At 41.6% G+C, this 144,179-nt stretch overlaps 3 protein-coding genes across 3 annotated transcripts in view; 2 read left to right on the top strand and 1 right to left on the bottom strand.

Annotated features, from left to right (window-relative positions):
* tmem70 (transmembrane protein 70) overlaps positions 1-57 on the top strand; it is a 7,030-nt gene extending 6,973 nt beyond the window's left edge. The window contains exon 3 of the mRNA XM_020929285.2: positions 1-57. This exon is cut by the window's left edge and continues 2,393 nt beyond it. The gene's annotated coding sequence lies outside the window, so the exon portion shown is untranslated.
* A 31,266-nt stretch (positions 58-31,323) lies between these two features.
* On the bottom strand, positions 31,324-99,066 carry LOC110164246 (junctophilin-1-like). The gene is made up of 7 exons (XM_055151458.1): positions 98,517-99,066; positions 59,302-60,061; positions 43,118-43,236; positions 40,276-40,548; positions 38,465-38,889; positions 34,527-34,623; positions 31,324-31,771 (listed from the first exon to the last, which is right to left on the bottom strand). Exons 1-6 carry the CDS (start codon positions 98,893-98,895, stop codon positions 34,543-34,545), a joined length of 2,037 nt encoding a protein of 678 aa, XP_055007433.1. The 5' UTR covers positions 98,896-99,066; the 3' UTR covers positions 31,324-31,771; positions 34,527-34,542.
* A 5,991-nt stretch (positions 99,067-105,057) lies between these two features.
* On the top strand, positions 105,058-107,231 carry LOC110164247 (peptidase inhibitor 15-like). Its single transcript, XM_020929282.1, has 5 exons — positions 105,058-105,414; positions 106,053-106,171; positions 106,246-106,378; positions 106,900-107,015; positions 107,096-107,231. The coding sequence occupies exons 1-5, from the start codon at positions 105,058-105,060 to the stop codon at positions 107,229-107,231; spliced, it is 861 nt and encodes a 286-aa protein (XP_020784941.1).
* The last annotated feature ends 36,948 nt before the right edge of the window (positions 107,232-144,179 follow it).

Below are 144,179 nucleotides of genomic sequence, written 5' to 3'. Positions count from 1 at the left end.
TGCTGCAAAAAATGTTATTTGTGCTGCTTTAGTTTTTGAGATATTAATGATTCTTTTATAGGACAAATTGGGGTCAGGCAGCCCCACAGGAAGCTTCAAAATGCTCTAAAATGGCACAAAACGGAGTCAGTTGTTTGTGCTTCGTTTTTGTTGTTTTGTTCTGCAAAAAGTTTTGTTTGTGTGATTATTGTTCTTAAGATATTAGCAGTTTTATTTTCGCCACAAAATGTTAAATTGCCTCAAAACAGGCAGAAAGTTATACAAAATGTTTTTTAATTTGTGCTGTGACTGTTTTAATTTGTGCAAATATATTTCAAAAATTATTTATTATTATTTTACTATATTACTTTTTAATATAGAAAAGTCAGTATTATTATATAAAATATGAATCAAAAACGAGTTACTAAAGACTGATACATATTTTTTCTCTTCACTAGTTTTGTGGAGTTTTTTCTAAAGCCGCTGTCGTCAACTGAGTGGAAATGACGTCATATAATTTCTGCAAAGATTATAATTTTAGAAATATACTCGCACAAATGAAAACTGTCACAGCACAAAACAGAACAAATGAAATGCAAACGTTTTGTCTCCAAAACTAAAACAGCACAAACGACTGACAGTTTCTGAGTAGATAAGTGTTTGATGTGGGGCCAACTTCACGCAGGTGAGAGCTGCACATCTTCTCCTCTGTTAACAAGGATGAGGTGTGACAACTTAAATAAATATAATGAGAGGATCATTCATAAGTTTGGTCAGATTGACCAGTGAGGAACATTAAAAATTAAAATCTGTTGTGCAGTTAGGACAACTAAGATAAAAAATAATGTGTTACAATTACAATTTAGGCTTTAAAAAACACAAAAATAGACAAAAATAAAAGTATGTTGTGTTTTTTTTTTTTTTGTTTGTTTTTTTCATTTTGGTCATGTTTATTACAAGATTGTCTGTAACTATTTCTGCCTGCGCTCTGTGTCCAGCAGGGGGAGACACTGACCCGCTCTCTGTTGACCTCTCGGTTTACGTCAGTACGTCAGAGTCTCCTAAAATGATCAGGCCTATTTTTACCCGCGGAGTGAGATGCCTGGGCCGCCGTAAAGACGCGCTCACATGTGGGCCCCGCCGACTCCTGTTCTCTGCAAACACCAGTCCAAGTCTGAACTGATTCTGCTTCTACAAACACACAACAAAACACGACCAACAGATTTACTGTACACTGAATAAAACACCGACTACAGGCAAAATATACAAAAAATATCCCCGAGAAGTTGAGTTAAAAACAAATCTGATCTCTGACCTACATATTTACAGAAACATAACTGCATTTTGTCAGATTTGCGTAACTAATAAACCTTTTGGATTAACTTTTACTACGTTCCCATATTGTGCTTTATTTATTTAATGTTTTATAATTGAGAATAAAGGAAATATTGAAAATATTAAATTAACAGTTTCAGTGGTAATGACTAGTCAGGCCGGCGCCGCCTAGTGCCTCCACTCAATTTAATTTCTCAAGCAACTAGATCAGGACTCAGAAAACACTAGACCAGGCATGTCCAAACTATGGCCCGGGGGCCAAATGTGGCCCTCAGACTTCCAGGTGAATTGGCCCAAATGACCTTGCATCAATTAAAAAATCTTTTTTGACTGCAAGTTTTTTTTTGAATATCTACCTTGATAAAGCAAATATTTCATATTAAGTTTGTGGTTTTAAGTATCTTAGCGTGAATAAAGACTGATGTTTCATTCTAACGTGTTAAACATGCACATATTTCAGTTATTCTCTGTATTGAGCATTAGTCTATGGCCCTCGATCGGCCTTCTGCTTCATCTGTGTTTATGTATGTGGCCCTTGATGAAAACAGTTTGGACACCCCTGCTTTAGACGGTTTGCAAAAATCCCAAAAGTTGTAGCCCGCTCACCGGCGCAGACAGGAGGGAAGTGACGCAGACGATAAGGGCTGTGATTGGTCGTCCCTACCGCAGCTCTACAGACATTTCCTGTACTCGGCTTTCTGTTCTTTCAATATGTACTGAGAAATAATGTGTTTAATGCAGCTTTGCGCATATGTGTTTAAGTTTTACAGAAACAAAACTTAAAACCGCATGGCTCACTTGCATAAACTAAGAGCTCAAAAAAACAGCTCGCTCCTTGTGCCTTGACGCGGTTCATCTTCTGTCAGACTTTAAAAGGACACGACTCAGTGGAATATGAGTGTTCTTTCTGTGACAGAGGGATATTGTACTAATAGTGAGTCTGTTCTGTGCTTTTATTGTGTTGGAGATGGTTCATGTCAAACTTTTCAGAGATTATACGTCTGCAGGTCGTACACACAGACTGTATATATGAATGGACATATATCCAAGCCCCCTGGTGTTTTGGTGGTGAATTACATCGCTGTGCACAGACCTCAACGCAGATCCATAAATCAAAAACAACGGCGACGGTGGCAGTGACGCAGAACTATACTTCACCCTTACTGCTTACAAAGAGAGAAAAAGCGTGTGTATATATATCTATATATATATAAAATATAGACACACATATAAACTGGTGAGGAGGGCAGGGTCTGTAGTGGAGCAGAGCTTGACTCACTCACATCTGCGGCTGAGAAGAAAAGAGGAAACTAAACAAGCTCCTGTCCATCCTGGATCACCCCAGCACCTCCTGCACAGCTCGCTCTGGAAAACATTTGTCCCACAACTCATCCCTCCAGCTGATGAACGCAGAGGAGGGACTGCTCTGTTGCTGTATTTGAAATATTTAATTTACTTCAGGATCAATAGAGAATCATGTATTTATCTAAAATTAATATTGTACTGTGCAGAGTTTTGGAGTTCTTGGGTCTTGCGTTGACATTCAGAACTGTTGCACTTACTTTTTGGACATTTCATGGCAAAGTACAACATGATCAGTAGAAAAATGTGGCTTTTGCCCCTTCCTGGTAGCCTGATTCATCAGTCGGTTTCACTTCATTTCATTTTGTGGAAACCGTCTGACCTCACAGCATTAGGATTCGTTCACTTGACGGTAGGTGAGTACTTTTTTTAAATTAACCAGTCGCTGCTGTTTGGTTGTGACGTATGTAACTGGTATATTAAGTTTTTCCCAAATCCTGCTGGAAGAAGGACAATAACGTCTTTCCCCTTGATAAAATTCGCCAAACATTCTCTTTGTTCCAGCTTTAAATCCTCGATCTCGGGAATCGTCGCCAACACCGAATGTCTGTCTCTTCGCTGATTGTCTGGTGCCCGAACTCGCACTTCTGGGGTTTTTGCGAACTGTCTAGTGTATTCTGATTCCTGACCTAGTCACTGGACAGAAATGAAATTGAGCGGAGACACTAGGTGGCGCCAGCCTGGCTTCCGTCTGAGAGTCAAATGAAACAGAAAATGCAAACCAAAGTTCTTGTAGAGATGAAAATGCAAGTTAGGCTTTTTTTGTCTACTGTGGTCCAAAGCAAGAAAAAATATCTGACAAAGGCTTTTTTTTTGCCAAAACACTATTTTAAAATTAAAGAATAGATTTTGGACGTCGGCCATCGGAGTGTGCGATGCATTTTTTCACTTTTATTACAGCACCTGGGAGTGTTTCATCATCCCATTCTATAAAGTACTGGCATACGGTGACGCTGTGCTGACACATGAGTAAAAAAGTTGTGGAAGCACTACAGTTTAGTTGCTTTTTAAGAAGAAAAAAAAGAAAAAAGTTTTGGGGTCTTTACAAGATGCAGTATAGATATTGTAGAATTTCATACACAGTTAATCATTTATCACAGTATTACTCATCTCAACTCACTTTATTTTTAGAGCATTTTAAAAACAACACAGTCGACCAAAGTGCTGAACACAAATTATAACAAATATAAGAAACACATAACAAACAGTAACAGGTAAATATAATAAAATACAAATACAGGTAAATAAATAGTCAACCCTCAAACTAAGGGCCTGTTAGGCCTTGTTTCAGATCTGGTTAAGTCCTGGTTTTAGAGCTAATTTAGTCCTGGTTTTATTCTTGGTTTAGTCCTGGTTTAGACCTAGTTTAAACCTGGTTTAGTCTTGGTTTTAGACCTGGTTTAGTTCTGGTTTTAGACCTAGTTTAGACCTGGTTTTACTCCTGGTTTTAAGTCCTGGTTTAGACCTTGTTTTACTCCTGGTTTTAGTCCTGGTTTAGACCTGGTTTAGTCCTGGTTTAGACCTAATTTAGTCCTGGTTTTAGTCCTAGTTTAGACCTGGTTTAGACCTGGTTTTAGTCCTGGTTTAGACCTAGTTTAGACCTGGTTTTACTCCTGGTTTTAGTCCAGGTTTAGACCTAGTTTAGTCTTGGTTTAGACCTGGTTTAGTTCTGGTTTTAGACCTAGTTTAGACCTGGTTTTAGTCCTGGTTTAGACCTAGTTTAGACCTGGTTTTAGTCCTGGTTTAGACCTAGTTTAGACCTGGTTTAGACCTGGTTTTAGTCCTGGTTTAGACCTAGTTTAGACCTGGTTTTAGTCCTGGTTTAGACCTAGTTTAGACCTGGTTTTACTCCTGGTTTTAGTCCTGGTTTAGACCTGGTTTAGTCCTGATTTAGACCTAATTTTGTCCTGGTTTTAGTCCTGGTTTAGACCTGGTTTAGACCTGGTTTTAGTCCTGGTTTAGACCTAGTTTAGACCTGGTTTAGACCTGGTTTTAGTCCTGGTTTTAAAACTGGTTGAGACCTAGTTTAGTCCTGGTTTAGACCTGGTTTAGTCCTGGTTTAAAATGTAGTTTTAACCTGGTTTAGACCTGGTTTAGACCTGGTTTTAGTCCTGGTTTAGACCTAGTTTAGACCTGGTTTTAGTCCTGGTTTAGACCAAGTTTAGACCTGGTTTTAGTCCTGGTTTAGACCTAGTTTAGACCTGGTTTTACTCCTGGTTTTAGTCCTGGTTTAGACCTGGTTTAGTCCTGATTTAGACCTAGTTTAGACCTGGTTTAGTCTTGGTTTTAGACCTGGTTTAGGTCCGGTTTTAGACCTAGTTTAGATCTGGTTTAGACCTGGTTTAGTCCTGGTTTAAAATGTAGTTTTAACCTGGTTTAGACCTGGTTTAGATCTGGTTTTTGTCCTAGTTTAGATCTGGTTTTTGTCCTAGTTTAGACCTGGTTTTAGTCCTGGTTTAGACCACAATATTTCAGTGATTGTTACATAATTGTGACTTTAGTTTTAGTCGTGTTTTAGTCGTGTTTTAGTCGTGTTTTAGTTGTGTATCTGTTGAACCCTGTGCTTCCCAACACCTCCGCTCACACAGATAAGGGGTAATTAAGCGTCTTGCCAATAGAAACAACAACAGTATGACAATCACGGCCCCAAACGCCGCGCCCACTTGACTCCCAGCGTCTGCGACAAAGCCCCGGAGCTTAGTCCCGCGCGCCCGCTGCTCCCGGCTCTGGGGTTTCTTTGGCAGAGATCTGTTTATGTCGCAGCGTTGGATTCAGCTGCCGTCCAGCGTCACTCTTTAACGGATACGATTACTGCTCCAGAAACACAGAGCGACGTGCACAGACCGCAGGGAGACGGTGAGAGGGCGTCTTTCGATATCAGGACTGTCTCACGTCCGTGTAGTTGGATCATGAAGTACAGACGTAAAAAAAAGTACTTCAAAAACGCCAGAAAAATGGGCTTCAGGGTTCAGATAAACTCTACGGTGAGCGCGGGAAAATACAGACTGACGTGAAATCTGTGTGTCGTTAGTGAATTTGTTTTTCAAAATAAAAACAAAAATAAGTAAATGAAAAAAAAAAAACAAAGATTTTCTTAATTTTTCTCCAAAACCAAAATAAAAAAAAAAAAAAAAACATAATGATTTGTTTTTTTCAGTTTTTGATTTTGTGTTTAAATGAAAAATGTAAAAAACAGATAACAGACGTTTCCCGTTACCGTGACTTAAACTCGGATGCCGGACTGGACCAGGACTAAAGCAGGACTAAAGCAGGACTAAAGCAGGACTAACTGTGTTCAGTCCTGGTCTGGTCCTGGTCTCAGTCCTGGTCCTAGTCCTAGTTCTGTTCCCGGTCTCAGTTCTGGTCTCAATCATAATCTCAGTCCCGGTTTCAGTCCTGGTCCTGATCCAGTCCTGGTCTAAGTCCTGGTCTCAGTCCCGGTCTGGTCCCAGTCTTGGTCTAGTCCCGGTCTCTCTTCTGGTCTCAATCATAATCTCAGTCCCAGTCTCAGTCCTGGTCCTGATCCAGTCCTGGTCTAAGTCCTGGTCTCAGTCCCGGTCTGGTCCCAGTCTTGGTCTGGTCCTGGTCTAGTCCCGGTCTCTCTTCTGGTCTCAATCAAGATCTGGTCCCAGTCTCGGAGCCCGGTCTCAGTCCCGGTCTCAGTTCTGGTCTCAATCACGGTCTAGTTTTGGTCTCAGTCCCGGTCCTGTGGTCCCGGTCTCAGTCCTGGTCCTGATCCCTGATTCAGTACTGGTCTCAGTCCTGGTCTGGTCCCAGTCTTGGTCTGGTCCTGGTCTGGTCCCGGTCTCGGTGCCCGGTCTCAGTCCCGGTCTGGTCCCGGGCTCAATCACAGTCTGGTCCCAGTCTCAGTCTCGGTTTTGTCCTGGTCTCAGTTCTACTTTCAATATCGGTCTGGTCCCGGCCTGGTCTCATATGGTTCCGGTCTCAGTCGTGATCCTCGACTCAGTCCTGGTCTAAGTCCTTGTCTCGGTCCTAGTCTCTGTCTTGGTCCTAGTCCTGGTCCTAGTCCTAGTCCTGGTCCTGTTCCCGGTCTCAGTTCTTGTCTCAGTTCTGGTCTAGTCCCGGTCTCTGTCTCGGTCTGGTCCCAGTCTCATTCCTGGTCTGGTCCTGATCCAGTCCCGGTCTGGTCCCAGTCTTGGTCTGGTCCTGGTCTGGTCCGGACTCAGTCCTGGTCCTCAACTCAGTTCTGGTCTGGTCCTGGTCTAAGTCCTGGTCTCGGTCCCGGTGTCAGTCCTGGTCTCTATCCCAGTCTGGTCCTGGTCTGGTTCTGATCTGATCCTGCATATGGTTTAGTCTTGTTTTAGTCCTGGTTCAGTCCAGCATCTCAGTTTAAGTCACATAAACTGTCATTATCCGTTTTTTAATTTTGGTTTGGAGACAAATAATGAAGAAAACTCAAATTTTTTTTCGTTTTCTTATTTTTGGTTTTATTTTGAAAAACAAACAACACACAGATTAAATGACACTTGTTACTTAAAACAAAACAAAACAAAAAACAAAAAAACAGAGTGAGAAAACATCCAAATCTGAGACACAGTTGAATCTTGTGTTTCCTCTGCTTCCTGGAGTCCTTCCTCAGTCCTGGTCTCAGTTCTGATCTGGTTCCAGTCTCAGTCCTGGTCCTGATCCTTGACTCAGTGCTGGTCTGGTCCTGGTCTCGATCCCGGTCTTAGTCCTGGTCGTAGTCCTTGTCCTGTTCCTGTTCCCGGTCTCAGTTCTTGTCTCAGTTCTGGTCTAGTCCCGGTCTGGTCCTGGTCTGGTCCCAGTCTCAGTCTCAGTCCTGGTCTCAGTCCCAGTCAGGTCCTGGTCCTGTTCCCGGTCCTGGTCTCAGTTCTTGTCTCAGTTCTGGTCTAGTCCCGGTCTCTGTCCCGGTCTGGTCCCAGTCTCATTCCCGGTCTGGTCCTGGTCTGGTCCTGGTCTCAGTCCTGGTCTCAGTCCCGGTCTCAGTCCTTGTCCTCGACTCAGTCCTGGTCTGCTTCCAGTCTAAGTCCTGGTCTCAGTCCTGGTCTGGTTCCGATCTGGTCCTGGATCTGGTCCTGGACCTGGTTTAGTCTTGTTTTAGTCCTGGTTTAGTCCAGCATCTCAGTTTAAGTCACGTAAACTGTCATTATCCGTTTTTTCATTTTGGTTTGAAGACAAATAATAAAGAAAATAGTTGTTTTTTCATTTTCTTATTTTTAGTTTTATTTAAAAAAACAAAAACAAATGACACACAGATTATATGACACTTGATACTTAAAACAAAAAAAAAAAACAGAGTGAGAAAACGTCCAAATCTGAGACACAGTTGAAGTCTTGTGTTTCCTCTGCCTCCTGGACCCCCCCTGCGCCCGCCGCCTCGCCACACAGAAGTGATGACCGCTGAAATCGGACTCGCCCCCGAGCGCCCACCTGTTTGAGGTTTGACACATGTCAGCCGCGCACTGAAACCAATGCTGCTTGACCTTGGTCATTCTCAAACCGAAATACCTCCGAGTGCCGGGGAACCTCATCCTGATCCCTCCTCTGTGGACCCACGGCGGGGGAAATGCTTGGCCCGCCGCGCGCCGCCTCTTTTTAGCCCAAGAAACAAAACACACCCGCTGACATTCGAAAAACGTGTCATGTATTACAACATGAATGAATCAAAAAGACGGAGGTCGTGCCACGGACCGCCCCGTGTGTGTGTGTGTTGTCTTTAAGAGGCGGGACTTAAACAGCAGGTGGGCGGGACTTAAGCGGCAGGTGGGCGGGACTTAAACGGCAGGTGGGCGGGGTCTATCTTGTGGCTTGGACGGCAGGTCGTGGGGCTAAAACAGGGAGTGGGCGGGGCTTAAACAGCAGGTGGGCGGGGTCTATCTTGTGGCTTGGACGGCAGGTCGTGGGGCTTAAAACAGGTAGTGGGCGGGGCTTAAACAGCAGGTGGGCGGGGTCTATCTTGTGGCTTGGACGGCAGGTCGTGGGGCTTAAACAGGGAGTGGGCGGGGCTTAAACAGCAGGTGGGCGGGGTCTATCTTGTGGCTTGGACGGCAGGTCGTGGGGCTTAAACAAGTAGTGGGCGGGGCTTAAACAGCAGGTGGGCGGGGTCTATCTTGCGGCTTGGACGGCAGGTCGTGGGGCTTAAACAGGGAGTGGGCGGGGCTTAAACAGCAGGTGGGCGGGGTCTATCTTGTGGCTTGGTCGTGGGGCTCGGACAGCTGGTGGGTGGAGCTTAAACGGGTAGTAGGTGGGGCTTAAACAGGTAGTGGGCGGGGCTTAAACGGCAGGTGTAGATCACTTAGGGTTGAGACTTACGGTGCGTTCGTTTATCCGTCCTTCAAGCGTTTTATTATGTTTCGCGTGTCCAACTTTAGGGACGTTTAGTAACAAGTCGTTGTCCAGTAAAGTTCCGCAGTAAAGTTCTGCAGTAATACGACGTAATAGTCATTTTAATCAGTGGTTCCCGACCTTTTCTGCACCACAAACCAGTTTTATGTCCAACAATATTTCGCAGACTGGTTGGGGGCTCTTTTTGGGACAATATTTTCACGGTGGCATACGGGAGGAGACATGGTCCACACATGGTTTAGTCCTGGTGAACTAAAACAGGAGTTTTAGTTCTTGTTTAGTCCTGGTTTTAGTACTGGTTTAGACGTTTTTTTAGTTCCTGGTTTAGAGGTGCGGGAAACACGGAAGGCGTAGTCCACACATGGTTTAGTCCTGGTTAAATCCTGTTTTAGTCCTGATTTTAGACCTGGCTTAGACATAGTTTAGACCTGGTTTAGACCTGATTTTAGTCCTGGTTTTGGTTCTGGTTTTAGTTCTGATTTAGTCCTGGTTTTAGATCTAGTTTAGACCTGTTTTAGTCCTGACTTTAAACCTGGTTTAGACCTAGTTTAGCCCTGGATTTAGTTCTGATTTAGTCCTGGTTTTAGATCTAGTTTAGACCTGTTTTAGGCCTGATTTTAGTTCTGGTTTAGAGGCACGGGAAACATGGAAGGAGGCACAGTCCACACATGGTTTAGTCCTGGTTAAATCTTGTTTTAGTCCTGGTTTTAGACCTAGTTTAGACCGGGTTTAGTCCTGGTTTTAGACCTGTGTTAGACATAGTTTAGACCTGGTTTAGACCAGATTTTAGTCCTGGTTTTTGTTCTGGTTTTAGTTCTGATTTAGTCCTGGTTTTAGACCTCGGTTAGACCTGGTTTAGACCTGGTTTTAGTTATGATTTAGTCCTGGTTTTTGTTCTGGTTTAGATGCGTGGGAAACACGGGAGGAGGTGGAGTCCACATGGTGTATGTGGGGGGGGGGTTGTGCTTTCACGGCCTGATACCAAACGACCCACGGCCTGGTACCGGTCCACGACCTGAGGTTGGGACCCCTGATTTAAACCACCAAAGCGTCCAAACACAATGACAACAGTTCATATTTAAAAGTGACCCTGGGCACAGGAATCATTGATTCTATCTCAGAATTCCTACTCGGTCTCCTCTGAGTTCTTCTGAGTCTGAGGTGGGTGGGTTTAAACAGCAGGTTTGTTGGGTGCCCTTTGCCTTGTGAAGATCTCTGAGGGTGTAGCCTGAAGAGCAGGTGGGTGGGGTCTTTCTTGAGGTGTAACCCTGCATTCGATTATCCTTCCGAGTTCCACTTGGACCTCGGATTTGACGTCATGTCCGAGCTTGAAGCGTATTATGTTTCGCGTGTCAGACTTGGAGAGCCTCACCGACCACTAAACCCACGGGCAGTGATATGGATGCTGTCCAAACACAATGAAAACACTTCATATTTACACGTCACAGTGGGCGGAGTCATCTAGGATTCTGACTCGGAACCCTTGCTTGGTCTAGTTCTGAGTTCTGAGTCACGCCTGCTCAGAGAAAGGGATGTGTTGCGCGTGTCTCTAGGCAACTTCCTCGGAAAACCAACTCAGAAATATAATCAAACGCAGGGTAAATCTCTGGGGGGTGGGGCTCCAGCAGCAGGTGGACAGGCTCAGTCCTGTGGGCAGGGTCGGTCCTGTTGGTCTCTGAGTAAATCTGTGTAAATCTCTGACAGGTGGAGCTTGAACAGCAGGTGACTGTGGCTCTTTAACAGATGTAAATACTCAGTTGGGAGGTTAAAGAGATTAAAATACAGAATAAAGGACTTAAATAAATATAATTAAACCACATTTTCCCACTTGAATCGATTACAGGCATTTATTACCTCTGTGTTGGCCCCCTGCTGGACGACTGAGGGATTACACATCTTTCTGCTGCCCTGACATAGACAGTTTCATCATACTTCTGCAATCTCTGTCTGCCGTTTGTTTTATTTGGACTCTTTTGCCACTTGAAAATGCTCCATGACCGAATCGAGTGTCTGGGAAAGTGTCGGGCAGCTGGTTTCTGGTTGATTCTTGGTAACACTGGATGAAAACGTGGCCCTGTGAGTAGTTTTTACCGTATAATCCATGACGTAAAGAGCTTTTAAAGTGAAAAGCGCCTCTTAAACCCAGGTCCAGGTTCTGGGAGGAGGCCCGCGCGGCGCTCCTTCAGGCCTCTCGGCGCTGTGTATCCGGGCAGAGCAGCAGCTGTCTCCACCATCGCGACTATTTTGGTGGAAGGAGGTGGGCCGGTGTTGACACCCCCAGGGGCAGATCCGGCGCACACCCCGGGAACAGCTCCGCCCCGGGGAAGAGATCACTCACACTTAAAGGATCCTGCTCCTGTTTGTTGATTTGACACAGAACGGCTTTAAACTTTTCTACGTTGGACATGGAATTGTGGGATATTCCAGGCAAAGCAAAAATATTTCTATGGAGACAGATGTTACATGTTGTACCTTTAATATTTGTAATTATTGTAAATAAACAAGTGAGAAATAAATTTAAATGGACCAGACAAATAAATTACATATCGGAGACAGTGGGCGGGAGAATCCGTGTATCATTCGTTCATTCGTTTTTCAAAATAAAACCAAAAATAAGAAACCAAAAAAACATAAATTTTCTTCATTATTTGTCTACAAAACTAAAATGAAAAAATGGATAATGATGAGTTGCTTTTTCAGTTTTTGATTTTGTGTTTAAATGAAAAATGGAAAAAACAAATAACGGACTGAACTAGGACTAAAACAAGACTAATCCAGGACTAAACCATTTTCAGTCCTGGTCTGGTCCAGGTATCAGTCCCGGTCTCAGTTCTGGTCTGGTTCTGGTCTGGTCTCAGTCCCGGTCTAGTCACAGTTTCAATCACAGTCTGGCCCTGGTCCTGGTCTGGTCCCGGTCTCAGTCCCAGTCTCAATCATGGTCTCAATCATGGTCTCGTCCTGGTCTGGTTCCGGCCTCAGTCCCGGTCTCAGTCCCAGTCTCAGTCCCGGTCTGGTCCCAATCTCAGTCCCGGTCTCGATCACGGTCTGGTCCTGGTCTGGTTCTGGCCTCAGTCCCTTTCTGGTCCTGGTGACAGTCCCGGTCTCAATCATGGTCTCCTCCTGATCTGGTCTCAGCCTCAGTCCTGGTCTCAGTCCCCGTCTTAGTCAAGGTCTCAGTCCAGGTCTGGTCTCGGGTCTGGTCTCGGTCTCAATCACAGTCTCAATCATGGTCTCGTCCTGATCTGGTTCCGGCCTCAGTCCCGGTCTGGTCCTGGTCTCAGTCCCGGTCTGGTCCCGGTCTGGTTCTGGTCTCAGTCCCGGTCTCAGTCCCAGTCAGTCCCGGTCTGGTCCCAATCTCAGTCCTGGTCACGGTCTGGTCCTGGTCTGGTTCTGGCCTCAGTCCCATTTCTGGTCCTGGTCTCAGTCCCGGTCTAAGTCCTGTCTCAGTCCCGTCTGGTCCTGGTCTCAGTCCCCGTCTAGTCAAGGTCTCAGTCCAGGTCTGGTCTCGGGTCTGGTCTCGGTCTCAATCACAGTCTCAATCATGGTCTCGTCCTGATCTGGTTCCGGCCTCAGTCCCGGTCTGGTCCTGGTCTCAGTCCCGGTCTAAGTCCTGGTCTCAGTCCCGGTCTGGTCCTGGTCTCAGTCCCGGTCTAAGTCCTGGTCTCAGAGACAAATAATGAAGAAAATAGTTGTTTTTTTCGTTTTCTTATTTTTGGTTTTATTTTGAAAAACAAATGAACAAATTATTCTTCTGAAGTGTGGACACTTTATGGCTCAGCGGTTGTGCGAGTGTGTTTTTTGTGTGCGTGTGTGTGTTGTGTGTCTGTGTGTGTGTGTGTTCCTCATGTGCCTGTGTGAATATTTGACAGTGTAGTGACAGTAGATGATGGATGGCGTCTTGTGTGATGTCCTCTCAGGTCTGTGTGAGGACGTCACTGAGCTCCTCGAGAGTCTGAGGAGGAACCTGGCGACGTGTGATGAACCCAAACATAGACTGACGTTCAGACTGCAGCCTGAAGTGACCCAAATACGATTTTTTTCACCCCTACGCTCCTGTATCTGATCTTTTAACGTCTGAACAACACAGATCTGATTTTTTCAAATGTGACCCAGGACACTTGGATATGTGTCAGGTCACATTCATCCCACCTACACGTCAGGCTCAGAGTCTCGTCATTGGAGGGTTAGAGAGTGTATTAATATCTGGGGGGATTGTTGTATTCATTATGTATTTGCCACCTAGTGTCTCCGCTCAATTTCATTTCTCTCCAGCGACTAGGTCAGGAATCAGAACACACTAGACGGCTCGCAAAAGCCCGGGAAGTGCGAGTTCGGGCACCAGCCAATCAGCAAAGAGCCAAATATTCAGTGTTGGCAACGATTCCTGAGATTGAGGATTTAAAGCCGGAATAAAGAGAATGTTTGGTGAATTTCGAATGTTTGGGAAAGATGTTATTGTCCTTCTTCCTACAGGATTTGGCACATTACATACGTCACCACCAAGTAACAGCAATTGGTTAAATGATAAAAAAGAACCCGCCTACCATCGAGCAAACGAATCCTAATGCTGTGAGGTCAGACGGTTTCTACGAAGTGAAACCAGCTGATGAATCAGGCTAGTTCAGACCGGTTTATCAAATTAAAAAATCTTAAGTTGCGACTGTCACAGCCAAAAGACAGATAGATCAATACTTTATTGATCCTCTGAAGAGGAAATTCAGGAACATGAGCAAAGGACAGAAAGGTCAGTGTAAGTTATTATTGAAATAGGGACATTCCACACCAAATTTCTGAATTCCCCTAGGAGGTTATCTCGAAATAATGAGATAAAATCTAAAAAAAAAAAAAAAAATTATATATATATATATATATATATATATATATATATATATATATATATATATATATATATATATATATATATATATACATATATATATCAATTGCAATACAAAGCGAATGATGGTAATATCAGGAAAAAGGAACATGAGAAACTAGAGAAATACCAGGGGCTCAAGGAGGAGCTGGAGAGAGCCTGGAAAGTGAAGGCATCAGTGGTGCCTGTGGTGATCAGACACTCGGGGCTGTAACCCCCAAACTGGAAGAGACGACAACAGATACCAGGAAAAACAACGGACAACTCAGTCCAGAAAATTGAAGTGCAGTACTGGGAACAGCAAAGATACTGCACAGAACTCTCAGGCTCCCAGGCCTCTGGTAGACGACCCGAGCTGAATGAGGATGAGACCAACCACTGTGGAAGGTGAGAAACACATAAAAAACAAAAACAAAAAAAAACTAATATATATAAATAAATAAAATAAATATAAATATATATATATATATATATAAACTACTAGTGCTGGATACCATTACATCATTTCTAAAATAACAGGACGCCTACATACAATTCAGGAGAGTTACACCAAAACATCTGTTGGTTTCGTCAGAGAGTTGAAATAATTTCCAGTAGTTAAGTAATCAAGTCAAGCATTTCATTGAGTTTAAGCTGTTTCAAATATTCAGAGTTTTTTCTGAGCTTCTGAAAGTGTCTTCATAGTCCATGAAAGCTCTGCATGTTTGCGAACATCACATTTTCAATATACATTTTAAAAATAAGGCAGAACACCCTCACAAATGTTGGATATGTTAAAAACAGACGTCTAGTCTTTATAAAACAGTCCATTTTATGTTGGTGGGTGCTGTCATTTTTTTGGTATAACATGGTAAAGATGGTACCAAATATTTTTTTTCCATTTTTAACACTTAATATTTTGTAGATCGTTCATCACAGAGGGTTAGTTTTAAAATACAAAGTATGACAGAGGCATGTGTGGGAAGGTTCAATATCAAACCTCTGTCTCTGAAACTGAACTTTCTACAGTCCTTCAAATCCCTCAGATTTAAAGACGAGAATTTTCGAGCAAATTCAAGCCCCTAAAAATCTGTGATAAACTAAAAGCACACGTGTAAACGTCCAGATTCTACAAGTACATTTGACAAATTTTAACCCTTGAAAATTTAAAGGACCTTAAATAGTTTTTTTAAATGCAACAATCTGAAAGTGACTCGTCGGAAAACTCTCCTCAAAACAGGTCAGGGGGAGTTGACAAAATATTTTTTTAATGACAAAACTAAAAGGAGTTGGGAGCTAAAATTTGGGACTTTTCCTGTTGAAAAGTGTGTGAACCTCCTAGAATTTTTTTCAGTCAAATCTGAGACGGTTGAGTGTGAGCATTTGGAGATTTGTCATGGACATTTGCCACAGTACGACATTAAACAGACAGACAGAGTTGCACATTTTCAATTAATTTTCTTTCAACCATAAAACTTTTGTAACTAAATAAATGCAAGAAAGAGTTAATCCCAAACTGTGGAACATTCCAAAGTGATGAATAATAATATTTTTTAGCAGATGGATCATCAGTTGGGATTGGACGACAAGTTTAACCGGATCAGGTGGAGATTGATGTGAACCAAAAAAAATAAAATAAATAAAAAAACACGTACACAGAGAATAAAACGACAGAGACGGACACATGTCAAGTCACTTTAATCTTCTGACTCACACAGAGCAGAAAACAGTCTACACCAGGACTAAACCAGGTCTAAACCAGGACTAAACCAGGAAACAGGTCTAAACCAGGTCTAAACCAGGACTAAACCAGACTAAACCAGGACTAAACCAGGTCTAAACCAGGACTAAACCAGGTCTAAACCAGGACTAAACCAGGACTAAACCAGGACTAAACCAGAAACTAAAGACTAAACCAGGTCTAAACCAGGTAAACCAGGACTAAACCAGGACTAAACCAGGTCTAAACCAGGTCTAAACCAGGACTAAACCAGGTCTAAACCAGGTCTAAACCAGGACTAAACCAGGACTAAACCAGGTAAACCAGGTCTAAACCAGGTCTAAACCAGGACTAAACGGACTAAACCAGGTCTAAACCAGGACTAAACCAGGTCTAAACCAGGACTAAACCAGGTCTAAAACCAGGACTAACCAGACTAAACCAGGACTAAACCAGGACTAAACCAGGTCTAAACCAGGACTAAACCAGGACTAAACCAGGTCTAAACTAAACCAGGTCTAAACCAGGACTAAACCAGGACTCTAAACCAGGACTAAACCAGGTCTAAACCAGGTCTAAACCAGGACTAAACCAGGTCTAAACAGGTAAACTAACCAAACCAGGACTAAACCAGGACTAAACCAGGCTAAACCAGGTCTAAACCAGGACTAACCAGGTCTAAACCAGGTCTAAACCAGGACTAAACCAGGAAACCAGGTCTAAACCAGGACTAAACCAGGACTAAACTAAACCAGGTCTAAACCAGTAACCAGGACTAAACCAGGACTAAACCAGGTCTAAACCAGGTCTAAACTAAACCAGGTAAAACAGGACTAAAACCAGGTCTAAACCAGGACTAAACCAGGACTAAAACCAGGACTAAACCAGGTCTAAACCAGGACTAAACTAAACCAGGACTAAAAACCAGGTCTAAACCAGTAAACCAGGACTAAACCAGTCTAAACTAAACAAACCAGGACTAAACCAGGTCTAAACCAGGTCTAACCAGGTCTAAACCAGGGACTAAACCAGGACTAAACCAGGTCTAAACCAGGTCTAAACCAGGTCTAAAGGACTAAACCAGGACTAAACCAGGACTAAAGGTCCAGGTCTAAACCAGGACTAAACCAGGACTAAACCAGGACTAACTAAACCAGGTAAACCAGGTCTAAACCAGGACTAAACTAAGGTCTAAACAGGACTAAAACCAGGACTAAACCAGGACTAAACCAGGACCAGTCTAAACCAGGACTAAACCAGGACTAAAACCAGGACTAAAACCAGGTAAACCAGGACTAAACCAGGTAACCAGGACTAAAACCAGTCTAAACCAGGACTAAACCAGGACTAAACCAGGTCTAAACCAGGACTAAAACCAGGACTAAACCAGGTCTAAACCAGGACTAAACAGGTCTAAACCAGGACTAAACCAGACTAAACCAGGACTAAACCAGGTCTAAACCAGACTAAAACCAGGACTAAACCAGGTCTAAACCAGACTAAACCAGGACTAAACCAGGTCTAAACCAGGACTAAACCAGGTCTAAACCAGGACTAAACCAGGTCTAAACCAGGTAAAACCAGGTCTAAACCAGGTCTAAAACAGGTCTAAACAGGACTAAACCAGGGTCTAACCAGTAGGTCTAAACCGGGTCTAAACCAGGTCTAAACCAGGACTAAACCAGGTCTAAACCAGGTCTAAACCAGGTAAAAAAACCAGGACTAAACAAACCAGGTCTAAACCAGGACTAAACCAGAAAAACCAGGTCTAAACCAGACTAAACCAGGACTAAATAAACTCAAAACCAGGTCTAAAACCAGGACTAAATCCAGGACTAAAACCAGGTCTAAACCAGGACTAAACCAGGACTAAACCAGGACTAAACCAGTCTAAAACCAGGACTAAACCAGGTCTAAACCAGGTCTAAACCAGGAACTATAACCAGGACTATAACCAGGTCTAAACTAGGTCTAAACCGGGTCTAAACCAGGTCTAAACTAGGTCTAAACCAGGTCTAAACCGGGTAAAACCAGGACTAAACCAGGTCTAAAGCAGGTCTAAACCGGGTCTAAACCAGGACTATATCAGGACTAAACCAGGTCTAAACTAGGTCTAAACCAGTCTAAACCGGTCTAAACCAGGACTACACTAGGTCTAAACTAGGTCTAAACCGGGTCTAAACCAGGACTATATCAGGACTAAACCAGGTCTAAACCAGGACTAAACCAGGATTAAAAAATATGACACTAACAGTAGGTGGACATACTTCAAGGCAGCAGTGATCTTATATAAAAATCATTTCTCTATCAATAATATTTTAATACAGTTAAGGAAAGACTTTTATCAGACAAAACTTCTTATGTTCAGATCCTCGTCTTTTCTTCTCTACAGTAAAACAAAAGTCTGTTCATGGAGACTTGGGCTCAACAGACAATTTGAAGAAAACAAACAAGAATTTTCAGGATGTCGTCGCTATATTCATGTAGTTTTAAAAAGCACGACAATATCAAGTAATCCAAAGTATTCAGATTACATTACTCACTGTTAAAGGTTGTATAGAGGATTTTCCAAGGAACGAGAAATCCAGCGACTGTTTGTCCTTTTTCAAATGTTGCGCATGCGTGAAACCACCTCCCCTCCCCTACAGCTCCCTACGTAGAAACGCCTTTTCCCGCCTCCTCTTTACGCCAGAAACAGGTTTGTTTACAGCCGGTGCGCTGCACATGACTTGTAAACAACTAACTACAGTGTTGGTTAGGCAAGACGGAGAAGTGAGGAGCGGGGGGAGCGGTGTGCGCGGACATTCCGTGCCGGAGAAGTGAGGAGCAGGGAGAAGAGCGGATCGGGAGCGAGGAGAGGAGCAGGAAAGGGGTGCAGAGAAGAGTGCGCGGAGATTCAGTGCGAATGAAGTAGCTACAACACGCAGCAGCAAGCGGACTCTTTCTTTGCATTGAAAATTACGTTTTCAGACATAGGATATCGCTTTCGTGTCCTGAAAAACGTTTGTCTAGCTCTTGGAAATAAAGTACGTTTTCATAATAAGCAGAAGTTTCCTGTCCAGGAGTAATTTGTGGACCAGTGCGTCAGTCTTTAGACCCTGCGTCTGCTTCAGTCGCGCCATCGCTGGAATGAATCTTCAAGAATCACCTTAGTTTGGCTTCGCTGCTTTTCCCCTTGTCTTCTTCTTTCAGCGACCTCAAAAACAGACTTTCTTTTGCGGCGAACTGCTCCTGGATTCTTGTCGCCATTGCAACAAACTTTGTGCGAACTGCGAGGAAGATATAGGTCAAAAAAAGCCGCTAAGAACTGTTGCGTTGGTGGAGTAAACAGCGTCTGTGTGGCTTGCGTCTGTGGACTGCGTGACAGACGTACGTAAACCACGTACCGGCGGCGCGCAGGCAAGTCAGTTACTCTAGAAACGTAGGGAGTTTGATTGACAGCCTGTCAGCTCACAGATAACGAGGCAGTGTCGTTATCTATTGGCAAATGTTTAGCCCCACCACGTCCAGAGTTGATGAATTTTTATTCTCTTTTTTTGGTCATCATAATTACAAGGCTACTGCATCTCTATAATCTATCATTGACAACTTGAAACAAAAAAAATCCTCCATACAACCTTTAAGTCATTTAATGGATTCTGTTACAAACTACATTTTGGGGTTTGTAATCTGTAATCTGTAGGGAAATACATTTTAAAAGTCACCTTCCCAACACTGGTCACACAGTCGATAGCTCACGCCGTCTTGGATCTTTTCTTTTTTCACTGCACATTTTACACAGAATTTATGAATTATATAGAATTACAGAATATATAGAACTTTGAAAATATAGACTTTATTCAAAATGTGAACTGAGAAAATCACATGCATGCATAAGACTGAAAAAAAAAATAGGGTTTAACAATTCAATGTGAAGAGTTGAGCTGTATTAAAATTCATAATTTGATGAGACAAATGATCCTCCATATTCCAGGCACCGTGTTTGTGTTTGTTAAATTGCTGGTACGTGAGCTCCTCCTGGCAGATCTGGAGCTTTATTTGAGTGTTTTTGTCCTTTGGGTAACGTCTTAGAGCTGTAGCAATGGTGTAGTCCTGGTTTACATTTAGTTTTAACGTTATTTTACACCTGAAACAGTCACTTTCATAGACATCTGGTGCTGCTCCAGTTCTTTTTCTTCTTCCGTCATCTTCTTAAGGCTCCTGGGTTTTCAACTTACGTTTATCAAACCACAAGCTTGCATTTTTGAACACGTACTCGTGCACACACACTCCTCCTCCGCTGTCCCGTCATTTCCCATCAAGAATAATCCACAACTCATCACAAACGCAGAAAAAGTTTGAATGACGTTAAAGAGGGGGTATTTTACTACAGGTTTGTACATTTTCGGTGTAGTTTTTCACACTTTTAAGTCTACTTCTCTTCAGAGCGCTGCCACAAACCAATCAGTATGCAGTTTTTTATCATGTTTTTGTATTTTTATGAAGAATTATCTTGTGGGAGCGTGGGTGACGGAGGCTTGTGGGCACAGAATCTTACCGCTAACTGTACGAAGGGTTCGATAGGGTTCCCAGGAGAGATCGTTAAATTCCTCAAACGTGCATGGATGACTCGAAAACAGGGGTCTCCAACCTGTAGATCTCCAACGCCTTTTAAGTAGCTCGTCAAGGGATTTCTGAATTACAGTTAAATGCCTTTTAACATTGTACATGTGTCATTTTCATGCCTAACTTTGTGCACTACTAAACGGATAATGGTTTATGTTTTATAGACATTTATCTTAGGGTGACCAGACGGCCCTATTTATCTGAGACAGCTCCAGTTTTGCAGTTTTGGAGCCTGATTCATCAACCGTCTGACCTCGCAGCATTAGGATTCGTTCGCTCGACGGTAGGCGGGTACTTTTTTAATTTAACCAATCACTGCTGTTTGGTCTTGATGTATGTAATGGGCCAAATCCAGTAGGAAGAAGTAAGTAAGTAAGTAAGTCTTTATTTATATAGCGCTTTCACAGACATTTCTGTCCCCAAACACACTTTACACTTTATTCCGCATTTTTCATTCAGCATTATTCATTCACTCTATACCCTGGTGATTGTAAGCTACCAGAAGGTCAATAACGTCTTTCCCCTTGATAAAACTTCACCAAACATTCTCTGGCTTTTGTTCCAGCTTTAAATCCTCGATCTCGGGAATCGTCGCCAACACAGAATGTCTGTCTTCGTCTACATCCATCTCAAGGCTTTGTTTACTGTTGTGCTGAACCACAAAAGGGACCCAGACAGACGTGACGAGTTTGACGTCATGGCTTCACGGCTCTTGTTCGTGGTCTACAACTTCGTATTCTGTCGCTGGAGAGAAATGAAATTGTGTAGAGGCACTAGATGGAGCCAGTTTTGAGCCCTGTGTCTCCTGTCCCCAGTCGTCAGGCTGGTGCCACCTAGTGTCTCTGCTCAATTTCATTTCTATCCAGCAACTAGATCAGGAATCAGAATACACTAGCCCAGGGGTGTCCAAACTTTTTTCATCAAGGGCCACATGTCTAAACACAGATGAAGCAGAGGGCTGATCGAGGCCGTAGACTGATGCTCAGTACAGGGAATAATTGAAATATGTGCACGTTTGACTGAACCATCAGTCTTTAATCATGCTAAGAACCTTAAAATATAAAATAAAAGATCCTAAATATTAAATATTGGCTTTATCAAGGTAGATTATCAAAAAACTTGCAGTAAAAAAATATTTTTTAATTGATGCAAGGTCATTTGGGCCAATTCACCTGGAAGCCTGAGGGCCACATTTGGACCCCGGGCCATAGTTTGGACATGCCTGCACTAGACGGTTCGCCAAAACCCCGGAAGTGTGAGTTCGGGCACCAGCCTATCAGCGAAGTTGTCAACGATTCCCAAGATCGAGGATTTAAAGCTGGAATAAAGAGAATGTTTGGTGAATTTTATCAAGGGGAAAGACGTTATTGTCCTTCTCGTATTACATACGTCATGACCAAATAGTAGCAATTGGTTAAATTTAAAAAAGTACCCACCTACTGTCAAGCGAACGAATCCTAAGGCTGCGAGGTCAGACGGTTTCTACGAAGTAAAACCAGCTCATGAATCAGGCTACTGTCTCAGCAGATTTATCCAAAACCAGTGATTTACCCCAGTTTTATACAAGAAATGTCCCGAGTGTCCCTATTTTTCACCAATCTGATCCCTGCCAACAGTAAAGAGAGACATAAACTGAGATCTGTTTAGGTAAAATACAGAAAAGCTGCTTAAAAACGACCAAAACACAAAGAGAACGTGACTGTCCTGACTCACATTAGAGCCGAATTCAGAACAATTTTCCTTAATTCCGCACTTGTTTCACAATTTTATTATTACCAACCCAAACCAGGGACGTCCCAGTTTTTTATTTTGAAAATCTGGTCACCCTAATTTATCTGTACCTCATTTAAGACTCGCCGTGGTTCTTGGAGTTAAAAAGGTTGGAGACCCGTGCTCTAAAACCTCTTCAGACATTTTTTTTGACGAAGGAAGAATGTTAATAATGCACAATACCCCCTCTTTAAAACATATTGCAAGAGTTACACCCCGTTTAAGGTGAGACGTTTTAAAACACGTCGGTCACGGCCAAAGCCAAAACCAAAACAGAAAATGACTGACAGTAATAATCAGACGTTACATCAGAGTAAATACATTCGCTATTATTGCTCATGTGGTGTTTTCCTCGACTCACGATCCTGTTCTCCTGAAAACACCGAGCTGCAGCTGAGGCCTCCGGGGGCATTATTACACTCTGACCGGGCTCCCAAGGACACACGGAGAGCGCGGGAACTCATGAAATTTATGTTATTAGGTTCTGTTTTCAGACCAAGAGATTGTTTTTCAGACCTGACCATTTCGACTGCTCCCTGCGGTTTTCCTCAGAGTCACGGTCAGCAGATTTAAACAAGTTTTGGTGCTGTTTTCCTATCAGTGCGGAAGGACGACAGCGCCACCTGCAGTCCGACTTCCTCAGGACAGTATCCCAGGTGTGTGAGAGTAAAAAAGCCCCTCGTCCCGGTTTATAGTCCAGTGACGATGTTTGTTTTCCTCCGTCCCAGTCCATAAAGTGGTTCTCGCTTTTACAGTCGTCAGAAATCGGTTTGACTTGTTCCTGTTCCGTTTTGTGTTTCGTTGCTCGTGTTTCGCCTTCGCCGTTTCCTTCTCGCGTTCTGTCCTACGTTCCTTTTATTGTGTATTGAACGGCAGCGCTGGGACTTGCAAGTCGCGATTTGGACTCGAGTCAGACTTGAGTCACTATTTTTTAGGACTTGAGACTTGACTTGATAGAATGGACTAAGACTTGGGACTCGACTCGGAGTTCAAAGACAGTGACTTGGACTTATAACTTGAGAAGACTTGAGAAGCTCTTTTAAATCTCAATTCTTTCTATTCTGTCCATAATTATTCACACTAAGATCTCGTCAAAACATTTAAAAAGGAAAATTTAACATTTCTACAACTTTTATATAAATACTCATATATAAATATACCATGACTTTTAAGAACAATTTTGTTTAAAATTCATATCAATTTCAAAAACCAAAGCGATATTTGGTATTTTGGTTTAAAGACTTGAAACGACTTGACCTGGACTTATGGGGCCAGTGACTCGAGACTCGACTTGGACCTGCCTGCCTGCCTGTGTCGGGACTTGATTCGGACTTGAGGTCAAAACTTGAGACTTGCAAAACGACGACTTGGTCCCACCTCTACTGAACGCCCTTCCCGTTTCCCCGATCGATGTGTGTTTTATTTCAGGACGTTACATTTCTGCTCCGGTTTGATTTTATTTTTTGGGTGGACGAGTAGTTGCTTAAGTTTTCTGTAAAGTTTCACTCGTGTGTTCATATTGTGTTTTGTCATCACCCTCTGCACTTTTTCTGTTATGTAACGATAAACGGGGATGAGGGGCTTTTTTACTCTCACACACCTGGGATACAGTCCTGAGGAAGTGGGACTGCAGATGGCGCCTCCTCTTCGATGAAAATAGGGTGACCAAACGTCCGTTTTTACCCGGACATGTCTGTTTTTTGCGTCCTGTCCTGGGTGTCCGGGTTTTTTTTTTTTTTTAAGTGATGCAAATGTCCGGGTTTTCATTACCGTTCATTGGGGACATTAAATTGAGCGTCTCTCTGTAACTCAGACGGAGCGAGCAGACACAAACGGTCGGTCAGTCTGCAACACGCCGAAGCTCAAATTTACATTTAACAATGACTTGTACAAGAAATTCTCTGTTTTCCATCCCGGTCGGGACAAGTAGGAGACCATGTGCACAGTTTGCGAGGTGAGAGTAGCTCAAAGTTGAGACCCCACCCTCCGCCCCCGGTAAGGTGTCCGGGTTTTCACAAACAGAAATATGGTCAACCTAATGAAAACAGCGGCAAAACCTGTTTAAATCAGCTGAGCGACACGTCACAGCAACATCACATGACCTCGGAGCAGTCGAAACGGTCAGGTATGGAAAACAAACTCTTGGTCTGAAAAAAGAACCTAAAAACGTAAATTATCGAAAGACCAAATGGACTGGTCCTCATGAAAGTTCTGCCCAAACCCAAGTCCAGAGACGGCTTCCTTTTCTGGAACTGTTTCTACTCTTTTAGACTGTTTATCCGTAAAGAGTTTTTTTCTCATGTCGTTCAAAGAAATGTAATAAAATAAAATAAATAAATACAGTTAAATAGTTGTTTGTTGTTATCAGGAGAATGAAAAAAATGTCTACACAAACTGCGCTCAATAAGAGAAGCATCATTTCAACATAACATTCATCAAGTTAAAGTACAAAGCAGTAGTGTTTTTGCGTAACTACCACTCAAGTAAGATTCACAACTGAAGCAAGTTGGACAGATAAAATATTAAATAACTCACAGAATCTGGTATTCCCAAAGAATACGTCACAAAAACCAGAAAAACAAAATCATATGTGAAGGAGCGGTGAAAGACACACAAATGTTTGTCGACGTGTGATCGACATAAAGAGCGTAGAGTCCTGTTACTTCAATAAACGATATTAAAAATGGTTTTCAGATTGTAGAAAGTGATGATGAAATACTTCCAGATGGAGGCAAGAGGCAGAATTTCCTCTTGAACTTTGCCATGAAATATCAGAAAGCTCTGGAAAATAATTAGTTCCATTTGATTTTGAATTTTAAATCTCATTGAAAAAAGAAGTTTGAATTATTTTTCATTCAGAATTGTACTTTTTATTTTGTTTTGTTTAAAATTCAAAATACAAATTTCTATGGAAGCCTATTTCCACCAGTAAATAAAAAATAAAAGCTTCTTTGACTTTCTGCGAGGTTTAAATTTTTTATTTACTGGTGGAAATGGGCTTCCACAAGTTTCACTTTTAAACATTCAGCACACTCATTTTCAAGCCCTCAAATTCAGTTGAAATTCAGAGTGTAAAATTTTACAGCAAAAACCCAAGAAGCTTGAAAATATTTGTGCTGTATATTTTATATTACATTTTTTATATATATTGAATTGTAAACACTTTGAAAATGTGCTCTTAAAATCATATCGACTGCCAAAAGTGAGAAAGCCTAAATTTCCAAATATGGAACCTGATCATTCCTATTATTGACTAGATCCAAGACTGTGCTGTAATACAACAAAAATCTGCATTTTAACTTTTTTTTTTTTTTTACCTGCCCCCGTCTGTATCTGAAAACTGAACAAATCTGAAACCCAGCAATACCCAATATGTACTGAACCACAAGATTCAAAATAAAATACCAAACATACAATGATAAGGTCCAACATTTCTGGATCATAAGTTTGGATTTTCTTCTTCAAAAACAGAGTTACTTCACTCCATCTGAAATTATAACATCACCAATTTCTTCACTGCGCCTGTTTAAATGTCACGTAATTCCTTGTTTAAAAGCCTCATAATTTGTAGTTAAAACAGAAATAAACAAATAAAAGCAACTAGAATTTATACAAGAAATCATATGAACCTCTCCTAAACATGTTCCATATCTGCTGCGATATTAAAACAGTCAAAAACAAACAAAAATAAAATAAAACATGATTGAAACGGCACTCATTCAATAAATTAAGAGTAAAAAGTAAGAATGAGCCGTGTCCTTTTGTCGTAATACAAGACTTCAAAAATGCACCACTACTGCGAGAGCAAGAGGAGAAATCAGTGAATAAAGCGACATTTCTGGCTCAAAAAATCTAATCAAATAAATAAAATACTAAACTTAAATACTAAACTTATTTTTCTATCACAATATACAGTTTTCAGTTACAAATAACGATAAGGCTTGACAAGAACTGACTTTACAATCCACAACTGCAGCTGTAATGTTTTGGTAAAGCCTATAAAGCGTTAAATAAAATAAAATATAATTCTGCTGTTAAGGCTCCAAGTAAAAAAAAAATAAACAAAAATTTTAACTGTGATTTGTAGCTGTGGGATAGGTGCAAATGGAACACTTAAAAACAACAAAAAACAACCAAAAAAAGTACTTAACATGACCTAATGTGAACATTTTTAGTACAGTTTGAGATTTTGGCAAAAGAAAAAGTTTTCCCCTAGTTTATAATTTGACCCTTTACTTAGTCTTGACATCGACAGCGAAGGGAATTTCATTTCTGACGCGAGGGATGCACTGTTCCGACACAAAATTTGCTTCTGAAAATCGGTTCAGTCGATATTCTGGTTGGACATATGAAATTTGTGTGTGAATGTTTTGCGCGTGAATGAATTTTGATTGTTTTAAATGATGATTTGGGTTGTGGACATTTTAAGGAGACACTGTTACTGATGAAATGTTGTTGTTAGAGTTGGTCTAATGTGTGTAAAATCCTTCAGTCGTCCAGGTAGTCCATGGCAAAAGGAGAAATTTGGTCAAAGTTTGTTCAAATTTTTGTAGAATTTTGCTAGAATTTTGGTCAAATTTTGGTCGAATTTTGGTAGAATTTGTTCGAATTTGGTCTTATATTTCGCAACTCATCCAAGCTGCAGTTGTGGTCAGACGCTGGTGGACACTGCTTTGTATCTGCCTGAAGGGAGGAGCTAACTACACTGAAACTGTAAACAAGTGTGTGTGTTAGATCCAGAGTAGTTTCATTGTAGTTAGCTCCTCCCTTCAGTCAGATTTAAAGAAGCATCCACCAGCGTCTGACCAGAACTGAAGAAGCAGCTTGGACGAGCTGATGAACGTATTTGACCAAATAAACTTTTGTCCAGTTGACAACTGAACTATTTTCTCCATCTTTAGTCCCATGACAGACGTTATTGTCAGCCTAAAAAGCTCCTCCTTCTGTACGGAAGCTGGGAGGGCTCATAACAAACGCAAACGCCGCAACACAACAAAAAGCCACAACGGAAGAGACCGCGGGACTCTATTTTCCGACGAACCAAGCAAAGTGTTAAAGGATCAAGCGGGAAGTGAAAGGGAAAAGTTGAAGAACAAGAATGTGACTGTTTTGTGGTCAGGATCGACGTCACTGTCTGACCGTCGCTTGGTCCGTCGGAAAGTAGAGTCACTTCTGCGGTCACTTCTGTTGTGGCTTTTTTTGGTTTGTTGTGGCATTTGCATTTGTGTTGGTGTTTGTATTGTGGCGTTTGTATTTGGGTTGTGGCGTTTGTGTTGTGGCTTTTGCATTTGTGTTGTGGCATTTGCGTTTGTGTTGTGGCGTTTGTGTTGTGGCTTTTGCATTTGTGTTGTGCATTTGTGTTGTGTTTGTGTGTTTGCATTTGTTTGTGTGGCATTTGTGTTGTGGTGTTTGGCTTTTGTGTTGTGGTTTGTTTGTGGCATTTGTTGTGGCTTTTGCATTTGTGTTGTGGCTTTTTGCATTTGTGTTGGGCTTTTGCATTTGTGTTGTGGCATTTGTGTGTGGCTTTTGCATTTGTGTTGTGGTGTTTGTGTTGTGGCTTTTGCATTTGTGTTGTGGCATTTGCGTTTGTGTTGTGGCATTTGCGTTTGTGTTGTGGTGTTTGCGTTTGTCGTGGTATCTGCGTTGCGGCGTTTGCGTTGCTGCATTTGCATTTGTGTTGTGGCGTTTGTATTTGTTGCAGCGTTTTGCATTAAAACAGAGTCCCGCGGTCACTTCCGTTGTGGCTTATTTTAGTTTGTCGTGGCGTTTGCATTTGTGTTGTCGTGTTTGTATTTGTTGCGGCGTTTGCGTTTGTTATGAGCTCTCACGGCTTCCGTACTTCTGCCTTATTTACTTTGAGTTTAAAGGAAATAAAACCTATTTTCAGTCTCTGCTCTGGCATCAGTTTTTATCCGCTACTTAAAGCATTAGGATTGAAATCGATATCGGAACTGTAAAAGCTGGATCGGTGCATCCCTGTCTGTTACCATCGCAAAATTTCTGTAAAACAAGGGCCACAGCTTGTCTTATTTACACTTTTATTATTTATTATAACACTTTTATTTAAGAAAAATTTGTTCCTTAAGTGTTAATTTTGTGCTTTTTGAATAGATTTTTGTTTAATGTTCTTCACAAACTACTACTCGACTTACGCAAAACTAAAATAAACATCCCGACAAACCGTGAAAACCTGCCTGTGCACTTTGACAGCGCAGGCCTCGGGAGCTGGCAGAGCCCCAGTCTGACATTCCTGGCCTGGCCCTTCTCACCCAACACCACGTCACTGTGTAAAAGGGGCCACAGCTGCCCCCTTCCATCAGCCCCGGTGGGTGTGCGCCCAGAGCCCAGCGCACTCGCTCCACACTGGGGCTAGACGCCGACGAGAAGCGGCTCAAAACACCAACAACGCCAACAACGCCAACAACGCCACGCTGCACCGGCAAATCTGCCCTTCTACATCAGTTAAAAACACTCACAATCCTGATTTGAGCTGTTGTGAGGAGTCGGTTGGACTAAACTTATTTATTTTCTGAGCATTTTCTTCACAAATTTCCACAGAGACTAACATTATTTTTCTATAAATAAGTAAATAACCTCGACAAACACTGCAAAAAACAAAATCTAGCCAAGTTAAGACGACGTGAATGAAGAACGTTTGGTCGTGATTTGAGTAAATTTCACTTGACAAGTAAAATTATCAAGACTTTTTGTAGTTAAAATATGAAAATACATCTTGCTGCACTTAAAATAAGTTGCTCTTATTCCATTGACAGATAATTTGAATTGTCAAGTTGAATCGACTCAAATAAAGTAAAATTCAAAGTTCTTAATATATCCTCCTGAGACCCGGCCTATTCATTTGTGTCCTTTACAGTGGACATTGAGTTAACAAGTCGATCTTTAAAGTGTTTTAAGACAGACTTTTAAAGGGGGGATTAGGTTCCTCTGCCTAAATAGGTCTGGGGGATTATTATGTCCAGGATAAAAAAAAAGTTTGTGGTTTGTGGCTGCACTATGAAAAAAAAAAAAATAAATAAATAAAAAGAAGAAACTACAAGGGAGTCTAAAAAAAATTTTTGAGGCGACTGTAGAAGCTTGAAATGTTGGCCATCAAAAAAGTTGTTTTTGTTCGGTTGTTAACTTCACATGGATTTAACTCCAAAATGTCTCCAGTGTCCATTACAGAGGACATGTTATAAAATTATAAATACAAATAAAATGAACAAAATGTCAATGCTAAGGTGTTCATTTACCTCCACATAGAGAGAAAATCACAAAAAAAAAAAATATATATATATATATTGCAATACACATTTTTACCATCCATTTTCTTCCGCTTATGGATGGATTTTTTCTTCGAGTCCCAGGAGGTTAAGTCATTTTAACTTACTTAGATGTTGTGTTTTTTCCAGTGCTTGTCATAAACTTTTGTATTGTGTTTCTTGTTTCAACATAAATTGTACATTAATCTAAAGTTATTTAATAGAAACACGTCTGTTCAAAACTGTAAAATCTGTTCAGTGGCATTTCATGTTAACAAGCAGCAAATTTTCATTTATAGCTCGCTCATTTATTTATTTATTTTTTTAACTTTCCTACACAACATGGGCTATGTTCAGACTGCAGGGCTTACCGCTCAATTCGGACTTTTTTGTTAAATCAAATTTTCTTTGCGAGGTTATCCACATTTCCAATTAAATGTGACTTGTATGTGATCTCCAGTGTGAACTTTAAATGCCCCAAAAGTGTCCCGCATGAGCATTAGAGGACACGACTGACGTCACACACAGCAAATGCATTCAGCAGGGGTGTAGTGGGCGTGGTACGCAGTGGTTCACTGTCCACCCACTTCTCCCAACGTAAGATATAAAAAAAATAACAAATATAAAATGGCTACAACTTAAATATTAAAGTGGAGCAACCGGCAATGGTGAAAACAAACTGCACAGGCTCATGAAGTGTGCACTACTGTCCTAAAGAGACATGAACCAGGACTGAACCAGGACTAAACCAAGACTAAACCAGGACTGAGTGTCGTTACGGGCCCAGAGGTGCGCCCGCGTAGACCGTCGGGTGACCGCAGGCGAAAGCACCGGCACAGACCTCTACGCCCACGGGGCTCAGCGCAGCTGCCGCTCGATCGTACTTTGCAGACACCCTGTTCTGCGGGCTCGGGGTTCTCTCTCTCACTCTAGTCCTGGTTTAGTCCTGGTTTAGTCCTCCTGGTTCAAGTCATGAATCAAATACCCCCACTTAAAAAATCCCCACTACACCACCGGGGCTCAGTGTTTACGGACGTCGCCTAAACATGGACGCAGCATTGAGCACCTGGAGATTTTAAAGTCGCTGTTGTACTGGAGCCAGAACATGAAGAGATTATTTGTTTTAAGGAGGAGATTGAGAATGAGAAGGACGAGGTTTTTGGCTGTGGAGTTTTGTGGGGCAGTGGCAGCGACGTCCGTAGAAAGGAACGTGTGGATGTGGAGTCGAGGTCTGCGCCTACGCCCGCAAAGAATTGTAATTTTCAGTTCTACTCCCATCCACAAGTCCTGCAAGATGTGGATGTTCGCTTTCTTAAGCTCTATCAAACATGGAGAAGGGGAAAGGAGTTGTCTAAAATGTGGGTAAATTTAGACCACGTCCGCAAATTTAAGCATCTTAAAATGATTTTACTAAAGCCAAATAAAATATCCAGCACAAATGATGTATGATAGGCTGACATTAATCATTTGTATACTTTACTTTACACTCATATTTAGTTTACGGGACTGCAGTTTATCTAGCGCAGAGTCGCAGAGTGGTACTGCGACACAGAGTTCAGACACAATTTTTGTCTGACGAGAAGAGCGTTTGTGAACATTTGTGAGCGTGTAGGTGGGATGAATGTGACCTGGCCGTTCAGACTGAAGCTGCATGTCAAAAGATCAGATATGTATCGGTTTCAGGAGCACATATCCAAGTGGCCTGGGTCGCATTTGAAAAAATTAGATCTTTGTCGTTCAGACTGTCATTAAAAGATCAGATACAGGTCACATCGGGGTGAAAAAATCTGATGTGCGTCACTTCAGGCTGCAGTCTGAACGTAGCCCATGAATTAACTTCGACCCAGCTTTCATACACACTGAAGTTTTCTGAGCACTCAAGCCTCTAAAGCAACAAAGTATGACTCAAAACATGCACGTAAACGAACAAATAACCTAACAGCGAACTCATGAAGTTTTATTCAGAACGAGTCCAAAAGGCTCAGAGACGCAGCGACGTTTTAACTGATGTAGATTTTCTCCAACCTGCGTTCGGAAAAAAACAAAAAACCCTGTCCCTGTTGCGAAAAGCAGCCGAACTGGTGAAGAAAAGCCAAACTGGACCGGGCACAAACTGGTTTTATTGTAGCATTTGTAGACATGAGCTGGACAGTACCGCTCGCACACGCACACACGCACACACACTCACACACACATATGTTATTATAGGCTCTGGGTGGGCAGTGCCAGTGCTGACCCTCACGTTCTCTCTCTCTCTCTCTTTTTCTCTCTCCTCCCGGGGCGTAGGAGCAGCCTGGGCAGTGTTCTAGTGGAGTGGCTCAGGGTCCACAGTCCTTTTGGGGAAGCGGGGGGTGGTGGTGGTGGTTGTGGTGGTGGTGGTCTCTGATCAGCTGTCTCTCTCTCTCTCTCTCTCTTCCTCAGTCCTAAGTGACTCTTCGCAGCCTTCTCCTTCACAGTCCTTCTACTTTCGCTCGGCCGTTGACACCAGTGGCTGCCGGCCGGGCCCCCCCACTCGTGTCCGGGGGCCCATCGGCAGCGCGGTAGCACACTCCTCCTCTGCGGGGGCACAGGGCGGACGTTACTCTCAGCGCAGACGGACACACGCAGATGATACAGACACTCGCACACGCGCTGCTGCTGCTCGACTCAGGACGGTGTGAGTGACCGTCTGCAGTCGGAGCTTCAGACGACAGCGCCGTACTAGTGTTCAGGGAAAATACGTTTGTTTTTGCTCACTCTTTGCTCATCTGAGACACTTAAAGGGCCCATCTCATGCAAAATAACTTTTCACGTTGTATCTTCTGCACATATACAAGCACAATTTGGGTTTTGGAACATCCATTACTCAATATGATGAGGAACCCCGAATCTCCCAATAGAGGCTTTGCACCGTCACGTGACCCCTGTACCTACGCCGCCATGACACCGGGCAACACTATGTCATTGACTTCAGCAACATCGGAGAAACATGGGCAGGTTTTGTTGTGTATTTGGTTGTTCTAGACCACAGGTGTCAAACATAAGGCCCGGGGGCCAGATCCGGCCCTCCAAGACCTTTAATGTGGCCCTTGGGTGATTTTCTACTAAAATATTTTAATTATATTTTTCTATTAAAATATTGGTAATTTTCTGCGGTGCTGAGCACAGCAGCGTCTCCAGGCGTCTCTGTACGTGGCCCCTCCCACCAGAGCAGCACAAATGAAGACTTGTCTCTTTCCAAACGCTCTTAAAGGACGATCGTTTTTGACTGTTGACCGTGACACCCTCATCAGAAAAATGTCCAACATGAGAAAAGTGGAGCCGAGTGCAGGATTTTACAACAAAAATTTACTTATTCCTGTTTACATACAAGTTAAGATAAGATAAGATAAGATAAGATAATCCTTTATTGTCTCCCATGGGAGAAATTTGTCTTGGAACAGGGGGAAACATGCTTTATCAAAAAAAACAGGACAACACAACACAATGTTTAAACATTGTGTTGAAATTGAATTTTTCTTAAAGTTTCAGGTTGTTCATAATATTATAATATTTATAATAAGAAAGAGTTCATCAATTAAAAAAGATTTTGTGTAATAGATTTGTGTTTCTCTGCTGCACAAATATTTGAACTTATTGTTATTTTTGGGGTTTACATGACATGAGTTTTCTGATCCGGCCCCTTTGGGATCAAAGTAGGTTGGATACGGCCCCCGGACCAAAATGAGTTTGACACCCCTGTTCTAGACGCTCTGAAAGGGATAAAATGATTCGTTTCTTCACTGTTCATCAGGAGCTCAAACAAGGGAATTATCAAAAAAAAGACGCGGATTATGGCAAGCAAAAATAAACAGCAAAGAGATTTCCTATGGTACCATAAAGACACCCGGAGTTTCATCAAGGTATTTGCTATTTAAATTGTTTCATAGTTTATTTAATGAAAGAAGTACATTTACTGAACTAAAATTTCATTAAATTATCCAGTAAAACCCGCACTAGTTTATGATTCAACGAACCCACACTGGGCTCCTGTGATCAACATGACGCACGAGTCGAAGAGTCTGTGAGCCGAACCTCGAAAGAATCGGCCATGAAAAGATCCTCGTGAACGTGAGAAAGATCCACTCACAAAAAGCGATTAATTCTAGAAGACATAGTTGTGGATAAGCAAAGCAATAAAGAAAACATGGGTCCTACGACGAGTGACATGTTTATATGTGCATTGGAAGATACAGTTTCTACTCCCTGGGGGATGGGGACAGGCGAGACAGGTGTGCACCCTGATAGTGGTAGGAATAAACTTTTATTCATCATGGAGATACAGCGCGTTCAGCCGCATGTGTTGGACCCGGAATCGGATGAGGACTTTGAGGAGCATGAAGCTCAAGCACCGCGTCCACATCAGCTGAACATTACTGATTGGTAAAGTATTAATAAACACTAGTAGATAAACTTATTATATCGTGTTCACTGCAGTGTAGAACAATGAGCTTCTGCTGTCGCTATTGTTTAGGTGTTCATGTGGGAATTGTCAGACGATGTGGGGCGGAGGAGGTGGAGGTGGTGGAGCAGGGGTCAAACACGTCATAGGTGTATCTGCCGCGTCATCAGTTTTAGTTTGTTGTCACGTGGGAGGGTGGCGGAAATACACTGCAATTTGTTTAAAAAAAAACACCGAATGAATCTAAAAACCACTTGGGCGACATATACAAGGCCCACACATCACTCCTAGAAGGTAGAAAGCTCTGAAAAGTTGATTTTGCATGAGATGGGCCCTTTAAAGCTCCTGTCCAGATTGTGAGCTGTAATGTGAGTAACACACATGTAGTAATTCCTAATGATACAGACATGTAACACACATGACACACAGAACAACACACATGTACCAGTCACACACAAGACCAGACGTGGGCATTGTACAGCCCCGGGGTCACACAGCCCCTTTAAGCTCAGTTGCAAACGCATGACTAAATCTGCATTGCTTTTATTTTAGAAGTGTTTTTTTTAAATAACATTTTTTGTAAGGCAGCCTCACTATGTCATAACATAAACTCTTACCAGTCTGAGCAGCTCGTCAAAACAATGATATTTACTGCTTTTTATAAAGAAATACAATTAAATTTTATGCAGAATTGGGTTAAACATTTTGGCTGTCAACAATATTTTCTGTTTCTCAAGTGGCCCCATGGTAAAAATAATTGCCCACGCTTGTACAACACACACACACACACACGATATCCACACACGAGACAGATTTATCAGAAATGTCCAGAATATTCTGTGTAATCATTGTAATCAATCATTTTAATCGTGTGAGAAGTAAAAGTCGTACCTGAGATCAGGTTTGGTCAGGTGAGGAAATGGACAAAAATGATTGCTAGACCAACATTGATGAGCATCACAAGAGCCACCAGGATGGAGTTAGGACCCTGAAAGAGAAACAAGTACAAATGTGAGAACACAAATTAATCCTCAAAGGGGATTAAAAAGAGAACTTCGTGTATGTAAAAGGTAAAGCAGAAGCAGACAGGTGTCACCTCGGACGGTCATAAAGTCATAAAGTCACAAGACAATCATAGTTTTACTGTGGAGGTCGAGTTTTATCACGGGCCAAACGTGTGAGCACAGTGAATATTAAATAACACTAAAGAGGCAGAGAAACAAGACTGAGGACATGAGATTAGTTGGAACCAAAGTCTTGAAAAAGTAGGGGTGGGGCATTATGATTTATAAAAACTAACTACACGTTGCGATTGGTGTCATCAATCAGATAAATGTTAAGTCTGACAAAGAGGAAGTGTGGGCGGGGAAAGGTGTCTGTGTTTGAGCTGCAGTCAAGATAAAATTAGTCAATCACAATATGACGATTTTTCCAGAAGTAGAAGATTGTCACAGGATGATATGAGCTCATGAATTCATTTTTATTATTCATATCGTATTGCCCTAGCCTGATTCGTCACAGGGTTTCACTTCCTGGAAACTGTCTGACCTTGCAGCATTACGATTTGTTCGCTATATTAAGCTTTTCCCAAATCCCGTAGGAAGAAGGGCAATAACGTCTTTCCTCATGATAAAATTCACCAAACATTCTCTTTGATCCGGCTTTAAATCCTCGATCTCGGGAATCATTGCCAACACAGAATATATGGCTCTTCGCTGATTGACTGGTGTCCGAACTCCGACCAGCCTGCCTAATTCTTCTCTAAAATATGTCTCCAAGTTATAAGTTCTCCAAAGTCGTCATGTTTTTAATCTAAGAGGAATAGATGTATAAATAACATGTTTAACTGTGGGCGACTGGTGTACAGTAAGCACTGCCGCTGGAACTAGGTTTAGTTTCTTGCAAGATCAAGATTTCCAAAGTCGTGCAACTGTAGTTTCACTGCAGTATAACTTTGATTAGGGCTGGGCAAATCTAGCCAGGCTGGTGCCACCTGGTGCCTAGATCAGGAATCAGAATACACTAGACGGTTTGCAAAAACCCCGGAAGTTGTAGACCACACACTAGCCAATCAGCAAAGAGCTGTGAAGCCATGACGTCAAACTCATCGTCAGCACAACAGTAAACAAAGCGTAGAGATGGATGTAGACGAAGACAGACATTCTGTGTTGGCAACGATTCCCGAGATCGAGAATTTAAAGCCGGAACAAAGAGAATGTTTGGTGAATTTTATCAAGCGGAAAGACTTTATTGTCCTTCTTCCTACGGGATTTGGCGCATTACATACGTCACGACCAAATAGCAGCGACTGGTTAAATAAAAAAGTACCTCCCTACTGTCGAGCAAATGAATCCTAATGCAGAGAGGTCACACAGTTTCCACAAATCAGGCTAGAGAAGAATAGACTACGGGAAAAATATGTGAAAAGTGTGGAAATGTGCAGTCTGGAGATGCTCGTCAAAGTGTATTATGAGAAAACAGCCTTCATTTTTTATTATACCACCATATATGGAAGTATCCCACAGTCACCAACCTCGGCGTCGCCTTAGACAGTGATTTTAAATTTGACAAACAGATCAACAGTGTTTTAAAATCAAGTTTTTTATCATTTGCTGCTTTTATCTAAAATTAAACCTTTTTTATCTTTCAAACTTTTGGAACAAAATATGCACGCTTTTATTTCATCACACCTGGACAACTGTAACGCACTTTATTCCGGCATTGCGGCACAAAACACTCTGCCCCTGCCGCCCCTTAAGAGACTAAACTTACCCAAAAACAAAGACATATTTAGCTTTTCAAGAGGGGCTATTTTACCTTGTTACCTTCTGAAAATGCTAGAATCACCAAAAACAGTATGGACATTTTTTGACACTGTTCCTTTGCTCCAAGTCACTTCCCCTCAGCGTGCGTCCCACTAATGAAACTACTGCACGTCGGATCAGGTTCGTCAAGCCGTTGTGTACAGTTTTAGATCCTGCCTTTGTATATTTATGGAGAATTGTCGCGTGGGCGGAGCCTCGTACAGAATCTTACAGCGAACCATAAGGAGCGTTTGAACTGGGCCCGGGAGAGATCGCAAAAATACTCAAACATGCGTGGATGACATCTAAAACCTCTTCAGGCATGTTTCTGATGAGGGACAGTTATATAACATGGAAGAAAGCTAAAAAAAATTATGATTCATAATACCCTCTCTCTGTCCCGTTGTTGGCAATTTCACAGGATTGTTGCGTCATAGATAAACCTCCTCATCTTAATTTCTCCTACACTGTTTTCAGACACATAAAGATTCACTTTAAGGTCAAATTCTGTTCATAATTATTATTCACGGGGGAAAAGGGCTTCATATTTTTACTTTGCTCAGTCCTGTTGATGACAGATGGGGGAGCTCTAATGACTAAATGCCAAATTAGAAACAGAGGTGTAGTGTAGAGAATGTGAAAAGCCTCATTTGCATCATATTTGTTCTTTATAACGTTTGCTTATTTGCAGGTCTTTACATCAGAGTCCTGCACGGGTCCATTGTTTGGAGACCCGCACCGGCGCAGTACATCGTCACACCCGACCGTTAACCCGTGATTATATCATAGTTAAACCCGTACCCGCCCGGACCCGTGATATCTCACACACAAATTTAAAGTATTCTAACTAAAACACTTTCCATGTGCCTCTCAACGAACGACGACGCTGAATGAGGTTTTTTCAAGGATAGAAATCTGAGCAAATAAATATTCGTGAACTCTCAAATGGGTTCAGTCGTACATAAAATGTGTGTATTTTATCCATCGGAATATGAATTGAAAAGTTACCACGTCAAGAATTACAATCACAAAATTAAATGAAACGGTCACACTTTCTTCAGTACGAATATGAATTCTCAGATGCAAATTTACTGTCAACAATACGTCATCACTTCACAGGCATATGGACTGAACCAAGACTGAACCAGGACTGAACCAGGACTAACCCAGGACTAACCCAGGACTGATCCCAGGACTGAATTTAGTCCTGGTTTAAGTCGTGGTTTAGTCATGGTGTAAACCTGGTGTAGTCATGGTTTAGTCCTGATTTAGACCTGGTTTAGTCCTGGTTTCATCCTGGTTTCGTCCTAGTTTCGTCTTGGTGTAGTCCTGGTGTAGTCCTGGACTAGTCCAAGTTTCGTTGAGGTTTCGTTGAGGTTTCGTTGAGGTTTCGTCATAGTTTCATCCTAGTTTCGTCCCAGTTTCGTCCCAGTTTCGTCCTGGTGTAGTCCTGATGTAGTCCTGGTGTAGTCCTAGTTTATTCCTGGTGTAGATCTGGTGTAGTCGTGGTTTTGTCCTGGTTTCATCCTGGTTTCATCCTAGTTTCATGCTAGTTTCGTCCTAGTTTCGTCCTGGTTTCGTCCTGGTTTCGTCCTAGTTTCGTCCTGGTTTCGTCCTAGTTTCATCCTAGTTTCGTCCTGGTTTCGTCCTGGTTTCGTCCTGGTTTCGTCCTAGTTTCGTCCTGGTTTCGTCCTGGTTTCGTCCTGGTTTCGTCCTAGTTTCGTCCTGGTTTCGTCCTGGTTTCGTCCTGGTTTCGTCCTGGTTTCGTCCTGGTTTCGTCCTAGTTTCGTCCTAGTTTTGTCCTGGTTTCGTCCTGGTTTTTGTTCTGGTTTAGTCCTGGTTTAGTCCTAGTTTCGTCCTGGTTTAGTCCTAGTTTAGTCCTAGTTTCGTCCTAGTTTCGTCCTAGTTTTGTCCTGGTTTCATCCTGGTTTCGTCCTGGTTTCATCCTGGATTTAGTCCTTGTTTAGTCTTTGTTTAGTCCGCTTCACATAATTTGAGACTGAAGAGGACCACGTCTAAACTCACCGTCTCCTCCTCCACCAGGTCCGCTACTATTTCCATACTGGCTTTCTTTGTCTCTGCCAGGCTCTTTGGCTTGGTGGACTCCTGCCGTTTGGGCTTGGGCTCTTGGGCGGGTTTCGGGACGTCTTTCGGAGGGGCGGGCGACGGGGTGCGGGGGGGTGGGGATTTTCCGGCCGCAGTTCCGAATGTTTTGCTGGGAGGGGGTAAGCGAGCCAGGCTGGAGGGGTGGAAGTCGTCCTCCAGACCCTCCAGCTCCTCGGGCGGGGGCATCTTGATGTCGGCCTTGACGTAGTAACTGTGGAACTGGGAGTGGATCTGTCCGTTGCTGGGGTTGGAGCTCGGGGCGGGGGGCAGGGGCTTGAGAGGCAGGGGCTCTCCTGACTTCACGTCCTGTTTTAGAGAGAGCTTGGATGCGGCTTTTGTGATTCCTGTCGCAAAGAAAAGACAATGTTGTAACGTCAATAACTGTACTCATTTTGTTTCCGTTATAAAGCTGCTCTAGATCACGAGTCTCCAACCTGTCGCTCGAAAGCTACACCACCCCTTTCCAAGTAGCTCGCCAAAGGATTTCAAAATTATATCATTGTACTGATAAATAACTTTTTTTTTTTGCGCATGTCACAGAGAAAAACAGTTAGTAGTAATATAATGTGACAAATTTTTTAATTCTCCAAACCTCCCTTCCCATTACCCTCCTTCACCGTAATATCCAATCTCCATTCTAAAAAATAAATAAATAAATAAATACAAATAATAATAATAATAATAATAATAATAATAATACAAATAATAATAAGAATAAAATAAGAATAAATAAATAAGTACTGAATACATAAATAATAAAATAATAATAATAATAATAATAATAATAATAATAATACAATGATGATAAATAAAAATTAAATTATAATAAAATAATAAAAAAATTAAGAATAAATAAATACAAATAATAATAATAATAATACAATTATGATACACAAAAATAAAATTATAATAAATAAAAAAATTAAGAATAAATAATAATAATAATACCGTGATAATAAATAATAATAATAATAATTATAATAATTAAAAAAATAATAATAAAATAATAAAAATTAAGAATAAATAAATAATAAGAACTGAATAAATAAATAAAAAAAATAAATAGGGAAAAGAGGGAAATAGGGAAATTTTTTTTTTTTTGAATAACAAACTTTTTTTTTAATTACATGCCTATTCCTATTGTACATGTATAATTCTGCTGTCCAACTTTTTGCACTAATAAATGGACAGTGGTTTATGTTTCATTGGCGTCTAACTGTACCCAAAAGCTCACCCTATTTCTTATCATCGTCTCAATAATAACAATAAATCATTTTACCTCTTCCATTTGCCCTTTTTTTTTGTGTTTAACAAATTTTAATTATACATTTTTAAGTCACGTCTCCATCTTCCTTTTACAAACTTACCTGTGGCCTTAGTTATTTTATGTGGTTGTATTTATCTATTTATACATTTTATTGAAATTTAAGGTCACAATCGTACTCAACAAGAATTCAAGCCCCTCTGGTCTGAAAAACACCTGTATGCGTACATTTTGATACAGTGCAGCTCTTCAGTATCATTATTTTTATACCATGTTAAATATTTGATCATAAATCTCCTGAAATGAATTTACACTTGTCACAAAATTTATGTTTACATATTTTACATGTTTTTGTGTTTTAGTTCTCAAGCCAAAGGTCTGATTAGAAAGCAGAATAAGCTCCTCACTTTGGGTTGCCAGATCCTAAAACCAGTTTGTAATAAATTCAAAAGTGTTTTTATTTCACCTGTTGTGATGGCCTCGGGGGTGGGAGCCTTGTTCTCCTTGCCAGTGGGCTTGGCGGGGGTGGGCGTGGTCTTCTTGGGAGGGGGCGGGGGCGGAGGCGTTGGCGGGGGCTGGGGGCAGGGGGCGGGCGGGGGGCTCTGGGAGGGCGAGACCTCAGGGGTGGTGCCTTTTCTGTAGAAGTGAGGACTTCCGGACGGAGACTTCTCCTTCTTCTCCTCCACCACCTCCTGCACCTCCAGAGGCTCGTTGTACTTCTGTCGGATGTAATCAGGACCTGGGTGTGGAGGAACATCGGACAGAACATTTGTTAAAGGAGATAAATCACTCTGATCTGTTGTATCTGACATTGTGTTTGAAGAAGTGAGTAACAACACAGTGAGCAGTGCAAACATAGACCGTATACATGAGTGGACAGACCTGACGCCAAATGAAAAGTTCATCAGGAGACACTTCCAGCTCCTTCTGACTCTGGCTCCAATCGACTTACATTAGGATCTTGTGGCTCCTCTCTCTGTAACTGCTGTGGCCTCGTCATTTTGGTCTTAAAATGTTCATATTAACCTTTGACACATGATCCTGAATTTTAAAAAATTATTTTTTTACAATTTTATTTCTACGTTTTGATATCAAATTACAAAGTATGTATACCAAAAATCATATTTGTGCAATTTCTTTTTCAAAAATAACCCCAAGGAAAATAAATAAATAAATAATAAATTAATAAAAAAAAAATAAAATTGAATAATAATAATAATAATAATAATAATAATAATAATAATAATATATTAATACAATATATTAATAATAATAGTAATACTAAAAATAAAAGCTAAAATTCAAAAAGTTAAATATTTTAACAATAACAGATGAAAAAAACAGCAGATAATCCAAAGACAGATAAAAAAATAAATACATAAATTAATAAATTAATACTACTACTACTACTACTACTACTACTACTACTACTACTACTACTAATAATAATAATAATAATAATAAAAAAAAAAAAAAAATAATAATATAATAATATATTAATAGTAAAAGCTAAAATTCAAAAAGTTAAATATTTTAACAATAATAACAAATGAGAAAGACAGAAAAATAAATAAATACATAAATTAATAAATTAATACTACTACTACTACTAGTACTACTACTACTAATAATAATAATATTAACAGTATATTAATAATATATTAACAATATATTCATAATAAAAGCTAAAATTAAAAAATATAAATATTTTAACAATAATAACATTTAAAAAAACAGCAGATAATCCAAAGACAGATAAATACACAGTGACAAATAAAAAAAAGACATAGACAATCAGATCCTGAGGTTTTTTTTTCGCTATTTTGTCCGTCAAAACCATGAGCATCGAGAGCCTCATTTGAGCGACGCTGAACACTGTGGGTGACGTCACACTCGCATTGTCCACTTTTATACAGTTTATGAGTGTGCCTGAGCACCTGAGCACCAATCATGGAGGATCACAATCCCGATGTTTACACTCACAGTACTCTAATTACACCTGTAGCTAGAACTCTTGCCTCACAGTAAGAAGGTTCTGGGTTTGACGTTTCTGTGCAGAGCGGCATTGCAGGATGAGCCAAATGCAGAGGACCAATTTCCCTACAGGACCAATAAAGGCATCGCTCACAAGATTTTTGTTATTTCATTTATGACTGTAAGAGAATTTCAGTTTAACATTGACACACAAAAGCTATATTTACACCATGATATTCCCTTGGCCCACCATCGGCATACCATTATCTAAATTGTGGCATATTGCTGTCTAACCGGTGTCTACTGGCCTTCATAGTCTCACCACTCGCTTTATAAACCTCCTCCTTTGGAAGCAGAGTCAAGGGGCTTGAACACTCTAAGATCATACTATATTCTCTTTTGAAATCACACTATGTTGACTTTTCACGTCCCCCGGGCCTGTATTATTGATGGCAAATAAACTTCTTCTGCGTAAGACGTCGAGTTGGTCTCCAGCCTTTTACTTCCACCCTTTCTTGGACAAACTGAAAACTTTGACAACAATGACTAGGCCACCGGTTAGGATTAATTTTACTGAACCCCCGATGATCCTCCTATGCCCTGATCCTGTTCTTTGAACCCGGATCCTCCATCCCTGACCTGACTGCACTGACCCCTCCCCTGTCCTGGATGGGGCTCCCTCTGGTCCTTGGTCTTAGGTGGGATCTGACCCTACAGATTTGAACTCCACATCCATATCTGCAAATCCTGGACGCATCTCCAACCCTTTCCTTTTCTGTTGGTTAAGGCTACGTCCACACAACAACACTCCTTGTTGGCTGAAAATAAAAGAGGCTAGTTCTAGGGCTGCAGCCTTCAGAGGACCGTGGCGATGACGGGGTCACAAACATCGTCGTTTTCCAAAAGCTGCGGTTTGCTCGTCCACACGACAACGCAACGCTGGCATCCTCAGATTTCTCCACTCTGGAACCTGCTCTCAAAAAACACCGTTCTCTCCCACCCAAAATGCTTTCTCCGTGTCGACGAAAGGCCAAAACAAATACAAACTTCACTGTTTTGACCAAAAAACGCTGTTGTGTGGAAAGGTCCTACATCAGCAATGACCTGAAGCCACGCACCATTCATAAATATATATACAAATGTAAACTTTTAGCATTTATGTTAAGATTTAGACTTCTCTTCTAGACTTAGCTGCACAGGAGGGACTATAAAGTGTTACAGAGTGTAAAGGCTGTGTGTGTGTGTGTGTGTGTGTGTGTGTGTGTGTGTGTGTGTGTGTGTGTGTGTGTGTGTGTGTGTGTGCAGAGAGGGGTGGGCTGAGGCTATGGGGTTACCAGGCTGGTGGAAGCTTGGAGCCAGCTCTCGGGCCACTGCGCGGGCGATGTCTGAGTCCTGATTGGCCGACTGCGCAGCCTGGTCTGCGGCGTCGGCTTTGGCTCGGGCGTGGGCCGTCCTGCAACACAAACATTCAGACTGTGTAAAGGGAGAAAATCAAACTGCAATTTTGATATCAGACATCTGAGACTAAACAGAAATATGAGAATGTGAATCACTTAAAAACACTAAACACACACACACGCAGATCCTCTGAACTATGAACAATGTTGAGAAGGTGACTTTTAAAATGTATTTCCCTACAGATTACAGATTACATACCCCAGAATGTAATTTGTAACAGAATCCATTAAATTACTTAAAGTGAGTAACGTAATCTGAATACTTTGGATTACTTGGTTTGCTGTAGAGAAACAAAGACCAGGAAATCGTAACGTAAGATGTTTTATCTGCTAAAAGAAAATAAAAAGCCCAGATTTACTCAACCATATTAAAAATATTATTGATAGAAGACGAGGAGACACGTCCACGCAGCAGGATTTAGTCCTGTTAAATCCTGTTTTAGTCCTGGTTTAGACGGTAAATGGTGACATTTTTCTACAGCGCTTTTCCACCTTCAAGGCACTCAAAGCGCTTTACAACAAGGAACCACTCACCCATTCACACACCAGTGTACGCAGACACTGTCTGCAAGGTGGGTTAAGTGTCTTGCCCAAGGACACAACAGCAGCATTTATCTGTGGGAGCTGGAATCACACCAGCCAACCTGTGGGTCAGTGGATCTGACCGCTCAACTTGTGATGTTTATGTCGAGAGCTGGATTCAAACCGCCAACCTTCAGATCAGTGGGCGAATGTTCTACCAACTGAGCTACTGCCGCCCCAGTTTTAGATCTAGTTTAGATCTAGTTTAGACCTGGTTTAGACCCAGTTTAGATCTACTTTAGACATGCTTTAGTCCTGGTTTAGTCCTGGTTTAGATGGGGGGGGAAATAGCCCAAAATGTGAAAACAGGAAAATACCTCTGTGTAATCCATTTATTTCAACAAAGTAACTGTAATCCAATCACCACTCACTGAAACAGTAACTGTAACTGAATACAGTTACTCATCATTTGTACTCTGATTACGTAACTCTGGTACATGTAATCTGTTACTCCCCAACACTGACTATGGAAAGCATTTCTGATGCTGTTGTTCTGCCTCCACCAGTAGGAAGACAGAGACAAACCCTGTTTAAATCAGCTGAACAAACACGTCACAGCAGCATCACGTGACCAGTCGAAACTGTCAGGTCTGAAAACAAACTCTTGGTCTGAAAAAAAAGAACCTAATAACCAAGGGCGTAGGTTTACATAAGGACGGTGGGGACATGTCACAGCCAATATTAGCCATTTTATTTTAATAGACAAAAATATAAATTTATTCTGATATTTTTCCAAATAGTATGAAGATATTTTCGCGCTCTTAAGCCTCTAACCCCCTCAAAAAACGACCGCGCGCCCCACAGAGCGGCCGATACACGAATGATCTCGGGTGTCCCAGCACGACTTCAGTAAACTACAAAGCTGCAAACACACACGGAGCAGACAGCGACCGCGCAGAGAAACACACCCACAGACACACTCATCACTCCACGCCGACGAGGAACGGAACGGAGGAACGAACCGAAAAAGCAACGAGTGCAATGTGCCGTTTCTAGACACGACTGAACAACTGAGTCACTGCGAACACGCCGACAATCCAGCGATCCCAGACAGCACCTCCCTACACGCCACAACTGAACAAAGCCCAGAGTCACCGTGAACGAACAAACAAACAAAACCACTCACCCATCACACTGTTGTGTTTCCTTTAAAGTCCGGAGTGGTTTATTTGTGAAAAAAGTTCGAAAATAGACCATTTAATGACAGTGCGCCTTATAATCCAGAGCGCCTAATAGCCCCGAAAATACGGTAATATAACACGTTTTAGTTTACAGTGGAGCCAGGAGCCTAAACTGGGGAAGCGGCAGGACAGGGCCGCACCTGAACATGTCGGCTTGAGCAGGCGAGAGTCAAGACGCCGCACCAAACTTTGAAAAACGTTTTGAAAGGAACTTACTTGGCTTCATCTTCAATTAAATAATGAGTTGCCGCGGAAAAAGAGCGATTATCACCACACAACGGAGCCCTACTCGTGCGCTGTGAGACCTCGACTCTAAAGACAATATTCCATGGAAAAATGTTTGGACATGACCTCGCAAATATCTCATCACCAACAAGCAAAGGGAAATCTGCTACAAACTTCTACATCGCTGTTATCCGCTAAAGAATCATCTTAGAAGAACAATGGACACAAACTGAAAAATAAAACCACCTCTGACTTATTTGGGACCTGCCCAGACTCTGCGTGTTTTTGAGTAATTCATTTTCAGTATATCGCACTCCTTGGACATGTTGAGACACTTTACGTTGCACACCACCACCAGTCACCCACACTGCCTCGTTTAACTCTTTCCCCCATGAAGACGACATTTGACGACCCCCTTGTTTCCTTAATGACGTGTTTTGACTCCTCCGCTGTTTCACTAAAGACGTGATTTGACGAGCATTAGAAATGGTTCCAGTTTTTCACATTTAAACAGAGGCTGCGATAGGTCGGGGCCACTACAACCCACACTAGACTGACCAATAGGATTCAAGGATACGTTTTCGCTGATTTTTTCAGAAGTAGTGACGATTGTAGCTTCAGGAAAACCACAACACCAAACACGAGCAATGGAAAAATCGCGGCGCACAGCTTTATAAATAATGAGGAGCGGGCGTATTTTATGGATAAGTTTAGAGAAAGTGACTTTTATAGATTTCAAAGTGATGATGAAGTTGATTATAAAGTAGAAAACAGCGATAGCGACGGACTTTCAGAGTGAAACTTACAAAGATGAGAATGCCGCTGATGGGTCTGTGTGGAGTCCGAACAAAATATCGGGACCTTTATTTTCGGATTATGGACCAAAATTGCCCCGAAATCTGGATGTTGCTCAGGCGAGTCCTTTGAAATATTTCAATCTTTTTTTTCAAGATGAGATGTACGACAGAATTGCTCTGCACACAAGAAAGTAGCTTCATTTTCAGTGAGCTGTTATAAACCTGTAAATGAGTTGAATCACATTCAAAAATCCATAAATGAAGAGTTCAGAGTCTAAGGTTTTCAGAGATACCAAATATGTCTGTGTTTCAATAAAGGTCATGAGTGTAAAAATCATTTATAATCACTGGTGAAAGTCTGTTTTCTTTTATGCAATTAGGCTCTGTGGGTCGCCCTAGTAATACATGTATGGGTTGTTCCTAGTAGACGAGTGAAGTGTCTTGCCCAAGAACGCAGCACAATAAGCCCTAAAGTCACTGCCGCCCCGCTGTGACATCTAGTATTCCCAGATTATGATCAGTTAATGTGTGATCTGTCCCAGGATGCACCCCGCTGTGTGACAGGGATCAGTGACACGACCTGCAGCCAAACTCCATAGTGCAGATGAAATGGATCTTCACAGGGAACTGTACACAGCCCCCCCCCCAACACTCTGCACCGTGTACGTGAAAATATACATGAGTTGTTGTCGATATAGTTCATTTTACTGACAAAAACGAAACGCAAATGGAAGAAGAAGCAGTAATGATGAGTAGAATGATGAGGCTGGAACAGAAACGCCGTGAAGAAGAAGGGCATGAGGAGACTCTATTTGCGTTTCTCTTGGTTTCAATTACATAAAAAGAACATCATTTAAAACTCACGACCCCCCCGCCTTCCACAACACAACCATTCACACATCCCCGAGACAGATCCGGTTAGAAATCTTAGTGCGGTGAACTAATAATATTAAAGAACAAGAACATACAGACTCAAAGATTGGGATGCGTCTAAACTCAAACTGTACAATCTGGAAGTATTTCTATTTATTCAAGCCAGACTACATACAAACTCATCTAAAGAACACGCCTTTGTGCATTTAAGAGACACTCCAAAAATCATCAGGACTTAAGACTTCAAACTTCATAATATCACAGTTGCTGTTTACACTTAAAGGTTGTATGGAGGATTTTTTTTGTTTCAAATTGTCAATGATAGATTATAGAGATGCAGTAGCCTTGTAATTATGATGACCAAAAAAAAGAGAATAAAAATTCATCAACTCTGGACGTGGTGGGGCTAAACATTTGCCAATAGATAACGACACTGCCTCGTTATCTGTGAGCTGACAGGCTGTCAATCAATCTCCCTACGTTTCTAGTGTAACTGACTTGCCTGCGCGCGCCGGTTACGTGGTTTACGTACGTCTGTCACGCAGTCCACAGACGCAAGACGCTGTTTACTCCACCAACGCAACGGTTCTTAGCGGCTTTTTTTGACCTATATCTTCCTCGCAGTTCGCACAAAGTTTGTTGCAATGGCGACAAGAATCCAGGAGCAGTTCGCCGCAAAAGAAAGTCCGTTTTTGAGGTCGCTGAAAGAAGAAGACAAGGGGAAAAGCAGCGAAGCCAAACTAAGGTGATTCTTGAAGATTCATTCCAGCGATGGCGCGACTGAAGCAGACGCAGGGTCTAAAGACTGACACACTGGTCAACAAATTACTCCTGGACAGGAAACTTCTGCTTATTATGAAAACGTACTTTATTTCCAAGAGCTAGACAAACGTTTTTCAGGACACGAATGTGATATCCTATGTCTGAAAACGTAATTTTCAAGGCAAAGAAAGAGTCCGCTTGCTGCTGCGTGTTGTAGCTAGTTCATTCGCACTGAATCTCTGAACAACCTTCTCTGCACCCCTTTCCTGCTCCTCTCCCCTCTCCCTGCTGCCCGTTCCGCTCTTCCCCCTGCTCCTCATTTCTCGTCCGCGCACGAAATGTCCGCGCACCCCCTCCCCCCGCTCCTCACTTCTCCGTCTTGCCTAACCAACACTGTAGTTAGTTGTTTACAAGTCATGTGCAGCACACCGGCTGTAAACAAACCTGTTTCTGGCGTAAGGAGGAGGCGGGGGAGGAGGCGTTTCTACGTAGGAGCTGTAGGGGAGGGGGGGGGGGTGGTTTCACGCATGCGCAACATTTGAAAAAGGACAAACAGTCGCTGGATTTCTCGTTCCTTGGAAAATGCTCTATACAACCTTTAACTCTTGTGTATCCCTTTGGTCCTTTGTGACAAAAACATACACTGGAAAAGAATAACACAATATTTTTATGCAGTTTGGATTTTTGTCCAACTTTTTTTTTTTTTATATCATTGTCTTCATTTACTTCTGCTCTAATCATACGTACCAAATATTATATAATATTTAGAAATTTTAACCCCTTAAATGCCATTTTGACAACAAAAGTCTCAAACTATGTGCATGAAAAAAATAATAAAATTTAATATTTTATCTGTATCTTTCAAGTAATTTTAATTTGTTTGTGTTGGGATTATCAGAGGCTGGGGCTTCTCTAGAACACACCCAGATCATTTTACTCAAATATCTACGTCTCTGGACTTCAATCTGGACTCATATGAACAAATGTCTTTCTATTGATAATGTATAGAAAGACAATTGTATGTATCTTTGTAATGGAAGATACACAATAAATAGAATATCAAAAAAAAACAAAAAACACAAAAACAAAAAACATTTAAAAGGTTTTCAACACCAAAGAATAAAAAATAAATCAAAAAGTAAAAATAAACGGGCAAAGTTATGCCACTAAAAAAGCTATTTAGAATGGAAGTCAATGGGACAAAAATGTACCTAAGGACCACGGGTAGGGGGCAAAAATATCAAAATATCGATATATCGTATCGTTTAATGTGATGATACAGTATCGATATTGTGGACTGCTGTATCGATAGACCACCAAGAGTATTTTTTGGTATATTTTAGTAAATTACTTTGTTACAGCGCTACAGTTTGGTTGCTTGTTTAGAGGAAGAAAACTCATTTATGCGACACATTTGACATTTTCACAGTTTTGATGATTAAAAAGTTTGTGTTTCATATGAACTTTTCACAAGAAGTGGTTTAACAAAGACTTTTAGTAATCACAGTCATGACTTAGCCTTTATTTTGTATTGAAACGTATGGAATCGATTTGAAATATATCGTATCAAATCAAAAGTGCACTGTATCGGGATATGTATCGTATTGTGGCCTATGTATTGTGGTATGTATCGTATCGGCAACTACTTAATGATACCCAGCCCTAACCACGGGTGTGACTATTTTGATTATAAACCGTTCAATTAGTGTGATCCTGAAAGAAAACACAGAAATTAAATAAAAATACATCACAAAATACACAAACTGGACAATTTTGGTGCTATTTAATGCAATATAGCCACAGTTATACAAAAAAGAAAAGCTGAGATGTGACAAAAATGTACCGAGGGGTGCAGGAGGGTTAAAGGTGCACTGTGTGTGTACTGTTCATTCACTGTATGATTGTTTACATCAGGCATGTCCAAACTATTAGTCCTTGGGCCAAATGCGGCCCTCGGACAATGTTTTCTCGGCCCTCAGGCTTCCAGGTGAATTGGCCCAAATTATCTTCCTTGATAAAGCGAGTATTGAATATTTCGTGTGTGGTTTTAAAGATTAGAAGTATGAATAAAGACTGATGGCTCATTCTAACATGTTTAAACGTGCACATATTTCAATTATTCTCTGTACTGAGCACCAGTCTATGGCCCTCGATTGGCCCTCTGCTTCATCTGTGTTTACATATGTGGCCCTTGATGAAAAAAGTTTGGACACTCCTGGCTTACATGAAACTCAGCAAAGAGATTCACAGGCACATTTTAATCCTTTCTGCTGGATGCTCTCTGTAAATCTTGTATCTTTTATTCAGTGAAGTCAACAGAGTCACGATACTTGAACTCCTGCACTTGAGGCAGGGTGAGCGTGAGATTGACAGGTGGATCGGTGCAGCGTCGGCAGTGATGCGGTCGCTGTATCGGACCGTTGTGGTGAAGAAAGAGCTGAGATGAAAGGCTCTCGATTTATTGTCAGTCTACGTTCCTGCCCTCACCTCTGGTCATGAGCTCTGGGTAATGACTGAAAGGACGAGATCGTGGATACAAGTGGACGACATGAGTTTCCTCCGCAGGGTGTCTGGGCGCTGCCTTAGAGACAGAGTGAGGAGCTCAGTCTGATGAGAGGAGCTCGGAGTAGAGCCGCTGCTCCTCCACGTCGAGAGGAGCAGCTGCAGGTGGCCTTGGTGTGGTATAGGATTTTGACCGCGCGGTGAGGTGACCCCGGGGTCAACATACCACGGTCAGAATCCTATTATAGTATGTTGACCCCCCCCATGAAAATCTATATTTTATTAATAAAGAACTTGAATTCTTTAGAAAAACTTTGAACATTAATACTATATCCGCAAATTAAAACATTTAAAAGTGTTTTTTGAAGAACTCACATGCAGTTTTTATGTCGATTAGAACTTTTGAATGTTAAAAATGACTTATATTTTACTGAAAATGAGATAAATAGTTATTAATGAGTTCAGTAATCAAAGTGATGTATAATGATTTGGAATCTTGTTAAAATAGACAGGGCTGATGAGTTGAGTCGTTCAATAGGGGATATGAGAAGATTTGATAAAGATCATTAGATAAACAGAAGTTAAACAGATGATAGGAGAAGATTTGTTAAATGGTTTCTGTAATCGATAACTTCACTTAAAATTAAATGTGTTAAAATGGTTGTTTTAAACCCAACAGACTAATGATCAAAGCAACAAGGCTAATAACACAACATGACTAAATTTAAGGTCATTATCTTTACAATCCATCGCCTAAATTGAATTAAAAAAGTGACAAGATTGCGAAGTATATGCAATTTTAACAAGACGTTACATTTACACAAAATACCAAGTCGTTCAAAACATTAAAATAATAAATGCTATCTCACACCGGGCATGTCCCACCGGAAGGAAAACCCTGGACACGCCGGAGGGACGAATGTCTCTGGACTGGCCTGGGAACACCTCGGGATCCCCCTGGAGGAGCTGGAGGAAGTGTTTGGGGTGAAGGAAGTCTGGGAGTCCCTGCTTAGACTGCTGCCCCAGCGACTCGGCCCCGGACAAGCGGAAGAAAACGCACAGACGGATGGAAGTCGGTAGAGTCATTATTGTGCGACGGGCTTAAAAATCAGGATTTTGTTTTTCATTCGCCCGCCTCTCGCACAGGCCCTAAAGAATCATCTTAGAAGGACAACGGACACAAACTGAAAAATGAAACCTGGACCTGCCCAGACTCTACAACATGTTGAGACACTTTACGTTGCACACTCTAACCACCACCAGTCACCCACACTGCCTCGTTTAACTCTTTCCCCCATGAAGACGACATTTGACGACCCCCTTGTTTCCTTAATGACGTGTTTCGACTCCTCCGCTGTTTCACTAAAGACGTGATTTGACGACCATTAGAAACGGTTTTGGTTTTTCACATGTAAACAGAGGCTGCGATAGGTCGGGGCCACTACAACCCGCACTAGGCTGACCAATAGGATTCAAGGATACGTTTTCGCAGACATTTTTTCCGAAGTTAATCGAAGTAGTGACGATGGTAGCATCTGGAAAACCACAACACCAAACACGAGCGATGGAAAAATCGCGGCGCACAGTTTTAGAAATAATGAGGCGCGGACGTATTTTATGGATAAGTTTAGAGAAAGTGACTTTTATAGATTTCAAAGTGATGATGAAGTTGATGCGGCACGACTCAGTGGAATACAGGTTAGTGTGACCATATTTGCGTTTGTCAAAACCAGGACACCGTACGGGGTGAGGGGACTCGTCATCGACATTGAACGACTCTCACCTGGCAAAACTTTTTAATGTTTTCGGTGTCCTGGTGAACTTTTTCCCACTGGACATTGAAACATATGTGCTGCTTTGTGCACATGGACTCACACTTGTCCCGATCGGAACGGAAAGTGTGGAATTTCTTGTACAAATCATCGTTAAATACACATTTGTGCCTCGGTACGTTGCAGACTGACCCACTGTTTGTGTCTCGCTCCTTCTGAGTCACAGAGAGCTACATGTCCGGACCCCTGTTTCAATCAATCAATCAATCAAAAACTTTATTAATCCCAAGGGGCAATTCAGTTCGCACATCTCTGGTCACGCACAATATATAAATATAAATAATAAAGAAAAAGAAAGACAGACACCTCAGTGCATCAGGGGCACAGTAACAAATTCACTTTCCATTTAAAATCCTTATGGCAGAAGGAATAAAAGATTTGGCGTAACGGTTGGTCTTTTGCTGTGGGGTGACATAGCGCCTCCCAGAGGGCATTTTCATGAACTGTAAGAGCAGAACATGGTTAGTCTGGCTCAGTTTGACCTTAGTCTTTTGTAACACCCGATGTCTCCACACAGACGCCAAATCCTCCGTCTGAACACCACTGATTTTGCTGCAAACTTTTACAATCTGTGTTATGGCCCCAGGCCTTAGTTGTAATATTTCTGCAGAGTTCTCTTGATTCCTGCTGCACGAGCCCTGGTCTGTGATTGGTGGGGCAAGTCCACGCCCACCTCACCTGCAGCCACCGCCCCCTATTTAAGGAGACTGCCAGCACCTGTTCGGGGCTGCTGGTCTTGGTGGTCAGTCTGCCATTTTGGTTTTGTGTTTGTGTTTTAGTTCAGTTCTGTTTTGTGCCTTTTTTGATTTGGTCACTCGATTCTGTTTGTGGGTTTATGTGGTTTAATTTGGGGAACTTGTGTTTTAGTTTAGTGTGTGTCCCTAAGTTTTACCACTCGTTATTGTGTAAACCTTTTGTGGCACAAAACTCTGTTTATTCTGTTGTTCTGTTTCTTAGTTTAGGTTGTTTTCTGTATATTTTTAGTCTTTTGTTAATTTACCTTTACATTCCTGTTAATTAAACATTATTTAATTTATTCCATTTTACATCTTGGTTTTATTTTTGTTACTTCCCTCACCCCAAACGAGCTGGGTCGTAACAATCTGGTTCAGACTGTTCTTGTCTTTCACAGATAATCCATAAAACCAACAGATAAAAGAAAAGGTCAGCAAACTTTCAATAAAGAATGATAAAAATTATTTAAAATATTAGACGATACATTAAAAGAGCTGAGCTTCCGCATCAAGTGAACCCGCTGCTGTCCTCGTTTGACGATGTGCTCAGTGTTCTTATCGAACCTTAGAGAGGAATCAAACACAGTTCCCAAGTACTTATAAGAGTCGACCATTTCTACTGCTTCAACATGGATGGAACTGGCTGTTGGGCTGTGGTGCAGGTGGTTTGGTCTCCCTACGCTACGCACAGCGACCTACATTCGGTTTGTCGATTAAAATGAACATAATCGATGAAATTCTTAATGTTCAATTATCGATTAATCGAATAATCCTGCCCATCCCCAGTGAGGAGTGAATGAGACACAAGTGGACCGGCCCTGTGGCTGAGCTAACACTGCCGCGCACCTGTCGCCTGCCCTGCTCCTGTCACCCCGCCGCTGCCTTGCCTCGTCTGCACCTGTTGCCCGGTCTCCTGTTTCTCTGCTCCTGCCCTGCTCCTGTCGCTCAGCCTCTGCCCCTGCTCTACTGTGCTCCTGCCCTGCTCCTGACACTCCTGTCACTCCTGCCCTGCTTCTGTTGCTCCTGCAACTCCTGCCCTACTCCTGCCTTGCTCCTGTCGCTTCTGCCCTGCTCCTGTCGCTCCTGCCCTGCTCCTGTCACTTAGCCCCTGCTCTACTGTGCTCCTGCCCTGCTCCTGTCGCTCCTGCTCTGCTCCTGTCACTCCTGCCTTTCTCCTGTCACTCCTGCCCTACTCCTGTCGCTCCTGCCCTATTCCTGTTGCTCACTCCTGCCCTACTCCTGTCACTCGCTCCTGTCCTACTCCTGTCACTCCCTGCCTTGCTCCTGTCGCTCCTGTCGCTTAGCCCCTGCTCCTGTCACTCCTGCCCTGCTTCTGTCGCTCCTGCAACTTCTGCCCTACTCCTGTCGCTCCTGTCACTCCTGCCCTACTCCTGTCACTCCTGTCGCTCGCTCCTGCCCTACTCCTGCCTTGCTCCTGTCGCTCCTGCCCTGCTCCTGTCGCTCCTGCCCTGCTCCTGTCGCTTAGCCCCTGCTCTACTGTGCTCCTGCTCTGCTCCTGTCTCTCCTGCAACTCCTGCCCTACTCCTGTCGCTCCTGCCCTACTCCTGTCACTCGCTCCTGCCCTACTCCTGTCACTCCTGCCTTGCTCCTGTCGCTCCTGTCGCTTAGCCCCTGCTCCTGTCACTCCTGCCCTGCTCCTGTCGCTCCTGCCGCTCCTGCTCTGCTCCTGTCACTCCTGTCGCTCCTGCTCTACTGTGCTCCTGCCCTGCTCCTGCGCTCCTGCTCTCTCCTGCCCTGCTCCTGCGCTCCTGCTCTACTGTGCTCCTGCCCTGCTCCTGTCGCTCCTGCTCCTGCTCTACTGTGCTCCTGCCCTGCTCCTGTTGCTCCTGCCTCTGCTCCTGTCGCTCCTGCTCTGCTCCTGTCGCTCCTGTCGCTCCTGCCGCTCCTGCTCTGCTCCTGTCACTCCTGCCGCTCCTGCTCTGCTCCTGTCGCTCCTGCCCTGCTCCTGTTGCTCCTGCTCTGCTCCTGTCGCTCCTGTCGCTCCTGCCCTGCTCCTGCGGCTCTGATCGACACTGACAGACCCACGGCTCTAATGTGGATAATGGTTTCAGTGGAATACAAGCTCTAACCTGGGGATGTACAAAATATGTTTACTATTTGTCCACTTAGAATTAGCCTTAAGCCTCCGCCACAGATCCATATTTAGTTTGGCCCAACCACCTGCCGAAATATGTAAAGAATAAAAGCCTTAAGCACCTTGAAAAGAGAGCTGGTAGTATCTTCTCTGGACTAGTTTGTGGTAAATCAAGGTCTCTGGTTCAAGGTTTGTGGGTGATTCTATAATGAGAGGCACATTTCGCTTCAGGAAAATTATTTGGTTATGTTATGAGGTTCTTTTTTTAGACCGAGAGTTTGTTTTCATACCCGACAGCTTCGACTGCTCACTAGTGGTCACGTGATGTTGCTGTGACGTGTCCGGTCAGCTGATGTAAACAGGTTTTCAGCTGAACGGACACGTCACAGCAGTAGTTTTATTTAAAGAAAAGTAACTAACAATATATCAGTATCAAAATATTATTCAAGCAGGAGTAACTTTTTCACTGACACAATTTCAAAACTTTTCTATGACTTTTTCATGACATAAAGTGAATTTTCCATGACTTTACAGCACCTAAATGTGTAGAATTGATCAGACTTATGAAATGTTAACTCATTCCGCTCACCTTATGGTTTGGGATTATAGTTTTTTAACATTCAAAATCTAAAAATTTACTGTCGTCTCTATGAAACAAAAGGTGCAGACGTTCGGAAATAATCATACACAGTCAACAGAACGCTATAGCTGCGCGAAAGAGATACTAAAATCCCATGACTTTTCCAAATCTTTCATTGAATTTACAAATTTCCATGACTTCCTTGATTTCCATGACCCTGGAGTGAAAAACCCTGAGCAGGACATTTCTTTAAAACCTACTCAAGCAATCTATCCATCTGTGTGTACTGTGAAGGTGTGTGTAATACCTTAGAGCCTGTTTACACGAGAACGCTTGCGGACAAAAACTACAAAATATTTTATTGAATGTGCTTTTCGTTTAGACGGTGATGGCGTTTTGAGGCTTAAAAATGCAAAAATCTAAAATCTGAAAGTTGAATTAGGGCTGTCGCGATAACTGCAAAAATGAATCACAGAGGTACTATGGTGCACCTGACCAACGTGACCTGACCCAGAGTCCTGCACAGGTCCATTTTTGGAGACCCACACCCGCCTGGACCAGGACTTCTAGGAGGAACTAGGACTAAAACAGGACTGAACCAGGACTGAACCAGGACTCACTGTTGGGACTGACCCGGAGGTGCACCCGTGTGGACCGTCAGGTGATCACAAAAGACCGGCATACAGCTCCGCGCCCCACGAAGGTAAGCGCAGCCGTTGCCCGATCGCTCTTTGTGGACACCCTGCTCCGCGTGCTCGGGGTTCTCTCTCTTAAGTCCGCAGGTACCTGACCCGGTGCAGGATTCTGACCCGACCTCCTGCCACAGTGAGAGCTGGAAAGATGCAGCGGCACTTGTTCCAAAGCCAAATGTTACTTCTCCCACGCTACACACGCTATATTAGCACGACAACCAAGGTAGCGTCGCCATAGCTTTTCCGTCTACACTGCCCAAGACGCAAAACACTGGTCAGATTTGCTCAGGTCGCATACACGTTTACATCACATACATACAGTACACACAAACCTGACATGCATACCCAATCAAATTCCACACACTTTTGCGTCATCGTATGCATGCACATTTCCTCCTGACGCAACTCCACTTTTGCGTTTTCTGTTCAGACTACGGATGGGCATTCGATGAAATTTTATTAATCGATCGTCAGTAGAATTAATGATTGTTTTTCGATTAATCATTAATGTTTTTATATAATAAGTATCATCTATTTTATGTAAAAATTATCATCTTTTATTATTACTATTACTAATCTGCATAAATAAACTCAGCTTTACAACATATAAACCATAAACACTCTAGAGCCACATCAGCCCGTTTGACATTATAATGTGTTTAATGCAGTTTTGCACAAGTTTTACAGAAACAAAACTTAAAACCGCATCGCTAATTTGCATAAACTAAGTGAAGGAAAAAAAACAAACGCTGTTGTGCTGTGATGCGGTTCAGATTCTGTTGGACTAAACGACACGACTCAGTGGATATAGATGTTCTTTCTGTGACAGAGGGATGTTGATGCTGAAGGTGAGTCTGTTCTGTGTGTCGCGATGTTTTCAAAGATCGTACGTGTGCAGGTTTAGCGCAGTTCTTTATGTTGCAGTAACCGGGATACAGCTTTTACATGCACCATGACGAAACCGGGACATTGATGTGCTGTAAACACACTCACTGAGTCGTACAGTGTCTCCAAGGAAGTGCCAGAGCCCAAACGTGGGACTGAGGCCGCAACTCCAGAGTTTGCGCTGTCAGACGCAGCTTCATATCTACGCACAGAAACCTACATTCAGTTTGTCGATTAAAAATTAACGTAATCGACGAACTTCTTAATGATCAATTATCGATTAGTCAACTAATCCTGCCCATCCTTAGTTCAGACCGTCATTACATAAACGTAACCTTACTTTCCTGCTACCAAGCCAAACACGCTCTTAACTGTGCCCTTCATCACGTCCTCATCGTCTTCACATCACATCACAGTAACTCAGGACAAAAAAGTCAGCAAGTTTGAACAAAATGTGACGCTGTGGGCTGGATAAGCGATGCACAAATGTTTAGGGCGTCCCAAGAATGGATCACACCTGCCAATCACCAAAATACAGAAGCTTTTACAACCGTGGGCCCTGCGTCCTGCCCCTGCCCCGCACCCCGCTGGACCCGGGACCCTGGCCTGTCCTCCTGAAGAGCTCCTGAGCGTGTGCCGTGTGCTCACTAAATATAGTCTTAAACTGAATTCCAACATAAATGTATCTTTAAACGTCCTGTTCTTGTATATTTTTTCTCCGTGTAATTGAGCAAAATGTGTCTTTCCCCAGTGAAAATATATTCTAAGCAGCTCTTGGCATCAAAATATCAAAATAAGTTCCACATCCAATTAGAAATGTCACTCTTTCTTAATCAGGAAGTGCTTTTAGCTTTACTATCACACCAAAACTCTGCACTGGTCTCTGAAAATTGTCCAAAGCGCCTGTCATGATGAATAATTAGGATGTTCAGAATTAGTTACGTCAATGAGGAATATCTTTAGATCACTGTAAGCTAAAACTAAATAAACCATCAATACCTGGAATTTGATGAATGGATGTTATTAGAAGCAGAGATGCCAAAATGTACTGCTCAAAAAATGTAAGGAATACTCTGAAAACACATCAGATCTCGATGTAAAAAAGAAAAAAAGTTGGATATCTATACAAATATGGGCAGAGCAATGTCTTAGGAACAAAAGGATGTCATTTCTTTTAATGGAACAACAGGTGCAACAATGAGACGGTCCCTAAAACAGAACTGGTTTTGCATGTGGAGGTCATTTCAAGTTGATTATTTTAAGGTCATTCCTTCAGAAGTTACACACATTGTCCAACATTAATGTGTCTCTCAGCACAATCTCTGGAACATGGAGGAGATTTCAAGAGACATTTCCTCTTGGAGAGCTGGACAGGGCCGTAGAAGCTCCAGACGACCACCGGTGTGAATGTCTCTGTCCATGAGGGCAGGTTGAGGGTGCCATGTCTTGTAGTGGGTCCTGTGATCACTCCCCAGCACCATGGAGCTCCACTGGCGTTTGCTAGACCACACCAGAGCAGCTTCACCCTGAGCACCTGTGATAGATGTGGAAGAGTCTGGAGAACATGAGAAGAACACTCTGCTGCCTGCAAAATCGTTCAGCATGAGTGGTTTGGTGGTGGGTCAGTGATGTTCTGGGGAGGCAGATCCATGGAGGAACTCACAGACCTGTACCAGCTAGAAAACGCCCGTCTGACGCCATTTGGTATCGGGATGAAATCCTCAAACTCATTGTCAGACCCTTCACTGGTGCAGCAGGTCCTGGTTTCCTCATGATGAACAACGATGCTCGGCCTCATGTGGCAAGAGAACCTGGAGGATGAAGGGACCAAGAGAACCTGGAGGATGAAGGGACCAAGAGAACCTGGAGGATGAAGGGACCAAGAGAACCTGGAGGATGAAGGGACCTTTTGTTCCTAAGGCATTGCTCTGTCCATATTTATATAGATATCCAGCATTTTTCAAATTGAGATCTGATGTGTTTTCAAAGTGTTCCTTGGTTTACAGTCAGAATGTTGCAGGTTTGTCACCGGGTCTTTTTGTGCAGAGTTTGCATGTTCTCCCTGTGCCTAGGTGGGTTTTCCTCTGGGCACTCCAGTTTCCCCCATCGACCCAAAACATGCACACGAGGTCAAATTCTTCAGCTAAAGTAATCCTGACCGAGAGCGCTAAACACTCACCCACAATGCACCGTCACAAATCACACAAACAATGACAAACCCCACAAAACAATCACACAACAGAGAGTACAGACAGAGGAGGCACCAGAGTGTGGAAAAGCGTTTTATGAGACGAATGCATTATTTATCATATTATAATTACCTCGAGACAGCGATCTCCACTTTGGTTCTGGCGATCGCAGCAGCTCTGATCGCGCCCTCTATGGCCCGGTCCACTTTCTGTTTGGTCTTGGTGTTCTTCAGAGGGATGAGGTGCTTGCGGATGCCCCGGGCCAGCACGTTGTTCTTGTACTTGCCCTCTTCTTTGCTTCCGTCGGGGAAGATGGTGCATCCGTATCCGTGGCGTTTGTTGTTGAGCCATTCGCCCTCGTACTTCATGCCGTTGGAGCGCTCTGACACGCCGAAGCCGCTGCGCTTGTCGTTCTTCCACTCGCCCATGTAGGACTCCGTGGTGGTGGCGTCCACGTTGTCCTCCAGGGGCAGGTAGTCGTCGGCCGCGTCGCCGTCTCCGAAGCTGATGGTGGAGTTGGCGTCGCTGGAGCTGATGCGGCTCATGGTGCTGTCGCTGTGGGCGGAGCTGCGTTTGCTGGAGATGGAGGAGCGGGAGTCGGACTTCCGGAGGCGCTGCAGACTTCCGAATATGGAGCCGCGGCGGAACAGGCCCTTCTTCTTCTCCCCGCCGTCGCCTTCGGAGTGGAAGTTGAGCACGAAGCCGCCCCTGGTGCCGGCCGGGCTGTCGGAGAGCGTGTCCCGGAGCACCGTGCCGTTGCTCTGCTCACTGCGCAGGGACGCCAGCGAGGTGCGCAGGGGGGAGCGGATCACCGACGCCATGCCGTACGGGACGCTCTGACGCACCCCGTACCCGTGACGCATGCCCCCGGTCCACTGGCCTTGGTACGTACCTGTGGAAACAGAGAAGAACAGGCTCAGTCAGTTTGTTCAAATAACATAAACTAAACCTGCTGGAACTAAACACGATGAAACACACAAGAGGAAAACACCAAAGTAAAAGCTGCTCTGTATCATGTGACGTATGGAGCTACTTTGGTGTGATCTATACATGCATGCACATCAGTATCCCGGTTATGGCAGTGTTCGGGATACTGCGTATACATGCGCGCTGAGAAACCGAGACACTCGTCATCCCGTCATATCCCCGTGTACATGTCTTGACATAATCTTACAAATGCGCAAGCGCAAAAATTAACTTTAATTTTATAAACCAGAAAAAATACAAACCATGAGCTCCTTTAACAGAGGAAGCTCGGGAGGTTTAACCAGCGGTACCGAGCTATGATGTATCCCACAATCCACTGCTCAGATCAAACCCAACAGATTCTTCATTAAAATATTCTGCATAAATAAACTAAATTTTACAACATATAAACCAGAACCAGTATAGAGCCACATCAGCCTGTTTGATCAGATAATTCAGCTCTGATCACATTTGTTTACGTTTCACCGAAACAAAACAGTTCGCTCCTTGTGCCGCTGATGCGATCAACTTCTGTCGGACTAAATGACATGACTCAGTGGATTATGTGTGTTCTTTTTGTGACAAAAGAGGTGCTAATGATGGTGAGTCTGTTCTGTGCCTGTATCGTGTTGGAGATAGTTCATGTTTTAGCTTTTCAGTGATCACACGAGTGCAGGTTTAATGCAGCTCTTTATTTTACAGTAATTTCACTCATGTATGGTCACTTTATTCATGTTGGTCACTTTATTCATGTTGGTCACTTTATTCATGTGTGGTCACTTTATTCATGTTGGTCACTTTATTCATGTGTGGTCACTTTATTCATGTGTTGGTCACTTTATTCATGTTGGTCACTTTATTCATGTGTGGTCACTTTATTCATGTGGTCACTTTATTCATGTGTGGTCACTTTATTTATGTTGGTCACTTTATTCATGTTGGTCACTTTATTCATGTGTGGTCACTTTATTTATGTTGGTCACTTTATTCATGTTGGTCACTTTATTCATGGTGTTACTTTATTCATGTTGGTCACTTTATTCATGTAATGGTCACTTTATTCATGTATGGTCACTTTATTTATGTTGGTCACTTTATTTATGTTGGTCACTTTATTTATGTTGGTCACTTTATTTATGTCACTTTATTTATGTGTCACTTTATTCATGTTGGTCACTTTATTCATGTGGTCACTTTATTTATGTTGGTCACTTTATTCATGTTGGTCACTTTATTCATGCTGGTCACTTTATTCATGTTGGTCACTTTATTCATGTATGGTCACTTTATTCATGTATGGTCACTTTATTTATGTTGGTCACTTTATTCATGATGGTCACTTTATTCATGTTGGTCACTTTATTCATGTTTGGTCACTTTATTTATGTTGGTCACTTTATTTATGTTGGTCACTGTTGGTCACTTTATTCATGTTGGTCACTTTATTTATGTTTGGTCACTTTATTCACTGTGGGTCACTTTATTCATGTTGGTCACTTTATTCATGTTGGTCACTTTATTCATGTTGGTCACTTTATTCATGTGTGGTCACTTTATTCATGTTGGTCACTTTATTCATGTGTGGTCACTTTATTTATGCTGGTCACTTTATTCATGTATGGTCACTTTATTCATGTTGGTCACTTTATTCATGTGTGGTCACTTTATTTATGCTGGTCACTTTATTCATGTATGGTCACTTTATTCATGTATGGTCACTTTATTCATGTTGGTCACTTTATGTTGTCACTTTATGTTGGTCACTTTATTGTTGGTCACTTTTTTCATGTTGGTCACTTTATGTGGTCACTTTATTCATGTTGGTCACTTTTTTCATGTTGGTCACTTTATGTTGGTCACTTTATGTTGGTCACTTTATGTTGGTCACTTTATGTTGGTCACTTTATTCATGTTGGTCACTTTATTCATGTATTTATTCATGGGTCACTTTATTCATGTTGGTCACTTTATTCATGTTGGTCACTTTATGTTGGTCACTTTTATTCATGTCGGTCACTTTATTCATGTCGGTCACTTTATTCATATTGGTCACTTTATTTATGTTGGTCACTTTATTCATGTCGGTCACTTTATTTATGTTGGTCACTTTATTCATGTTGGTCACTTTATTCATGTTGGTCACTTTATTTATGTTGGTCACTTTATTCATGTTGGTCACTTTATTCATGTTGGTCACTTTATTTATGTCACTACGGTTGTGGTGAAAGTGTTTGTCTTTTGGACGCATGTGCACTCAACTCTATGTTGCAGTAACCAGGATACTGTGGCATGTAAACACAGTATCCCGGTTACTATTGGAATAAACCAGCTACACTAACCCGGTTTCAAATAACCAGGACACTGCCATAACCGGGATACTGAAACCGGGTTACTGCGTTTACATGCACCATGAAGAAACCGGGATACTCAAAAAACCCGATCATACCCGGGATACTGATGTGCATGTGTACGCACTCATTGTGTTCAACAGGCTTCACATCTGCCATCTACAGGCGACTTTAGGTACTATGTGGACTAAAGGACATCGTTCACCAGTGATAGAAAACATTCTTTAAGGAGAATTTTACCCATCACAATCTAATAACAGCGATCCACATTCTAGGGCTGGGTATCATTAAGAAGTTGTCGATACGATACATACCTCGATACACAGGCCACGATACGATACATATCTCGATACAGTGCACTTTCGATTTGATATGATATATTTCAAATCGATTCGATACGGTTCAATAAAAAATAAAGACTAAATCATGGCTGTGATACTAAAGTCTTTGTTAAACCACGTCTTGTGAAAAGTTCATATGAAACACAAACTTTTTAATCATCAAAACAGTGAAAATATCAAATGTGTCACATAAATGAGTTTCCTTTCACTCCACAAGCAACAAAACTGTAGCACTGTAACAAAATAATTTAGTAAAACACGTAAAAATACTCTTGCTGATATATCGATACAGTAGCCCACGATATCGATACTAACCCTAACCCTAACCCAGGGGTGTCAAACTCATTTTGGTCTGGGGGCCGCATCCAACCTACTTTGATCCCAAAGGGGCCGGATCAGAAAACTCATGTCATATAAACCCCAAAAATAACAATAAGTTCAAATATTTGTGCAGAGAAACGCAAATCTATTACAGAAATCTTTTTTAATTGATTAACTCTCTCTTATTATAATATTCTAATATTATGAACAATCTGAAACTTTAAGAAAAATTCAATTTCAACACAATGTTTTAACATCAACTTGTATGTAAATATGTATGTCAATTTTTGTTGTAAAATCCTGCACTCGGCTCCACTTTTCTCATGTTGGACATTTTTCTGATGAGGGTGTCACGGTCAACAGTCAAAAACGATCGTCCTTTAAGAGCGTTTGGAAAGAGACAAGTCTTCATTTGTGCTGCTCTGGTGGGAGGGGCCACGTACAGAGACACTGGAGACGCTGCTGTGATAAACACCACAGAAAATTTACAATATTTTAATAGAAAATATAATTAAAATATTTTAGTAGAAAATCACCCAAGGGCCACATTAAAGGCCTTGGGGGCCGGATCTGGCCCCCGGGCCTTATGTTTGACACCTGTGCATTAAACGATACGATATATCGATATTCTGATATTTTTGCACACCCCTACCACAGTCCCACTCTGATTCTGAATCCAGCCAAACCTTTTTATCATCACTGCACACACGTCAAAGCTCGGGTTTATTTAGCCAAGTTATTGAAAATTATATTGTGTGTTTCTGGACAAAAAGAAAACATAAAACCATCCTGAGAACATGGATGAGACTCAAATATGAAGAGAAGAAAGCAGAGCAAAGTATGAGCCACAAACACAGGAGGTTTAACCAAATCACTCGTCCATGTTTGCACAAATGTCCTAATCACAGTGTCTTACGTAAATAATTTGTTTAAAATGAATCGAATGAGTGACACGTAGATTTATTACAATAACTAAGTAAATAAATAAATAACTCAGTCTCGCCTGATGATGACATTAAATTGATTAGAGAGTGAGGACGGCTCGTTGCACACTGGGGGGTTTCAGGTTCTAATATGTGGTGATGTCAGACTCCAGATCCTGGGCCGGAGCCAGTTTCCATATTCATAAGCTGCGTTCACACCCTAGCATTCGATGATGTCATGATTTCACATGGAGGGTCTATTCGCGGGGTTCAGCCATAACGCCTTCCTCGTCTGAAAGATTTGGTATGACAATCGTACACCGCTGTTATAGCAATAACACAATTCAAATCAAAATTCAGAATATGATCTAAGGCTACGTTCAGACTGCAGGCTTAACGCTCAATTTGGATTTTTTTGTGAAATCCGATGTTTTTTTGCGAGGTCGTGTTCACATTTCCAATTAAATTGAATGTGACTTGACCTGTATGTGACTCCTGTGTGAAACGACCCGAAAGTGTCCCGCATGTGCACTGGAGACACGACGAACGACGTCAACCACAGCGATCGCGTCTCTGTGTTTACAGAAGTTGTCCAAACATGGACGCAGCATCGAGCACCTGGAGATTTTAAAGTTCCTCTCGTACCGGAGCCAGAACATGAACAACTTACTTGTTTTAAGGAGGAGATTGAGAAGGAGAAAGACGAGGTTTTTGGCCGTGGTGTTTTGTAGAACAGTGGCAGCGACGTCCGTTGAAAGGAACGTGTGGATGTGGAGACGGAGCCAAGAGTGGTGAGTGGTGATGTGCTTCACTTCAGTGGCACAGAGTTCATTAACAATTTTCACCTAATTCAGCGCAAAATAGTGACATTTGTGTCTTGTTGATAACGTGTAGGTGGATGAATGCACTTTGGCCGTTCAGACTGAAGTCACATGTCAAAAGATCAGATATGTATCAGTTTTAGGAGCACATATCCAAGTGTCCTGGGTCACATTTGAAAAAAATCTGATCTGTGTGGTTCAGACTGTCATTAAAAGATCAGATACAGGAGCATAGGGGCCAAAAAACTTGGATTTGGGTCACTTCAGGCTGCAGTCTGAACACAGTTTATGTTATGTTGAAGGGGGGAAGTTGTTTGTATGAAACCATGAATTAACTGAGAGATTCACTGTTTTTGGACCAAACTTATCCACAATTGTTGAACCATGTTATTATTTGTTCTCCACAAACTTGGCACATTTATACTACGGCCTAAAGTTCTTTCAATTAACAAGAACATCTTTAGGGTTGAATAATGCCATCACTTTCTGAAGCTATTTTAAAATAAGTAATAATTTCACTTTTGTTTATTTGTACTGACACAGAAGATGTTAAAACAGGCATGTCCAAACTATGGCCCGTGTGCCAAATGTGGCCCTCAGACAAATTTTTCTTGGCCCTCAGGCTTCCAGGAGAATTGGCCCAAATTACCTTGCATCAACGAAAAAGTTAACTTTTTATTGCAACTTCAATTCAATGTTTAAGCAAAACTATTATTAAACATTAGTTTTAATAAGCTCCAGGTTTAACATTACGTATCTCGAAAGAAGATAAAACATGCAGATTTTTAATAAATATTTTGTTTGGTCCACGACTTAGTCCCAGTTTTTAATTTTGGCCTCTGTGAATTTGAGTTTGACACTCCTGTCTTATGGTTTGGGATTATAGTTTTTAACATTCAAAATCCTGTCAGTGCATTTATTGTCGTCTCTTTTAAACAAAAGGCACAGAAATAGAATAGAAATAATCATAATAGCCTCATGAGAACTTAAAAGAACACTGTAGTTGTGTGAAAGAACTACTACAATTCCATGACTTTTCCAGGATTTCCATGACTGTGGGAACCCTGTATAGCAGGGGTCTCCAACCTATAGCTCTCCACCCCCTTCCAAGAAGCTCGCCAAGGGATTTTGGAATTATATGTATTGCACTGAATAATTCAAATTTGATTGATTAAATGCCTATTTCCCTTTGCAAATGTGTCATTTAGGCTGTGTTCAGACTGCAGCCTGAAGTGACCCAAATCCAATTTTTTGGCCCCTATGTTCCTGTATCTGATCTTTTAATGTCAGTCTGAACCACACAGATACGATTTTTTCAAATGTGACCCAGGACACTTGGATATGTGCTGCTAAAACTGATACATATCTGATCTTTTGACATGTGACTTCAGTCTGGACAAAGTGCATTCATCCACCTACACGTTATCAACAAGACACAAACGTCACTATTCTGCGCTGAAGTAGGCGAAAATTGTTAATGAACTCTGTGTCACTGAAGTGAAGCACATCACCACTCACCACTCTTGGCTCCGTCTCCACATCCACACGTTCCTTTCAACGGACTGAACCACAAAACACCACGACCAAAAACCTCGTCCTTCTCCTTCTCAATCTCCTCCTTAAAACAAGTAAGTTGTTCATGTTCTGGCTCCGGTACGAGAGGAACTTTAAAATCTCCAGGAGCTCAATGCTCACGTCCATGTTTAGACAACTTCTGTAAACACAGAGACGCTCGCTGCCGTTGACGTCGTCGTGTCTCCAGTGCACATGCGGGACACTTTTGGACCGTTTAACGTTCACACTGGAGTCACATACAAGTCACATTTAATTGGAAATGTGAACGATCTCGCAAAAACATCGGATTTCACAAAAAATCCAAATTGAGCGTTAAGCCCTGCAGTCTGAACGTAGCCTTTGATGCCTAATTTTGTGCTCTGATGAATGGATAATGGGTTATGTATTATAAGAATCTAACTGTACCTCATCTACACCTCGTCATGGCTCTTATATTTACTACATTTCTTGCGACTGCTAAAATGGCATTTTCATTTTACAAAAGCAACGCACAGAAGGAAAAAGGTTGAAGACACCTGCTGTATAGAGATTCTACAATGTTCCGTGAATGGGGACTATTATAAATCATATCCAGAAGTTACATTTGGGTCATTCCACGCCATTTCAACAAATGGCCCACGACACGGCAAGTTTTGAGAAAAAAATACCAAATAGTCCCTTACTATCATGTACCAACCCTGTGAAGTTTTAGTGACTTTCGATCAATACTTTTCAAGTTACAGCTCATTTAGTGAGGGGAGTATGTGTCCATTTACGGGCCCAAAATCGCATCATTTTTTCACATTTTAAGTATCACACATAGAGGGCTGAAATTTTGTAGGCTTGTGCTCCTCTACTCTGTGTTCAAATAACATCTATCGAAAGTTTGGTATCTCAACTTATTGTCATTTTATATTTGGGTCTGGTCAAGTAGTAACGGAGGGAAACAGGGGCAGATTTTTGACATTCAAATGTCTCTTATTCAGAAACTAGAGGAACTATTGAAATAAGTAAAGTATCAGAATGTAGGAAAGAGTTACACTCCAACAGGGTCAAGTTAAACCTGTGATATTCTTTCAAGTTGTTGACAAAAATTTTAAAAAACTCATGTCGGTAACGGAGGGAATGAAATATGCAGCACTTTTTGGGCAATAAATCCAAACAGTGATAACTCTTGGTTCTCACTTACATATCCTTAACAAACTGGTTTGAATATTTGCTTCATATAGTTTTCTACCATATGGTACAAGATTAGGTTGAAAAACCTCTTACTTTTTGAGTCATGAGATTTTTTATTAAGAAAGGTCATGGTAACGGAGGGAAAAGTAACGGAGGGAAAATTGTGCAAACAAGTAGAAGGTGCAGGATTTTACATAATTTGTCGCTTTTTTTCTTTTGAATAATTTAATATTACTTCAAAATGAAAGGAAACTATTTCTATAAAATTTGTCAGTCCTTCCAAGCAAATTTGTATCATTTTAAATACTTTTTTTTTTTTTTAAATCATGTACCTTCATCAACAGTTCAAAGATGGAATAACACAAGATATGATGAAATACATCCATTTATTTACATGATTTGCAGGTCTTTGAAATTTGGGAAATAATTTTTGTTCCATGTTTCATACATGGTCTGTTTAAAACATATGGAACTTTAGAACCAAAAATGGTACAGAAAAAAGGTCAACAGTTTCATAAACTAGAGTACATATGTATCTGTTCAATACATTTTTATATCAGATGAATTAACTTGAATTTTTGGCCTTGTTGTTTACTTCTGCTTGACTGGGCCCATGTTGAAAGTTTGGTATCTCAACTCATTGTCATTTTATATGAACTTAAAAATGAAAAAAAACAAAACAAAACAAAACTCATTCATTTACACTGATCGAAAATGAAAATGAAACGACGCGTGAGATTTTCTGGAAATTTGATGAAATGTCTTAGAATGACCAATTTACACGGTTGGAACCTCACTGAAGTGGGTTATTTTCCTTTCAGCTGATCTGCGTGGAATATCTGGATCATCACTGCTCCTCCGCGAGTCGAGCCGCTCACTCTCTGATCTCACACTGTTCAAGACGAGAACACGAGGAGCAGACTCCAGACACACACTACTCCCACACAACTGCGCCCACACACACACACACACACACACACACACACACACACACACACACACACACACACACACACACACACACACACACACACACAGAGACACTTACACCGTAAAAAAGGCACCGTGACAAAAATACGATCTTAAAGGTGCACTGTGTACCTCTCTGTACATGATTTGCCACCTGCTCGTCTCCATGGAAACGCTTTTCTCGGGGATTTCTCACAGAATGAAATTAAAGACTCTGCACCCGATTTGCGTGTATTTGTACATTTGCACTTTACGTCAGAATATGTATCGTCCGCATCTTATTATAAAGAGATTTATGGTCCAGAGAATCAGGAAATGTGCTGTTAACATGCTAGTTCTTTCTTTATAAACTCATGGCAAAATTGTTGGTACTGTTTATGTCAAATCAAAATGTGTGAAAAACGCCAAAAAAAAAAAGATCATTGTGTTAGATTATGAAGCGCGGGGGTGGGATTAAAGTTTTCTTCTTATTATGAGACCGGGACCAGAACAGGACCAGACCAAGACTGAGGCCAGGACTGAGACTGAGGACCAGACCGGACTGAGACCGGGACTGAGACTGGGACCAGAACAGGACTGAGACTGGGACCAGACCGGACTGAGACCGGGACTGAGACCGGGACTAGAACAGGACTGAGACCAGGACCAGACTGGAACCAGACCAGGACTCAGACTGAGACTAGACCGGGACCAGACCGAGACCAGACCGGGACTGAGACCAGGACTGAGACCAGGACCAGACCAAGACTGAGACCGGGACTGAGACCAGGACCTGGACCGGGACTGAGACCGGGACTGAGACCAGGACCAGACCAAGACTGAGACCGGGACTGAGACCGGGACCAGACCGAGACTGAGACCAGGACTGAGAGACTGGGACCGGGACTGAGACAGACTGGGACCAGACCGAGACTGAGACCAGGACTGAGACTGGGACCGGGACTGAGACTGGGACCAGACCAGGACCAGACCAGGACTGAAAACTGTTTAGCCCTGTTTTAGTCCTGGCTCAGTTCTGGTTCAGAAACTGAAAAAACGAATCATTATCTGTTTTTTCATTTTGGTTTTGGAGACAAATAATGAAGAAGACTGTTGTTTGTTCATTTTCTTATTTTTGGTTTTATATTGAAAGACAAATGAACAAACGACACACAGATTTGTTAATATTCTCTTTTCTAACAATTAAATCTGATGAATTTACATATTTGATGGTAAAGTACAGTGTCATCAAATGAGAAAAACTGGCCCTTCTCTTTATCTGGTGTTATGATGCTCACGTTATAGAATCTGAAATCGACCGGTGTGTGTTGTGAAGTAAACCGAGGCGGCCGTGGCCGTGTGCCCGTGTGCCCGTGTGTGCCCGTGTGTGCCCGTGTGTGCCCGTGTGCCGTGTGTGCCCGTGTGTGCCCGTGTGCCCATGTGCCCGGTGTTGTGTGGTCTGCACTGTTGGGCAAGTTGGGCAATCATTAATGTTTTTATATAATAAATATCATCATTATTATTACTCTACTCAGGACTGAACCAGAACTAAACCAGGACTAAACCAGGACTAAACTAGGACTAAACCAGGACTAAACTAGGACTAAACCAGGACTAAACTAGGACTGAACCAGGACTAAACTAGGGCTAAACTAGGACTAAACCAGGACTGAACTAGGACTAAACCAGGACTAAACCAGGACTGAACTAGGACTAAACCAGGACTGAACTAGGACTAAACTAGGACTAAACCAGGACTGAACTAGGACTAAACCAGGACTAAACTAGGACTAAACCAGGACTGAACTGGGACTAAACCAGGACTGAACTAGGACTAAACCAGGACTAAACTAGGACTGAACCAGGACTAAACTAGGGATAAACTAGAACTGAACCAGGACTAAACCAGGACTAAACTAGGTCTAAACCAGGACTAAACCAGGACTAAACTAGGTCTAAACCAGGACTAAACCAAAACTGAACAAGGTCTGAACCAGGACTAAACCAGGACTAAACCAGGACTGAACCAGGACTGAACCAGGACTAAACCAGGACTAAACCAGGACTAAACCAGGACTGAACCAGGACTGAACCAGATCTAAACCAGGACTAAACCAGGACTGAACCAGGACTGAACCAGGACTGAACCAGAACTAAACCAGGACTAAACCAGGACTGAACTAGAACTAAACCAGGACTAAACTAGGACTAAACTAGAGCTGAACCAGGACTAAACCAGGACTAAACTAGGTCTAAACCAGGTCTAAACCAGGACTAAACCAGGTCTAAACTAGAGCTGAACCAGGACTAAACCAGGACTCAACTAGGTCTAAACAAGGACTAAACCAGGACTAAACCAGGACTGAACCAGGACTGAACCAGGACTGAACCAGGACTGAACCAGGACTGAACCAGGACCCAGGACTGAACCAGGACTAAACCAGGACTGAACCAGGACTAAACCAGGACTAAACTAGGTCTAAACCAGGACTAAACCAGGTCTAAACTAGAGCTGAACCAGGACTAAACCAGGACTAAACTAGGTCTAAACCAGGTCTAAACCAGGACTAAACCAGGTCTAAACTAGAGCTGAACCAGGACTAAACCAGGACTCAACTAGGTCTAAACAAGGACTAAACCAGGACTGAACCAGGACTGAACCAGGACTGAACCAGGACTGAAACCAGGACTAAACCAGGACTGAACCAGGACTGAACCAGAACTGAACCAGATCTAAACCAGGACTGAACTAGAACTAAACTAGGACTAAACTAGGACTAAAGCATGACTGAACCAGGACTAAACTAGGGCTAAACTAGAGCTGAACCAGGACTAAACTAGGTCTAAACCAGGACTAAACCAGGTCTAAACTAGAGCTGAACCAGGACTAAACCAGGACTCAACTAGGTCTAAACAAGGACTAAACTAGGACTAAACCAGGACTAAACCAGGACTGAACAAAGACTGATCCAGGACTGAACCAGAACTGAACCAGGTCTAAACCAGGACTAAACCAGGACTAAACCAGGACTGAACCAGGTCGAAGTGGAGTTCTGTGTCGGTCCTTTCACTCGCGGTCACCCGACGGTCTACGTGGGCGCACCTCCGGCGTTTCACCGCTGCTGATATCGCCGTGATTTTAGCGAATTTGAATGAAGAAAAACGAAAAACCCACCAATTCAATCCAAGTTAAAAAAGCACTGTGACGCGCTTTACTCACATTTGTACAGAGTAAAATATTAATTTTTTCCCCCCTGTAACACCACATTACTGCATTACACCAAAAAGCAATGCATTACAGTAATTCTTTACTTTTATAACGCGTTACTCCCAACAGTGGTGGTCTGGAGGAGTGCGGTGCAGTGCCCTGCGCCCACCAGGCCTGACAGCTCGGCTCTGGCTCCCTGCGGCGGCCTGAGGTGGGCACAGCTTTCCACCGGAGAATGTGAGAATGTGCTATTTTTAAGACGGACGTAACCTGAGCTGGTGGGAAGTCTGTGAGCTGCAGCAGAGCAGAGTGGTCTTCTAAGTCGTCTTCACCGTTCAAACTTTAGACGCTCTTTTAGTTTTAACGCCGCAAACTGGACGCTCGGGTTACACGCGCCGAGCCCCATGTTTACTGTCCACCATTATTATTGCTCCAAAACTGTGTTACCAACGTTTCTAAATCCATTTCCAAACTCAAGTTAAAGGCTTAAATTCAATACGCAGCAATAAAAACATAATAATACTGGATTTTTCGGACTATAAGTGGCACTTTTTTTTCATGGTTTGGGTGTTTCCTGTGCGACTTATATATTAAAATGTTGACAGTGAAGTGTGGAGAGGCTCCAGTCTGGTGTCAGTATCTGATGCTCCTGTTCCTCCTGTACCACTGGGCCTGGTCAAGCAGAAGTAAACAACAAGGCCAAAAATTCAAGTTAATGCATCTGATATAAAAATGTATTGAACAGATACATATGTACTCTAGTTTATGAAACTGTTGACCTTTTTTCTGTTCCATTTTTGGTTCTAAAGTTCCATACGTTTTAAACAGACCATGTATGAAACATGGAACAAAAATTATTTCCCAAATTTAAAAGACCTGAAAATCATGTAAATAAATGGATGTATTTCATCATATCTTGTGTTATTCCATCTTTGAACTGTTGATGAAGGTACATGATTTAAAAAAAAAATGTATTTAAAATGATAAAAATTTGCTTGGAAGGACTGATATATTTTATGGAAATAGTTTCCTTTCATTTTGAAGTAATATTAAAGTATTCAAAAGAAAAAAGCGACAAATGATGTAAAATCCTGCACCTTTCTACTTGTTTGTACAATTTTCCCTCCGTTACTTTTCCCTCCGTTACCATGACCTTTCTTAATAAAAAATCTCATGAGTCAAAAAGTAAGAGGTTTTTCAATCTAATCTTGTACCATATGGTAGAAAACTATATGAAGCAAATATTCAAACCAGTTGTTTAAGGATATGTAAGTGAGAACCAAGAGTTATCACTGTTTGGATTTATTGCCCAAAAAGTGCTGCATATTTCATTCCCTCCGTTACTGACATGAGTTTTTTTAAAATTTTTTGTCAACAACTTGAAAGAATATCACATGTTTAACTTTACCCTACATTCCTACATTCTGATACTTTACTTATTTCAGTAGTCCCTCTAGTTTCTGAATAAGAGCTATTTGATTGTCAAAAATCTGCCTGTTTCCCTCCATTACCACTTGACCAGACCCCACTGTCACTTGGCTCTACTGCACATGTCTCCTGCAGAAAAAGCCTCTGTCCTTAAAACAAACTTATAAAGACAAAGACTGAGAAGACTGAACACAAATGCCCCCGAAAAGAAAATCAGATTTTGCAAATTACAAACTGCAAGTCGTGCAATCTGCAGCTGAAAACGATAATCGAGCAGCAAAAAGAAAGTTTGGAGTGAGAGAGAAACTTGTGACACCGGGAGGATGCACCATGAAACTTTCCTGAAGTCACTGGATGGATGGACAAAGTCTGGACTTCAGTGACACCGAAACCATCCTGTCGGGATTCAGAAAGACCAGAATAATTCTAACTGGAACTGATGCTGAGTCTGACGACAGCGACACAGAAGAGGAAGCGGCGCTCTGTTTACCTCCGGAGGTCGTGGAGTTGTTCAGAAGTGACACCGAGGATGAAGAATTGAATGGATTTAGTGATTTGGAGTGAGATGGAGAGTTTGTTAAACTTGTTCTGTTCTGTTGTTTATGTTATAGTTTATCTGAAGAACTGTTCATATGTGACGTTAACAGTCTGTTGTTCTCTCTTCTATTGTTTTTACTACAACTTGACTTTCAACAGGAAATATCGGTTCCTGGTCTCTGATTTTGTAAAATAAAGTGTGACTTATTTATGTTTTTTTCTTCTTCATTAGAAATGTTTTGACTGGTGCGACTTATACTCCAAAAAATACAGTAATAGTAATTTAGCTGTGTGTCATTTTCAACACAAAACAGAAGTTCCCTTAAAGCTTCAGTATGTAACTTTCTTTAGCAAACTGTGGAACATTAGAGTCCAAAGAAGATTTCCATGAAAATGAGAAGACTGAAGCTCTGAGTCCAGTTTGTGGAGATGTGAAGTCCTTCAGCGCAATAAAAACAACCAAAATGAAAAGAAACATACTTTTATTTAATCTATTTTTATCTAAAAAGTTACATATTGTGGCTTTAATATTACATCTGTTCTTATACTAGTTCTGATATCGACAAAGACCACGTGATTGTTTCAAATTTGTGTCTAATTTTCATTCTATTTTCAGTATATTTAAGTTTTTGAATATTGATATTTTTGGCAACTCGACTTAAGTGAATCACAAAATTCGCTAAATAAAAACAAGAATTGGTTTTAGAGCTCTTTCTGTCGCTCAGAACCCGAAGAAAAACCACTCATCTCCTCTACCGCGGCTTCAAAACACAACACACAAAACTAAGAAACGATTTGTTGAGATAATCCTTCGAAATAGTCATGATTTCACTTCTTTAACGTCCATGTTCTCCACGTTTAAAGGCTTCCAATATTGATTTCTTTCTGTCACCAAAATATCCACGAGGCGAGCCGTCTTGACAAGCAATCAATCATATTTTAATTGGGTTCCACAAATAGAAAATTCCGGCATGCAACAGGAGCGCCGTTTGCTGTACAGTCTTTTATCACCGGGGTTGCCAGATTTTCACAGAGCGACAAGCGACCGAAAAAAAAAAAAAAAAAAAAAAGACCCGAGCCTCGAGCCGGTTAAACGTTGAGTCACGAGCGCTAATGAGACGAGAATATTTTATCATATTTAACGTGAATCGTGGTTTTGAAACGTGAACAGCTCGTGTTTCAGACATTAACATCGACTGTGGGGTCTGTTAAAGAGAGGGTACGCATCCATTTTCTGTGGCCCGCAAGGTTTTAAAAGGTATAATTTATGATTATGTTGTGACTCTGTGCCGCTACTACATCTCCCACAATGCACCGCAGTCGTTTCCCGCGAAGTGACTGCATCTCGCCGCTGGAGAGGCCGAGAAAACTCATCAAATTTCCCCCAAAAACATCCAAGAAAAGAAAAACTGATGCAGAAGGACGGTTATTTCATTAATGTGAATGTTTTAACTCAAACCTTTAAATCAAATCCAATCCACTTTATTTCTACAGCCCAAATTCCCAAGTGCTGCACAATACAGATAAAACATGTCCAATAGAAATATAAAGTAAAGCTCTACTTAACTCTACTAGTCCTCATTAAAGGCTTAGTCAAAATAACCTGCAAGAGCGATTCGCCCGTACAGGTGCTGACATTTCTTGGCCCGTGGAGGAGAGAGAGTTTTCTAAGTGTTTCGTCCTGTCGCTTCTCCAGTTTAGGCTCCTGGCTCCACTAATGACATCACTCTGTTAAGGGTGAAGTATGGCTCTGCGTCGACTCAACGCGCACTGCCCGCCGTCGCCTTGTCGCCGTCGTTTTTGATTTATGGATCTGCGTCGAAGTAATTCACTGCTAAAACACCAGGGGGCGACGATATCTGTCCATTCATATATACAGTCTGTGTGTGTGACCCACAGACGTATAATCTCTGAAAGGTTTAACATGAACCATCTCTAACGTGATAAAAGCACAGAACAGACTCACCATTAGTACAGTGTGACTCTGTTACAGAAAGACACTCATATTCCACTGAGTCGTGTCCTTTTTAAGTCCGAGAGAAGCTGAACCTCGTACCAGGAGCGAGCGCTTTGTTTATGCAAATGAGCCATGTGGTTTTAAGTTTTGTTTCTGTAAAATGTAAACACATATGTGCAAAGCTGCATTAAACACATTATTTCTCAATATATAGTGAAAAAAAAAAAGCCGAGTACAGGAAATGTCAGTAGAGCGGTGGTATCGAGGACCAATCACAGCTCTTATCATCTGTGTTGCTTCCCCTGCTGTCTGCATCGTTTTGACGCGTAGTGCATCATGACACAGACGATTTGACGCTGGACCGTGAATTGGCCTTAACAGTCAATGAAACAGCGGCAGGAGTAACCCTGTCGCTGTTTCACTGAATACATCTCAGAACGTCTAAGAAACAAAATGTGAACTAAAACATGTTCAGTTTATACTACTGCGTTTGGAAAAAATATCAGAATAAATGTAAATAAGGCTGGTGGCTGAGTGCCTCACAGCAAGAAGGTTCCGGGTTGCCCAGGCCTTTCTGTGTAGAGTTTGAATGTTTCTCCCCGTGTCTGGATGGGTTTCCTCCGGGTGCTCCGGTTTCCCCCATCAACCCAAAACATGCTACAGGTCTCCAGGAAGAACAGTTAATAACCAACCTCAGTTAAATACAAATCAATCAATGAACCTGCCCAGGGACGACAGGTGGAAATGAGCACTGATGCTACAACCTGATGTACAAAACATCTCTCCTGATAAGGTTCATGTAAAAATTGTGCGCTGTCCCCATCTCAAATAAATAAATAGAATAAATTTTTGTTTATTAAACTAAAATGACAAATATTGGTAAGGACTATTTTGTCTTGCCCAGATATTGGTCATGACATGTTCCCGCCGTCCCTATGCAAACCTACACCCTTGTGCCAAACGAATCAATAAATCAAACAAATCACAAAGTATAGTATAAAATCTGCAAACAAACTACACGTGACCCTGTAACCCGGAGTAAATACAACACATGCACAAAATTTAGTTTAAAATGCAAAAAGGAAGAAGGAATCGGTTTTCTTGCCCAGCCATAGTTTCAGTCTTTTTATATATTTTTTTATTTGTTTGTTTATTTCATTCATAAAGTATAAAAAGACATTAACAGTGTCATAACATTAAACATGCAATTAATTATATATTCTATAGATTTTCTTTATTGCTCTTGTACTGTAACAAAACTGAGTAAAATTAATCTACTGTACTTCTTCACACTGTGTGGTATCGGCCTAGTATCGGTATCGAATCAGATCCCCAAAAAATGGTATCGGAACAGCACTGATAAATATTATTAAAGGAAACATTATGCTCAGATATCAGTGTTCAACCAGAGCTGCAACAAGTTCACTGATGAATCTCAACAAAACGATTCTTTAAATGATTGTCGACTGTTTCAGAGACGAGGTTTTCTGCTCAAACAGTTTCACAAACCGATGATACGGGAGGAAAAGTTGTGTTTGTGATAAAACTGTTCTTTTGTCTGTAAATATTCTGCTCCTCAAGCGGCTTCACTTCAGCTTCGTCTGATTAATCGAAGGAATCATCAGGAATTGTTAAATTAAACTGTTAAACTATAACAGACATAGATTTATTTACATTTTTGATCATTGTAAATTATAATTGTAAACTGAATATTGAGCTAAAACTACAGAGTTGAGTTACAAATAATCAAATAATTGCAAAAACATTTCTGGTATCCCGGTTATTGTCAGGTTTTTTTGAGTATCCTGGTTTTTTGAGTGTCCATGTAGACGCAGTATCCTGATTTCAGTCTCCGGGATATTCAAGTATCCCGGTGATGAGAAACCACTGGGATAGTCACTCTCACTTGGTTTTTATCAAAGTATTCAAGATACTGTGACCTGTAGATGCAGTGTCGTGATTTCTCAAAACTGGAGTTGTACTGAGCATGTGCAGACTCAAGTAACAAAAACAGTAGGAGCAGTTTCTTTTCCAGAATGACTAAAACTCCAACTAGAACTTTTTAAGTAATAATATTTTATACTTATGAACAAAATAAAGCAGTGTACTGTTTAATACAGCGACCTTTTAACCCCAGGCTCAGCTCTGTGGTGGTTTGTGTTGCTCGTCATTAGGGGTGAGCAAAAAAATATTGAAATATCCATATACTGTATCGTTTAATGTGATGATACAGTATCGATTTTTTTGTGTATTTTACTAAATTATTTTGTTACAGCTGCAGTTTCGTTGTTTGTTCAGAGGAAGGAAACTTCTTTTTGCAACACATTTGACGTTTTCAATGTTTTGATGATTAAAATGTTTGTGTTTCATATGAACTTGATGATATGAACAAAGACTTTTAGTATCACAGACATGATTTTTTATTGAACTATATCGGATCGATTTGAAATATATCGAACTGAAGTGAAAGTGCGCTGTATTGAGGTATGTATCTTATCAGCAATTTCTTAATGATACTCAGCTCTAGTCTTGAACAAATTTGACTCTGTGACACTGTGTTGTATTTTTCATGTTATAAAATGCTCCACGTTCTCATGTTCTCACTTGAATGTTTGTCTTCTTTTTACCTCCGCCAAAGAGGTTATGTTTTTGCCGGCGTTTGTCTGTTTGTTTGTTTGTTTGTTTGTTTGTTTGTTTGTCTGTTTGCAACATAACTCAAAAAGTTATGGACCGATTTTGATGAAATATTCAGGATTTGTTGGAAATGTGAAAAGGAAGAACTGATTTCATTTTGGGGCTGATCCGGAAGAAATCCTGGATTCTGGATCACTTTGAAATTTTAGTTAACATTGTGGTAAATGGGGCCAAAAATTTCGTTTCTCAATATCTCGGTTAATTATTGACCAAACCCCATGAAATTTGACTCAGGGATGGACAATGGGATCCTCTTTCATATTCCAAAGGCTGATCCGGATCTGATCCAGAAGACTGATTTTATCGCAATTTATATAAAAAATGAGGGTAGTCCTTGGTGGAGGTCTGCGCTCTCTGAGTGCTTTTCTAGTTTTATTGTTAGAAACCTGTTAAAAAGCCTGAAGTTCGCAAAGTTGCTGCATGTTTAGCTCCTTGCCATAGTTCCCACAGTCTAAATATACTCTGGATACTCTGATTCCTCATGAACACAGAGACACGACTCGAGTATCCTGGTTTCTCTGAGCGCAGGTAAACGTGGCGTCCAGATACTGTCAGAACCGGGACACTAGGGCTGGGCAGTGGGGATCATTAAGAAGTTGCCGATACGATACATACCTTGATACAGTGCACTTTCAACTCGATATGATATATTTCAAATTGATTCAATACAGTTCTGTAAAAAATAATGGCTATTCATGGCTGTGATACTAAAAGTCCACTTCTTGTGCAAAGTTCATATGAAACACAAACATTTTAATCATCAAAACAGTGAAAATGTCAAATGTGTCGCATAAACAAGTTTCCTTCCTCTGAACAAGCAACAAAGCTGCAGCTCTGTAACAAAATAATTGAGTAAAATAAACCAAAAAATACTCTTGGCAAGATATCGATACAGCAGCCCACGATATCGATACTGTATCATCACATTAAACGATACGATATATTGATATTTTGATATTTTCGCACACACCTACAGGCTCAACGGGATAAAAAGAATCATAACCACCAGGATAAACACACCTGTAAACACACTCACTCACAGTAACAAACATTTTCTGAGCTCTCAGGTTTCAAATGCAGGACAATCCAGAATTACTCAAACACACGGATTAACCAAAATACACTAATGATGAAGGAACATCATTGTAACACGCTGGACAATTCTCAAAACTCTATTTTATATATTTTTTATACTGTGGTGAGGTTTGAGCTGCAGAGGATTAAATTAAGAGCTTCTCTGATCAAATCTAACTACTTCATTTTGCCGTTTATTTATTGCAGTTTGTGTTTGTAACCATATTGTGCAGATGGAATCGTTTCTTTAATCTTTTTTGTGTCAGTGGTATAGTTTAGTTTCAGTATCATCGCTTAGCTTTTATATTTCCTTCATAAATATAAAGCACTTCAAAATGACAGTCCTATTTATAACAAGAAAAACCTTATTCATACGGAACAAATAGTAGGAATGGGACAAGACACGAGACGAGGTACGAGATCCACGAGAACGAGACAAGACCAGAGTTTAACATCATTTCTAATTTGTACATTATACGATTCGGTTTCCAATTTCAGCCTCACAGTTTTTTGTTTCTGTTGATTTTGTATTTTTGTTTCCATTCTATTACTTCTTTTTGGAACGGTAAGAGACGTTACTCAGAGACATGTGACCCATTTTGTGTCCAATCCAAATATAAACAAATGAAAAAAGATCTCATGAGATCATTTTTCTCACGTGTGCATGATCTTGTGGCAATTTTGTCTCGTGAGATCTTGTCAAATAGTTTATTAAGACTTGGTAACAACTTAATCAAATCAAACCTAATGCTGTGGATGTATCACATGATAATAATAATAATAATAATAATAACGCCTTACACTGATATTGTGCTTTGTAGGTAAGTGACTATTGTAGCCACAGCTGTCCTGGGGCAGACTGACATCACCACATATCAGGTAATGTGGGTTAAGTGTCTTGCCTAAGGACCAGATTGTATAAAAAAACGGACTAAGAGAGTGTGATGTCACCCACAGCGTTCAGGGCCACTCAAATGAACGGTTACAGGAGCGAATGTGGAGCCAGACTCTATATTAGTAATAGGACTTTTCTGATGGACAAAATAGAGGAAAACACACCAGGATCATGTAGAGCAGGTTAATACGAACATTTTAAGACCAAACGACGAGGTTCACAGCAGCAGTCACAGAGAGAGTAACTCACACAGGGATTTCTGAATTCTGTGTATTGAACTGAATGGCTAAAATCTGAGTAATTGTCATTGCAAATCTGTCATTTTGATGCCTGATTTTGTGCACTAAAAATGGACAATAGGGTCCGGTCAAGCAGTAACGGAGGGAAAAGGGCAGATTTTTGACATTCAAATGTCTCTTATTCAGAAACTAGAGGGACTATTGAAATAAGTAAAGTATCAGAATGTAGGAAAGAGTTACACTCCAACAGGGTCAAGTTAAACCTGTGATATTCTTTCAAGTTGTTGACAAAAAATGTAAAAAACTCATGTCGGTAACGGAGGGAATGAAATATGCAGCACTTTTTGGGCAATAAATCCAAACAGTGATAACTCTTGGTTCTCACTTACATATCCTTAACAAACTGGTTTGAATATTTGCTTCATATAGTTTTCTACCATATGGTACAAGATTAGGTTGAAAAACCTCTTACTTTTTGACTCATGAGATTTTTTATTAAGAAAGTTCATGGTAACGGAGGGAAAAGTAACGGAGGAAAATTGTACAAACAAGTAGAAGGTGCAGGATTTTACATCATTTGTCACTTTTTTTCTTCTGAATAATTTAATATTACTTCAAAATGAAAGAAACTATTTCTATAAAATATGTCAGTCCTTCCAAGCAAATTTTAATCATTTTAAATACTTTTTTTTTTTTTTTTAAATCATGTACCGTTCATCAACAGTTCAATGATGAAATAACACAAGATATGATGAAATACATCCATTTATTTACATGATTTTTGGGTCTTTGAAATTTGAGAAATAATTTTTGTTCCATGTTTCATACATGGTCTGTTTAAAACATATGGAACTTTAGAACCAAAAATGGTACAGAAAAAAGGTCAACAGTTTCATAAACTAGAGTACATATGTATCTGTTCAATACATTTTTATATCAGATGCAATTAACTTGAATTTTTGGCCTTGTTGTTTACTTCTGCTTGACTGGGCCCAGAAGCGAATCTGGAGCCAGACTCTGTATTAGGAATAGGACTTTTCTGATGGACAAAACAGAGAAAAACACATCAGGATCATGTAGAGCGGATTAATACGAACATTTTAAGACCAAAATGACGAGGCTCACAGCAGCAGTCAGAGAGTGGAGCACTCCTTCCAATGTAGCTCACCAAGGGATTTCTGAATTCTGTGTATTGTACTGAATGGCTAAAATTTGAATAATTATCATTGTAAATCTGTCATTTTGATCCCTGATTTTGTGCACTAATAAATGGTCAAGGGTTTATGTTTAAGCATCTAATCTTACAGTGGCTTTTATATATATTTAAATTCTTGCAACCACCAAAATGAGTAGTTCTCTGGCAGTTTTGCATTTTTGTTTTGTAAAGGAGACCCCTGTTCCTGTTAGGATTGTGGCGGATCGTACAGTTTATGCTAATAATACTTGGTCTAAACGGGAATCTATCGCCCGACATTTGGGCTGTTGGACCAAAAGGAAGACTTCACCAAGCAGGCGTTTACATTATTCATTTTTAGAGAATTGTTTCTTTTAAGATCCTAGAGTCAGAAGAGTGCACAGAGCAGGTCCAGATGAAGAGCAGGTACAGATCACAGACAGACAGAGGGCAGTTTGGTGTTGACTAAAGACTGAGCCAACACTGTCACATCACTGCTCGAGGCCACTGAGGAATATTCTACATCAGGAGTCTCCAAACTTTTTTCCTCTGGTGAGCTCCTTTACAAAACAAAAGTCCCAGAGAGTTACTCAATTTAATGGCCGCAAAAAATTTAGTAAATGTAAGAGCCATAGCATTAGATCAGAACAGTTAGAGGCCTATAAAACACACACCATGATCCATTTATTAGTGCAAAATGTAAAGTGAGGCATGAAAATGACACATTTACAATTTCAACAGTCATTCTAGTCGTCAAATTTGAGTTATTCAGCACTAAACAATTCTTTGGCGAGCTACTTGGAAGGAGGAGGAGAGCTGCTGGTTGGAGACCCCTTTTCTACATGTATCTATGAAATGAATTGACACAAGTTTGAGGCTCATGTGTTGATCGGGTTTGAACTTTAGGTGGCTGGAGAAAATGATAAAGTATCCGTGAATTGGTAAAGGTAAATATAATCAAGAGGGTTTTACTTCACTTACACTTCTTCACGATCATACAGGGAGGGTGGGCAGATCTATTTCTGGTATAATGTGATCAAAACTTTTTCTGTCTTGGTTTGAAATGTCTCTAATAATCAAACACAGGCGCAGGAGCTTGTGCATTTGGATCGATCAGGGTTCAACAGAACAAGACCTGACTTCTCCTTTCACATGTGTTCACGTTTTGACCAAAGCTAAACAAAGACAATAAGCAACAAAATCCTCTTCTATAATTTACAAAGATGGTATCGCTGGAGACTGAAAAAAAAAACAAAACAGGAAGAGTTTAAAGGGAGAAGTCAAGTTATCACGAGAGACACATGAAGCTAGTGGACATGTGAGTTTACATGATGCACCAGAACACACACATCAACCCTGAAAACATCCTCACGTGTGTGTTCTGATGTGTGTCCTACAGGAGCCTGTGGGGACACTTTCAGAAGTCTGCATGTGATTTAAATAAAGCCTCGGCCCTTGGATTTATAGCACCGTAGTCACATCTGCCCTGGGGTAAACAGAGAGAAGAAAGGCTGCTGATCTGCACCGCTGCCCCTCCGACCACCACCAAGACTCACACACACACAACACACGGAGAGTTAACAACCGCCTGCATTTGCTTCTTACGCAAACAACTGACTAACCAGGCTGGTGTCACCTAGTGCCTCCGCTCAATTTCATTTCTCTCCAGCGACTAGATCAGGAATCAGAATTAGGGGTGTCAAATTATCGCGTTAATTGTAATTAATTAATTACAGTCATATTTAGCGCGTTATGTTTTTTAATCGTGTTAATCTTATTTTTAATCTCTAACTGTTACGGCCCCAGGCCTTAGATCACAGGTGTCAAACATGCGGCCTGGGGGCCAGATCCGGCCCTCCAAGACCTTTAATCTGGCCCTCGGCTGATTTTCTACTAAAATATTTTAATTAAATTTTTATTAAAATATTGGTAATTTTCTGTGGTGTTTATCACAGCAGCGTCTCCAGTGTCTCTGTACGTGGCCCCTCCCACCAGAGCAGCACAAATGAAGACTTGTCTCTTTCCAAACGCTCTTAAAGGACGATCGTTTTGACTGTTGACCGTGACACCCTCATCAGAAAAATGTCCAACATGAGAAAAGTGGAGCCGAGTGCAGGATTTTACAACAAAAATGGACTTATTCCTATTTACATACAAGTTAATGTTAAACAAGTTCATGTTAAAACTTTTTGTTGAAATTGTATTTTTCTTAAAGTTTCAGGTTGTTCATAATATTAAGTAAAAGATAGAGTTCATCAATTAAAAAAAGATTTCTGTAATAGATTTGTGTTTCTCTGCACAAATATTTGAATTTTTGTTATTTTTGGTGTATATATGACATGAGTTTTCTGATCCGGCCCCTTTGGGATCAAAGTCGGTTGGATGCGGCCCCCGGACCAAATGAGTTTGACACCCCTGCTGTAGAGTGTTTATGTTTCTATGTTGTAAAGTTGAATTTATTTATGCAGCTTAGTAATAGTAATAATGATGATACTTATATAAAAACGTTAATGATAGTATGAAAATGATTTAATAATGAATTCAGATGAAAATACCTCAAGTTGAAGCTTTTCTCAGCAATTTTTAGGTGAGATTAAAAAAGAGATTCATTAGATTAATTAATTACAGATCATAATGAATTAATCTCTCAATTTTTTTTAATCGTTTGACAGCACTAATCACAATACGCTTTGCAAAAACCCCGGAAGTGCGAGTTCGGGCACCAGCGAATCAGCGAAGAGCCAAATATTCTGTGTTGTCAACGATTTTTAAGATCGAGGATTTAAAGCCGGAACAAAGAGAATGTTTGGTGAATTTTATCAAGAGGAAAGACGTTATTGTCCTTCTTCCTACGGGATTTGGGAAGAGCTTAAAGGTTGTATGGAGGATTTTTTTTTTGTTTCAAATTGTCAATGAAAGTTTAAAATACCATTACAGAGACGCAGCAGCCTTGTAATTATGACCAAAAAAAAAAAAAAAAAGAATGAAAAACTATCAACTGGACGTAGTGAGGCCAGATAAACATCAGCCAATAGAAAACCAGGCTACCTCATTTTCTATTGGCTGTTAGGTTGTCAATCAAACTATGTTTCTAGGGTAACTATGCAGCGGTTCTTAGAGGCTTTTTCTGTCGCTTCCTCGCAGTTCGCACAAAGTTTGTTGCAATGGCGGACGAGAATCCACGACCAGTTCGCTGTAAAAGAAAGTCCGTTTTTGAGGTCGCTGAAAGAAGAAGGGAAGAGGAAAAAGACCGAAGCCAAACTGAGGTGATTGTTGGAGATTCCTTTCAGCGATTGCGCGACTGAAGCAGACAAAGAATCTAAAAACTGAGGAGTCGGTCTCTAAATTATTTCTAGAGGGAGCTGTGGAGGAGGAAGGTGGTGTCACAACATTTGTAAAAGGACTGTCGCTATATTTCTCTTCCCTTAAAAAAATCCTCTATACAACCTTTAATAAACCAGTTAGACCCGTTAGCGGCGCATTACATACGTCACGACCAAATAACAGCAATCGTTTAAATAAAAAAAAGTATCTGCCTAGTGTCGAGCGAACGAATCCTAATGCTGCGAGGTCAGACGGTTTCCATAAATTGAAACTGGCTGATGACTCAGACTAGCAACTGACATCAACCAAGCATAAATGTTTCTAATAAATACATTTTAATTGTACCTGAGGTGGATTTCAGAACAGATGTTTAGTATTTCCACGTTCATGTTGCTGTGAGAGTGTGTAAAGCCTGAGAAAAACAAAACTACTCGCTGCTTTCAAAATCAAATCAACAGCTCTGCCTATAAAAAAACAGCTCGTCGAAAAGATATACCAGTGTTTATGTGAATTTATTCAATATATAACCATTTAAAAATCAGGTTAGCGCAATATTTAGTAGTTTAATGTTATATTAAACTATTCTGATATCATGTATTGTGGTGTAATTCAAGCTCAGAGCTGGAGAGTTGGATCCAGAGGAAGAGTAAACTAACCCGAGCCATGACCTTAACTACAGCTCTGTTCCCAAATCCAAATCCACTTTATTTATATATCACATTTTACAAACAAAGCAGCTTCCAAAGTGCTGCGCAGAGATCATAAAACGAAGACAACAAAAAGGTAAATTGTTAGTATTTTAGTCGTAACAGTCCTAAAACAATAAAACCAGTAAAATCTAATAAAAGCAAGACCGTAAAAATAATAAAATAGCAGTAAATATTAGGGGTGTAACGATATCCAAGTCTCTCGATACGATATTTATTGTGATATTTTGCGCAGACTAACAAAACTGTTAATATGTTTCTTTTTCCTCTTAAAATGCCTTGACAAAACTTAATCCAAAGCACTTTTAAGACTTAAAAGTGTTAGAACTGTTATTTCTTCTTGTCGTCTGCACTGAAATGGAGCAAAGGATCATGGTCTATGTAGTTCCCTCTGTCTTTTTTTTAGCTATTGCTGCACCGTAACTCTTCATTTAAGTAAAGAGAACCAAAAATAAGAAAACGAAAAAAAAACAACTATTTTCTTTATTATTTGTCTCTAAAACCAAAATGAAAAAATGGATAATGATTTGTTTTTTTCAGTTTTTGATTTTGTGTTTAAATGAAAAATGGAAAAAATGGATAACGGATTGAACCAGGACTGAACCAGGACTAAACCAGGACTAAACCAGGACTAAACCAGGAGTGTCGGGACGGGCCTGGAGGTGCGTCCGCGTAGACTGATCAGGACCGAGACCATGACCAGACCAGGACTGAGATTGGGACCAGACCAGGACTGAGACCAGGACTAAAACAGGACTACACTAGACACTACTGGTCTGGTCTCGGTCTGGTCCTGGTCTGGTCTCGGTCTGGTCCTGGTCTCAGTCCTGGTCTGGTCTCAGTCTGGTCCGGGTCTGGTCCTGGTCTGGCCTCGGTCTGGTCCTGGTCTCAGTCCTTGTCTGGTCTCGGTCTGGTCCCGGTTTCAGTCCTGATCTGGTCTCGGTCTGGTCCTGGTCTCAGTCCTGGTCTGGTGTCGGTCTGGTGTCGGTCTGGTCCTGGTCTCAGTCTGGTCCTGGTCTAGTCCCGGTCTCAGTCCTGATCTGGTCTCGGTCTGGTCCCGGTCTGGTCCTGGTCTGGTCTCGGTCTGGTCCTGGTCTCAGTCCTGGTCTGGTCCTGGTCTCAGTCCTGGTCTGGTCTCGGTCTGGTCTCAGTCCTGGTCTGGTCTCTGTCTGGTCCTGGTCTCAGTCCTGGTCTGGTCTCGGTCTGGTCCTAGACTCAGTCCTGGTCTGGTCTCAGTCTGGTCCGGGTCTGGTCCTGGTCTGGCCTTGGTCTGTTCCTGGTCTCAGTCCTTGTCTGGTCTCGGTCTGGTCCCGGTTTCAGTCCTGATCTGGTCTCGGTCTGGTCCTGGTCTCAGTCCTGGTCTGGTGTCGGTCTGGTCCTGGTCTCAGTCTGGTCCTGGTCTAGTCCCGGTCTCAGTCCTGGTCTGGTGTCGGTCTGGTCCTGGTCTCAGTCTGGTCCTGGTCTAGTCCCGGTCTCAGTCCTGATCTGGTCTCGGTCTGGTCCCGGTCTGGTCCTGGTCTGGTCTCGGTCTGGTCCTGGTCTCAGTCCTGGTCTGGTCCTGGTCTCAGTCCTGGTCTGGTCTCTGTCTGGTCCTGGTCTCAGTCCTGGTCTGGTCTCGGTCTGGTCCTGGTCTGGTCTCGGTCTGGTCTCAGTCCTGGTCTGGTCTCGGTCTGGTCCTGGTCTCAGTCCTGGTCTGGTCTCGGTCTTGTCTCAGTCTGGTCTCGGTCTCAGTCTGGTCCTGCTCTGGTCTCGGTCTGGTCCTGGTCTCAGTCCTGGTCTCAGTCCTGGTCTGGTCCTGGTCTCAGTCCTGGTCTGGTCTCGGTCTGGTCCTGGTCTCAGTCCTGGTCTCAGTCCTGGTCTGGTCTCTGGTCTGGTCTCGGTCTGGTCTCAGTCCTGGTCTCAGTCCTGGTTCAGTTGCAGTTTAAGTCACGTAAACGGGAAACGGTCATTATCCGTTTTTTTCCTTTTTTCATTTAAACACAAAATCGAAAACTGAAAAAAACAAATCATTATCCGTTTTTTCATTTTGGTTTTGGAGACAAATAATGAAGAAAATAGTTGTTTTTTTCATTTTCTTATTTTTGGTTTTATATAAAAAAAAAAGGAATGAACGAATGATACATTTTCTTATTTTTGGTTTTATTTTGAAAAACAAATGAATAAATGACACACAGATTCAAAGAGACTTGTAATTCGATATATTGTGACGGTCCTTGATATTATTGTGAGAACTTTGACGATATTTCATATATTGTTACATCCCTAGTAAATAAATAAAATAAATATAAGACACAGAACCATAACCTTAACTATAACTGTTCCTAAACTTCATTCTGGAGTGAACGCACTGCTTTAACGTCAGCTTTTTCTTCTTTTATTTGTGAGTGTGAGTGTGGGTGTAAGTGTACATGTGCAGTCCCGTGCTCTAAAATAAGCGTGTGAGTCTCGCTGTGTCGAAGTCTAAGTTTGTCTGCAGCAGGTGTGGAGGGTCTGAGCTCCAGACCAGCAGCTCCTCCCGACACCAACAACCACCAACAACCACAGAGAACTCACCTCCACCAGCGGGTTTTTTAGAACACTACTTTTTCCAATTGTTTACTGTTGACCAAAATGTATTTTTGTATTTTTATTGTATTTATTCACTATTTTACCATTTAAATCAGTTGAGAACACTTTCTGATTTACAATGACGACGTGGCCAAGAGGCAGAATAAAACAAAAGCACAAACAGAAAACACTCACACATCAGCTGTTAAGGATTTGTGTGTGACGTGGGATACTGGAGGTCAACACTGGGATTATTCAGTTTATTTCAATATAATCATGGCGACTTTAAACAGAGCAAAAGACATAAAACTGTCTGAAATCGCCAGCTCGTTAAATCAGAGTCATAAGAAAGATATAAAGCTAAAGTCGTCCTCCTGGGTTGTGGTCAGTGTTGTGCAACTTCACACTTTTCATGAACTAGTTCAAACTTCAGTTCACACATGTTCAAAGTGAACAGTTCATGTTCATAGTTCACAATTTTAATTTAGAACTAGTTCAAAGTTCAGTTCATTTTATTTTTAGGTGAGATATGTGAATGAAAGGCTGAACTAATTTTTCAAACTGACTTCCAGTTTACAACAACTTTACAACATATAAACATAACAACTCCAGAGCCACATCAGCCCGTTTGACATTATAATGTGTTTAATTCAGATTTGCCACATTTGTTTATGTTTTACAGAAACAAAACTTAAACCCGCATGGCTAATTTACATAAACTGTGCTGATGCATCAGCTGTATGTTCTTTCTGTGACAGTGAGACGTCACTGCAACTTTTCGACGTAACTAGAATACACTGAAAGTGATGACGGTGGCTCCACCTCATGCGCTCGGCGTGTGTATGTAACAGCACGTCCTGCACGCGAAGATTTCAGAAAATAGGATCCATCCTATTTTTTGACGCTCTACGTGAGCATAGGCATGTGTCCCCGTCAAAATACATAGACAGCATGAATCTTTGGTTGTATTTGTGCGTTTACCATCAGCACATCGTGCTCCCAGGGCAAATCTGCGTCGTGTGAAAGAGCCCAGCTCCAGAAAGACTGTTAATTAATGCTTTGAAATGTACTTTTGAAATCCAGGCGTTTGCCCTGGTCAGTCTGTACAGAAGGTAAATAGAAGCTTATTCAGCTGTGAGTTTCACTGTGGACCTGATACAAATGACTAAACGTGCCCAGTCAAGTTTGATTGTCTTTCCCATTGACAAACACAGACCTGTGCCGCACATCCTGCTGCAGCTGCCTGTGGAGCCGCCTTTGTGTTGACGCGTGGCTGAAGTTTCACGACGTTAAGCGTGACAAAGCTGACGAGTGCCCTTGTCACTCGACTCATCAGATGAAAACAAATTCCGACGTTTAATTGAATCCCAACAGTGACGTACGTCGTTCATCTCACATAATTTGAACAAATTCACATTCAAGTTCTTGATTTACAAATGTGTTGTGTTCAGTTCAAAGTTCACTGAAAAATGTATGTGTTCAATGAACGCGTTCTTTTGAACTCGTTCATGCACAACACTGGTTGTGGAATAGATCCTGATCTAATTCCGATGGTTCGCTTTGTCAGTTTAATCAACACTCGCTCTGTGCACAACCTTTAGTATCCAGATATTCACAACTACTTCATTCGACATCGTCCTACACCAACCAAGAACTGAAAAGCTACACAGGGTTAGAAGCGTAGGGCAGCGGGATGTGTGAGATCTTTGTTGATCACCAAACATCACATCTGTCCCTGATAACAGCCAGAGGAAGTAGAACAGGGGTCAAAATCAGAGCCGGAGTGATGGTGGAAATAGAGGCCGGGGTGGGAGGATTCAGTGCTGGTACACTGGTGAAAAAGATACTTTTGGTATATATCATTTTATTTCGTGTAAATCCCTTCTTGGTTTGCGTGGAGCTGGTCCCTCACCAGAAATGAAATGTTGACTGCACAGACGATTGTTCTCAGTGAGCTCCATCCCCCTCGTTTTATTCTTTTTATGTCGCTCTCCACCTCTGTCTGCGATCTTTATCAGCCGGGATCAGGTAGAAAGATACTTTGGCCTCCTTCTTCAGCAGACTGACTCCGTCCAGAACATCCAACACCAACACAGGTCAAAACTATTATTATTCAATTAAAATTTTATCACTACTACAACATACTACACGTTGGTCCAGGTGGATAGTTTGATCTTCAATATGGCAACATCAGCACCAGATCACGTGGTTTTGTGACACAGACGCAAAACCTTAATAACATGAAACAGTGAATAGAGACAGTGAAAAAATTGCAGATTAAAAGATAAAAGTGTAAAAAAAAACATGTAAAAATACTCTTTTAAAAGTCGACAGAGGTAAAAACGAACTAAGTTTTAAAGTTTGTTGAAGGTGGATCCAGTCACTTGCTGCAGAAAGTTTTTGTTTTGAGTTTTTTGACTCATGACCACGTTCACGTCCTTCCTTCAGTCGAGCACTAGAGACTTACTACAGTAGAACAGAAACAACCAGATTACATCAACTACAATTATAAGCAACATTTCCTCTGAAAACGCCTTATTATTGTCTTATTTATCAAAGCTGTTCACCCTTAAACTCCACAAGCATGTTCCAAACAGAGGTGAGACAAAAATATCCAAATATATATCATAAATATCGTGGGCTGCTGCATCAATATATCGCCAAGAGTATTTTTTTGTATATTTTAATAAATTATTTTGTTATGGAGCTACAGTTTTGTTGTTTGTTCACTGTTTTGGTGATTAAAATGTTTGTGTTTCATATGAACTTTCCACAATAAGTGATTTAACAAAGACTTTTAGAATCTCAGCCACGATTTTTTATTGAACCGTATCGAATCGTTTTGAAATATATATCGTATCACATCGAAAGTGCACTGTATCGAGATATGTATCGTATCGACAACTTCTTAATGATACCCAGCTCTAGTTCTGAAATACATGCCATTTTTTTATTCTCTTTTTTCATTCTCATTTTATTCTCTTTTTATTATTATTTTTTTAAATTCTCATTTAATTCTCTTTAATTAATTAATTTTTTTTTTTTTTTTTAAATTCTCATTTTATTCTCTTTTTTCACTTTATTTTTTTCATTCTTTTATTTATTTTTTTCTTCTTTATTATTATTATTATTATTATTATTATTTTTTATTTTTTTTCTATGTTTATGCTCCTGGACGTGTTTAAAATATGAAATTTCAATCTCTGAATTCTTAAAGCTGCACTGTGTAATTTTTCTGTTGGAGCACACACAGTCAGACGGTGTTGCTTTGTCTGGAATGTTACACAATATTCACACTTTTTAGAGTATCTGCTGTCGACCTGAAATCTCCAGCACAGGCCGGTGTTTAGTTTTGGTCAATCTGCAGCCGAAAAAATACACACAAAACTTTAGATTAACAAATAATAAAAATTTGTGGCCCAATACCGAAACCGAAACCCAATATCAAATGCGATCGTTACATTTTCACAATTTCTTAAATATTGTGAAACATAAATGGCCTTGAATACATTTTAGACATGTTTTTAAAAAGTAAATGTTGATTTTATATTCTTTAAGTATTCCAGTAGCCTTTCCAGTAAATATACCAATAAGTTTTTCATCCATATTAGAATAGGCCTTCAAGCAAAACAACAATTCCAAAAAAAAACCTGAAGTGCGTTAAAATGGATAAACCCTCGACAAATGAATTATTGTCCTTTTGGCACAAATCTGCCATTTCTGTCCAGCGACTAGGCCAGGAATCAAAACACAATAAACGGTTCGCAAAAACCCTGGAAGTGCGAGTTCGGGCACCAGCCAATCAGCGAAGAGACATATATTCAGTGTTGTCAACGATTCCCGAGATCGAGGATTTAAAGCCGGAACTAGGGACGGGCATTCGATGAAATTTTCTTAATCGATCGTCGGAAGAATTAATGATCGATTATCGGTTAATCATTAACGTTTTTAATATTAAAATGATCATCATTATTATTACTATCTGCACTACTAATCTGCATAAATAAATTCAACTTTACGACATATAAACTGTAACGACTCTAGAGCCACATCAGCCCGTTTGACATTATAATGTGTTTAATTCAGTTTTGTTCAACTCTCACAGAAACAAAACTTAAAACTGCATCGCTAATTTGCATAAACTCAGTGAAGATAAAACTCCAGCTCTTGTGTCGCTGATGTGGTTCAACTTGTGTTGGATTAAAAGACATGACTCAGGTGAATACAGGTTAGTGTGACCAGATTTGTGTTTGTCAAAACCAGGACAGCGTACGGGGGGAGGGGGGCGGGGCCTCGTCATCCACATTGCGCGACTCTCACCTGGAAAAACTTTTTCCCACTGGACACAGAAACATATGTTCCTGCTTTATACACTGTGCACATGGACTCACACTTGTCCCCAACGCAACGGAAAGTGTGGAATTTCTTGTACAAATCATTGTTAAATACACATTTGTGCTTCGGTTCGTTGCAGACTGACCCACTGTTTGTGTTTGTGTCTCGCTCCTTCTGATGCAGAGACACATGTACACACCTGTTTGGTCACGCTACACACAGCAACATACATTCGGTTTGTCGATTAAAATTAACGTAATCGATGAAATGATCAATTATCGATTAATCGATTAATCATGCCCATCCCTAGCCGGAACAAAGAGAATGTTTGGTGAATTTTATCAAGGGGAAAGACGTTATTGTCCTTCTTCCTACAGGATTTGGGAAAAGCTTAATAAACCAGTTATTATACCAGTTTCATACGTCACAACCAAATAGCAGCGATTGGTTAAATAAAAAAAAAAGTACCCGCCTACTGTTGAACATTGTGAGGTCAGACGGTTTCTACAAAGTGAAACTGGCTCATGAATCAGGCTAACAGTAGACAGGCTCAAAATGTAAACACGAGGCTCAAATAAACGTCAATAAATGTGTGTTTGTAACTTCACGCACTTACATTTCCACACTGACGGGATTTTAAAGAAAAACCAAATCGCCGCGTCACTGCACGATGTTCGACTGTGTCATCGTGTCACAATATTCGGACTTACTTTTAACTCACTCCACCAAAAAGCGAATGTGGCTTTTTTTTTTTTGCAATATTCAGTTACAGAATATGTTTGGTTCCCGAATATTTGACGCATTCCTACTTTAAAGACTTTAAAAAGACAACTGCAAAAAAACTGAGTGCACTGGTTTCTTAAAGGTTTGTGGAAAAAAATGGGCTTGGGGGAAGGTTGAGGTTCGTTTGTTTTGTTTTATATTTAAATTATATCATTTGAGGGACATAAATAGGATCTACACATTGGACCAAAATATCGTCTTACCGGCCGTCAGTTGCTCTGTTTTCTAAATAACCGGTGTTGACATCGGCCGTCAAATGAACCATCTACACTGTACGACATTAAATTTATCTACTTCCACCAAGACAAGCAAGTAAATCCATCAGGTTCACTCGCAGGTCTTGATAATTGTAGTAGTTGATAATTTGCAATTTTCGTCATCAATATCGTTTGATTGATTCGTTTTTATTTCGAGTTTGTGCCAAAAAAGAAACAATAATCACACAAACTATATAAACAACAGAAAAGCACGTTTCTTGAAAAGAAGCGGGAAGAAGAAAAACTTGTATTAACCCCCCCGTTCATGACATAGTTTCAAAAATAATGTGGTTTCTCATGAACATTGATCACGAAATTTTACAAATATTTATAAATAGTAAAGTAAATTTCATACTACGGTCGTACAAATTAATAATAATGATAAAATAAAAATAAAAAACACAAAAGTTTAATGTTTATAATCGTATCAAAAAATATGATCAAAATACTCCCTACCACTGTACAACAACTCACCTTTATGTAACAGATAATACTCCCTACGACTGTACAACAACTCACCTTTATGTAACAGATAATACTCCCTACAACTGTACAACAACCCACCCTTAAGTGACAGATAATACTCCCTACAAACTGTACAACTCACCATTATGTGACAGATAATACTCCTACGACTGTACAACTCGCCATTATGTGACAGATAATACTCCCTACGACTGTACACCAACTCACCCTTATGTAACAGATAATACTCCCTACGACTGTACAACAACTCACCCTTAAGTGACAGATAATACTCCCTACAACTGTACAACAACTCACCCTTAAGTGACAGATAATACTCCCTACAACTGTACAACAACTCACCCTTAAGTGACAGATAATACTCCCTACAACTGTACAAAAACTCACCCTTAAGTGACAGATAATACTCCCTACAACTGTACAACAACTCACCTTTATGTAACAGATAATACTCCCTACAACTGTACAACAACTCACCCTTATGTGACAGATAATACTCCCTACAACTGTACAACAAACTCACTTTTACGTAACAGATAATACTCCCTACAACTGTACAAAAACTCACCCTTAAGTGACAGATAATACTCCCTACAACTGTACAAAAACTCACCCTTAAGTGACAGATAATACTCCCTACAACTGTACAAAAACTCACCCTTAAGTGACAGATAATACTCCCTACAACTGTACACCAACTCACCCTTAAGTGACAGATAATACTCCCTACAACTGTACAACAACTCACCCTTATGTAACAGATAATACTCCCTACAACTGTACAACAACTCACCCTTATGTGACAGATAATACTCCCTACAACTGTACAACTCGCCTTTATGTAACAGATAATACTCCCTACGACTGTACAACAACTCACCCTTATGTGACAGATAATACTCCCTACAACTGTACACCAACTCACCCTTAAGTGACAGATAATACTCCCTACAACTGTACAAAAACTCACCCTTAAGTGACAGATAATACTCCCTACAACTGTACAACAACTCACCCTTAAGTGACAGATAATACTCCCTACAACTGTACAAAAACTCACCCTTAAGTGACAGATAATACTCCCTACAACTGTACAACAACTCACCTTAAGTGACAGATTAATACTCCCTACAACTGTACAAAAACTCACCCTTAAGTGACAGATAATACTCCCTACAACTGTACAACAACTCACTTTTATGTAACAGATAATACTCCCTACAACTGTATAACTCACCTTTATGTAACAGATAATACTCCCTACGACTGTACAACAACTCACCTTTATGTGACAGATAATACTCCCTACAACTGTACAAAAACTCACCCTTAAGTGACAGATAATACTCCCTACAACTGTACAACAACTCACCCTTAAGTGACAGATAATACTCCCTACAACTGTACAACTCGCCCTTATGTAACAGATAATACTCCCTACGACTGTACAACAACTCACCTTTATGTAACAGATAATACTCCCTACAACTGTACAACTCACTTGTATGTGGTCCGTGGGGCACCTAGGTAACGTTGTAGTTGAGAACGCACTAATCGAGACCAAGACCAGTCCGAGACCACGACAAGACCAAGACCTCTGAGGGTCGAGACCAAGACCAGACCGAGACTTTTAAAGGCCGAGACCAAGACCGAGACTTTTAAAGACCGAGATAAGTCCGAGACTTTTAAAGGCCGAGACTTTTAAAGACCGAGACAAGACCGAGACTTTTAAAGACCGAGACTTTTAAAGACCGAGACCGAGATAAGTCCGAGACTTTTAAAGGCCGAGACCGAGACTTTTAAAGACCGAGACAAGACCGAGACTTTTAAAGACCGAGACTTTTAAAGACCAAAACCGAGACTTTTAAAGACCGAGACAAGACCGAGACTTTTAAAGACCAAGACTTTGAAAGATCAAGACCGAGACAAGACCAAGACTTTTAAAGGCCGAGACTGAGACAAGACCGAGACTTTTAAAGACCGAGACAAGACCGAGACTTTTAAAGACCAAAACCGAGACTTTTAAAGACCGAGACAAGACCGAGACTTTTAAAGACCGAGACTTTTAAAGACCAAGACTTTTAAAGATCAAGACCGAGACAAGACCGAGACTTTTAAAGACCGAGACTGAGACAAGACCGAGACTTTTAAAGACCAAGACTTTTAAAGATCAAGACCGAGACAAGACCGAGACTTTTAAAGGCCGAAACTGAGACAAGACCGAGACTTTTAAAGGCCGAGACTGAGACAAGACCGAGACTTTTAAAGACCGAGACAAGACCGAGACTTTTAAAGACCGAGACCGAGACAAGACCGAGACTTTTAAAGACCGAGACCGAGACAAGACCGAGACTTTTAAAGACCGAGACTTTTAAAGACCGAGACTTTTAAAGACCGAGACTTTTAAAGACCAAGACTTTTAAAGATCAAGACCGAGACAAGACCGAGACTTTTAAAGACCGAGACAAGACCGAGACTTTTAAAGAGACCGAGACAAGACCGAGACTTTTAAAGACCGAGACCGAGATAAGTCCGAGACTTTTAAAGACCGAGACAAGACCGAGACTTTTAAAGACCAAAACCGAGACTTTTAAAGACCGAGACAAAGACCGAGACTTTTAAAGACCGAGACTTTTAAAGACCGAGACTTTTAAAGACCGAGACTTTTAAAGATCAAGACCGAGACAAGACCGAGACTTTTAAAGACCGAGACTTTAAAGACCAAGACTTTTAAAGATCAAGACCGAGACAAGACTGAGAGTTTTAAAGGCCGAGACCGCGACTTTTAAAGACCGCGACTTTTAAAGACCGAGACTTTTAAAGACCAAGACCGAGACTTTTAAAGACCGAGACTTTTAAAACCGACTTTTAAAGGCCGAGACTGAGACAAGACAGAGACTTTTAAAGACCGAGACTTTTAAAGAGATCAAGACCGAGACAGACCGAGACTTTTAAAGACCGAGACCGAGACTTTTAAAGACCGAGACTTTTAAAGACAAGACCGAGACTTTTTAAAGACCAAGACCGAGACTTTTAAAGACCGAGACCGAGACTTTAAAGACCGAGACTTTTAAAGACCAAGACTTTTAAAGGCCGAGACTGAGACAAAGACAGAGACTTTTAAAGACCGAGACTTTTAAAGATCAAGACCGAGACCAGACCGAGAGTTTTAAAGACCGAGACCGAGACTTTTAAAGACCAAGACCGAGACTTTTAAAGATCAAGACCGAGACTTTTAAAGACCAAGACCGAGACTTTTAAAGACCGAGACCGAGACTTTTAAAGACCGAGACTTTTAAAGGCCGAGACTGAGACAAGACAGAGACTTTTAAAGACCGAGACTTTTAAAGATCAAGACCGAGACCAGACCGAGACTTTTAAAGGCTGAGACCGAGACAAGACCGAGACTTTTAAAGACCGAGACTTTTAAAGGCTGAGAAATAGTCACTACAGCAGACCCCTCCCACCACCACAAAACGTACAAAAATAAGAAAATAAATTACGTGTCATAAAAACAATGTTTTTTTGTTTGTTTTCTTGAATCGTTCAGTGCGAGATTGTGCATAAAACTCAAAATTTTTACGAACATGTGCTTAAAGAGTCGATATTACACTCATTTTGTTCATCACAGATCATCATATTACCTTGTTTTGCTTTGAAAATGCAATATCGACCAAAAACAACATATTAAACCCTCCCCGTGCTAAGTCACTCCCCCTTCAGAGCGATATCACAACATTAAAACGCGGTAGAAAACTCCTAAACTCACTCGTCGGCGTTGGTTGGCGAAAACGAAGCAGTAAAATCATTACGACGTGTTTTGCGCTGAGGGAGTTTGAGAGTTGAAAGTGAACACCGAAGCCAAAAGCACCACCTCGTGACATCAGCGGGTGGAGTAGAGCCTTTTGAGGTTTTGAAATGGTCTAAAAGTGCTTTCATAAGGCGAATCAAGCTCCACCAAAACACCACTCTGGGGATGTGGACCAGAGTTAAAACGGTGTACGAAAGTCAAAAGGTCTGGCACAGTATGAGCCCTTTAACCTCACAGTCCAGGATTAACACTTCCAAAAGAATCTGTATAGAATAAAACTTCAATCAAAAGTAGCTCTTATCAAATCTTGGGATATATTAAAATACTCATGGAGCTTAGGGTTAAGGTTTTCAAACGATTCAGGAGCCACTGGTTTTTTTGTTTGTTTGTTTTTTTTGTTTGTTTTTTTGAGTCGCTGTGGAGTCCCGCTGCGCTCCGCTCGGCTCCTGCTCGAATCTTCTTTCTGTGCAGGGAAAGTTGTGGGACTTACCTCCGTCTCCGTACGTCTCCACGCCGTATCCGTCCTGCAGGCCGTTGGTCCAGGTGCCCTCGTACCTGGCGGGTGTGTTGAGGCTCTGGCGCACCCCGTAGCGCCCCTTGTAGCCGTGCGCCCACTCGCCCCGGTAAATCCATCGGCCCTTGTTCTCCACGCCGAGTCCGTGCCGCTTGCCCTGAGCCCAGTAGCCCTGGTACTGGTTCCCGCTGGGCCAGGTGTAGGTGCCCACTATCTCGAAGCCGTTGGACCAGGAGCCGGAGTACTCCCCCTGACCCTTGGGCCCCGTGCACACGCCGTGGCCGTGGGCTTTACCGTCCTCCCAGCCCCCGCAGTACGTACCCCCATCGTCAAAGTCGAAGCGGCCGCCCGTCATCAGACTCGCGGGAGAGGAGCCGGCGGGCTGCGGGTGAGGTGAGGTCTGCGGGCGGGGGAAGGATGAACCGTGAGGGGCCGCTGAGCGCGCGCGGCCCGGATCATGGGCAGAGAGCGGGAGACTGAAGCGGCAGGAGGGATGTGAGAGGCGGCCGCCACGACTACTCTGTGCTCCCCTGCTGCTGCTGCTGCGTGTGCTGGGGGCACCCACTCACTGACAGAGCGGCTCCCCCGCTCCAACACTGGCACCCAGGGGAGAGCGCATCCGGGCGCGCCTTTCACAATAAAAGCCCAACGGAAAAACAAATACAAGCGGCAGAGGAAGATGGGCAGTCCAGAGACTCCCACAGACTCCCACAGACTCCCACAGACTCTCAGAGACTCTCAGAGACTCTCAGAGACTCCCACAGACTCCCACAGACTCCCACAGACTCCCAGAGACTCCCAGAGACTCCCACAGACTCCCACAGACTCCCACAGACTCCCAGAGACTCCCAGAGACTCCCACAGACTCCCACAGACTCCCACAGACTCCCACAGACTCCCACAGACTCCAGAGACTCCCAGAGACTCTCAGAGACTCCCACAGACTCCCACAGACTCCCACAGACTCCCAGAGACTCCCACAGACTCCCACAGACTCCCAGAGACTCCCAGAGACTCCCACAGACTCCCACAGACTCCCACAGACTCCCAGACTCCCACAGACTCTCACAGACTCCCACAGACTCCCAGAGACTCCCACAGACTCCCACAGACTCCCACAGACTCCCACAGACTCTCAGAGACTCCCAGACCTCCTCTGTAACTTCCTCTGCAAAACATAATCAATGCTCTAATCATTTAGACTCATTTAACATAATCAGAAAAAAATCTTTTGTCACGTTCACATAGACTTCTCACAGTTTAACCAAAACTTACTCAAGTATAAGTAGGCTACACCAGGTATGTCCAAACTATGGCGTGGGGGCCAAATGCGGCCCTCAGACAAATTTTTCTTTGCCCTCAGACTTCCAGGTGAATTGGCCCAAATGACCTTGCATCAATGAAAAACTATTTTTTTTACTGCAAGTTTTTTGAAAATCTACTTTGATAAAGCGAATATTGAATATTTAGTGTTTGGTTTTAAGGATCTTAGCATAAATAAAGACTGATGGATCATTCTAACGTGTGAAACATGCACATATTTCAGCCCTCTGCTTCATCTGTGTTTACATATGTGGCTCTTGATGAAAAAAGATTGGACACCCCTGGGCTACACTGTGAAAAGGCTGCAGGAGTAAAAGTGTCTGAGTAATACAATCTCAATGTAACTAAAACGTTATTCAAGTAAATGTATCCTTATTTATCTGTAATAGATTTAAGATGCATTTGTTTTTATGCTGCCAATATTTGTTCAGATGTGAGTGTGTTTTAGGCTCAGGTCTGTAACACTACACATGTTTTAATTGTTCTGGTGTAATAATTTAGACTTTGTTGAATCAAACTCTACACGATACATAAAAAATTAAATAAGGCTGAATACTGAGTCTGGCATAAAGGAGAGGTTTTATTTTGAAGGCAGGAAGAGAGCGGCGCTGCGCTGTGACGCAGCTGACGCTCCTCGGTAACACCTGATGATATTTTTAGAAGTTCTGGGACTGAAATGGTCGCGCTGAAAAGCTCAGACAGACTGCGCTCGGACACACGTCCTGGAGTTGATTCAGGCCGTTTGCGTAAACAGAGCGCGGAGCGGAGCGGTGCGGGGCATGAGCGTGATTGATGCGCATCAGGCGCCGCGTTGTAAAAGCGCAGTTGTCGCTTCGCGTCAAGCGCGCAGAGGAAACTCCGCTGAGCGCGCGACTCTGGCGCCATCTGCTGGTGACCACAGCGCAGAGCGGGAGAGGTGCGGGGAGTGTTTGAAAAATTAAGTTTTGTTTATGGTTACGGTTGGTTTTATTTTACAACTATTGGACTATTGAAGTTTTGAACCGCACTGCGCCCCCCTGCGGCTGTTTCAGTGAACTACAGCAGTAAAGTAACTCTTATAACATTTATCATGACATAATCCTAAAACTGAGTTGGTCAGAATTGTTCTTTTATCTCACAAAGATGATGTTTTCACCTGGTTTCTTGTAGGTTGAATGATTGATTTCATGTTCAGTGTTTCTCCACAGAACCAACCTCAAACACACGCATCACCCACATGACACGACAATTCTCCATAAATACAAACACATGATACAGAACTGTCCACTGAACTGTACTACAGCTTCACAAACCTGACACGACGTGCACTATTTACTTTAGCAGGACGCATGACTGTTTTGTGGTAACGCTCTGAAGGGGGAGTGACTTAACATGGGGAGTAAGGGAAAAAAGGGGAGCATCAAAGTATGAGAGAGAAAGAGAGAGAGAGATACAGAGAGAGAGAAAGAGATTGATTGATTACATTTATACAGCGCCTTTCAAGATCCCCAAAGCACTTTACTGTTTGTTATTCAGTCACTCCACACTCAGTGGTGGTAAACTACTACTGTAACCACAGCTGCCCTGGGGCAGACTGACAGAAGCGAGGCTGCCAATCTGCACCATCGGCCCCTCCGACCACCATCAACACTCACGTGCACACCGTACTATTCTAGGCAATGTGGGTGAAGTGTCTTGCCTAAGGACACAATGACAGTTTTTTGTCACTGGTGCCCCCCTGTGGCTCCTGATGTTCCCAAAGGTCCCATCCAAGTCCTGACCAGACCCAGCCTGCTTAACTTCTGAGATCTGACAGGATCAGGCTTTGACAAACTGGTATGGCCATGAGAGATAGAGAGAGAGAGGGAGACAAAGAGAGAGACAGAGAAAGAGACTAACAGAGAAAGAGAGACCCAGAGAGAGAGAGTGAGAGACAGAGAGATGGAGACAGACAGAGAGACATGGAGAGAGGGATAGAGACACAGAGAGACTGTGAGGGAGAGAGACACACACACACACACACACACACAGAGACAGAGAGAAACAGAGCGAGAGACAGACAGAAAGAGACAGAGAGAGACACACATAGAGCAAGACAATGAAAGAGACAGAGAAAAGTAAAATACTTTGTCTTTAAGATTTGTTAAGACATTTTAAATCTCACATAAACTCTCTCTCTCTCTCTCTCTGAACGCTGAAGTCTGTGTTAAATGTGTAATTCCTCGGGGGGATGTAAGTTGGAGTTTTTGGAGTCCCTGTGAGGCCGGAGCAGAGCCGCCCACAGACTCTCGATGAGCTCATGCCCCGTTACATCTTAATGTTTCTATATAAGGACATAAACCTGGTTATCAGATGTGCGGGGCCGTGCGTTTGTGTGCCATCTGAGCTCACTGCCTCCAAACTCACACCGGCCGCTCAGCAGAGACGCAACAATCACACAAATATCAACAAACTCACACTCAGCAGAGACGCAACAATCACACAAATATCAACAAACTCACACTCAGAAACAATCACACAAATATCAACAAACACACTCAGCAGAGACGCAACAATCACACAAATATCATCGTAAACAATTATCGTGTCGTCAGAAGTGTCACGGTAACATCTTGGGCCGTCACAGTCAATCAAATTACAAGTCTCTTTGCTTAAATTTATTGTTGTGGTGCAGGAATAAGTAAAAATAAATCAATAAATAAAACGGAGGGAACTGCATAGACCAGACGTGGTCCTGGTCCAGTTCCCCGGCCACATTCGGTCCTTTGGTCGACTCTGACTGGACCCTTTGAGACCATTTGGGTCATACATGGACTAAAGATGTATTACTTTTATTTTAGAGGTGATTTTAATGGTATTTTTGTAAACCAGAACTTAGCCAAGTCTAAACCAGGTCTAGACCAGGTCTAAACCAGAACTTAACTGGGTCTAAATCAGATCTAAACCAGGTCTAAACGAGGACTAAATCAGGTCTAAATTGGGTCTAAACAAGGTCAAAACCAGGTCTAAACCAGGACTAAATCAGGTCTTAAGCAGATCTATACCAGGACTAAACCAGAACTAAACCACATCTAAACCATGTCTACGCCAGGACTAAACCGGGACTAAACCAAGACTACACCATGACTAAACCAGAACTAAACCACGTCTAAACTATGTCTAAACCAGAACTAAATAAGGTCTAAACCAGGACTAAAACAGAACTAAACCAGGTCTAAACCAGGTCTAAACCAGGACTAAACCAGGTTTAAACCAGAACTAAACTAGGTCTGAACCAGGTCTAAATCAGGTCTAAATCAGGTCTAAACCAGGTCTAAACCAGGTCTAAACCAGAACTATAAACCAAGTCTAAATCAAGACTAAACTGGAACTAAACCAGGTCTAAACTCAAGTCTAAACCAGGTCTAAACCAGATCTAAACCAGGACTAAACCAAGTCTAAACCAGGTCTAAACCAGGTCTAAACCAAGTCTAAACCAGGTCTAAACCAAGTCTAAACCAGGTCTAAACCAGGTCTAAACCAAGTCTAAACCAGGTCTAAACCAGGTCTAAACCAGGACTAAACCAAGTCTAAACTAAGATTAAATGGGTTTGGTGTAATTTTATTTATTTTTTTATTTTTTTTTTTTTTTTTTATAAAGAAATACAATTAATATTTTATAGAATTTAGTTAAGAATTTTGGCCCCTATTTTCTGTTTCTCATGTGGCCCCATGGAAAAAAAAAGCAGCCCTCTGACATTGACCATAATGCCATTACTACATGAAGAAACAATAATAACACTAACCATATTTGAATGTTATTTATTTGGATGAGGACAGAACCAAACTCTTGTCAAGGCATTTAAAAAAAAAAGAAAAAGTAGCATATTCATTAAGCTTCACAAAGATCGTGAAAATATCCTGCCGAGAAATTTAAATATGATTACATCCCTACTGCTCAGGAAATGCCGGATGTAGTTTCACTCATCCCCAACTCAAACTGTACGATCAAATCTCGGGGTTTAAAAGTTCACAGTTTATGGAACGACTTCAACACGAGAGGCGATGAACAGGAGCTGGGCATGAGGTGTTAATTGGTTCTCGTTACCGCATGATTAAGCCAAAACTGGGCCCGATCCCAAAAACAGTAGGCTCAGAAAGGGCCAAAACTCACACAGTGTTCGCCCGACTTAAGTGGGATAAATGATGATCTGGTGTAAAAAGAGGATCAGCGTGTCAGAGCTGTCTGGGACGACTGCTCTAACACTCTGTAAGTTTTCTCCATATCACCCAAACTGTTGCAGCTAAAACCTGGAGCACTTCCTGAACATGTGAGACTCAACCTGTTTAAATCCAGACTCAAAACAGTTCTGTTCCGCTGTGCATTTGACGGAAAGGTTTTAATTCTGCTCTCTTCTCTCTTATTTAATGCCTCTCTCTGTTTTTTTTATCTTTATGGTGATTATTTATGTTTTGATTTGTTTGTATTGTGATTTTAATGTATTATTTATTCCGTAAAGCAATTCTGAATTACGCTGAGAGAATATTCACTAGTTTCATGAATTTGCAAAATGATCTTTAGTTACTTCAGCGGTGAGTAGAGTCGCCAACAAATGTACTCAGTGTTATTTCAAAATAATATTACTCACGTAGAAGTACAAAATAATGGTTCAAGAAATGACTAAAATAAGAGTAAAGAAGTATTTGGGGCTACTCAAATAAGAGTAACAGTTGGAATGTAACACATAATATGAAGGACAAAACATGAAATGATGCGCCAAATCAGTTTTTTTGTAAATGTACAGTGGGAAAAACAACCAAAACCTTCACTCTAGTAAGAGTACAAATAAGTCAAATTGTAAGAGTAAGTATGTTGCTATAAGTACTCTTCAAAGTACATTTAGGAAACGTTATTCAAGTAAATGTAACTGAGTACGACCCACCTCTGCTTACTGTACTACAAACTAATACATGAAATAAGATCGTACTACAATATCAAGATAAAACCATTTGGAATCAGTGTAACTCTTATCTGACTGACCTGCCTCCTCCTAGAAAAACAGAAAATATTTTTGTGGAGCCTATGTCCCTCCTCCTGGACGTGCTCTCAGGTTTTTCATTGGTGAATTATGACAGAATGAACAGGACTCCCCCTCCTCACTGATCCACTCACTCAGTTCACGGAGAGTTCCACTGCAGCTCTGCTCAGACCTCGAGCAGCGCACAGTCCTCAGCGATGCCCCTCCTGTGGATCCTCTGGGCTCTGTGGCTCTGCGGACGTGTGCACAGCAACTCTCTACCCTCTGTCCAGGACCACAGCCTTTCTACTGGAACGCAAAGAGACCAGGACCACAGTTCTTCTTCTGGCGCACATGGGGATCAGGACGACAACCCCCCTCCTGGAGCTGACAGGGACCAGAACCACGCTTCCCCTCCTGAAACTCAAAGAGACCAGGACCACAGCCCCGCTCCTGGAACTCACAGGAGCCGTACCAGACGCTCCATTACCCAAAGTGAGATGCTGGCCATACTGGACTACCACAACCAGGTGCGGGCGCATGTCTACCCCCCTGCCGCCAACATGGAGCTCATGGTGAGGAGTTTTTAATGTCAGATGTTTGGGTGTTCGCCAAGTGCACTTAGAGTGTGTTTATATGAACGAGCTGCAGAGCTGCTGTTAGACGTTTGTCTGATTATTTGGATAATCTTCAGCGAGACAGTGGGTCTGTCAGATGAACCTGGGTTTGTCAGGTGAACCTGGGTTTGTCAGGTGAACCTGGGTTTGTCAGGTGAGTCTGGGTCTGTCAGGTGAACCTGGGTCTGTCAGGTGAGCCTGGGTTTGTTTGCTTGTCACTCAAAAGTATTTTTCTGCTGTCACCTGCACATAAAGCCTTCACTGTGTATTTCACATCAGGTGAAAGAAAAGAACACCGCGTATAATGCCAGAGAGCACGTGCATAAATATTCACAGGATTCTGTCCTCTTGAAGCGACTTGTCATAGAAATAAGTTTGTCGATCAGGTGATGAACTCTCACGTGACTCGTGGTGTGTGTTTGGGGTGATTGTATGTGAACAAGACTTGAAGAAAAGAATAACAATCCAACATGACATCTGAATGAGATCTGTCTTAACAGCACACGTGTGTGTGTGTATGTTTCACTGTACACACACACACACACACACACACACACACACACACGTGTATTGTATTGATGTGTGTGTGTCTCCAGCAGTGGGACACAGAGCTGGCTCAGTGGGCGGAGGTGTGGGCGGCCTCGTGTCAGTGGGAGCATGGCCCCGCCCACATGCTCTCCTTCTTTGGGCAGAACCTGTCTGTGAGAACCGGAGGGTGAGTACCTGCTGACCTGATGGACCTGTGTGTCAGGACACGAGTGAGGATGATCTGAAATATTCTGTTTGCAGATACCAGTCTGTGCTGCAGCTGCTCACGCCCTGGTTTGAGGAGGTTTTCTACTATGTGTTTCCGTATCCAAATATGTGCCGCCCCCTCTGCCCCCTCACCTGCTACGCCCCCATGTGCACCCACTACACACAGGTGAGACCCGCTACACACAGGTGAGACCCGCTACACACAGGTGAGACCCGCTACACACAGGTGAGACCCGCTACACACAGGTGAGACCCGCTGCACACAGGTGAGACCCGCTACACACAGGTGAGACCCGCTGCACACAGGTGAGACCCGCTGCACACAGGTGAGACCCGCTGCACACAGGTGAGACCCACTGCACACAGGTGAGACCCGCTACACACAGGTGAGAAAAGTGTGCCCACACCACGAACTTTATTGTGCTGCTCACGTAGGTGCTTAAGACGAACTACATTAGAGTCAGTCCAAATAATTATTGCCTGTTGTGAACTGTGAATTTGTGTCCTACCTACAGGGATGGCAGAAGTGGAAGTCAGAACAAATGGAGGATGTTTAGGGTTTTTTATACTTGGTTCTTAGAGTATTTCTTAACTCTGCAACGTATTTCTTTGCAAACACAGAAAAAACAGTCAGTCTCTGGTAAAAGCTCTAACCTTCTCCCTTCTCATCCCGTGTGTCGTCCTCAGATGGTGTGGGCGAGCACGAGCAGAGTGGGCTGTGCCCTGCACACCTGCTCAAACATGTCTGTGTGGGGCGCTGTGTGGAGAGACGCCGCCTTCCTCGTGTGCAACTACTCCCCCAAGTACACACTTACAGTACACACCTACACGATCATGTGTGTGACGTGTTTGTATCTTTACTCATGTGTGTGGTTCTGTGCAGAGGGAACTGGATCGGCGAGGCCCCGTACAGAGTGGGCGTGCCCTGCTCCATGTGTCCCAGCACCTACAGGGGGCGCTGCAGTAACAACCTGTGTGTGCCAGAGCCACAGTCCAACTACGTCACCTGGTTCAAGTGAAGGAAATGATGAATCCAAGCACACCTCTGGGGACATTACTCGGACGTGTTTTCATTTCCTGGAGACTGATCCTAAACTTAACCATAGTCACTACATGTCTGCTCTTATCCTGTTTTTACACATGTCTGAACTTTAAACCATGTTGTTGATCTAACACACAATTTACATCATGGGGACCTGTTTTATGTCTCCATAAGTGCGGCAGGTCCCCATAATGTTACATCACACCCTCACACTCATACAAACTGTCCGTACAGTAAACACACAGACACTGTGAGGAAACCTGAAGCAGATCTGCAGCTGGACCAGAGTCTGGTTCTCCAAATCTGAGCCTGGACTTTGATCAGGATTCAGGAGGAACTTGTTGGGTCCTGATCGTCTCCACTCTGCAGACGGATGTTTCCCAACATCTGAGCCACATTAGGTGTACACAGGTAGGTCAAAGTATCTCTGGCCTTTTGGCTTCATAACTTTTTACTCACGTTATTATCGCGTTGTAGATGATTGTGTTTCTGTTCACTAAACTAATGTCACTGCACTGAACTTTTGTGTGAGTCAATATACTGTTGACATTTTGTTTTATTCACTAAACTTCAACATTTGTCATTACCATTTTATAGGTAATGACTTTTATTCACTAAACGTTTGTTTCTCATGACTGTACTGTAGTTGTGTTGTTACTAAATTGTTGTAATTACCACACATTAGCTCTTTGTTACTAACTATAACTATCATTAATGCATAGAAGTTATTTTTAATATAGTGTAGACATGCTGTGTCGATTCTCTAAAGTACGGAACCCGAGAGGGGTCACAACAAACACAAACACTGCAACAAATACAAATGCGACAACACAACAAAAAGCCACAACACAACATATTAAAAAAGCCACAACGGAAATGACCGCGGGACTCTATTTTAATGCAAACGCCGCAACAAATACAAACGCCACGACACAAACGCAAATGCCGCAACACATTAAAAAGCCACAACACATCAAAAAGCCACAACACATTAGAAAGCCACAACACATTAAAAAGCCACAACACATCAAAAAGCCACAACACATTAAAAAGCCACAACACATCAAAAAGCCACAACACATTAGAAAGCCACAACACATTAGAAAGCCACAACGGAAGTAACCGCGGGAGTTTATTTTCCGACGGACCGATCAAGCGGCAAGTGAAGAAGAAGAACAATGAAAGAATAATGATAAAACAATAAATTACTTTTACTTACATTTCCAACTTCTCTGTTCCTTTACTTTTCACGTTGTAGTTCTTCTTCTTCACTTGTCGCTTGATCGGTCCGTCGGAAAATAGAGTCCCGCCGTCACTTCCGTTGTGGCTTTTTAATATGTTGTGGCTTTTTGTTGTGTTGTGGCATTTGCGTTTGTGTTGTGGCGTTTGTATTTGTTGCGGCATTTGCATTAAAATAGAGTCCCGCTGTCATTTCCTTTGCAGCTTTTTTTGGTGTGTTGTGTTTTTTTTTTTGGTGTTGTGTTTTTTGTTTTGTTTTTTTGGTGTGTTGTGTTTGGTTTTGTTTTTTTGGTGTGTTTGGCTTTTTTGGTGTGTTGTGGCTTTTTTGTGTGTTGTGGCTTTCTTTGGTGTGTTGTGTTTTTTTTTGTGTGTTGTGTTTTTTTGTTTTTTTTGGTGTGTTGTGTTTTTTTTTTTGGTGTGTTGTGGCTTTTTTTGTTGTTGTTTTTTTTTTTTGGTGTGTTGTGGCTTTTTTTTGGGGTGTGTTGTGGCTTTTTTTTGGTATGTTGTGGCATTTGCGTTTGTGTTGTGGCATTTGTATTTGTTGCGGCGTTTGCATTAAAATAGAGTCCCACAATCATTTCCGTTGTGGCTTTTTTTGGTATGCTGTGGCTTTTTGTTGTGTTGTGTTTTTTTTTTTGGTGTGTTGTGGCTTTTTTTTTTTGGTGTGTTGTGGCTTTTTGTTGTCTCGTTGCATTTGTATTTGTTACGGCGTTTGCGTTTGCTGTGACCCCTCTCGGCTTCCGTACTAAAGTCCTTCTCGTGCTGTCGACGTTTATGTTACTCACTCTGGTCATAATCTTATGTCAATATTGTACTGTAGATGTTTATTCAAAGCTGATGTCATTACTGTACTGTAGGTGTGTGTTTTGTTTTTATTCACTAAACCAATATTACATTACTGTCAGAATCATTGTTTTCACTGATGCCGTAATGGAGATGTTTGTTTTTACGTTCAGCAGGTCATGTTTTTACTCGATAAACTCGTCGATGTCATTGCCAAACTGTAGATTTTTCTTCACAATCGTACTTGATATATTTGTTTTTACTCGCTTAAATGTTGTCATTACCGGACTGAAGCTGTTTCTTTTGACCAAATAAAGTTATGTCATTGCCACGTAGCTGTATTTTTAACCATGGTGCTTATTTAACTCAATCATTGTAATTAACACAATTTAAGGTGCATTTCAGAGTTAAATCAATAGAACAATGTGGTTTTGTTACTCAATACTATGACATAGGTGCTCTTCAATCAATAGTCATGTGTTATTTTGTATAATAAACAATAAAGTTATTTTTTGTATTGTCTTATTGCACTGATATTTGTGTCATTACTGTGTGGTCTTGGCTCTGTGGTCTGGTTGGCACTTGGACGGGAGACTTCTGGAAATTCCAGTTGCCACAATGGAACCAGTGGAAAAAACATTGTCATTGTGTCCTTAGGCAAGACACTTCAACCACATAGTCTGGTACAGGGTCTCCAGTGTTTTTCCTCCAGTGAGCTTTTCCTTTTACAAATTGAAACCGCCAGAGAGCTGCCGATTTTTAGCCTGATTCATCAGCTGGTTTCACTTTGTAGAAACCGTCTGACCTCGCAGCATTAGGATTCATTTGCTCGACGGTAGGCGGGTACTTTTTTTACTTACTTACTTTACTTTTTAATTACGTATATAATGCACCACTAACTGGTATATTAAGCTTTTCCCAAATCCAGTAGGAAGAAGGACAATAACGTCTTTCTCCTTGATGAAACTCATCAAATATTTTCGGCTTTAAATGCTCGATCTCAGGAATCGTTTCCAACACTGAATATATGGCTCTTCACTGATTGGCTGATGCCCAAACTCCCACTTCTGTGTCGCAAAGTTGTGGGCCAAACTAAATATTTATTGAAAAATTTCCACAACATTTGCATGTTTTCTCTTCTTTCAAAACACGTAATGTTAAACCTTTTCTTATTAAAATAAATGTTTAATAATAGTTTTGCTTAAACATTGAATCCAGAACAAACATTATATAAAATAATAACAACATTTTAAATAAATAATGTCTGTATAGTCGATCTGTAGCCAGTGGGCAGCTCTAATACATATTTGATATGATTTCACGGGCCAAATATAATTATGTTGTGGGCCAAATCGCGGGTCTAAGTTTGGCGCCAGTCTGGCTACCCCACTTTAGCATTCGCAAAAAAATGTAGTCTACATAAGAGCCTTGGCGAGCCTTAGATGGGAACAGTAAGATGCCCATAAAACATAAACCACTGTCCATTTATCAGTGCACACAGTTTGGCATCAAAAAGATACATGCACAATGGTAATTCATCCAACTTTACTTATTCAGCAGAATGCAGCAGCTCCAGTCACCGTGTGGATATGTGGCCAGACTGACTCGTCAAAGCCTGATCCCGTCAGATCTCAGAAGCTGAGCAAAGGTCGGGCCTGGTTAGTACTTGGATGGGAGACACTGGGAAAATCAGGAGCCACAGGGGGGCACCAGTCACAAAAAAAACTGTCATTGTGTCCTTAGGCAAGACCATGGACTCAGAAAAAAAAAAAAAAAAAAAAAAAAAAGATTTTCTTAAAAAATTCTACATTTTTTTCGACATTTTTTTTTCTAAAAAAAAAAAAATCTACAATTTTTTTTCTCAGCCACATCAACAGCGAAAAAAAAAAACACACAAGAGAAAAAAGGTTTTTAGAAATTAAATTTTTTTTTTTTTTAGATTTTTTTTTTTTTTGTAGAATTTTTAGAACACTTAGAAAATAGAGCCCAAATGACCTGTCTCTTTTTTTCTCTCTCTCTCTTGCCTCTCAGGGCTTCCGTAGACATGTCTGTGAAAAGCGCTATATAAATAAAGACTTACTTAATACGTAGAATTCAGAAATCCTTTGGTGAGCTGCGTGGTGAGACTCCTGGCCTTGTATGAAAGTGGCATGTGTGATTGTTCTTGTAAGTGACTTTACTCAACAAAGTGACGACATCACTTTCTGACCTGATTCACATAAACACTGATAATACTCTTAAACACACACTGTAACTAAAGTTTAATCAATGAAGACCTCTGACCCCGACAAATACCACAGGATCATGGGCCCGATTTACGACCCAATTTACTTCGCCCCCTCACTTTGTGCGTTGTGGCGTCACAGAGCGGCTCGGTCAATAACACACAGCGTCAGAGGTTTGTTTGTTTACATAAATCCACACGGTGAGGAGCTGCTGTAGATCACCCACAGTAATGGACGTACTTCACTCTAATTTATCTGTGCATTAAAAGCATTGAACTATAACGCCGCTGTAGAAAAACAAAAACAAGAGTATAAAAACAGGTTTAAATTTAAAAACGTAATTTAACAAAAGCTCAACTTACGCAAGCAATATTTATCAAAAAGTCAGGCCCAACTGGAGTTAACTTAAACCAAATTGAACAGAACAAAACTAAACCAAGGAAAAAAGAGGGAAAAAAAAAACAAAACCACAAACTTTGTCAAAGTAACAAGAAGGGAAATAATAATACACCAGTAAATAGTCTTATTACGTCAATTTATACTGTACGCTCAATTCACACTTACGACGACTTGACAAAGACAAAGACGACGAGACAAATTATAATACACAAATTAATAGAAAAAAAAAAAGAAAGAACAGAATGACGTCTAGATCGGGGCCATTTTCTCAGTTTTCCCAAATGTTTTGTGACGTAAGATCAGTGTTGGGGAGTAACAGATTACATGTACCAGAGTTACGTAATCAGAGTACAAATGATGAGTAACTGTATTCAGTTACAGTTACTGTTTCAGTGAGTGGTAATTGGATTACAGTTACTTTGTTGAAATAAATGGATTACACAGAGGTATTTTCCTATTTTTACATTTTGGACTATATCCCCCCCTTTTTTTTTTTTTTTCGTAATTCCGCTCATTGCCGGACACTAAACCAGGTCTAAACCAGGACTAAACCAGGTCTAAACTAGGTCAAAAACCAGATCTAAAACCAGGTCTAAACCAGGTCTAAACCAGGTCTAAACCAGGTCTAAAACCAGGTCTAAACCAGGTCAAACCAGGTAAACCAAAACCAGGTCTAAACCAGGACTAAACCAGGTCTAAAACCAAGTCTAAACCAGGTCTAAACTTGGTCAAAAACCAGGTCTAAAACCAGGTCTAAACTAGGTCTAAACCAGGTCTAAACTAGGTCTAAACCAGGTCTAAAACCAGGTCTAAACCAGGTCTAAACCAGGACTAAATCCAGGTTCTAAACCAGTTCTAAACCAGGACTAAAACCAGGTCTAAACTAGGTCTAAACCAGGTCTAAACTAGGTCTAAACCAGGACTAAACCAGGTCTAAAACCAGGTCTAAACTAGGTCTAAACCAGGACTAAACCAGGTCTAAAACCAGGTCTAAACCAGGTCTAAAACCAGGTCTAAACCAGGTCTAAACCAGGACTAAAACCAGGTCTAAACCAGGTTTAAAACAGGATTTAACAGGACTAAATCATGCTACATGGACCGTGTCTCTTCCTCTTCTATCAATAATATTTTTAATACGGTTAAGTAAAGTCACTGTACCAGTGAGCCTTTAAAAGTGGAGGTGTAATGGCAGTGTTTGTCCAGTAGGTGTCAGTAAAGACCAGGTCGAGCAGAAGCAGCCTGAGGAGAAACATCACGCTGATGAGGAGGATGTTTCTCTGCTGCTGCTGCTGTGTTCTAAGATCATCGTAAACCCAGTGTCCAGTGCTGTTCTGTTACACCGTCTGCAAATAACAACAACAACAACACAATTCAGTTCACTGTGTAACATTTCTGTTTCTGTTGTTTGTGGGTGGAGCTCACAGGAACTGACAAACAAATGAAGGATGATTTTATTAACTGATCGTCAAATCCAAGAACAGAAGTCACTGAGTGTAAATATTAAACAAACTAAACTATTAAACAAGAACACAGACAAGAGCTGAGACCAGAGACCGGACCAGAGTCAAGACTGGAGTCCAGATCAGAGACCAGATCAGAGACCAGACCAGAGTCCAGACCAAAGTCCAGATCAGAAACCAGATCAGAGACCAGACCAGAGTCCAGACCAAAGTCCAGATCAGAAACCAGGCCAGAAACCAGATCAGAGTCCAGAACAGAGTCCAGACCAAAGTCCAGATCAGAAACCAGGCCAGAAACCAGATCAGAGTCCAGAACAGAGTCCAGACCAGAGGCCAAAACAGAAACCAGATCAGAGTCTAGATCATAGTCCAGACCAGAAACCAGACCAGAGTCCAGACCAGAGTCCAGACCAAAGTCCAGATCAGAAACCAGGCCAGAAACCAGATCAGAGTCCAGAACAGAGTCCAGACCAGAGGCCAAAACAGAAACCAGATCAGAGTCCAGATCATAGTCCAGACCAGAAACCAGACCAGAGTCCAGACCAGAGTCCAGACCAGAAACCAGACCAGAGTCCAGATCATAGTCCAGATCATAGTCCCGACCAGAGTTCAGACCAGAAACCAGACCAGAGTCCAGATCATAGTCCAGACCAGAAACCAGACCAGAGTCCAGGCCAGAGTCCAGACTAGAGTCCAGACCAGAGTCCCGAGTCCCGAGTCCAGTCCCGGGTCCCGGGTCCCGAGTCCGGTCCCGAGGCCCGGGTCCCGAGTCTCGAGTCCCGGGTCCCGGGTCCCGAGTCTCGAGTCCCGGGTCCCGGGTCCCGAGTCCCGGGTCCCGACTCCCGAGTCCGGTCCCGAGTCCTGAGTCCCGAGTCACGTGTCCCGGGAACCGAGTCCCGAGTCCCGAGTCCCGAGTCCCGGGTCCCGAGTCCGAGTCCGGTCCCCGGGTCCCGAGTCCCGTCCGGGGGAGTCCCGATCCGTCCCCCGGTCCCGAGTCCCGAGTTCCGAGTCCCGAGTCCGAGTCCCGAGTCCCGAGTCCCGAGTCCCGGGTCCTGAGTCCCGAGTCCCGAGTCCCGGGTCCTGAGTCTCGGGTCCTGAGTCTCGAGTTCCGAGTCCCGAGTCCGGTCCAGATCAGAGTCCAGATCAGAAACCAGATCATGAAGGAGAATAATTTTGAGGAACTTGTCAATCATCATCATTTCCTTTTGTTTTCTGTAACTTTTACTACAATCTCAAAGCAACATTTTAAAGATATTTTCTTATTAAAAATTATCTTATTTTTGTCTTTGTTTTAAGAATCACCTTTATTTTTCATAATTAATTATATATTAGGCCTCTACTTTCCACTGTTAATAACAGATTTAGATCACTACTTTAAATTCATATTATATTTAAATAATTTTAGATTAGACAAATTGGAGATTAAGTCCACATTGGGCTCATGTTACATTGGAAATAATCAGGACAAGCCCACATACAGTCAGTGACCCACTTTTAAACAGCTCCAGCGCCGCCATCGCTCCACAGATGAGTGACATCACCTTCTACTCACAGGAACGAGCAGCAGCACCACCACAATCCTGGACCAGCGATCACGTAAACAGAACCAAGTCATTAAAGTTAACCTGACACAAAAGACGAAGACTAGAGGACGAGAAGCATCAGAAGGACCCAAGAAGTGCCTGGATCAGAGGAAGAGTGACACAAAGGAAGCCTTTTTATGGATCGTCAGCTACAGCTCATCTCCACGCTCACTTTCCTGGTGCTTCCAGATCTTTACACAGTGATAATCAAACCTCATCAGGCCGGACTGTTCGTAATCTCCACAGAGCCGTGAGCTCCCTGCCCGGGCCTGTCCACGTTTAATGAAAACAGGAGCCACAAAGGAAGCTGTGGATGAGATTTGTTTAAAGGTCGAGGTGAAGCACACACATGGAAATCTACGGACACGGGAAAAGCGCGGAAATCCAACAGGATCATGTTTCATAATTCCACAGCTACATTCACATTTAAATAGTATATGAATATGAATATGGGTCTAACAAAAACTGAAATATCGTCAAAGTTCTCACAGTAACATCATGGACCATCACAATATATCAAATTACAAGTGTCTTTGCTTAAATTATGGAGTTATGGAACAGCAATAACAAAAAAAAAAACAGAGGGAACTACATAGACCATGATCCTTTGCTTCATTTCAGTGCAGACGACAAGAAGAAATAACAGTTCTAACACTTTTAAGTCTTAGTTCTTTGGATTAAATCTTGTCGAGGCATTTTAAGAGGAAAAAGCCGCCACAAAATATCGTAATAAATATCGAACTGAGAGATTTGGATTTTGTTACATCCCTAATCATGAGCCTCTCCACTATATCGTGAGCTTTCCCAAGATATCGCAATAAATATCGTGACGTGAGGTTCATACCGTAACGATACCGTAACGTGAGACTTGAATATCGTTACAGTCCTACTAATGACGCACATTCACACATACACCAGTCTCAGATCATTAATTAATGTAATTTTTATTAATTAATTAATTAATAAATAATAATTATGAATTCATCCATTAATCCTTGCATTTATAAAGCGCCTTTCAAGACACACGAAGCAGTTTACAGATCGTTGTTCATTTGCTCCACTTAGAATTCTAAACCAGACCTAAACCAGGACTGAACAAAGATAAAATAGAACTAAACCAGGACTAAACCAAGATAAAATAGAACTAAACCAAGACTAATCCAGGACTAAAGCAGGACTAAACCAGGATGAAAATAGAACTAAACCAGGACTAAACCAAGACTAATCCAGGACTAAAGCAGGATGAAAATAGAACTAAACCAGGACTAAACCAGGACTAAACCAGGACTACACCAGGACTAAACCAGAATGAAAATAGGACTAAACCAGAACTAAACCAGGGACTAAAACTGGACTGAACCAGGATGAAAATAGAACTAAACCAGGACTAAACCAAGACTAATCCAGGACTAAAGCAGGACTAAACCAGGATGAAAATAGAACTAAACCAGGACTAAACCAGGACTAAACCAAGACTAATCCAGGACTAAAGCAGGACTAAACCAAGACTAATCCAGGACTAAAGCAGGACTAAACCAGGATGAAAATAGGACTAAACCAGGACTAAACCAGAATGAAAATAGGACTAAACCAGAACTAAACCAGGGACTAAAACTGGACTAAACCAGGATGAAAATAGAACTAAACCAGGACTAAACCAGGACTAAAACTGGACTGAACCAGGACTGAACCAGGATGAAAATAGGATTAAACCAGGACTAAACCAGGTCTAAATCAGGACTAAGATGTCAAAATTGAACATTTTAGAACAAAACCTCTGGCGTCTGAAGGGTTAAGAACATCACAGTACAATAAGTATTTAATAAGTATAATTATCTGAAAACACGCTGCAGCAGAACAAAGGTTTTCTTTGTTTACTCCAGTTGGACTTTTCCCTTTGTGCATTTTGAACAGTCCTCTGGAGAAATCAGCAGAATGAGACGTGGAGTTCTCCGAGCGCTGTGTGCGTCTGGGGGCCCCTGGGAGCCCGGCGGATGTCCTCATATCACCAGACAGTCAAACAGACCCTGCTTTACACTTGGAGTAAGGCTGATAAAGTTCCCACGGTTTAACAAGTCCCCATCATACAGAACTGGACATACAACGAGCTCTTTTTAAAAATAGAGTGAAATTGTGAAAGATTTGAATTCATTGTCCAAAAATTTAAATAGGTTTAATAGAGTTAGAAGTGTTTAATTTCATACTGGAACATTTCAGGCAAAGGAATAACAACATCTCCATGGAAGGTGGAGGACAGCCTGATTCATCAGACGGTTTCACTTTGTAGAAACCGTCTGACCTCGCAGCATTAGGGTTCGTTCGCTTGACGGTAGGCGGGTACTTTTTTTATTTAACCAATCGCTGCTGGTCCTAGTTTTAGTCCTAGTTTAGTCCTGATTTAGTCTTGGTTTTAGTCCTGTGTTAGTCCTAGTTTAGTCCTGGTTTTAGTCCTGTGTTAGTCCTGGTTTAGTCCTAGTTTAGTCCTGGTTTAGTCCATGTTTTAATCCTGGTCTAGTCCTCGTTTAGTCCTGGTTTTAGTCCTGGTTTAGTCCAGGTTTTAGTCCATGTTTTAGTTCTGGTTTAGTCCTGGTTTAGTCCTGGTTTAGTCCTAGTTTAGTCCTGGTTTAAGTCCTGGTTTAGCCCTGATTTTAGTCCTAGTTTAGTCCTGGTTTGGTCCATGTTTTAATCCTTGTTTAGTCCTAGTTTAGTCCTGGTTTAATCCTGGTTTTACTCCTGGTTTTAGTCCTAGTTTAGTCCTGCTTTTAATCCTGGTTTTAGTCCTGGTTTTAGTCCTAGTTTAGTCCTGGTTTAATCCTAGTTTAGTCCTGGTTTAATCCCAGTTTAGTCCTGGTTTAATCCTGGTTTTAGTCCTGGTTTAGCACTGGTTTTAGTCCTAGTTTAGTCCTGGTTTGGTCCATGTTTTAATCCTTGTTTAGTCCTAGTTTAGTCCTGGTTTAATCCTGGTTTAGTCCTGGTTTTAGTCCTAGTTTAGTCCTGATTTAATCCTGGTTTTAGTCCTGGTTTAGTTCTGGTTTTAGTCCTAGTTTAGTCCTGGTTTAATCCTGGTTTTAGTCCTGGTTTAGTCCTGGTTTAGTCCTAGTTTAGTCCTGGTTTAATCCTAGTTTAGTCCTGGTTTAATCCTGGTTTAGTCCTGGTTTAGCCCAAAATGTGAAAACAGAAAAATTCTGCCATGCAATCCATTTATTTCAGCAAAGTAACTGTAATCCAATTACTACTCATTAAAACAGTAACTGTAACTGAATACAGTTACTCATAATTTGTACTCTGAATACTTAACGGTCTAACTGGTATATTAAACTTTTCCCAAATCCCGTAGGAAGAAGGACAATAACGTCTTTCCCCTTGATAAAATTCACCAAACATTCTCTTTGTTCCGGCTTTAAATCCTCGATCTCGGGAATCGTCGCCAACACAGAATGTCTGTCTCTTCACTGATTGGCTGATGCCCGTTTTTGTAAACCGTCCAGTGTATTCTGATTCCTGACCTCTCGCTGGAGACAAATGAAAATGAGCAGAGGCACAAGGTGGCGCCAGCTACAGTTAGACGCCAATGAAACATAAACCACATTTACAGTAGTAATAGACATGTAATTAACTACATTTTTGTTATTAAAAAAAAAAAAAAAAAAGTAAAACACATATTTCTTTTCCCTTACTTATTACGTTATTTATTCTTTTTTTTTTTTTTTTTTTCATAATTGTATTATTATTATTATTATTATTATTATTATTATTATTTCTTTTTTTATCCCACTGGAGACAATGGGTAATGTGAGGGGGGTTTGGGGAATAATAAATGGTCACATGTTACTAATAATTGTTTTCTCTGTGACATCTGTACAAGAAAAAAAAAAATCCTTTGGCGAGCTACTTGGAAAGAGGTGGCTGTTTGGTTCTGAGGTACAGGTTGGAGATTCCTGGGCTATAAAGACATTATTTATTTAAAATGTTATTATTTTATATTTTGCTTGTTCTGGATTCAATGTTTAAGCAAAACTATAAGTAAACATTTATTTTAATACAAAAAATTTAAAAATTACATATCTCAAAAGAAAAAAAAACCATGCAGACGTTGTTGAAATTTAGTTTGGCCCACGACTTAGTCCCAGTTTTTAATTTTGACCCTCTGTGAATTTGAGTTTGACACTCCTGGTCTGGTGTATTCTGATTCCTGACCGAGTTGTTGGAGAGAAATGAAATTGAGCAGAGGCACTAGGGGGCGCCAAACAAGTTCATAAAGCACCTTTAAAAAAATAAAAGAAAATAAAATCACTGTACTACTACCTAGTACTACTAAAACTACTCCTACTTAGTGCGTATTAGTACTTGTACTAATTGCTATACTAGTGCTGTTGGCTGCCTGACGTAGGAGAGGAGGGGAGCTTGTTTTTCCAGCTCGTAATCGGTGGCCTGGCTGCGTGACATGCAATTTGCACCGTGCTAATGATTGCCTCTTTCTGCCAGAGCTCTAATGGAGGCTGATGTGTAAATGAGGCAGCAGGAGGCGGCAGACGCCAGAACCAAATCTCACATCTCTCCACGGCCGTGTGAAGGGGTACGAGGGGGTACGAGGGGGTACGAGGGGGTACGAGGGAGTACGAGGGAGTACGAGGGAGTACGAGGGAGTACGTACGAGGGAGTACGAGGGGGTACGAGGGAGTACGAGGGAGTACGAGGGGGTACGAGGGAGTACGAGGGGGTACGAGGGAGTACGAGGGAGTACGAGGGAGTACGAGGGAGTACGAGGGGGTACGAGGGAGTACGAGGGGGTACGAGGGGGTACGAGGGGGTACGAGGGAGTACGGAGGGGGTACGAGGGAGTACGAGAGGATACGAAGGAGTACGAGGGAGTACGAGAGGATACGAGGGAGTACGAGGGAGTACGAGGGGGTACGAGGGGGTACGTACGAGGGAGTACGAGGGAGTACGAGGGAGTACGAGGGAGTACGAGGGGAGTACGAGGGAGTACGAGGGGTACGAGGGAGTACGAGGGGGTACGAGAGGATACGAAGGAGTACGAGGGAGTACGAGGGGGTACGAGGGGTACGAGGGGTACGAGGGAGAGGGTACGAGGGGGTACGAGGGGGTACGAGGGAGGTACGAGGGAGTACGAGGGGGAGTACGAGGGGGTACGAGGGAGTACGAGGGAGTACGAGGGGGGAGTACGAGGGAGTACGAGGGGTACGAGGGGGTACGAGGGGGTACGAGGGGGTACGAGGGAGTACGAGGGGTACGAGGGAGTACGAGGGGTACGAGGGATACGAAGGAGTACGAGGGAGTACGAGGGATACGAGGGAGTACGAGGGAGTACGAGGGAGTACGAGGGGGTACGAGGGAGTACGAGGGAATACGAGGGAGTACGAGGGAGTACGAGGAGTACGAGGGGATACGAGGGAGTAAGAGGGAATACGAGGGAGTACGAGGGGGTACGAGGGAGTACGAGGGAGTACGAGGGGATACGAGGGGATACGAGGGAGTACGAGGGAGTACGAGGGGGTACGAGGGAGTACGAGGGAGTACGAGGGAGTACGAGGGGGTACGAGGGAGTACGAGGGAGTACGAGGGGTACGAGGGAGTACGAGGGTACGAGGGAGTACGAGGGAGTACGAGGGGAATACGAGGGAGTACGAGGAGTACGAGGAGTACGAGGGAGTACGAGGGGCATACGAGGGGATACGAGGGAGTACGAGGGAGTACGAGGGAGTACGAGGAGTACGAGGAGTACGAGGGAGTAAGAGGGAATACGAGGGAGTACGAGGGGGTACGAGGGAGTACGAGGGAGTACGTACGAGGGGCTACGAGGGGATACGAGGGGGTACGAGGGAGTACGAGGGGGTACGAGGGGCTACGAGGGGATACGAGGGGTACGAGGGAGTACGAGGGGGTACGAGGGAGTACGAGGGAGTACGAGGGGATACGAGGGAGTACGAGGGGATACGAGGGGGTACGAGGGAGTACGAGGGGGTACGAGGGGGTACGAGGGGGTACGAGGGGCTACGAGGGGATACGAGGGGGTACGAGGGGATACGAGGGGCTACGAGGGAGTACGAGGGAGTACGAGGGGATACGAGGGAGTACGAGGTGGTACGAGGGAGTACGAAGGGGTATGAGGGGATACGAGGGAGTACGAAGGGGTACGAGGGGGTACGAGGTGGTACGAGGGAGTACGAGGGGATACGAGGGAGTACGAGGGAGTACGAGGTGGTACGAGGTGGTACGAGGTGGTACGAGGGGGTACGAGGGGATACGAGGGAGTACGAGGGAGTATGAGGTGGTACGAGGGAGTACGAGGGAGTACGAGGGGGTACGAGGGGGTACGAGGGGTTAGGGTTAGGGTTAGGCTACAAACTTCTACATCACTGTTATCCACTAAACGATCTTATTAGAAGGACAACGGACACAACCTGAAAAATGAAACCACCTCTCACTTATTTTGGACCTGCCCAGACTCTGTGTTTTTGGAAACAATTCATAAAACATCCTCACCAAACGAGACAAAACCTACGCTTTTGGTAAATGTAGAGGTGTTTCCTGTCTGAGCTAAGAAGACCAAACGACCAGCCGGACTGACCTAAATGACAAAATGTTCTTGGGGAACGGCTTGGACCTCAGACAGTGTTTAAGTCTTTTTACCCCATTGCTCTTGACTCACAGCAGGAGAAACTTTGTCTGTTTGTCACCGCTGCAAATGTAAAAAAACCAACATAGACAGTCTTCTTGCACGTTTTGGAAATATTGCCACATTCTATTCAAAGTTGAGAGTCGATAAATCCGAGTCAGTTCTTCCGACATCGTAAATGCGTTCTATTGCAACAGTCGAGGAAAAGATGGACGCTCGAGAAAGTTTAATGTCCAGCTGACTCGATCTGCACTGAACTAGGCCTGAGTTTGTGTTTCGGAACCCCTGATTTGATTGGCCGTTTCTTTGCACTTTCTCGAGGTCCTGAGCTCCACATTTTACAGATCATTTCCACCACAACAGCCTCTACTAAATAAAAGTAATCTCAGAAATATTTGAACTTCAGCAGAATGCGTTTTGTTGAGCTCATCCCGCTTAAACCAGTGTGTGCCAAATTGAATTTTCAGAGCTTTTAACCACGCTGTAATTGTTTTCCCTCCTCATTGACCCCCTCGAGGTTGTATTCAGACAGATTCACGCATGATTGAGTAATTGGTTAGTGGTTTTCAGATTGTAAAATGGGATGATGTCATAATGCCAGATGAGGAGCAAAAGCCAGTGATTTGGTGTTGTTGTTTTTTTTTTTTTAAATACTGGTTTTGTTTTATCCTGATCTGTTTTTATCCACAGGGGGCGCTGTCAGTTTGGTCCGACCGTGACGTAACTCAACGGGGCATGGGTCAACTACGGGTTAAAGAAAACTGATTACAATAAATGCATAAAAAACTTACCCTACGCACGTCTGGAGCTGTTTACTTATAGTTCTACAATCTGTCTACTATTGTTATATATTTTTTCCCATCCCTCTTGAACAATGTGCCTGATTGAATGAAAAAAACGTGATGCCGTCAGTAGCTTCTGTATTTGTTATTACGAGTGTTGTTCGAATACCATTTATTATCTGATACGATACTTGGTCTTAGTGTACTCGCTGATACTGATAACAGTCCGATACTACAAAATGTGAAGAGTACAAGAGCAATAAATCAATCTACGAAAAGTCTATCTCAAAAGAAAATCTAGAGGAATAAATCAGATTTTGAAAACTAAGTGTTAAGAGTCAAATAAAATAATGATCTTGACGATAAGTAACGCCTCCTGGACGCCTCCCTTGGGATGTTTCTCGGCTGGCCTAAGGAGCGCCTTCGAGGAGCCGGAGGAAGTGTCTGGGGTGGTGGAAGTCTGGGAGTTTCTGCTTAGACTGCTGCCCTGCGACCTGGTCCTGAATAAGCGGAAGAAAATGGATGGATGGACCATAATCCAATCCAACTTTATTTGTATAGCACATATTATAAACAAAATGTAAGACATTTTATTTAAAAAAAAAAAAAAAAAGTAAAAAGTTAACAAAGAGTTAGAGTTTGTATATAATCTGTTTTGCAAAATGAAACCAAAAGTAAAAAAATGAAAAAACTAAAAATTACTTTCTTCATTATTTGTCTTCAAAACCAAAAATGAAAAAAAAAAAAAAGGATAATGATTTTTTTTTTTTTTTTTTTTTTCAATTTTGTGTTTAAATGAGTTATCCAGTTTTGACCCTTTTGGACTAAACCAGGACTGAACCAGGACTAAACCAGGTCTGAACCAGGTCTAAACCAGGAATAAACTAGGTCTGAACCAGGTCTAAACTAGGACTAAACCAGGACTGAACCAGGACTAAACCAGAACTGATCCCAGGACTAAACCAGGACTGAAACCAGGACTAAACCAGGACTGAACCAGGACTAAACCAGGTCTGAACCAGGTCTAAACCAGGACTGATCCCAGGACTAAACCAGGACTAAACCAGGACTGAACCAGGAATAAACTAGGTCTGAACCAGGTCTAAACTAGGACTAAACCAGGACTGAACCAGGACTAAACCAGGACTGATCCCAGGACTAAACCAGGACTAAATCAGGACTGAACCAGGACTGAACCAGGAATAAACTAGGTCTGAACCAGGTCTAAACTAGGACTAAACCAGGTCTGAACCAGGTCTGATCCCAGGACTAAACCAGGACTAATCCAGGACTGAACCATGACTAAACCAGGACTGAACCAGGACTAAACCAGGACTAATCTTGGACTTGAGAGAGAGAACCCCGAGCCTGTGGAGCAGGTTGGAGTTCTGCGCCGATCCTTTCGCCTGCGGTCACCCAACAGTCTACACGGGTGCACCTTCGGGCATGTCCCGACACTCAGTAATGGTTCAGTCCTGGTTCAGAGCTGGTTTAGTCCTGATTCAGTCCTGGTTCAGTCCATGAGGGCCAAAATTGGATGAAATTGAAAACAGCCGTTGGAGACAAATAATAAAGAAAATAGTTGTTTTTTTTCTTACTTTTGGTTTTAATTTGAAAAACGAATGAACGAACGACACACGGATTATTCTTAACAAACCGCTGATTTCTACTCACTGTCCAGTCCACACAACAACAACATCAGCTGGAACCGAACCGCTGGACTCTGCTATAATCCTGTTGTTTGTAGTTTTTGTATCAGCTCACACGAACGAGCTTCAGAACAACGCTAATGAGAAGAAGACTTTGATTGGATGCAGAGCGCCGTAGAACGTGTGAACCGGAGTGTTTGTGGATGCCAGTGTGCACAGGCTAATAGCTTTTCTCCCCGTCTGATTGAGTGAGAGAAACCCATCTCGCTCAGCTGCGGCTCTGATGAGACAAAGAAACAAGTCAATTTCATTCAAATCTCCACCTGTCGACTTCCCCGACGCGTAATACGGACCGCGGGACGGACGATTTAGTTTGCCTTTTGGAGTTAACGGCCTTTTAGCTGAGAGAAAAGACGTGCGCTTTGAGAGGCTTATCTCACGGTCTCATCGGCCGCGGTCTCACACGGGAAAGGACGGATCTCGCCGAGTCGCCACGCTCCATTAGGCGACAGCACACCCACACGTGCACATATGCTGCGTTTGCTTTTGGGGGATATTACGGCCGCTGTGTTTACATGCGCAGAGACCTCAGAGTGCGCTCACCAACCAAAGTCAAACCATCAGCCCACGTTTATCCCCGTCTACAGCAGGTCAAAAAGTGATAAGGATAAGTGATATTTTCCCGTGTGTCCACTGTAAAACGCGAGGGTTCACTTGCATTCAGCTCGTTTACTTACTTAACTATTGTGGTGAAGTAACAGTTATTTTCACTGTGAAAAAAGCACATTACTCATCAGTTAGACTAAGACCAACTTGAATGAGACGAGAACTTCAACAGTGACGTATTACTGCCAAGAGTCCAGCGCCATCTCCCACTGTTCCGATTGTTTTGCTGCCTCCCTGTTTTTTCTTCATCTCTACATCCTCCCTCTGTTCATTTAGTCTTTTCTCGATTACACCTGTTCACCTCTTTTGTTTCTTCCAGTATTTTTTGAGCTCTCAGTGTGAGGGCCTCGGTTGTGTCGACATGCAGTGACCGAGCTTTCTTATTTTATTCTTCCACATGTTACGATGTGTTTTTAACTTAAGCTGAACAAAAGTTTTGCAACATTTTTTTTCAAAGACTATTAATATTCAAGTTGTGAAATCTGCAGCCGAAAACGGTAATCGAGCAGCAGAAAGAAAGTTTGGAGTGAACGAGAAACTTGTGACTCTGTGACGGAGCGCCCGTGTTGCCCCCGTCGTCGCCCGACCGGCACGTCTTCATCTGGTCCAAGAGCACGCGGAGTGACTCCCCCCGTTTCTACTGTTTTTATGCAGGACCGCACGTGTGTCTCACGGTCCTGTTTCCCCCATATCTGGACTGTTTTCCCGGCTAGTGTGTTCGAGGTGCACACTCAACACCTACGCCACACACACTCTTACCTGCAGCAGTCTCTGGTTTGGGGGTCAAACCGAGGCGCTTTCCTGTTTGTGCTTTAAATATTGCACATAGTGGCTGTGCTAAAGGTGGACATGTGATCTCGGACTCGACCATTGCGGTCTATTTGTGTGTTATTTTGTTTTTTTTTAAGTTATTTAATAGAATTTACAATAACCAGATGAGGGGTTCTTTAAGTCATTTTTATTATGTTTATTCCTAAGTTCATTTGTGTTCATCAGTACAGTTTTGTTTATGTAAATTCCTTAAAATCCCATTTTTGTTAATTGGTTTAGCCCAGGGGGAGGGGCTAAGCGGTATATAAGAGGAGCTCCGGTCTGTTTTTGGCCTGACTACATGGGTGCTGGCTACTTTAAGTGCGATTACTGTAAATATTGTTGTAAATACTTGGTTGTTTTTGGACTCTACCACCTAATTTTTCACTGTAAATATTCCACTCTGCACATTGAGCTGTGGTGTGAATAAAAACGCACTTAAGTTAAGTTTTTTTCAACTGAGCCATCATTTCTTTACATTTATTTTGGACGAACCCTTGACAAACTCCAGGAAAGTTGCATGGTGCACCCTCCTGGTGTCACAAGAGGATGCACCATGTGACTTTCCTGGAAGTCACTGGATGGATCCACAAAGCCTGGACTTAGTGTGTTACCTGCCGAGGGACTACAGATAGAAATGACCATTTTTGCTATAATCTGGCATATTTACACTGCAATGTTGTAGATGTTTATTAACATGCACTGTTCCTATTAAAAAAACCTAAACAAAAAAACCAAAACCATCCTGTCGGGATGCAGAAAGGCCCGAATAATTCTAACTGGAACTGATGCTGAGTCTGACGACAACGACACAGAAGAGGAAGCGGCGCTTTGTTTACCTCCGGAGGTTGAGGCCGAGTTGTTCAGAAGTGACACCGAGGATGAAGAATTGAATTGATTTAGTGATTTGGAGTGAGATGGAGAGTTTGGTAAACTTGTTCTGTTGTTTATGCTATAATTATCTGAAGAACTGCTCATATGTGTGTTAACAGTCTGTTGTTCTCTCTTCTATTGTTTTTATTGTTAAGCTGAGAGGGTCACAACAAACGCAAAAGCCACAACACATTAAAAAGCCACAACACATCAAAAAGCCACAACGGAAGTGACCGCGGGACTCTATTTTCCGACGGACCGATCAAGCGGCAAGTGAAGAAGAAGAACTACAACGTGAAACAAGTAATGATAAAACGATAAATGACTTTTACTTACATTTCCAACTTTTCCGTTCCTTTACTTTTCACATTGTAGTTCTTCTTCTTCACTTGCCGCTTGATCGGTCCGTCGCAAAATAGAGTCCCGCGGTCATTTCCGTTGTGGCTTTTTTTTTGTTGTGTTGTGGCTTTTTGTTGTGTTGTCGCATTTGTATTTGTTGCGGCGTTTGCGTTTGTTGTGACCCCTCTTGGCTTCCGTAATTGTTATTAAAATTTCCCCCAAAAAGTGCGACTTATATATGTTTTTTTCTTCTTCATTACACATTTTTTGGCTGACTTATACTCCTGAGCATCTTACAGTCCGAAAAATACTGTACATTACACTGAGGAATGACTTCTAGCTCATCTTTAGAGTCACAGTCCTTTTCAATCAGATTTTTCAAGACAATCGGTTTCCTAGATTTTTTTCTAGTAAGGTCTACTCATTAGATTTTACAGTGTACCCTGGTCTGCTGCTGTAGGAGGAGCCAACATCTTGCAACACTTTGTTTTGACGACGTTTACGGCAGCGCATCGTAAAGGGGCTCCCATTGGGCACCACAATCTTTATGCCCTGATGTCAGCGAACTAATTTCTTTTATTAAGTTGTTTCAGATCAATAATGTGATTCTATTACACAATGATCCACGGGTGTCGTAGATTATAACAATAGAGCCGATAAAAGCTCTTCTACTCATGTTTGTTTTTGTAAATCAATAAATGCGAGACGGGAAAGTTTAATGCCAAACTGTGAACATTTTCTGGCAAAGCAACAGCCGACCACAAACCAGAAAATGTACATAGTGTTACTTTAATTTGCCTTCACAAAACATAGGTATATATAACAATTGGATTAAAAAAGTAAAGTGCTTTTAATTGAAGTATTGGACGATGGGAAGATCTGACTCCCGAACAACTCCCCAGACACGTCCTAAAACAAAACCTTAATAGCTTATCTCCCAGTGCAGCCGAACTCATCACCGCTGCTTAGGCCTATTAGTGGTTCCTTTTAATCTGACAGCTCCTCTGACAGGTCGCGGCCTGCACATCAATCCACGGACCATTGTAATTATTGAAATGGAGAGGTCAAAGCAGAATGCACCGGGGGAAGGCTGCTCCGGCGCTGATTACACCCCACTGAGAGGCCGCTTTGTGGGGGGTTATAAAAAAAAAAAAAAAACACCCGTCCCGTTCCTCTGGAGACTCACCCAGCCAGGCCTTTTCACTGCGGGGGGAGTCAGAAATGAGGTCTGGGTTAATAACGTTAGATGGTATAGAAGGTAATTTAACGTGCAAATACCAAATAATATGAGGTCCAGTAAAAGCTTTTTACATCTGAGCAAAATGTGTCTTGAAACAGCTCTTACGGTCAAAATAAATCAGCCGCTCACTTTCTGATTCTAATTCTAAAATGGTTTATCGTCAGTGAGTGCGTATACATGCACATCAATAACCCGGTTATGATCGGGTTTTTTGAGTATCCCAGTTTCTTCATGGTGCATGTAAATGCAGTAACCCGGTTTCAGTAACCCGGTTATGGCAGTATCCCGGTTATTAGAAACCGGGTTACTGTAGCTGGGTTATTCCGATAGTAACCGGGTTACTTGTGTCATGTATACGCAGTACCCTGGTTACTGCAACATAAAGTTGAGTGCGCATGCGTCCAAAAGACACTTTCCAGCCTTTCACCACAACAGTAGTCACATAAATAAATTGACCAACATAAATAAAGTGACCAAACGAGTGAAATGACTGTAAAATAAAGAGCTGCGCTAAACCTGCACACGTACGACCTGCACTACGACTGTGATCTGCACTGAAAAGCTAAAACATGAACTATCTCCTATACTCTATACGCACAAAAACACACTTACCATCATTAGCGCCTCTTCTGTCACAGAAATAACACACATAATCCACAGAGTCGTGTCATTTAGTCCAAAAGAAACTGATCGCATCAGCGGCGCAAGGAGCGAGTTGTTTTTATCGCCGCTAACAGTTTATGCTAATTAGCCAAACGGTCTTAAGTTTCGTTTCTGTAAAACGTAAACAAATGTGATCACAGCTGAATTATCTGATCAAACGAGCTGATGTGTCTATAGTGTTTATGGTTTATATGTTGTAAAGTTGAGTTTATTTATGCAGAAGATTTTAATGAAGAATCTGCACAGTGGATTGTGGGAGATCTCGTAGCTCCTTAGCTTCTTATGCTAAAGGAGCTCACGGTTTGTATTTTTCCTGGTTTATGAAATTGATTTAAGTTAATTTTTGCGCCTGCGCATTTGTAAGATTATGTCAAGAAACCGGGATACTCCATTTGATCATGTATACGCGGATATGAGTGTCCCGGTTTCTCAGTGCGCATGTAAACGCAGTAACCAGAATACTGACATAACCGGGATATGGCTAATAACCGGGTTATTGATGTGCATGTATACGCACTCAGTGAGTGTTAGGTTGATAGATGTTAGACAATCTTTGCCCGAGTGCTGTAGTCGAGAACGCACTAATCGAGACCAAGACCAGTCCGAGACCACAGGGTTCAGAGACCGGGACAAGACTTTTAAAGGTCGAGACCAAGACCACGGCCCACTGAGACCAAATCGAGACCATCTTTGTCATTTCCTACATTTATTTTTTACTTTACAGTTATTTTGACGCATGTTTTTGTAAATCTATCTCAATTTTATCTGGTTACTGTTCATTTAGGTCTAAACTAAGCCAAGTAAAACTGTGCTGCACTCGGGGCCTGTTCACACGAGAACGCTTGCGGGTAAAAACGACAAAATATTTTATCAGAAGTGCCTTTCGTTTAGACAGTGACGGCGTTTTTGACAAGTGCCTTCAAGACCGAGACCGAGTCCAAATATGCTCGAGTCCAAGATGGGACCAAGATCGTAAAAAAGTGGTCTCAAGGCCAGTCTAAAGACCAAGACTACCCTATGGTCTCTTAAAACTGTGAAAATAAATTGTGAAAATAATTGCTGTACGTAAAGTAAGTGAGGAATCAATAAATCAGGTAGAGTGCCTTTTAGAAGTGATCTTTTCTTCACTGGCAGAAATGTTTCACCACAGAAAAAAGGGCAACTTCTTAAAATGCAAGTTGCTACACAGTATTTTCTATGGATCATCTGCCATGTTTAATGTAAAAACTATGCATATGAATGTTGTATTTATTTTAACCATTGTTATGCCTTGTTTTTTTCTATCCATTCTCTAATTTGCAGTGACCAGGTCCTCCATGTCTGGCTGTTATAACACCATCAGTCACTAAGTTTATATGCATAGAGAACTCAAGGTGTGCTAAAAAAATATATATTTAAACTCCTCCAAGACCTGCCAGACCACTTTTGTCCCAGTCTCTAGTCATTTATAGGCAATATAGCCTTTAACAAATAAAAGTTGCTTTGGAAATGCTGATAACCAATGTATTTAGTGATGTAAAAATTCACTGTAAATCTTCAGCTGATTATAAAACTTAGGTCTGGTTCTGTTAGATTTTAACTTGGGTTTATTTACATTTACTGCTATTTTGCCTCTTTACAGTCATGTTTAAAGAAAGTAGGTCAGCCTAATGGCTTTTTTGCATGACATGCTGGCCAGTAAACAAAGAAAGTACTACCGCTCAGAAGAGGTGGGACCAAGTCGCTTTGCAAGGGTCAAGTAAGTCTCAAGTCTTTGGCCTCAAGTCCACATCAGAGACGAGCAAGTTCACATCAGAGACTGTTTTAGTTCTGTTTTAGTCCTAGTTCAGTCCTGTTTTAGTCCTGGTTTTAGTCCTGTTTTAGTCCTTGTTCAGTCCTGTTTCAGTCCTGGTTCAGTCCTGGTTTAGTCCTGTTTTAGTCCTTGTTCAGTCCTGTTTCAGTCCTGGTTTAGTCCTGATTTAGTCCTTGTTCAGTCCTGTTTTAGTCCTGGTTTTAGTCCTGGTTTAGTCCTGTTTTAGTCCTTGTTCAGTCCTGTTTCAGTCCTGGTTCAGTCCTGGTTTAGTCCTGTTTTAGTCCTTGTTCAGTCCTGTTTCAGTCCTGGTTTAGTCCTTGTTCAGTCCTGATTTAGTCCTAGTTTTAGTCCTGTTTTAGTCCTGGTTTTAGTCCTGTTTTAGTCCTGGTTCAGTCCTGGTTTAGTCCTGTTTTAGTCCTTGTTCAGTCCTGTTTCAGTCCTGGTTCAGTCCTGGTTTAGTCCTGATTTAGTCCTTGTTCAGTCCTGTTTTAGTCCTGGTTTTAGTCCTGGTTTAGTCCTGTTTTAGTCCTGTTTTAGTCCTTGTTCAGTCCTGTTTCAGTCCTGGTTCAGTCCTGGTTTAGTCCTGTTTTAGTCCTTGTTCAGTCCTGTTTCAGTCCTGGTTTAGTCCTTGTTCAGTCCTGATTTAGTCCTAGTTCAGTCCATATGTGGCGCAAAAATCCGGCATCTCGATGGACGTTTCTTCCGTCTGTGAATTCGTATTCGTACTGAAGAAAGCGTCATCGTAAATTTTCTTTTCGTGATTGTAATTCTTTTAACTTTTGTAACTTTTCAATTCGTACTCTGATGGATAAAATACACATGACACATTTTATGTACAACTGGACTCATTCAATAGTTTAGGAATATTTATTTTATGCTCTATCTGCTTTCTTACTCCATATGTACTACTTTAAAAAGTCGTGCAACAAATAGAGACGTAACAATATTCAAATCTCACGTAACCTCACACCTGTTACTTTCAGGCTTCACACCATATGACGTTTTGTACTTCATTTTAGTCCAATTAAAAAGCGGCTGCCAAATACTTTTTCACTTGAGGTTGGCAGGTATTGCACATTACGAAAGCAGAGGGAGAGAGAGTGATTCATGATTCAAAAATAATGATTCTCCAGAGAAGTGAGTCACATTAAAGGACAGGGACAGATACCCACCACTTTTTTAAAAATTACGTCACTGCATATTTTAATCAAATAAAACCAACATTTAACTCACTTCCACATCGTAAATTGTTCTTTCAGCACGTTTTTGTCGTATTATTGTTACTGTCAGATTTGTCTACAGGGTGCCCAGATTTTCAAAATTTAAAGAAAAAACTGAGACATCCCTGTTTTTTTTTTTTTTTGTTTTTTTTTTGGTAGTTGGTAATAATAAAACTGTGAAACAAGTGTGTAATTAAAGGAATTTTTAATCACTCTGCACTAATGTCAGGGTTCCCGCGGTGTCTTAAAAAGTCATAAAAGCATTGAATTTATGAATTTAACTCTGTATTACAGCCTGTATATTCACCTATGGCCTTTAGCAGCATTTCTGTCCTTGCCTTAGATGATACAGTAACATAATCAGCCATGTTCCTACAATTTATTTATTTATTTGACTGGCAGCGCATGTTAATGATCAAACATGACACAGCATGAATGTAAACACACTGGACTGTAGCCAAGGCTAATTTCCATCTGTTGTCCCAAAGGGCTGGGGTCACAGGGGGCCAAACAATAAAATATCGCACACTCCATTCTTTGCACAGCACCCATGATTGCACACCTCACCCACTGCACAGTTCCCATCATTGCACAATTCCCATTATTGCACAATCCCCTCATTACACCGTTCTCATTATTGCACATCTCATTCATTACACAGTTCTGATTATTGCACACTCCACTCGCTGAACAGTTCCTGTTATTGCACATTTATTTCATTACACAGTTACCATTATTGCACATTTCTCATTATTGCACATTTCACTAATTACGCAGTCCCCATTATTGCACACTTAACTCATTGCACAGTTCCCATAATTCCACAGTTCCCATTATTGCGCATTCCATTCATTGCACACTTCCCATTATTGCACATTTTTCTCATTACACAATCCCCATTTTTGCACACTTCACTCATGGCACAGTTCCCATTATTGCAAATTTCTCCATTTACACAGTACCCATTATTGCACACTCCATTAATTGTACAGTTCCCATTATTGCACACTCCACTCATTACACAGTTCTCATTATTACACATCTCATTCTTTACACAGTTCCCATTATTGCACATTTACCATTATTGCACACCCCACTCACTGCAGTTTCTGTTATTGCACATTTCACATTATTGCACATTTCACTCATTACACAGTAACCATTATTGCACACTCCATTCATTACACAGTTCTCATTATTGCACTTTTATCTCATTACCTAGTTCCCATTATTGCACACCTCATTCATTACACAGTTCCCTTAATTGCACACTCTATTCATTGAACAGTTCCCATTATTGCACAGTCCAAAATATTGCACAGTCCAGCCATTGCACAATTCCCTTTATTCTTCAGTCAATTTGGCCACATATTCAACACATGCAAATATTTGTCCATAGAAGATCAAATTAAAATCACATTGCAGCTATACAAGACAAAACACACTTTTTATTCATCTAACTAATAAAAACAACAGAATCAATCTTTATGGAAAATTTTGACCAAACTACTCTATGAAAAGTCAGGAAAAGTTATCACTGAATTAAATGATTAATCGAAAAAATTGTCGATAGATAGGCCAAGTTTGAAGTTGAATTTAACTTAGTGACCCTATAACGTTAGTCAGTATAGTCACATTTTCTTTGTGTTTTGGTGATTTTTAAGCAGCTTTTCTGTATTTTGCCGAAACAAATGACAATGTAAGCTTCTCTTTATTGTTGGCAAGTGTCAAATTTGTCAAAAATAGTGACATTTCTTGTAAAAACCCGGACAAATCACTGGTTTTGGATAAATCTGCTGGGTCAGGGGACACCGGACTCAAAACTGGGACTGTCCCGGATAAATAGGGACGTCTGGTCACCGTAATCTATATCACAAAAGTTATAGGCATTGTCAAAAATTTTAAGCCCTAGATTAAATATTGAACCGTGTCTTTACTGCGTTCTACCAAAAAACATTTGATTACAGCGTTCACGAGGACACTAAGTTAAAAAAAAAAAACATTAAAAAACACATTATTTTGAAGAGACAGCACATCAGACTGAGCGTGACATTTCTCTCATCAGCGTAACGTCGCGGGCTTGTACCTGCTCCCCCGTCTGACTGTTCGTCGCAGTGACTTTGAGCCGCAGATACGAAGCGCTGGCAGCTAAACGAATCGCCGCGTGTTACCGGTGTCCATGCAGGTACACTAATTAAATGCTGGCGCGCGGCGTTCGTGTGTGTACGCGCGTGCGCTCGGCGATGGGTGTGCTTTTTTTTAATTAAACGGCCTGACTCGGGGCGGGCGGCGGCGACGGCGGAGGTGACACCAACCTCCTGGACAGTGACTAAACGCGCGGAGGATTCATTTGCCCTCTCCTCGAGCTCGTGTGGGTCGCGGCTAATCGCTGGCGGTGTCACAGCATATCGGCCCATCTTTTTATTAGCGCCTGCCTGTAATGAGTAATTAGCTTCCCGCGGAGAGCGAGTTTGTGCCGCGCCTGCCGGTTCGCTCCTCCAGCGCCGGCGCCTGTAAAGCTCCAATGTGTGTCAGGGGGAAGGCAGGCTGTTTTTCTAATAGGCTTTCATTATATCAACCACTGCCTGTTTATGTCAGACGCTTATGTGGAGTTTAAAGCTTTTTACTCATCGAAAACATGAAATATCTGCAGTGTTGGGGAGTAACAGATTACATGTGCCGGCGTTACGTAATCAGAGTACAAATTATGAGTAACTGTATTCGGTTACAGTTACTGTTTCAGTGAGTGGTAATTAGATTACAGTTACTTTGTTGAAATAATTGGATTACACAGAGGTATTTTACTGTTTTCACATTTTGGGCTATATCCCCCTCCTCTTTTTTTTTTTTTTTTGGTAATTCTACTCATTGCTGGAAACTAAACCAGGTCTAAACCAGGACTAAACCAAGACTAAAACAAGACTAAACCAGGACTAAACTAGATCTAAACTAGGTCTAAAGCAGGTCTAAAACAGGACGAATCCATTTCTAAACCAGGTCTAAACCAGGACTAAAACAGGACTAAACCAGGACTAAAACCAGGTCTAAACTAGATCTAAACCAGGTCTAAACCAGGTCTAAAACAGGACTAAACCAGGACTAAAACCAGGTCTAAACAAGATCTAAACTAGATCTAAACTAGATCTAAACCAGGTCTAAAACCAGGTCTAAACCAGGACTAAAACAGGTCTAAACCAGGACTAAAACCATGTCTAAACTAAATCTAAACTAGGTCTAAACCAGGTCTAAAACCAGGTCTAAACCTTGACTAAAACATGATTTAACAGGACTAAATCCTGCTGTGTGGACGTGTCTCTTCTTCTTCTATCAATAATATTTTTAATTTGGTTCAGTAAAGTCTGGGCTTTTTATTTTCTTTTATCAGACAAAACTTCTTATGTGAAGATTTCCTCGTCTTTGTTTCTCTACAGCAAATCAAGTAATCCAAAGTATTCAGATTACATTACTCACTTTAAATAACTTAATGGATTATGTTACAAACTACATTTTGGTGTATGTAATCTGTAATCTGTAGGGGATTACATTTTAAAAGTCACCTTCCCAACACTGAATATATGTACATGTAACAAATCTTCTTTGCTGATGTTGAATGGCAAATTATACCACACCAGCACCAGCCAAAAAATGCATAATGAAGAAGAAAAAAAAATATATAAGTCACACTTTTTTAGGGGAAATGTATTTTAGAAAATCAGAGACCAGGACCCAACATTTTATCTAGAAAGTCAATTTATAATAATAGCAATAGAAAAGAGAACAACAGACTGTTAACGTCACATATGAACAGTTCTTCAGATAAACTATAACATAAACAACAGAACAGAACAAGTTTAACAAACTCTCCATCTCACTCCAGATCACTGAATCCATTCAATTCTTCATCCTCGGTGTCACTTCTGAACAACTCCTCGACCTCCGGAGGTAAACAGAGCGCCGCTTCCTCTTCTGTGTCGCTGTCATCAGACTCAGCATCAGTTCCAGTTAGAATTATTCTGGTCTTTCTGAATCCTGACAGGATGGTTTCGGTGTCACTGAAGTCCAGACTTTGTCCGTCCATCCAGTGACTTCAGGAAAGTTTCATGGTGCATCCTCCCGGTGTCACAAGTTTCTCTCTCACTCCAAACTTTCTTTCTGCTGCTCGATTATCGTTTTCAGCTGCAGATTTCAAGATTTGCAGTTTGTAATCTGCAAAATCAGATTTTCTTTTCGGGGGCATTTGAGTTCAGTCTTCTCAGTCTTTGTCTTTATAAGTTTGTTTAAATGTTAAATTGTTCAGTGGTGCAGAAGTAATGGTGCGATCGACTGACATGATACAGACAGGACAGAGGCTCTTTCTGCAGGAGACATGCGCAGTAGAGACAAGTGACTGATACTCACACACAAGATTAGAGCCTCTCGATGCTTCACTCTCAACATTTTAATATTTAAGTCACACTGGAAACACCCGAACCATGAAAAAAGTACGACTTAGAGTGAAAAATACGATAAATAACTCTTTATTTATAAAGGCCTTTACAAAGTGTTGAACAAGCAGCAATGAACAATACAAAAAGCATCAAAATAGCATGTAGGCATACAAAAACAGACAATGCTGCAAACAATTCAATTAATTATAATAAATAAATAAATAGAAATAGAATAAAAAGAATCCACTTTCCCAAAAAGTAAGTGAAAGCGGACGACATCCGAGATGAAACGTGGGGCCAGTCCGTTCAAAGCTTTAAAAACAAACAATAACTTCTTAAAATCAATTCTAAAATGAACAGGATTGGGTTTATGTGCTCTCTTCTTTTCGTTCCTGTTAAAAGTCGTGCCGCAGAGTTTTGGACAAACTGTAGTCGGTAAAGTGTGTTTTGTGAGATACTGGAATAAAGTGCGTGACAGTAGTTCAGGCGTGATGAAATAAAAGTGTGCACCGAACAAGTTCAGGGTGTTCTAAAACCTTTGACTTGTAGTGTAGATAGAATATATGTGTGTGTCAGGGAGAATGCAGGTATATTTTATTTCCCAAAACACACACTGTTGATTAGTCAACAAAAAATCTAAAAATCTCTTTGTATCTGACTCAAACTGCATTCACAGGACTAGACCTGCACAGAAGATCATGCAAAAAAAAAAACTATTTATGTAGAAAAAAGTACTAGACAAAGACAAATACAATCTCACCCACTGTCTTCTCTGTTCTGCCATTGTCCTCATAACTTAAATAAAATGATAAGTCGATTAACATACATTTTGGGTCGACTAAGGCTACGTTCAGACTGCAGCCTGAAGTGACCCAAATCCGATTTTTGGGCCCCTATGTGACCTGTATCTGATCTTTTAATGACAGTCTGAACCACACAGATCCGATTTTTTCAAATGCGACTCAGGCCACTTTGATATGTGCTCCTAAAACTGATACATGTCCGATCTTTTGACATGCAAGTTCAGTCTGAACGGCCAAAGCGCATTCATCCGACCTACATGTTATCAGCAAGCCACAAACGTCACTATTCTACGCTGAAGTCGGTGAAAATTGTTAATGAACTCTGTGTCACTGAAGTGAAGCACATCACCACTCACCACTCTTGGCTCCGTCTCCACATCCACACGTTCCTTTCAACAGACTGACCCACAAAACACCACGACCAAAAACCTCGTCCTTCTCCTTCTCAATCTCCTCCTTAAAACAAGTAAGTTGTTCATGTTCTGGCTCCGGTACGAGAGGAACTTTAAAATCTCCAGGTGCTCGATGCTGCGTCCATGTTTGGACAACTTCCGTAAACACAGAGACGCTCGCTGCGGTTGACGTCGTCGTGTCTCCAGTGCACATGTGGGACACTTTTGGGGCCGTTTACTGTTCACACTGGAGTCACATACAAGTCGCATTTAATTGGAAATGTGAACGACCTCGCAAAAACATCGGATTTCACAAATAAATCGGAATTGAGCGTTAAGCCCTGCAGTCTGAACGTAGCCTAACACACCACTGCCTAAATGACAAAAAACCTGCAGCTGTATAACTTTTATCTGGTGGTATTTGTCTCCACGCATGAGCTTAATGCCAAAAAAAAAAAAGTAAAAAAGAAAAAATCTCCATGGAGACAAGCAGGAGTCAGACCCACATCCAGAAATACCACATATAACCTTTAACAGTGTCTTAATTTACTTTGGTCACATTCATATTAACTTCAGTTCATCTTTTGTTTTCTTTCAGTCTTTTATTCTAATCTCTTTTACGCTCTTTTATTTTGTTAATGAGCTGTATTTACTCTGACATGTTTGGACTGCGAGCTGTGACAGATCTTGGTCCTGCCAGGTCCATCAGGGTGACCACGCCTTAGGAAGTAACAACAGCTGATACACGACACCTCACAAAGACCGGTGACAGTTCTGAGGACGGTTCAGAGTTTGCAGCCCAAACACGTCAAACTAAATACTGCTCACTAATAAAACTGTCTGCCAAATAGAAAAACAAAAGATTAATTAGTGTCTTCATTTGGTAAGTGTTTCTGTCATATTGTCAACCTCTGGCAAAAAAAAAAAAACACGAGAGGCCGTCCAAGGAAGGCACCTCAGTCACGACTTTTATCTGCACGCCAGGAAAACCGAGTGACTCGCCTTGTCCAGTTTAACCAGAATTATCAAAATTAAAGTAAATCTGGGAATTACGAATGAGGTTTTGTGGGCTGAACTTCAAAGATCACAGTAACACCTCTGGAGAAGCTGATGCGTACTCGGATACCTGCTGCACGTCACCACCGTTCCTGAACGCTTTCATAATTTGGGCGAATGTGAACTGAACACACCGTATTACTGCCTGATGTACAACCTGTGAACACATTCGTTCTGGAGTCTGTGAACGGCATGTGCTTCTATGAAACATTGTTCAATCGTGTGCCAGATTTCTTGGTTACAGCCTTATAATCAGAGCCCACTAGTCAGAAAACCCACTAGTCAGAATGCCCTGTAGTGAGAAGGCCCAATAGTCAGAAAATCATTCCCTCTTCTATTGGTTTGTCAGCAACATTTCTCTTGAACAATTGAATGTATATTTGATGAAAGCAAGAGGGAATAATCCTTGGATATCAGGGAAGAATTAGTAAACATTTGGATGTTTACCAATTAAAAATGGCTGCAACATCAAAATGTTTAGAGATATTGACAGGAAAACACATAATCATGCATAACAGCATCAGCTAAGGCCAGTATTACTTAATTTGTTGGTTTACAAACCCACCAATGCTATATTAAAATAAAAAGATTTAAAATTAAATTGAAATGAAGGTTGTAGAACTCGAATTACTGAACATTTTACAAGTTGTTGCCTGAAAATCAGACCCTTATTAACCCTGTTACACTTAAGACTTAAGACATTTTCACCCAATTCATTATTTCCTCAAACATTTTTGCTGTATTTTAAGGGTTTAATATATTTATTACTTTTAATATTTAAAACTTGAAATACAATTTCATTCGTAACAATTTGTAACACGACCTGAACATGGATTTTCTGACTAGAGGCTCTTCTGATGATGAGGCTGACCCCGGTTTCTTTAGCGACTAAACAAATTGTAAAGATCGTTAAATGGCCCATCTCATGCAAAATCAACTTCTCAGAGTTTTCTACCTTCTAAGAGTGATGTGTGGGCCTTGTATTTGTCTCCAAAGTGGTTTTTAGATTGATTCGGCATTTTTTTTAACAGATTGCAGCGTATTTCTGCCAACCTCCCACGTGACAACGAACTAAAGCTGCTACAACGATACACCTATGACGCGTTTGACGTAGCAGAAAGTGCTTCAAAACACACATAACACATAGTTTCATTGTTAAAACTGATAAAATAATTGCTGTCTTTGGTTCTTTATGGGCTTTGGTAATGATATTAAAAAATAATCGCTCGCTGCAACGAACTGACAAAAAAAAAGTAGCTCTAATAGTTAAATTTTTGGAACTATGAACAAACTAGTTCATTTTGAAATTTGTGACCTTTGTGAACTTTGAAATAGTTCAGGTGGAAAATGAACTTTCCCAACACAGCTGTAGACTGAGACAAGAGTAGTCTGGTTTTGGGACAAAGGTCTTTTGAATTTGGCTTAAGGTTGTATAGAGGATTTTTTAAGGGAAAAGAAATACAGCGACAGTCCTTTTTCTAATGTTGTGCATGCGTGACACCACCTTCCTCCTCCACAGCTCCCTCAGTAGAAACACCTCTTCCCGTCTCTTTACTCTAGAAATCACGTTTGTTTACAGCCGATGCGTGTTCAGAATTACTGTTGAAGTTTCCTGTCTAGAAATAATAACTGACATGTCACTTTTTAGACCCTTCGTCTGCTTCAGTCGCGCCGTTGCTGGAAAGAATCTCCAAGAATCACCTCAGTTTGTCTTCGCTCTTTTTCCCCTTCTTCTCTTCTTCTTTCAGCGACCTCAAAAACGGACTTTCTTTTGCGGCGAACTGGTCGTGGATTCTCGTCCGCCGTCGCAACAAACTTTGTGCGAAATGCGAGGAAGCGACAGTTTAAAAAAGCCTCTAAGAACCGCTGCACAAACCACGTAATCCCCGCACTAGGGAGTTTGATTGACAACCTAACAGCCAATAGAAAATGAGGCAGCCTCGTTTTCTATTGGCTGATGTTTATCTGGCCTCACTACATCCACAGTTGGTAGATTTTCATTCTTTTTTTTTTTTCTGCATCGCTGTAATGGTATTTTAAACTTTCATTGACAATTTGAAACTACAAAAAAAAAAATCCTCCATACAACCTTTTAGTGCGCTCTGATTTCCCCCGTGCATGTGCAGTCAGGTCTTAAGTGTTGCATTATTATCTCAGGGGGAGCCGGTGGAGCTTTCAGGGTCAAGAGTTTCAAGAGTTTTCTGAACTGCACAAAAGCTCTGTTCCAAAATGTAAAATAAAACGTCACCGCAGCTCAAGTCTGACTTTCCCTTAACAGGCGTGATGCTGTTTACTATTAGTCACCAACAGCCCATTATCAGATCAGGTTGTCGTCTTTTTCAGAGGAGGTAATGAAATTTCCAACAGATTAGATTATTAGGATTTATTGCATGTAGTTTCCCATTATTAATATTTTACTTTCGACATATAAGTTTATTAAAAAAGATAACCACAAAGTTATTGGGCGATGAAAACCGTCTGGAGCTTTCAGCCAAACAAATATTAATGCATTTTTAATTTACTTTCTGCAAACTGTTGGCAAAGTCCCTCTATAAGCACATTTGTGAGCGTTTGTTTTTAGTTTGAACAGCAGGCGCGGGTTGGGAACCAAAAGTTTGCATTGTTTTAAAGCCGTGTGCACGCACCAGGGGACAGTCGGACGGAGCCACCTGTTTTCCGAGAAATAACTTCCACAATAACCGGGCCACAAAGCCGAGCAGAGAGCCGGTCTGACTCACACCCCCAGACTGTTCAGCGCACGGATAACTGCCCACACAAAGCCCGGCAAATGAGTTCTGCACAGCGCTTCTGGAGCGGGACTTTGGAGATGTGTTCACGTGACAATGCAATATTCTTGAGTCCTGGCTGGTTAAAGTAGAGCTGGAGGAAAAGGTCAGACTTCGGTCCTGCATTACACAAAATGGATTCTTAAGAACTTTAAGCCATGTTATAATGTTTTTACCTGAACAAAAACAGACCTGGAGTTGTGTTTTGTTTCATTCACACATGTCACACCAGCCAAAAAAATGCGTAATGAAGAAGAAAAAAACATATATAAGTTGCACTTTTTGAGGGAAATGTATTTGATAAAATCAGAGACCAGGAACCGACATTTCCTGTTGAAAGTCAAGTTGTAGTAAAAACAATAGAAGAGAGAACAACAGACTGTTAACGTCACATATGAACAGTTCTTCAGATAAATATAACATAAACAACAGAACAGAACAAGTTTAACAAACTCTCCATCTCACTCCAAATCACTAAATCCATTCAATTCTTCATCCTCGGTGTCACTTCTGAGCAACTCGGCCTCGACCTCCGGAGGTAAACAGAGCGCCGCTTCCTCTTCTGTGTCGCTGTCGTCAGACTCAGCATCAGTTCCAGTTAGAATTATTCCGGCCTTTCTGAATCCCGACAGGATGGTTTCGGTGTCACTGAAGTCCAGACTTTGTCCATCCATCCAGTGACTTCAGGAAAGTTTCATGGTGCATCCTCCCGGTGTCACAAGTTTCTCTCTCACTCCAAACTTTCTTTCTGCTGCTCGATTATCGTTTTCAGCTGCAGATTTCACGACTTGCAATTTGTAATCTGCAAAATCTGATTTTGTTTTCGGGGGCATTTGTGTTCAGTCTTCTCAGTCTTTGTCTTTATAAGTTTGTTTAAATGTTAAATTGTTCAGTGGTGCAGAAGTAATGGTGCGATGGACTGACATGATACAGACAGGACAGAGGCTCTTTCTGCAGGAGACATGCGCAGTAGAGCCAAGTGACAGTGGTACAGGAGGAACAGGAGCAGCAGATACTCACACACAAGACTAGAACCTCTCAACACTTCACTCTCATCATTTTTATATATAAGTCGCACTGGAGTATAAGTCATAGGAAACACCCAAACCATGAAAAAAGTGCAACATATACTTCAAAAAATACAGTAACCCTTTATTATTACTGTAGTGTGTCTACATCTCCAAAGCAAAGTGGAGTAATTCCTGTATTACCACGTGACATCACAAGGTGGAGTGATTTCTGTGTGAGGAAATTTGTGCGTGTGAATTAAACATGTGTGAATGAAACAAAACTCAACGTCAGGTCTGTTTTTGGTGATGAACCAGCATTATAACAAAGGTCAGAAAATAGCATAATACAGACCATTTAAGAGGAGGTATTGTGCAACATTGACATTTTTGGAGCTTTATTCCCACATAAAAAAAACACGCCTAAAGAGGTTTTATACATCATCTGTGCGTGTTCGTAATCACGTAAGCGGATGGTGCATTCATGGACAGGCAATAATAGGAATTTGATCTTGTTTTTATAACCTGGTTTACAAATAACATCCTAATTATTCAACACAAAGAGTTTTAGGCTCTTTAGAGGGGGAAACAGCATGCTAACAGCACACTTTTGACTGATTAAAACGCTTTATTATTGGCCTAGATGCAGACAGAGCACAGCAGGATCAGTTTTTACAATATGTCTGTACTGGGACAAATCGCATTGTTACTGTATTACTATTAAAAAAAAAAAATAAAAAAAAAAATTATAATAATACAAAAAAAACACTGTACAATAAAAGTTCAAGTTCATCCAAATGTGTCCCCAGAGAGAGCGAGGGACATCGTGGAGGTCGGCTGGAGATGTGACGGGCCCACAGGGTGAAGCTGTGATCATTACAACACCATCTGGGACTCTACACACACACACACACACACACACACACATATATACACTAAAATATAAACACACAAACACGCATGCCTCTACACACACACCTCCACATACACAAACACACACACCTACGCATACACACACATGCACACACCCCCCAACACACATAAACACACACACGCCTTTACACAAACGCACATAAACACACAAACACACACACACATGATTCCTTTTGGACACACACGCACAGTCTTTGTTTCATTTGAAGGAGCCTGATCCTGAACTTAATCTAATAATAAAGGGAGATGATGTAATAATAAAGGATTTACATGATGAGGGATTCAGGTCCTCATATGTACACCTTCCAGTCCCAACAGTGTCATAAACATCCCCAAACACACATACAAAAGGAGCGGAGAACTGTTCAGGGACGAGCGACTGTGTGAGTCTTGATCACCACATTAGTGCTGTTGTAAAAGCCAGTGTTTTCCAGCTAAGACAACTGGCCAAAATTAAGCCTATTTTGTCAATGGAACATTTTGAAACTGTCATAAATGCGTTTGTGATGACTAGGTTGGTTTACTGTAATGCACTTTATGTTGGTGTCAGACAAAATGCACTTTCCCGGTTGCAACGGGTCCAAAACTCAGCGGCTCGACTTTTAACTGAAACCCGGAAACACGAACATCTCACCTGTTTTAGCTTCACTTCAGTGGCTCCCAGTGTCTTTTAGAGTTGATTTTAAAATTCTTTTATTCACTTTTAAGTGTTTGCACGGCCTAGCGCCCTCCTACCTCACTGACTTGATCCACCCTCACGTCCCCTCTCGTACTCTCAGGTCCGCAGACCAACTCCAGCTCGCCGTCCCAAAAGCTAAACGTAAACTTCGTGGGGACCGTGCGTTTTCTGTTTCTGCCCCTCGGCTGTGGAACCAGTTTTTAAATCACTCTTAAAAACGTATCTTTTTTCACTGGCTTTTAATAAGTGACATGTATATTTCTTGTCGAGTATTTTGCTGTTTTTTATGTTTTTAATGGTTGTATTGTATGTGTATCATATATTTTCTTCTATTGTCTGTCCTGTGTTTGTGTACAGCACTTTGGCATACTGTAAAGTTTTTAAAGTGCTTTATAAATAAAGTTGGTATGGTATGGTGTTCATAAGTGGCAGACAATGTGGAATGTGTTTAAATTTGGTTGACTTGTTTTCAGTGCGTC

Source organism: Boleophthalmus pectinirostris, unplaced genomic scaffold (assembly GCF_026225935.1).
Source record: "Boleophthalmus pectinirostris isolate CB_2022bp ecotype Guang Dong unplaced genomic scaffold, ASM2622593v1 HiC_scaffold_16, whole genome shotgun sequence".
NCBI lineage: Eukaryota > Metazoa > Chordata > Actinopteri > Gobiiformes > Gobiidae > Boleophthalmus > Boleophthalmus pectinirostris.
This window is presented reverse-complemented; position numbering and strand designations above follow the sequence as displayed.

What these genes read in the sequence shown, in the direction of transcription:
- LOC110164246 (XM_055151458.1), bottom strand. Translation starts at nt 98,895, where the DNA reads ATGACGGGCGGCCGCTTCGACTTTGACGATGGGGGTACGTACTGCGGG. An exon ending in GGAGACGTACGGAGACGGAG is followed by an intron (nt 60,062 to 98,516) that starts GTAAGTCCCACA and finishes CTGTTTCCACAG; the next exon opens with GTACGTACCAAGGCCAGTGG. An exon ending in CCCCGAGGCCATCACAACAG is followed by an intron (nt 38,890 to 40,275) that starts GTGAAATAAAAA and finishes TCTTTGCGACAG; the next exon opens with GAATCACAAAAGCCGCATCC.
- LOC110164247 (XM_020929282.1), top strand. Translation starts at nt 105,058, where the DNA reads ATGCCCCTCCTGTGGATCCTCTGGGCTCTGTGGCTCTGCGGACGTGTG. An exon ending in CTGTCTGTGAGAACCGGAGG is followed by an intron (nt 106,172 to 106,245) that starts GTGAGTACCTGC and finishes TTCTGTTTGCAG; the next exon opens with ATACCAGTCTGTGCTGCAGC. An exon ending in TGTGCACCCACTACACACAG is followed by an intron (nt 106,379 to 106,899) that starts GTGAGACCCGCT and finishes TGTCGTCCTCAG; the next exon opens with ATGGTGTGGGCGAGCACGAG.